Source organism: Rhinoderma darwinii, chromosome 1 (genome assembly GCF_050947455.1).
Source record: "Rhinoderma darwinii isolate aRhiDar2 chromosome 1, aRhiDar2.hap1, whole genome shotgun sequence".
NCBI classification, from domain to species: Eukaryota; Metazoa; Chordata; class Amphibia; order Anura; family Rhinodermatidae; genus Rhinoderma; species Rhinoderma darwinii.
The window spans coordinates 15,177,861-15,322,039 of record NC_134687.1 but is presented as its reverse complement, the minus strand read 5'-3'; the positions used below and the strand labels follow the sequence as shown (position 1 = coordinate 15,322,039).

General features: G+C 41.5%; 3 protein-coding genes across 7 annotated transcripts; all 3 read left to right on the top strand.

Annotated features, from left to right (window-relative positions):
* The first annotated feature begins 35,973 nt into the window (after positions 1 to 35,973).
* On the top strand, positions 35,974 to 79,897 carry LOC142716411 (progonadoliberin-2). Of its 5 annotated transcripts, none has more exons than XM_075848712.1 (5): positions 35,974 to 36,193; positions 70,736 to 70,864; positions 75,590 to 75,762; positions 76,826 to 76,909; positions 78,282 to 79,897. In XM_075848712.1, exons 3-5 carry the CDS (start codon positions 75,625 to 75,627, stop codon positions 78,315 to 78,317), a joined length of 258 nt encoding a protein of 85 aa, XP_075704827.1. In that variant the 5' UTR covers positions 35,974 to 36,193; positions 70,736 to 70,864; positions 75,590 to 75,624; the 3' UTR covers positions 78,318 to 79,897. The 5 variants fall into 5 exon arrangements, with proteins under 5 accessions (XP_075704827.1, XP_075704812.1, XP_075704829.1 ...); XM_075848713.1 differs by lacking the exon at positions 35,974 to 36,193 and adding an exon at positions 64,184 to 64,237; XM_075848697.1 differs by lacking the exon at positions 70,736 to 70,864.
* Positions 79,898 to 83,231: 3,334 nt separating this feature from the next.
* UBOX5 (U-box domain containing 5) lies at positions 83,232 to 102,658 on the top strand. The gene is made up of 5 exons (XM_075855829.1): positions 83,232 to 83,391; positions 93,317 to 93,409; positions 95,395 to 96,580; positions 100,668 to 100,835; positions 101,697 to 102,658. Exons 2-5 carry the CDS (start codon positions 93,356 to 93,358, stop codon positions 101,903 to 101,905), a joined length of 1,617 nt encoding a protein of 538 aa, XP_075711944.1. The 5' UTR covers positions 83,232 to 83,391; positions 93,317 to 93,355; the 3' UTR covers positions 101,906 to 102,658.
* FASTKD5 (FAST kinase domains 5) lies at positions 85,360 to 87,724 on the top strand. Its single transcript, XM_075848691.1, has one exon. It carries the CDS (start codon positions 85,392 to 85,394, stop codon positions 87,714 to 87,716), a length of 2,325 nt encoding a protein of 774 aa, XP_075704806.1. The 5' UTR covers positions 85,360 to 85,391; the 3' UTR covers positions 87,717 to 87,724.
* Positions 102,659 to 144,179: the final 41,521 nt, after the last annotated feature.

Sequence of the window (144,179 nt, the reverse complement as noted above, 5' to 3'; positions counted from 1 at the left end):
TGGGCCGTACCGTGTAGCGGGATGGCAGCTGGCCGAACAGGCATAGTACAGAGTCTATAGTCCAGAAAGGGTACCTGTGGCAACTCGGACAGTAGCAAGGCAGGCTCGGCTGGGACCAGGCAGCAGGTAGACATCAGGCGTGGAGTAGCAGGACACGACAACAGCTTCAGCACGGAAATGACCAAGACAGCACGGGATACAGGAAACACTTGGGAACTGGAAGACACTAGGAGACCATTTGAAAGACAAACTTTGGGTAACAAACAACGCTCAAGCAAAGAACAAGAGGGCAGAGCCCTTTTTATAGTCCAGTAGCATTCTGGGCTTGATTGCAGGCTTCCTGCAATTATGCGCGCACTGGCCCTTTAAGACTGTGCACGCACGGGCGCGCGCGTCCTCTGTATACAGTCTTGATACCAGGAAGTGAGTGCTGGCGCCCCACAGGAGGACGACGCAGGTAACTCACATGTCCATGGCCGCGGCCGTTGAGGGGTAAGTCAGAACGACGGACCGCGGCCATAGATGTTACAGATATGAGATGGACAGACAGACAGACAGACAGACAGACAGACAGATAGATGAGATTCAGCAGCAACACACTGAAGGGTCGGGTTCACACAACTTGGTTGTGTGGCAAACAGGCTGCAACCAGAGATGTGTGAGCCATGCCAGCTGTCTACATTTGGTGCTGGCTAAAATGACCTGGCTGCCAAATGGAGCTCATGAAGGCAACTCCTGTCCATATGCCCTATAATTGCATGTGGACGTCACAGAGGGGGGGTCCCATGCTGGGGACCTCCATCTCCGAACCAAATTGGAGAACCTCTCTGGAAGAGCCGCCATATAATACTACATTCCACTTGCAGTGGTCTAGTCGGCTGTGGCTTCCCCGGGCTGTTCATCCAGACTTTGGACCATGCGGAACCAACAAGCGATGCGAGGCCAAACCGGGAGCGTTATAATCTCATCTCTCGTCCCACTACCGGGAGGTTAAACTAGTTTTAAAGCGAATGCTGGATAACAATATTATCACGGAAATTAAAGTCCATGGGCGTCCCCTGACATTCTTGTAAAGAAGAAAGATGGAAGTCTATGTTTCCGTGTAGACTATAGGAGACATTAATGCCTGTGCTGGACGAGATACATATTCACTACTTTGAGTCGAGGACCCCTTGGCAGCTCTGGGCCAAACTAAATATATATAAAAAAGAAGAGAACAGGGGATCTCAATAGTCACCGGGCTCTGTACTCTTGTACGGTGCCAACCAGGCGTATCAAGGATGGAAAAACTGGTGGTGAGGGACTAATCCTGGTACAAGAAGGCACTCGGATCAATTGGACTAAAAATATAAATTTATTAGTTTAGCTAAAATATATAATCTTGCATGACTGACAGACAAACAAACAAAGTATAGAGAAGGGAGGAAACCTCCAGCTCACCAGTTCTGCGTCTCCAGATATCTCGCTCGGATCCCCGTGACGGCCCGCGGCGTGTAGTACAAGGAAGAAGGGGAGATGATCCAGCGCTGAATGGAGTTTAAAAGGGAAAGATTGTTCCCACTTTTATTGACAAAAATTTTTAAAAATGAAACAGAGACGCAGTCTCAAGGCAGAGAGTGGTGCGGGTAAATACCCGAGCCTATTTAGAAGGCTGGAAATAGCAGAAATATCACCCGGGTGCCTCACGTCCTCTTTAATATGTACTCACCCCTCCCCGTTTCCTGAGTCCTCCACGGTCGACGCCAAGACGTTGTCTGCAAAAACACGCGGGAGCAAAGAGGACTGCAGGAACGGGGAGAGGTGAGCACCTACACGTCTGGTCTGATGCCTGTATTGCTTTGGAGGGTCTCGCCTGTGTTCTGTATTAGTTTAGGGGGTCTGGTTTGGGATCTGTATTTTTTAGGGGGTCTGGTCTGGGGTCTATTATTGTTTAGATGTCTGTATTACCTTTACTGTATTAACAGCTTGCCTTTAGGGGGATTGTGTCCACCGCTTCCTCCCCAACATTTCACAATCAGCCTGATGACACTTCTCAAAGGTTGGCAAGTAAGCTGGTAAGGGCGCTACTCAGTCCTTGTTGAGGTGCAACATAAGCATCCCGAATTATGCAGAACCGTCCTACTGAGCAGGGGCGAGGCAGACGTTATCTACATCACGGCATTGTGGAAGACAACATCCAGTGTAGACCGGCACAGTTAAAAGTTTTCTTCCGTCTTGTGGCAAGTTTGGCAGGATCATTGAGAAGGATTGTGTTTTGCTAACTGGGGGGCAAAGTGGCTGGTACTGGTACTTAGTGCAATGTAGCTGGCACTGGCGTTACTCCATACGTCCCTCCTTGGGCATGCATATCGGGAACTGGTAAGGCCCACTTTACACTATGGTTTGACTGATGAGGCCACAGAAGAAAAATTTTGAGAAGCCCTGGTATTAATAACAATGATATATACTGTACAGATCCTCAGTATTGGTGCCACACGATGCCTAAGTAAATACCACCATACAGTGCTCAAATAATACCAACATCCAGTGACCACATAACGGCTCCATACATAAAGTCATGTAATAACTGAGCTGTAAATGTCTAAATAATACTACTATACAATAAATATTAGGATTTGTGGTGGTCCCAAGCCTTGGATGACAAGACATCAGTGGTGTCCCCTATAGTAAGGGCAGCAGATGGGATGGTACTGGTCCAACACCCTCAGGCTGGCACTGACAAGATTAATATGATGTCAAACAAACATTGACACCAACATCTACGAGTTTGGGATTTATTTAGTTATTATTCCACAGATCAAAAATACTTAGGAAATCACCATGAGCCTCGATTCTTCTGATCAGTCTGATGTCATCATTCTGGCTGGGTCATCTTCACATCAATCACAACTTTCAAGATCCACATGGTTGAGGGTGACTCATAAGTTGTGATATTTGGCTACGAGGAATGTAAATGTCGCTCCTTTTCTGGCGCCCCCCCCCCCTTTAATTGTTCTTTTTTTTATTATTACCAGCATGGCATGGACGTCTATTTACTCAGCATCATACAAGAGAAAGAGAAGCAGCGTGACATCTTCACAACTCAGGAGTCTGGGATCAGTTTTTGGAATTTACTTTTGGTTATTAAATCATTATTTTTTTAATGGAATTCAGGTTTCCTGCAAAAAAATATGAAAGATTTATACAGATATAAAAATGATGTCTCAGGTGTTGTACTAAACTCTAAGACTACTCAGAAAAAGTACATCATGTAATCTGAGAACATGCTGCTTCATATAACCTAGTCTTGTATATAGGGGGCAGTATTATAGTAGTTATATTATTGTATATAGGGGGCAGTATTATAGTTGTTATATTCTTGTATATAGGGGCAGTATTATAGTAGTTATATTCTTGCATATAGGCGGCAGTATTATAGTAGTTATATTCTTGTATATAGGGGCAGTATTATAGTAGTTATATTCTTGTATATAGGGGCAGTATTATAGTAGTTATATTCTTGTATATAGGGGTAGTATTATAGTGGTTATATTCTTGTATATAGGGAGCAGTATTATAGTAGTTATATTCTTGTATATAGGGGCAGTATTATAGTAGTTATATTCTTGTATATAGGGGGCAGTATTATAGTAGTTATATTCTTGTATATAGGGGGGAGTATTATAGTAGTTATATTCTTGTATAGAGGGCAGTATTATAGTAGTTATATTCTTGTATATAGGGGGCAGTATTATAGTAGCTATATTCTTGTATATAGGGGGCAGTATTATAGTAGTTATATTCTTGTATATAGGGGGGAGTATTATAGTAGTTATATTCTTGTATAGAGGGCAGTATTATAGTAGTTATATTCTTGTATATAGGGGGCAGTATTATAGTAGTTATATTCTTGTATATAGGAGCAGTATTATAGTAGTTATATTCTTGTATATAGGGGCAGTGTTATAGTAGTTATATTCTTGTACATAGGGGGCAGTATTATAGTAGTTATATTCTTGTATATAGGGGGCAGTATTATAGTACCTATATTCTTGTATATAGGGGGCAGTATTATAGTAGTTATATTCTTGTATATAGGGGCAGTGTTATAGTACCTATATTCTTGTATATAGGAGCAGTATTATAGTACCTATATTCTTGTATATAGGAGTAGTATTATAGTAGTTATATTCTTGTACATAGGGAGCAGTATTATAGTAGTTATATTCTTGTATATAGGGGGCAGTATTATAGTACCTATATTCTTGTATATAGGGGGCAGTATTATAGTAGTTATATTCTTGTATATAGGGGGCAGTATTATAGTAGTTATATTCTTGTACATAGGGAGCAGTATTATAGTAGTTATATTCTTGTATATAGGGGCAGTATTATAGTACCTATATTCTTGTATATAGGGGGCAGTATTATAGTAGTTATATTCTTGTATATAGGGGCAGTATTATAGTACCTATATTCTTGTATATAGGAGCAGTATTATAGTAGTTATATTCTTGTATATAGGAGCAGTATTATAGTAGTTATATTCTTGTATATAGGAGGCAGTATTATAGTAGTTATATTCTTGTATATAGGGGGCAGTATTATAGTAGTTATATTCTTGTATATAGGGGCAGTATTATAGTACCTATATTCTTGTATATAAGAGCAGTATGATAGTAGTTATATTCTTGTATATAGGAGCAGTATTATAGTAGTTATATTCTTGTATATAGGAGGCAGTATTATAGTAGTTATATTCTTGTATATAGGGGCAGTATTATAGTAGTTATATTCTTGTATATAGGGGGCAGTATTATTGTAGTTATATTCTTGTATATAGCAGGTATTATTATAGTAGTTATATTCTTGTATATAGGGCCAGTATTATAGTAGTTATATTCTTGTATATAGGGGCAGTATTATAGTAGTTATATTCTTGTATATAGGAGTAGTATTATAGTAGCTATATTCTTGTATATAGGGGCAGTATTATAGTAGTTATATTCTTGTATATAGGAGGCAGTATTATAGTAGTTATATTCTTGTATATAGGGGCAGTAGTATAGTAGTTATATTCTTGTATATAGGGGATAGTATTATAGTAGTTATATTCTTGTATATAGGATGTTAGGGATCTGCCAGGTACTTCATCTAGGTATACTCCTGGGATTAATCAATCCACACCTGAGGCCAGACCTGTTCGACTGACACCATCTCCCACCAACCAGGGTGGCAGGCTCAGGAGTGGGAGAGCCTATCGCGGCCTGGTCTGTCGGAGTTAGCTCCGCCCCCTGTCCTTTATTACCTGCCCTGTTCTCTCCCTCAGCGCTTGTAATTCTTTTGGATTCCTGGCCCCACTGCTGCTTGCTCCAGCCTGCTCCTGCCATGCTTCTGCCTTGCTGCAGTTCTGCTTGACCTGCTTTGCTTTGCCCCTGGCTTGCTTCTGTCTCCGTGCCCGCTTGGGTGTACTCACTTCGTCCTGGTCCTGACTGTTCGTTCGCCGCTCCGTTTCCTCGTGGCGTTCCGTGGCTACTGCCCCTTCCCTTGCGTGTTCCCTGTTTGTTTTCCTGTGCACTTAGACAGCGTAGGGACCGCCGCCCAGTTGTACCTCGTCGCCTAGGGCGGGTCGTTGCAAGTAGGCAGGGACAGGGCGGTGGGTAGATTAGGGCTCACTTTCCCTTCACCTCCTTCCTGCCATTACATAGGAGCAGTATTATAGTAGTTATATTCTTGTATGTAGGAGCAGTATTATAGTAGTTATATTCTTGTATATAGGGGCAGTATTATAGTAGTTATATTCTTGTATATAGGAGCAGTATTATAGTAGTTATATTCTTGTATATAGGGGCAGTATTATAGTAGTTATATTATTGTATATAGGGGGCAGTATTATAGTAGTTATATTCTTGTATATAGGGGCAGTATTATAGTAGTTATATTCTTGTATATAGGGGGCAGTATTATAGTAGTTATATTCTTGTATATAGGGAGCAGTATTATAGCAGTTATATTCTTGTATATAGGAGCAGTATTATAGTAGTTATATTCTTGTATATAGGAGCAGTATTATAGTAGTTATATTCTTGTATATAGGAGCAGTGTTATAGTAGTTATATTCTTGTATATAGGAGCAGTATTATAGCTGAAATTTGCTTACCGAAACTTTCATTTCTTGGAGTCCGGAGGCAGCACACATATGAGATGTTATCTCCATAGATATAATTAGAAGAGAACAGGTTAACAAGCAATAACCAATTAACTAGTAATGCAACGACCTCCTATATAAGGCCCAGGGAAACCCCACCTCCTTGTATGGTATGTAGCAGTTAAAATAATTAATCAGGGTGGGAAGCTGTGCTGCCTCCGGACTCCAGGAAATGAAAATTTCGGTAAGCAAATTTCAGCTTTCCTGATCGTCCGTCGGCAGCACACATATGAGATTTGTAAAGCAATATTTATGGTGTGGGAGATCCAGTCGCTTTATTTAAAGAGGCTCTGTCACCAGATTTTGCAACCCCTATCTCCTATTGAAAAAGATCGACGCTGCAATGTAGATTACAGTAACGTTTTTATTTTAAAAAAACGAGCATTTTTGGCCAAGTTATGACCATTTTTGTATTTATGCAAATGAGGCTTGCAAAAGTCCAAGTGGGCGTGTATTATGTGCGTACATCTGGGCGTTTTTACTACTTTTACTAGCTGGGCGTTCTGACGAGAAGTATCATCCACTTCTCTTCAGAACGCCCAGCTTCTGGCAGTGCAGACACAGCCGTGTTCTCGAGAGATCACGCTGTGAATTCACTCACTTCCTGCCCCAGGTCCTGCATCGTGTCGGACGAGCGAGGACACATCGGCACCAGAGGCTACAGTTGATTCTGCAGCAGCATCGGCATTTGCAGGTAAGTCGATGTAGCTACTTACCTGCAAACGCTGATGCTGCTGCAGAATCAAATGTAGCCTCTGGTGCCGATGTGGCCGACACGATGCAGGACCTGGGGCAGGAAGTGAGTGACGTCACAGCGTGATCTCTGGAGAACACGCTCTGTGTCTGCACTGCCAGAAGCTGGGCGTTCTGAAGAGAAGTGGATGATACTTCTCGTCAGAACGCCCAGCTAGTAAAAGTAGTAAAAACGCCCCGATGTACGCACATAATACACGCCCAGTTGGACTTTTGCAAGCCTCATTTGCATAAATACACAAATGGTCATAACTTGGCCAAAAATGCTCGTTTTTTAAAAATAAAAACGTTACTGTAATCTACATTGCAGCGCCGATCTGCTGCAATAGCAGATAGGGGTTGCAAAATCTGGTGACAGAGCCTCTTTAACACCATTTTGTCAAAGGCTGAACACACGGGAGCAGAAACGTCCAACCTATAGTGACGGATGAAGGTTGAAGCTGATGCCCAAGTTGCTGCTTTGCAGATCTGTTCTAAGGGCATACGACCAAATTCTGCTCATGAGGTTGCAATAGAACGAGTGGAGTGAGCTTTTACATGGATCGGAGCCATCTGCCCGGACAGAGAATAAATAGACTGATGGTGTCTTTTATCCATCTAGCCAGGGTAGCTTCACTGGTCTTTGGCTTTGCCATGAAATTGTAAGAATAAGGATTGTGAATGGTTGAGTTGTCTGAAGGTATGAGAGCCCTGCTCTTTTTACATCCAGGAGTATGTAGAGAGGTTTGATGATCCAATTCTGGTTCAGGAAAAAAAGACAGCTAGGATGATTTCTATTCAACGTGTGACGCAGAAGGAATTTTAGGTCTGAAATTCGGAAGAGTTTGAAGGATGATGCAGTCATGTAATATACGAAGATACGGCTCTTTGCATGACAGGGCCTGCAGTTCTCCTACTCTCTTTACCGAAGCGATTGGCACTAAGAATAGAGTTTTGAAGGATATGTGTTTCAGGCTCGCTTGGAGAATAGGTTCTAACGGAGGACCTGTCAATGCTTGGAGGCCCAAGGACAAATCCCATGAAGGAACAGGATTATGAACCTCCGGTTTTAGATTTCTTATAGCTTTGAATAATCAACGGATCAGAGCTGGATTAGAAAATTTTGATTCTGATTGAGCATTTATGGCTGTGCAGTGCACCTTCAGCGTGTTGTATTTAAGGCCTTTGTTGAAACCTTCTTGGAGAAATTGAAGAAGGGATGAGAGAATGTCCATAGAGACGGAGTTTGAGACACGCCCCAGCATTTATAGATATTCCAGACTCTATTGTACACAGAAATGGTGGCTGGTTTTCTAGCCGCAAGTTGTGTTTTAATGACCACTTCTGACAGGCCTGATTGAGCGGGAGTCCCTAAAACAGTCTCCAAACTGTCCGATGTAAGTTGCGGACCTGTTGGTGAAAGTAACCTTTCTGGATGAGGAGGTTTTGATGGGTTGGCAGTTTCCACAATCTGCCTCTCGAAATATATAATGCAAGAGAAAACCAATCCTGGCGTGGCCAGAAGGGTATCACTGCGATGGCTTCTGCTTTCTCATCTAAGATTTTCTTATCTAAGAGGCAGGAAGACATAGATCAACTAGGACCAACTGATCGACTGTCTAGGGCTACTGTGTGACCTATTGGGGACAGAGAACAAAAATAAATTTTTGTTTTCGTGTTGTCCCATGATGCCATTACGTCTAGATCTGGTAATCCCATCCTCATGGTGATCGGTCTAGAGAAATAAAAATACAAGGAGGTGGGGTTTCCCTGGGCCTTATATAGGAGGTCCTTGCATTACTAGTTAATTGGTTATTGCTTGTTAACCTGTTCTCTTCTAATTATATCTAGGGAGATAACATCTCATATGTGTGCTGCCGACGGACGATCAGGAAAGTAGTTATATTCTTGTACATAGGAGCAGTATTATAGTAGTTATATTCTTGTACATAGGAGCAGTATTATAGTAGTTATATTCTTGTATATAGGGGCAGTATTATAGTAGTTATATTCTTGTATATAGGGGCAGTATTATAGTAGTTATATTCTTGTATATAGGGGCAGTATTATAGTAGTTATATTCTTGTATATAGGGGGCAGTATTATAGTAGTTATATTCTTGTATATAGGGGCAGTATTATAGTAGTTATATTCTTGTATATAGGGGCAGTATTATAGTAGTTATATTCTTGTATATAGAGGGCAGTATTATAGTAGTTATATTCTTGTATATAGGAGCAGTATTATAGTAGTTATATTCTTGTATATAGGAGGCAGTATTATAGTAGTTATATTCTTGTATATAGGGGCAGTATTATAGTAGTTATATTCTTGTATATAGGGGCAGTATTATAGTAGTTATATTCTTGTATATAGGAGCAGTATTATAGTAGTTATATTCTTGTATATAGGGGCAGTATTATAGTAGTTATATTCTTGTACATAGGGGGCAGTATTATAGTAGTTATATTCTTTTATATAGGGGGCAGTATTATAGTAGTTATATTCTTGTATATAGGGGGCAGTATTATAGTAGTTATATTCTTGTACATAGGGGGCAGTATTATAGTAGTTATATTCTTGTATATAGGGGCAGTATTATAGTAGTTATATTCTTGTATATAGGGGGCAGTATTATAATAGTTATATTCTTGTACATAGGGGCAGTATTATAGTAGTTATATTCTTGTATATAGGGGCAGTATTATAGTAGTTATATTCTTGTATATAGGAGGCAGTATTATAGTAGTTATATTCTTGTATATAGGGGCAGTATTATAGTAGTTATATTCTTGTATATAGGGGGCAGTATTATAGTAGTTATATTCTTGTATATAGGGGCAGTATTATATTGAGCTTTCATTCAGCGGGGTCTATACCTTGGTGGATAATTTTAATCAGTTACATCTGTTTGTAGCATATGACAGCATTAAGTCAGGCTCATAACGGGAAATCGCAAAAACATTTGTTTCTCTGCACTGATGATATCTAACAAAATATCTCCTGATATTTGGGGGTATCTAGCAACGGGTCCAGCTACCTGAGGTGACCATGCTGAAACTCCACACGCATATAGACACTAGCATGGTCATCTTCTATATAAGGTAATAGATGGTATTGGAGAGGGAAATATTAGTTAGGTATAACTGTGGCGTAAAATGGGTTAGACAGGGGCTTATAGGATAGAAAATGCCTCCTTGATGGCTTTTTGTAATTTTTTTGTATCCTGATCTTTTATTTAGCCCACACCTAAGAACAGTCTTATTGTACACAGTGATGCATGTTGGGTAGACCATTTGGGAATACAGGTGGTATATACATTGCACACTTATTGTACATTGTAAATATCTTCAACTGTGTCCATTTACATATATCATCCATGACCGACTCTAAAGAGTACCCAAAAATTCTCTAGTGGGCGGGCACCAATCTTACTTTGTGAAAAAAATTGCCCCCTTATTAAAAAGCAGTCAGTTGATAGTGGTCTCTTTCTCATGTCCCTCACAGTGCATGTTGGTTCTCCCATATTAGTCTCCAACATGCTTATCAGATTATCGAATTTACAAAATGATTTAAGGAAGTAATTCAAAAAGTTTTCTTTTGTTAGGAAAACTCTGAGGTCTAGGGGGCAAAAATCAGAATTAATTTGAACTTTTAGTCTTTAAGTTGAAAGTCCCACTAGACATATCACTATAACATATCACTGAAAATAGACCTTACAATTTTGGAAAATTGTAAAAAAAAAAATTGACATGTACTGGTGGGGTAAGATGGCTTTCAGATGGACATACAATGATATACAATATACATAGAAGACGAGCATCCCCAAAGAAAATATAAAAATGTGGCCCCTTTAAGGTGCTGCTAGACACCATCACACTTCTAACCAACTGCGCCAGAAGGACCTGGTGCCCCTGTCCGTTTTCCATGAAGCAACTGAAATTTAAGAATGTGAATTATGGGAAGATAATATTACAGACGTTAATTCCAAATAAAGTCTTTTAACGGTTTGAAGGTTGTGGATATTTTCATTCAGCGAAAAAAATTGAAATTTCCCTGGAGAAATTACAAAAATCTGAATCACACATGTATCACGTCGGCTTTGCTTACCTAAAAATATCAATAAGTTCAGTTTGAGTAAAGCAACGTTGGGTTGATCAATAGTTCTGACGAGCGGTGACCTTATGGTGACCTTGTTCATCTATGAGCAAATTAGAATAAGTGTGAGTCACATATTGTGACAGAAGGGCAAACATGACCGCCGAGAGGCCGTCATCACCGGGGCCGAGATGTCAACGGACTGGAAACAGCGGAGAATAGATTCCAGCAATCACAGAGAGGACGCGGCTACATATGGACGATCTGCCTATCTCTATAAGGATCATTTAGGTTAAAAGCCATAATAAGTGTAAACCCTTCAAGATGTGGAAATCAAAAATAGGCAGATCCCCTACATATATCCGGACACAAATAATGGTTAAATACATTGTGTATGTCAAATTTACCCCCTACCCCTTTTTGACTGCCTTTAAAGTTTCCACGTAAGAAAGTAACAGGATTCCTAGACATAGGTGACCCAAGGATTGCAAGCCACAGACGCCCCCAGAACATTGTGCCGGTCACAGACGCCCCAGAACATCGTACCGGTCACAGATGCCCATCAGGCTGCGAGCCACAGACGCCCCAGAACATCGTACCGGTCACAGATGCCCATCAGGCTGCCAGCCACAGACGCCCCCAGAACATCGTACCGGTCACAGACGCCCATCAGGCTGCGAGCCACAGACGCCCCAGAACATCGTACCGGTCACAGATGCCCATCAGGCTGCCAGCCACAGACGCCCCCAGAACATCGTACCGGTCACAGACGCCCATCAGGCTGCGAGCCACAGACGCCCCCAGAACATCGTACCGGTCACAGACGCCCATCAGGCTGCGAGCCACAGACGCCCCCAGAACATTGTACCGGTCACAGATGCCCATCAGGCTGCTAGCCACAGATGCCCCCAGAACATTGTACCGGTCACAAATGCCCATCAGGCTTCTAGCCACAGACGCCCCCAGAACATCGTGCCGGTCACAGATGCCCATCAGGCTGCTAGCCACAGACGCCCCCAGAACATCGTGCCGGTCACAGACGCCCCAGAACATCGTACCGGTCACAGATGCCCATCAGGCTGCTAGCCACAGACGCCCCCAGAACATCGTGCCGGTCACAGACACCCCCAGAACATCGTACCGGTCACAAATGCCCATCAGGCTGCTAGCCACAGATGCCCCCAGAACATCGTACCGGTCACAGATGCCCATCAGGCTGCGAGCCACAGACGCCCCCAGAACATTGTACCGGTCACAGACGCCCATCAGGCTGCTAGCCACAGATGCCCCCAGAACATCGTACCGGTCACAGATGCCCCCAGAACATTGTACCGGTCACAGACGCCCATCAGGCTGCTAGCCACAGATGCCCCCAGAACATCGTACCGGTCACAGATGCCCCCAAAACATTGCATTGGTCACAGATGCCCATCAGGCTGCTAGCCACAGATGCCCCCAGAACATCGTGCCAGCCACAGATGCCCCCAGAACATCGTACCGGTCACAGACGCCCATCAGGCTGCTAGCCACAGACACCCCCAGAACATCGTGCCAGTCACAGACGCCCCAGAACATCGTACCGGTCACAGATGCCCATCAGGCTTCGAGCCACAGACGCCCCCAGAACATTGCATCGGTCACAGACGCCCATCAGGCTGCCAGCTACAGATGCCCTCATAGCATTGTGCATGTCACTGATGCCCTTTTTGACTGCCCTGAAGGCTACATGCGCACATTGCATAATTTGGTGCAGAAAATCTGCATCAAAGGAGCAGATAAACGCAGGTAATTCCGCAGGTAAAATAAAATGCAATTAATGTTGCATTTTTTTTTTTAGCGTTTTTAGGTGAGTTTTTTTTAACATTTTGATGGGGATGCAATTGTGAGACGGACATGCTACGGATTCTAAAATATGCAACGAAGGTCAATTTACGTGCGGAAAAATTCTGCAACGTGTAGATGAGATGACTTGGGGTCTCATCTACTTTGCTGGTCGTTACGCTGCGGATTTTCTGCAGGAAAACCTGTGGCACAGCCACAATGACATTTGCATGTGTGTTCACCGCCATCAATGTCTAATAACCATTTACTGATCAGTGAGCACAGGGGAGGATGTGGCTGTCCCATAACCTTTTAGGACTAGTTCACACTGAGTATTTTGGTGCTGTTTGTGACGTGGAAACTGCATCAGAAATATTGCCAAAAAACCTCCAATATCGCCTCCCATTGATTTCAATGGGAGGCGTAGGCGTAAAAAAACGCTTGCGGGAAAAAGAAGCGCCATGCCCTTTTTGCGGGTGTTTCCGTCTCTGCCTCCCATTGACATCAATGGGAGGCCGAGAAAGTGTTTTTTTTGCAGCGTTTTTTGCCCGCGGCGCTCATTGGCCGCGGCCGAAAAACGCGGCTAAAAGAGTTCAGGCAGGTCAAAATCTGCCTCAAAATTCCTGACATAATTTGGTGGCAGATTTTTCTGCCTGCAAAAAACTGTGTGTGAACAGGGCCTTGTACACATGACAGCTACACTTTCTGATGTATAGTAATAGATTGAGGAATGTAAGAAATTATAGGAATTTTGCTCCGTGTCCGAAGATAAATGAAAAGGATTTGGTGATAACACGGTATAAATATTTGGATAATAAAAACATAGTGATGAGAATAGAAACAAATCCTGAGTCTCAGACTTCTTCATTGATCTGTATGAGTCATTCACCCATTGTGCTGGCTTCCTGTTAGCTCTCAGGCTGCAGGACTACGCATCTGAATATACTGAACATTGTATAAATTATTATGTAATGACAGCAGAAATCTCCCAGTGCTCCCTCTGACAAATCTGCTGGTTGTCATTGGAAACAGTCAACATCTTTGTTGTCAGACACACCCCTTACAGATTTCCTGAGCTTTTAAAGATTTTATTTTTTTTAATCTGGATATCTTGGTTGCCATGTGACTGAGTTGCGGTTTTGTTTTTTGGGAACAACGAGTTTTATTCCATGTATTTTGTATGTAGGGGGGACCCTCTATGTTTACACTATAAGACCCTTTAGAGGTGAAAAGGGCAGTGTGACCTTAAGGCATTTGCCATCCATTCTCTTTGGCCCATGGAAAGAGGGAATTTTATACAAGTCCAGACTACCGTTGAGGTCGGGGTAGAATGCTAAACTGAGCTGGGCTTCACATTCACTACAGCCCATAGACCCCCTAATATAATATGACTCCCCATTGTAGAAGTTATTTAATCACTTCTATAATATATGTAATTGTTAACTAGCTTTAGTAATAATTAATACTTCAATGCTGCTGTGTAGCCGGGCCCGTTTTTTTTGAGCGCTAGAATTTTGGTAAGCTGCATTTCTTTTTGTAACCTGTAGATGTCACTGTTGCTACTTGCGTCCCAATGGTTTAGTCGGCGACCAAACTTAAATGTTGTACTTTTTAAGGACCTTGCGGAAACTCAAGTGGCCTCTCAATGACCCCTCATCTTGCTGTTCTTCTCATTCATTAGACATAAACCTGTTGATTGTACTTGGGTTTAAAGGACATTTATCTTATTAAAATCCGTCTTCACATAATTCCCAAATAACAAGAGTGTCTCACATTTCATGTTCGGGGATAATCTTACAATCAACTAAAAGTATCTCAAAGTAGCAAATAAAAATAAGTAATGATACAGCGTCGTGTCACCCGGGATGTCACAGTGTCCATTACTCCATGATGTGCTCCGATATCTGAGCGTCCTGACATTTTCCTCTCCTGTGACTTTTTATGTCATAGAAATCAATATAATAAATTTTTGGTCCACGCATTAAAAGCAATGCAAACCAATTTTATCAAATTTATGAGGTGGATCGACATGTGTATCGGGAAAAGAGAAGAGCGGGGGGGGGGGGGTGGAGCAAAGAACGTGCCAACTGCGCTTATCAACATATCAATAAGGTCTAAAGGTCTAATAGGTTATTTGGGAATCATAGACCCTAGTGCTAATTCATTGGCTCAAAGTCACCTTCAAATGGGGTTGTCTTCTACTGGATCTTTAAGTCGTATTATTGTGTAAGAACCTGGGCTGTTGGAGGATCCTTTGGTAGTCTAATGGGCCAGTCGACCCTGGTCCCAAGAGGTGGTGGTTACTATCCAACCTAGATGAGATCCCTCAGCCACAAGCTCCAAATGAATGCACCTAAAATTATCTAACTCTTCATTCATGGAACATCGACTCTCATGTCCTGCGCCAGCTAATCCAAACCAACAGGATATTGTGCCCAACCCTCTCACCTTGGCATCGGTTTTGGAGTCTTGAATTGGCCCTTGCAGGAGACACTCTTCAGTAGAGGCTCATAACCGAGATATATCCTGCCTCAATATTAGGTTCACCGCTGCCCGGCAAGAAAAAACTAAGCAGAATTTTTGCCAAACTACATTAAAGTAGCGCAGTTAGGACCGTAAAAAAACAAATCTTGCTGCAATAGTTTATAGTACTTAGGCAATTACGGGGGAAAAAAATCCATCTTAATTTTCAATCTGCACTGATTTTTCATTACAAGGTCTTCCAGGGCTTAAACGGGTTGTCCGAGAATTTCATGTGATGGCCTATACTCAGGATAGGCCATCAATGTTTGATCGATGTGGGTCTGACCCCTTGGACCCCACCAATCAGCAGAATGAAGAGGCTGCAGTTCAGTCCGTTCACTTGAATGGGGGGAGTTGCAGTACCAGGTACAGCCACAGATTATATATATATATATATATATATATGTTTATGGCCCTGTGCCTGGATAAACAATGACACGGCCCCTTCTTTCTGCGGATCGGTGAGGGTCCCATTGGTCAGACCCCCATTGATAATACATCGATGGGCTATCCTAAGTATAGTATATCCTAAGTATAGGCCATCATTTGAAAGTGCTCGTCAACCAAGTTCAGCTCTTGAATACCAGACTTTAGACCTCCAGTTGATCATACATTGGCAGCCTAACGTAAGGATAAGTCCTCAATAAAAAGTCCCATACAACTCTTTAAAAGGGATTTCTGAATTTCCATGGAGCAGACTCCAGTATAAAGTCTGCAATAGTTTAGTTTGTTAATGGACGGTTTTTGCTTTTTAGAAATCCTAGAATATATTTGGTGGGGGAATAAGTAACATTTGAGGAGGACATTTGCTCTTGGGCTTTTGGCCACCACACAAAAAAGTGAAAAATCTCAGCTCTACCATCAGCATCAGATGGAGCAGATCAGTGATGGACCTCATTGGCCCAGTTGCTGTCCAACTCTCCGTCCATAGCTTACAAATCGGCCAGCGCTTATAAATACCTGCTCTTCATTGCCCCGATCCCAATAGTTCAAATATATTTTTTAATTTATAACCTTGTTCCCTCACCAACTTCCTCAGAAAGCCCACTGCATGCCATCTAGTCAAGGGCTTGAGCTGAGATGCTATAAAGTATCCAAAGAAGAAAGGCACAGCCACTCCACCCTCGTACTCCGCTCTCCAGGGAAATGTTTGCTTTATTCTCACCGTCTTCCTGCCCCAGATTAAATCATTTAATATAGTTTCTATTAGTTTAAATATTCCTTCGTTGATCCAGACGGGGCTGGCAGCCAAAACGTAGGGTATTTGAGGTTGTAAATACACTTCACAACACGGATGTTAAAATATATGCTAAAGCATTGGCAATAAGGTTGGGCAAAGTCATTTCATCCATTATCCACCCGGATCAAAGTGGATTTATTCCAGGATAACCTAGGCAGGCTGTCTGGAAATATGCAGATGGGGGAAGGTGGAGCCCGCTCCATCCAGGCATTGGACCCTACTAAAGCGTTCGACAGGGTGGAGTGGGCATACCTATGGAAAGTGATGGAGAAGTTTGATCTGGACCAGGAATATATCGATATGGTAAGGAAAATATATGTTAGACCAAGTGCAAAAGTGGGACTCAATTGTGGACTTACAGCCCCTTATCATCTGTCCCGCGGTGCTCGGCAGGGATGCCGCCTCTCTCCGCTGCTATTTGCTATTTTTATAGAGCTCCTAGCAATCTGGTTGAGAAGTAGAGAGGATATAGTGGGATTTGGTAGTGGAGGAAGGGAGGATAAAGTTCTGCAGACGACGTATTGTTATGTCTGAATAACTCAGTTAAGACTGTCCCATAGACTATAAAGGCAATAAAGGATTTTGGAAAATTCTCTGGATTGAGTAACTGGGGAAAATCCACGATCCAACCGCTGGATAACTTTGAACTCACCCTCAACAAACTCAACGTATTGCAACCAAGTCAAAATTTCGAGTACTTAGGTATTAAAATTGATGCAGACATTGAGAATTTTATCCCCTTAAATATTATGCTTCTTCTTGCCAAAAATACGATCCAGAATCTCTACTTGGGTCAAGATGCCATTATCTAGGGCAGATAGAGTGGCATTGGCCAAAATGATTTTACGACCTCAAATACCCTACGTTTTGGCTGCCAGCCCCGTGTGGATTAATGAAAGAGTATTTAAACTAATAGAAACTATATGAAATGATTTTTGGACGCCGTTCAGCCGGCAGTTTAATTAATGTGTTGACTTTATTGATTGAGTCGTTACGATCGCGGCGATACCATATATGTGTATGTGTTATTTTTTTTTTACACTTTTACTATGTAAAACCACTTTTTGTTGCGGTTCGGTGTGGCATCAGTGTACGGTGCGTGTCTGCGTTTTTTACGCGCGTACGTCATCCGTATGTCACGCGTTTTTTTACGTCAGCAAAATAAACTGAAGGAGGTGGTTTTCTTTTTCTCATCATTTCTTTAGCAGCTGTTGCGTGAATCACGCACAGCAGACAGATGTGCGTCTGTGTGCTGTCCGTGATTTTCATGCACCCATTGAAGTCAATGGGTGTGTGAAAGCCGCACACGGACGCACTTCCGGGTGCCGCGCGTGATGAGCGCTACAGTAGTCAAAACTATGAATGAAAACAGAAAAGTACCCCGTGCTTTTCTGTTTACAAACATAAAAACAGTGTCATAATGATGGCGGCTGCCAAAAATCACACAGCCGCGCATCATATGCTGATGACACACGGACCTTTTGCGCGCGCAAAATGCACACGCTCGTGTGAATCCGGCCTAACACGGACGTGAAATACGCTCGTGTGAATAAGGCCTTAAACTGACAGGCAATCTATTAGGACGTACTTCTGGAATGGCCTAATAGGTAGTTGCTGAAGGCAGACCTGGGGCCTTTATTAGGCCCCCAGCTGCCATGGAAACCCAACGGCGCCCCGCAATTTCTTTGCGGGGGCGCTGATGGGGTGATAGAGGGAGCTCCCTCCCTCTGTCACACACATTAAATGCCGCTGTTACTATTGACAGCAGCATCTAATGGGTTAAACTGACGGAATCACAGCGCGCTTTGATTCCGGCAGTTGCGGCAGGATCCAGGCTGTGTATAACAGCGGTGCTCCTGACGCTGGTCACGTGGGTACACTGGCAGTACCCATGCGATCAGAGGACGGATATATATGTCGCTATGCGGGAACTAACACCTGCACAGGTCGGATATATCTGTCGCCCGTCGTTAAGGGGTTAAGATAAAATATAAACGAAAACATCATAGAATATAATTAACATTTTTGGAGTTATGGAGCAGGAATGGTTGGAGTCCTAAATGTGATGTCATGAGATAACGAGAAGACATCCTATATGTTCCCAGGACACAGTTTATAATCCTATATAATAACCAAGTAATAATCCAATAAATTATTGTGTAGGTATACAGAGGCAAACGCAGGATTTTTAAAGGGGGGTTTCCAAATGCATATTTATTAAACCAAGTTATTTCCGCCATGGTCCCATGATTTTCACGCTACGAGTATTGGTCTACACATATCCACCAGGCAAGCTCTTTATATTACAAACTCTACTATAAAGGGCTAGGCTAGTGGACATGTACTGACCATTACCCGAAGCGTAAAACCAGCGTAGATAGTGCCCCACACCTGTGTCCCCTTTAGATAGCGCCCCCTGTAGATAGTGCCACATTTCCCCCTGTAGACTGTTAGTGCCACCTATAGATAGTGCCACAAACTTCCCCCTGTAGTGCCACACACTTCTTCCTGCCACACACTAACCCCTGTAGTGCAACACACCGCCCATGTAGATAGTGCCACACACTGCCCATGTAGATAGTGCCACACACTGCCCATGTAGATAGTGCCACACACTGCCCATGTAGACAGTGCCACACACTGCCCATGTAGACAGTGCCACACACTGCCCATGTAGACAGGGCCACACACTGCCCATGTAGACAGGGCCACACACCGCCCATGTAGACAGGGCCACACACCGCCCATGTAGACAGCGCCACACACCGCCCATGTAGACAGCGCCACACACCGCCCATGTAGACAGCGCCACACACCGCCCATGTAGACAGCGCCACACACCGCCCATGTAGACAGCGCCACACACCGCCCATGTAGATAGGGCCACACACCGCCCATGTAGATAGGGCCACACACTGCCCATGTAGATAGGGCCACACACTGCCCATGTAGATAGGGCCACACACTGCCCATGTAGATAGGGACACACACTGCCCATGTAGATAGGGACACACACTGCCCATGTAGATAGGGACACACACTGCCCATGTAGATAGGGACACACACTGCCCATGTAGATAGGGACACACACTGCCCATGTAGATAGGGACACACACTGCCCATGTAGATAGGGACACACACTGCCCATGTAGATAGGGACACACACTGCCCATGTAGATAGGGACACACACTGCCCATGTAGATAGGGACACACACTGCCCATGTAGATAGGGACACACACTGCCCATGTAGATAGTGACACACACTGCCCATGTAGATAGTGACACACACTGCCCATGTAGATAGTGACACACACTGCCCATGTAGATAGTGACACACACTGCCCATGTAGACAATGCCACACACTGCCCATGTAGATAGTGCAAACCGAGCAATGTCCCCAAATATACCAATGGTCCTAGCGACTAATAGGATAAACCAGTCACGACCAGATAATAGAAAAAGTGAAAAAACATTTATTGAAGTCAATTAGACACAAACAAGCACATAGATACAACTATACACAATAAAATAAGCCCTCATAAAAAGATGGAATCAGAACATGAAAACAGCATGGCCCCCCAGATAGAAAACCGGTCACAAGCTCGCCCACACTATTAAGGTGCATAAGTCATAGATTTACAGCGAGTGCTAGGTATAGTACATTTGCACAGATTGATAAATGAACACAGATAGATATAAGTGCAATCACAGACATATGTTTAATGAAAACAGCAGTATACCTATACCTACAAAGTGCAGAGACAACCGGGAGATCAGGACCGGGATGGGGGACCGCTGCTGCTATACCTAGCACTCGCTGTAAATCTATGACTTATGCACCTTAAGGCCTCATTTACACGAGCGTGTGCGTTTTGCGCGCGCAAAAAAACGCTGCATTTTGCGTGCGCAAAAGGCAATTGACAGCTCCGTGTGTCATCCGTGTATGATGCGCGGCTGCGTGATTTTCGCGCAGCCGCCATCATAGAGATGAGGCTAGTCAACGCCCGTCACTGTCCAAGGTGCTGAAAGAGTTAACTGATCGGCAGTAACTCTTTCAGCACCCTCGACAGTGAGTTCCGATCACAATATACACCAACCTGTGAATAAAAAAAGACGTTCAAACTTACCATGAACTGCCTGCTTCCTCCAGTCCGGTCTCCCGGCCGTTGCCTTGGTGACGCGTCCCTCTCTTGTCATCCGGCCCCACCTCCCAGGATGACGCGGCAGGCCATGAGACCGCTGCAGCCTGTGATTGGCTGCAGCCTGTGCTTGGCCTGTGATTGGCTGCAGCTGTCACTTGGCCTTAATTGTCATCCCGGGAGGTCGGACTGGAGGAAGGAGCCGGGACTTATCGGTAAGTCCGAACTTCTGTTTTTTTTCACACGTATATGTATATTGTGATCGAAAGTCACTGTCCATGGTGCTGAAACAGTTTAAGTCTTTGAGCACCGTGGGCAGTGACTGTCTCCTGACGTCGCGTACCCGAACATTTTTTGCCGGGTTCGGTCAAAACGAGTTCGGCCGAACCCGGTGAAGTTCGGTGCGCTCATCTCTAATTTGACACTCCGTTTGGATGTTTGTAACCAGAAAAGCACGTGGTGCTTTTCTGTTTACATTCATCCTTTTGACAGCTCTTGCGTGATTTTCGCGCATGAAACGCAGGACCGTCCGTGTGGCATGAGTTGTTTTCACGCACCCATTGAAGTCAATGGGTGCGTGTTGCGTGAAAAACGCAAGAATATAGAACATGTCGTGAGTTTTACGCAACGCACTCACGCAGCGCAAAATTCACGCATCGTCTAAACAGCCCCATAGACTATTATAGGTGCGTACGACACGCGTGAAAAGCACGCGCGTCGCACGCGCGTATAATACGCTCGTGTAAATGAGGCCTAATAGTGTGGGCGAGCTTGTGACCGGTTTTCTATCTGGGGGGCCATGCTGTTTTCATGTTCTGATTCCGTCTTTTTATGAGTGCTTATTTTATTGTGTATAGTTGTATCTATGTGCTTGTTTGTGTCTAATTGACTTCAATAAAGTTTTTTTCACTTTTTCTATTATCTGGTCGTGACTGGTTTCTCTTTTTGGTTTACCCATGTAGATAGTGCCCCACATTGCCAATGTAGATAGCGCCACACACAGCCCATGTAGATAGCGCCACACACTGCCCATGTAGATAGCGCCACACACTGCCCATGTAGATAGCGCCACACACTGCCCATGTAGATAGCGCCACACACTGCCCATGTAGATAGCGCCACACACTGCCCATGTAGATAGCGCCACACACTGCCCATGTAGATAGCGCCACACACTGCCCATGTAGATAGCGCCACACACTGCCCATGTAGATAGCGCAACACACTGCCCATGTAGATAGCGCCACACACTGCCCATGTAGATAGCGCCACACACTGCCCATGTAGATAGCGCCACACACTGCCCATGTAGATAGCGCCACACACTGCCCATGTAGATAGCGCCACACACTGCCCATGTAGATAGCGCCACACACTGCCCATGTAGATAGTGCCACACACTGCCCATGTAGATAGTGCCACACACTGCCTATCTAGATAGTGCCACACACTGCCCATGTAGATAGTGCCACACACTGCCTATGTAGATAGTGTTAGACACTGCCCATGTAGATAGTGCCACACTCTGTCCCCTGTAGTGCCACACATTGCCCATGCAGATAGTGCCAGTATTCCCTGTAGATAGTGTTCCACACTTTAATAAACACTCACTACTCCCCGTTCCCGCACTTTACTCCAGTGGTGCAGGCCTGGTCCCTTATAACTAGGCCTACACCTGCGGAACGACACAAGCGGCGGGATGACATCATTGCGCCGCCTGCGTCACTGGAAAGAGCCAAACGGATGGTTCCCTTGCCTCACCAGTGCAGTCAATTTTATCTGTGTCCTAAAAATGTAGATACAATTGAGTATAATAGTATGTAAGGGCTTTCAGGCCCTGGTCACAGGGGGGGGGGGGTTGGTGTTCCGGCCCCCTGCATCCGCCACGGATATAAGAGGGCTTCTGACTCGAGACTCTGGCCAAAAAAAACTTTAAAAACGTTAATATTTTAATATGTTTCTAATTAATTGTATTGTAGATGAAAAAGTTGAGTATTTTTGAAGAAATAATATAATTTCAAGTTTGAGGGAAAACCTCCGGTCATCACATGATCATATATTCATTCCCGCCTGTAGGGGATCGATGAGGATCAGGCTTGCAAATTTTAGAATACAAATGTATGAATATGTTAATTGCATTTTTGCTATTTCCCATGATGCATTATTTCCAATCACCATTTACTTATACTTACAAACTGTTATAAAGGGACATCAGGAAGATTCTGAAAAGCGTACAATGAAACCCTGTCTATGTAAATAGAACATGTCCTAAACTTACGCCATTTCAATGTAAATAGACATATGACCCCCTTTATCACACCCCAAACACAGACCAAACCCCCCGAATACAGACCTCAGACCAGACACCCTAAATAAATACAGACCCCAGACATATAACCGGGACACCATGAAGTCAGAAAAACCTGTTGCCTCCTATTGAAGAGTGTAGTGGGCATGCTCTGTGTGTTGTGCACAGAGCATGCCCACTACACTGTGTCACTGTGCAGGAAGGGGGAGGAGGTAGCAGGAACTGAACTGTCGTTATCACCTGTTGTCATGGTGTGATTGTGTGTGTCTGCCTTCAGCTTTATAATAGTTGTTACCTTTCATTGTGGCTGTCAATGTTATGGAGGCACTGTGGCTATTACGGGGATGTTGTGGCTGTCACTGTTATAAGGAGTATGTGGCTGTCACGGAAGTGTTGTGGATGTCACTATTAAGGGTGTACTGTGACTATCACTATTATGGTGATGTCTTTGCTGTTATTGTTATGGGGGCATTGTGGCTGTCACTGCTACGGCAGCACTTTTGCAGTTATTGTTATGGGGTGGCATGGAGGCTTTAATTGTAATAAGGGTGTTTGGGTTAGTACTGTTCTGGGGCACTGAGGCTGTCACTGTTGCTGTCACTGTTAAGGAGGCACTGTGGCTCCATAATATGCTATGGTGGCACTGTTGCTGTCATTGTAATGTGGGTTTTGGCATTGTTATGGGCAGGCAGTGACTGTCATTGTTATGGGAGTGTCTGGGATGTCACTGTTATGGGGATACCTCTGTTGTCAATGTTATTGGGACATTATCACTGACATTGTTTTGGTCGCATTGTGGCTGGAACTGTGTATGGGGTTGCTGTGGCTATCACTCATATGGAGGCACTGTGTTTGTCAGGGCACTGTTATGGGGGCATATTTTGTCATGTTTCTGCAAATCCTACATCCAATTATTCAAGTACCCCTCCATGTAGACTCATTTGAAATGCTTTGAATAAGTCTAGAGGTATCACCGGACATGACAAGGAGTTGTGTGCCATTTGCAAATTCCTCTAGTAGTTACTAAATACAACCAAAAATCTATTATTTAAAGGCACACATTGGTACCTTTGGATAATATATTGGGTTGCTTTCAGTATATACACTAGAACAGGGGTCTCAAACTCAGCCGGGTAAGTGGGCCGCATATTGAAAAAATGGGAAGTTGACGGGCCGCATTACTTTCAAATTTGATACAATACAAAATTATTGTTAATCAATTAGTTATTTGAACTACTATAACACTATATTACTAGAATAATAACACTACATTACTATAATACTACATTACTATAATAATACCGCTAGTTTTAAAATTTGAGATATTTCTCCACATGCTTATATCAACAATCCAGCTTTCCAGTTTGTGTCGCTAAATGCAGTCCGGCGGCTCAGTTAGCACACGTCAAGATTGGGCAGCCCCTTTTTAGATAGTGTCACAGTGCCCTCTGTGGATGCTGCCGCAGTGCCCTCTGTGGATAATGCAACACACCCCTAGATAAGGCCACAGTGCCCTCTGTAGATAAGGCCACAGTGCCCTCTGTAGATAAGGCCACAGTGCCCTCTGTAGATAAGGCCACAGTGCCCTCTGTAGATAAGGCCACAGTGCCCTCTGTAGATAAGGCCACAGTGACCTCTGTAGATAAGGCCACAGTGCCCTCTGTAGATAAGGCCACAGTGCCCTCTGTAGATAAGGCCACAGTGCCCTCTGTAGATAAGGCCACAGTGCCCTCTGTAGATAAGGCCACAGTGCCCTCTGTAGATAATGCAACACACCCCTAGATAATGCCAGTGTCTTCTTCAGATACTGTCACACACCCACTTGTAGATAACGCCACAGTGCCCTCTGTAGAGGCTGCCACAGTGCCCTCTGTAGAGGCTGCCCCAGTGCCCTCTGTAGAGGCTGCCCCAGTGCCCTCTGTAGAGGCTGCCCCAGTGCCCTCTGTAGAGGCTGCCCCAGTGCCCTCTGTAGAGGCTGCCCCAGTGCCCTCTGTAGAGGCTGCCCCAGTGCCCTCTGTAGAGGCTGCCCCAGTGCCCTCTGTAGAGGCTGCCCCAGTGATGTCAGGGGCTTGCCCAGAGCTGGAGTCCCAGGCAGAGCGCTAGTAGGCTCTTCCTGGGACTCCAGCTGTGCTCCTGACATCACTGGGACTCCTGCTCTGGGGAAGCCCCTGACATCATTGTCTATGTATGGACAGCGATGTCAGAGGCTTCCCCAGAGTCCCGGAGCAGAGCCGATAATAGCGCTCTGCCCGGGACTCCGCTCTGGGGAAGCCCCAGACATCGCTGTTCATATGTGGACAGCGATGTCAGGGAATTCCAGAGTCTCGGAGCAGAGCCGATACTAACGGCTCTGTGTCCCGCGGGCCGCAGATGACAGCCCCAGGGGCCGCATGCGGCCCGCGGGCCGCGTGCTTGAGACCCCTGCACTAGAACGTTCTCAGTCTGGATATATTTTTACTGCACTTTGCTTTCTGGCACCTATGAGCTGTCTTACCACCAATAGAGTGTAAATAGAAGTGACCTAAAATAAGGCACGCGCCAAAATGGAATTTATCATGATATGAATGTCCAGACTGCAGAGAGGAGCCTCATTAACCTGTTACATGACATCTAGATCAGGGAAGCCGCACTGTCTGTGGGTTACTGAGACTCATCTGTACAGGGACGCATCCTCCTGAACCATCATATACCAGATAAAAAGAGAGGGATCAGCTTTAGGGCATGTTCAGACGTGGCAGAATTTTTCCGCTGCAAATGTTGGTGCAGATTTGGGGCAATTACGCAACGAATCCGCACCAACATTTGCATATTTGACAGGTAATTCAGACGTTGCAGAAATCACAGCGGACTTGCCACAGATTTCAGTTTTTGCATTGCAAGGCTGAAATCCGCAGTGAAATTCCGCTTCTCCGCAATGGAAAGAGCTGCTGCGGAGGGGAAATTCTGCACCGCAACCTAATTTTTGCAAAGTAATTTTCTGCAACGTCTGAACTAACTTTCCTAAAAATGTATTGAAACAAATGTAAAAACCGGCTGCAGGAGAATTCCACTGCAATTCCGACATGTGTGAATGTGCCCTATGGGCATGCCCAGACGTGGCGGAATTCTTCCGCAACTGTCCGCATCAATGCCGCACAGAATATGCGTTGCAGATTCTGTTGCGGATCTGCCCAAAATGTGCAGTAAATTGATGCGGACTAGCTGCTGCGTATTGCGGTGAAAGTACTTCCCTTCTTTGTATCAGTGCAGGATAGAGAGAAGGGACAGCCCTTTCCCTAGTGAAAGTAAAAGAATTTCATACTTACCGGCCGTTGTCTTGGTGACGCGTCCCTCTTTCGGCATCCAGCCCGACCTCCCTGGATGACGCGGCAGTCCATGTGACCGCTGCAGCCTGTGATTGGCCTGTGATTGGCTACAGCCGTCACTTGGACTGAAACGTCATCCCAGGAGGCCGGACTGGAGGAAGAAGCAGGGAGTTCTCGGTAAGTATGAACTTCTATTTTTTTACAGGTTGATCTTCTATATTGTGATCGGAAGTCACTTTCCAGGGTGCAGAAACAGTTACTGCCGATCGCTTAACTCTTTCAGCACCCTGGACAGTGACTATTTACTGACGTCGCCTAGCAACGCTCCCATAAACGGGTGACTACGTGTGTGCACCCGTAATTACGGGAGCCCCATTGACTTCCTCAGTCTGGCTGTAGACCTAGAAATACATAGGTCCAGCCAGAATGAAGAAATGTCATGTTAGTAAAACGAATACGCTCCACAGCACACATAACATGTACATGACATCTGCGGACTTCATTGCGGAACTTAAAATCTCCATTGAAGTCAATGGAGAAATTCCGCAATGAGTCCGCCACACGTCCGCAACAACCATTGTATGCTGCGGACACCAAATTCCGCACCGCAGCCTATGCTCCGCAGCTGAATTGTCCGCAACGTGCAAACGAACCCTACTAAAAAGCTGTGGAAGGCAATGGAGAAACGGGTCCGCTGCGGATTTCCGCTGCGGAGTGTCCGCAGCGGAATTCCAGAGCAATTCCCCCACGTCTGGCCATGCCCTAACTGTGCTCAAATATAAAGTATCAGTATCTGGTCATGTATTTCACCATTAACTTGCAAAGTAATATATAGGGGGCAGTATTATAGTAGTTATATTCTTGTATATAGGGGGCAGTATTATAGTAGTTATATTCTTGTATACAGGAGCAGTAGTATAGTAGTTATATTCTTGTATATAGGGGGCAGTATTATAGTAGTTATATTCTTGTATATAGGGGCAGTATTATAGTAGTTATATTCTTGTATATAGGAGCAGTATTATAGTAGTTATATTCTTGTATATAGGAGGCAGTATTATAGTAGTTATATTCTTGTATATAGGAGCAGTATTATAGTAGATATATTCTTGTATATAGGAGAAGTATTATAGTAGTTATATTCTTGTATACAGGAGCAGTAGTATAGTAGTTATATTCTTGTATATAGGAGGCAGTATTATAGTAGTTATATTCTTGTATATAGGAGCAGTATTATAGTAGATATATTCTTGTATATAGGAGCAGTATTATAGTAGTTATATTCTTGTATACAGGAGCAGTAGTATAGTAGTTATATTCTTGTATATAGGGGGCGGTATTATAGTAGTTATATTCTTGTATATAGGGGGCAGTATTATAGTAGTTATATTCTTGTATATAGGAGCAGTATTATAGTAGTTATATTCTTGTATATAGGAGCAGTATTATAGTAGATATATTCTTGTATATAGGAGCAGTATTATAGTAGTTATATTCTTGTATACAGGAGCAGTAGTATAGTAGTTATATTCTTGTGTATAGGGAGCAGTATTATAGTAGTTATATTCTTGTATATAGGAGCAGTATTATAGTATTTATATTCTTGTATATAGGGGGCAGTATTATAGTAGTTATATTCTTGTATATAGGGGGCAGTATTATGGTAGTTATATTCTTGTGTATAGGGAGCAGTATTATAGTAGTTATATTCTTGTATATAGGAGGCAGTATTATAGTAGTTATATTCTTGTATATAAGAACAATATTATAGTATTTATATTCTTGTATATAGGGGGCAGTATTATAGTAGTTATATTCTTGTATATAGGGGGCAGTATTATAGCAGTTCTATACTTATACATAGGGGGCAGTATTATAGTAGTTATATTCTTGTATATAGGGGGCAGTATTATAGTAGTTATATTCTTGTATATAGGAGCAGTATTATAGTAGTTATATTCTTGTATATAGGGGGCAGTATTATAGTAGTTATATTCTTGTATATAGGGGGCAGTATTATAGTAATTATATTCTTGTATATAGGGGCAGTATTATACTAGTTATATTCTTGTATATAGAGGCAGTATTATAGTAGTTATATTCTTGTATATAGGGGCAGTATTATAATAGTTCTATTCTTGTATATAGGGGCAGTATTATAGTAGTTATATTCTTGTATATAGGGGCAGTATTATAATAGTTCTATTCTTGTATATAGGGGCAGTATTATAGTAGTTATATTCTTGTATATAGGGGGCAATATTATAGTAGTTATATTCTTGTATATAGGGAGCAGTATTATAGTAGTTATATTCTTGTATATAGGGGGCAATATTATAGTAGTTATATTCTTGTATATAGGGGCAGTATTATAGTAGTTATATTCTTGTATATAGGGAGCAGTATTATAGTAGTTATATTCTTGTATATAGGAGGCAGTATTATAGCAGTTATATTCTTGCATATAGGGAGCAGTATTATAGTAGTTATATTCTTGTATATAGGGGGCAGTATTATAGTAGTTATATTCTTGTATATAGGAGCAGTATTATAGCAGTTATATTCTTGTATATAGGAGCAGTATTATAGTAGTTATATTCTTGTATATAGGGGGCAGTATTATAGTAGTTATATTCTTGTATATAGGGGGCAGTATTATAGTAGTTATATTCTTGTAAATAGGGAGGCAGTATTATAGCAGTTATATTCTTGTATATAGGAGGCAGTATTATAGCAGTTATATTCTTGCATATAGGGAGCAGTATTATAGTAGTTATATTCTTGTATATAGGGGGCAGTATTATAGTAGTTAGATTCCTGTATATTGGGGCAGTATTATAGTAGCTATATTCTTGCATATAGGGGCAGTATTATAGTAGTTATATTCTTGAATATAGGGGCAGTATTATAGTAGTTATATTCTTGTATATAGGGGGCAGCTGTCCGCATCAATGCCGCACAGAATCTGCGTTGCATATTCTGCGGCGGATCTGCCCAAAATGTGCAGTAAATTGATGCGGACTAGCTGCTGCGGACTACGGTAAAAGTGCTTCCCTTCTCTCTATCAGTGCAGGATAGAGAGAAGGGACAGCACTTTTCCTAGTGAAAGTAAACGAATTTCATACTTACCGGCCGTTGTCTTGGTGACGCGTCCCTCTTTCGGCATCCAGCCCGACCTCCCTGGATGACGCGGCAGTCCATGTGACCGCTGCAGCCTGTGATTGGCTGCAGCCGTCAATTAGACTGAAACGTCATCCTGGGAAGCCGGACTGGAGACAGAAGCAGGGAGTTCTCGGTAAGTATGAACTTATATTTTTTTACAGGTTGCTGTATATTGGGATCGGTAGTCACTGTCCAGGGTGCAGAAAGAGTTACTGCCGATCGCTTAACTCTTTCAGCACCCTGGACAGTGACTATTTACTGACGTCTCCTAGCAACGCTCCCGTAATTCCGGGAGCCCCATTGACTTCCTCAGTCTAGCTGTAGACCTAGAAATACATAGGTCCAGCCAGAATGAAGAAATGTCAAGTCAAAAAAGCAAGACGCATCCGCACCACACATAACATGTGCATGACAGCTGCGGACTTCATTGCGGAACTTAGAATCTCCATTGAGGTCAATGGAGAAATTCCGCCATGAGTCCGCAACCAGTCCGCCACTGCTCCGCAACAGACAGAGCATGCTGCGGACACCAAATTCCGCTCCGCAGCCTATGCTCCGCAGCGGAATTTTACGCATCGTCTAAACGAACACTGTTAAATAAAAGTGGAAGTCAATGGAGAAACGGCTCCGCTGCGGATTAACGCTGCGGAGTGTCCGCAGCGGAATTCAAGTGAAATTCCGCCACGTGTGAACCCAGCCTAATAGTAGTTATATTCTTGTATATAGGGGGCAGTATTATAGTAGTTATATTCTTGTATATGGGGGGCAGTATTATAGTAGTTATATTCCTGTATATAGGAGCAGTATTATAGTAGTTATATTCTTGTATATAGGAGCAGTATTATAGTAGTTATATTCTTGTATATAGGGGGCAGTATTATAGTAGTTATATTCTTGTATATAGGAGCAGTATTATAGTAGTTATTTTCTTGTATATAGGGGGCAGTATTATAGTAGTTATATTCTTGTATATAGGGGGCAGTATTATAGTAGTTATATTCTTGTATATAGGGGGCAGTATTATAGTAGTTATATTCTTGTATATAGGAGCAGTATTATAGTAGATATATTCTTGTATATAGGGGCAGTATTATAGTAGTTATATTCTTGTATATAGGAGGAAGTATTATAGTAGTTATATTCTTGTATATAGGAGGCAGTATTATAGTAGTTATATTCTTGTATATAGGGGGCAGTATTATAGTAGTTATATTCTTGTATATAGGAGCAGTATTATAGTAGTTATATTCTTGTATATAGGGGCAGTATTATAGTAGTTATATTCTTGTATATAGGAGCAGTATTATAGTAGTTATAATCTTGTATATAGGGGGCAGTATTATAGTAGTTATATTCTTGTATATAGGAGCAGTATTATAGTAGTTATATTCTTGTATATATGAGCAGTATTATAGTAGTTATATTCTTGTATATAGGGGGCAGTAGTATAGTAGTTATATTCTTGTATATAGGGGCAGTATTATAGTAGTTATATTCTTGTATATAGGGGGCAGTATTATAGTAGTTATATTCTTGTATATAGGAGCAGTATTATAGTAGTTATATTCTTGTATATATGAGCAGTATTATAGTAGTTATATTCTTGTATATAGGGGGCAGTAGTATAGTAGTTATATTCTTGTATATAGGGGCAGTATTATAGTAGTTATATTCTTGTATATAGGGGGCAGTATTATAGTAGTTATATTCTTGTATATAGGAGCAGTATTATAGTAGTTATATTCTTGTATATATGAGCAGTATTATAGTAGTTATATTCTTGTATATAGGGGGCAGTATTATAGTAGTTATATTCTTGTATATATGAGCAGTATTATACTAGTTATATTCTTGTATATAGGGAGCAGTATTATAGTAGTTATATTCTTGTATATAGGGGCAGTATTATAGTAGTTATATTCTTGTATATAGGGACAGTATTATAGTAGTTATATTCTTGTATATAGGAGCAGTATTATAGTAGTTATATTCTTGTATATAGGGGGCAGTATTATAGTAGTTATATTCTTGTATATAGGAGCAGTATTATAGTAGTTATATTCTTGTATATAGGAGCAGTATTATAGTAGTTATATTCTTGTATATAGGGGGCAGTATTATAGTAGTTATATTCTTGTATATAGGAGCAGTATTATAGTAATTATATTCTTGTATATAGGGGGCAGTATTATAGTAGTTATATTCTTGTATATAGGGGGCAGTATTATAGTAGTTATATTCTTGTATATAGGAGCAGTATTATAGTATTTATATTCTTGTATATAGGGGGCAGTATTATAGTAGTTATATTCTTGTATATAGGAGCAGTATTATAGTAGTTATATTCTTGTATATAGTGGGCAGTATTATAGTAGTTATGTTCTTGTATATAGGGGCAGTATTATAGTAGTTATATTCTTGTATATAGGGGCAGTATTATAGTAGTTATATTCTTGTATATAGGGGGCAGTATTATAGTAGTTATATTCTTGTATATAGGAGCAGTATTATAGTAATTGTATTCTTGTATATAGGGGGCAGTATTATAGTAGTTATATTCTTGTACATAGGGGGCAGTATTATAGTAGATATATTCTTGTATATAGGAGCAGTATTATAGTAGTCATATTCTTGTATATAGGGGCCAGTATTATAGTAGTTATATTCTTGTATATAGGGGCAGTATTATAGTAGTTATATTCTTGTATATAGGAGGAAGTATTATAGTAGTTATATTCTTGTATATAGGGGGCAGTATTATAGTAGTTATATTCTTGTATATAGGGGGCAGTATTATAGTAGTTATATTCTTGTATATAGGAGCAGTATTATAGTAGTTATATTCTTGTATATAGGAGCTGTATTATAGTAGTTATATTCTTGTATATAGGAGCAGTATTATAGTAGTTATATTCTTGTATATAGGAGCAGTATTATAGTAGTTATATTCTTGTATATAGGGGGCAGTATTATAGTAGTTATATTCTTGTATATAGGGGCAGTATTATAGTAGTTATATTCTTGTATATAGGAGGAAGTATTATAGTAGTTATATTCTTGTATATAGGGGGCAGTATTATAGTAGTTATATTCTTGTATATAGGGGGCAGTATTATAGTAGTTATATTCTTGTATATAGGAGCAGTATTATAGTAGTTATATTCTTGTATATAGGAGCTGTATTATAGTAGTTATATTCTTGTATATAGGAGCAGTATTATAGTAGTTATATTCTTGTATATAGGGGCAGTATTATAGTAGTTATATTCTTGTATATAGGGGGCAGTATTATAGTAGTTATATTCTTGTATATAGGGGGCAGTATTATAGTAGATATATTCTTGTATATAGGAGCAGTATTATAGTAATTATATTCTTGTACATAGGGGGCAGTATTATAGTAGTTATATTCTTGTATATAGGAGCAGTATTATAGTAGTTATATTCTTGTATATAGGGGGCAGTGTTATAGTAGTTATATTCTTGTATATAGGAGCTGTATTATAGTAGTTATATTCTTGTATATAGGTGCAGTATTATAGTAGTTATATTCTTGTATATAGGAGCAGTATTATAGTAGTTATATTCTTGTATATAGGGGCAGTATTATAGTAGTTATATTCTTGTATATAGGAGCAGTATTATAGTAGTTATATTCTTGTATATAGGGGACAGTATTATAGTAGTTATATTCTTGTATATAGGGGGCAGTATTATAGTAGATATATTCTTGTATATAGGAGCAGTATTATAGTAATTATATTCTTGTATATAGGGGCAGTATTATAGTAGTTATATTCTTGTATATAGGGGGCAGTATTAGGGCATGACCACACATGGCGGAATTCCTCCGCAACTGTCCGCATCAATGCCGCACCTAATCCGGGTTGCGGATTACGGCTGCGGATCTGCACAAAATGTGCAGAAAATTGATGCGGACTGGCCGCTGCGGACTGCAGGAAAAGTGCTTCCCTTCTCCCTATTCAGTGCAGGATAGAGAGAAGGGACAGCACTTTCCCTAGTGAAAGTAAACGAATTTCATACTTACCGGCCGTTGTCTTGGTGACGCGTCCCTCTTTCGGCATCCAGCCCGACCTCCCTGGATGACGCGGCAGTCCATGTGACCGCTGCAGCCTGTGCTTGGCCTGTGATTGGCTGCAGCCGTCACTTAGAATGAAACGTCATCCTGGGAGGCCGGACTGGAGACAGACGCAGGGAGTTCTCGGTAAGTATGAACTTATATGTTTTTTTACAGATACATGTATATTGAGATCGGTAGTCACTGTCCCGGGTGCAGAAACAGTTACTGCCGATCGCGTAACTCTTTCAGCACCCTGGACAGTGACTATTTACAGACGTCTCCTAGCAACGCTCCCGTCATTACGGGAGCCCCATTGACTTCCTCTGTCTGGCTGTAGACCTAGAAATACATAGGTCCAGCCAGAATGAAGAAATGTCATGGTAGTAAAAACAATACGCTCCGCAGCACACATAAGATCTGCGGACTTCATTGCGGAATTTTGACTCTCCATTGAAGTCAATGGAGAAATTCCGCCATGAGTCCGCAACTGCTCCGCAACAGACAGAGCATGCTGCGGACACCAAATTCCGCTCCGCAGCCTATGCTCCGCAGCGGAATTGTACGCATCGTGTAAACGAACACTGCTAAATTAAAGTGAAAGTCAATGGAGCAACGGCTCCGCTGCGGATTAACGCTGCGGAGTGTCCGCAGCGGAATTTAAGTGAAATTCCGCCATGTGTGAACCCGCCCTTATATTCTTGTATATAGGGGGCAGTATTATAGTTATATTCTTGTACATAGGGGCAGTATTATAGTAGTTATATTCTTGTATATAGGGGCAGTATTATAGTAGTTATATTCTTGTATATAGGGGCCAGTATTATAGTAGTTATATTCTTGTATATAGGGGCAGTATTATATTCTTGTATATAGGAGGCAGTAACATAGTAGTTATATTCTTGTACATAGGAGCAGTATTATAGTAGTTATATTCTTGTATATAGGAGGCAGTATTATAGTAGTTATATTCTTGTATATAGGAGCAGTATTATAGTAGTTATATTCTTGTATATAGGAGCAGTATTATAGTAGTTATATTCTTGTACATAGGGGGCAGTATTATAGTAGTTATATTCTTGTATATAGGAGCAGTATTATAGTAGTTATATTCTTGTATATAGGGGCAGTATTATAGTAGTTATATTCTTGTATATAGGGGGCAGTATTATAGTAGTTATATTCTTGTATATAGGAGCAGTATTATAGTAGTTATATTCTTGTATATAGGAGGCAGTATTATAGTAGTTATATTCTTGTATATAGGGGGCAGTATTATAGTAGTTATATTCCTGTATATAGGGGGCAGTATTATAGTAGATATATTCTTGTATATAGGGGCAGTATTATAGTAGTTATATTCTTGTATATAGGGGGCAGTATTATAGTAGTTATATTCTTGTATATAGGAGCAGTATTATAGTAGTTATATTCTTGTATATAGGAGCAGTATTATAGTAGTTATATTCTTGTACATAGGGGGCAGTATTAGAGCATGTTCAGACGTGGCGGAATTGCTGCAGACACTGTCCGTAACAATGCCGCACATATTCCGCATTGCGGATTACGTTGCGGATTCGGCTAAAATGTTAGGTAAAATGCTGAGGATTTGTCGTTGCGGATTCACTTTCGGATCACACGCTGCTCTCTTTCAAACATTCCATCCTAGTCTGGGTAGAGACCTCGACACACATAGGTCCAGCCTTGATCCCGTGTGTTGCGCTCACTATACCCTGCACTGGAGATGTCCCACAATTCGGGACGGTTATGTACATGAAATACAAATAGACAGTGCATATAAAAGTTTGATTTGTACTTATGAATAATGTTATATGTTTATCTTGGTTATAATGTTTACATGCTGCAGATGCTGCTATTCAGACATCATACATACACGTAGTGACAACATGACATAAACATGTATAGTTACTTACAAGGTTAATAAGAGTGGACACTTCCATATGCATCACCTATATCTGGCCATGGTAATTGCTCTGTGTTCATGTAATAAATTCCGCAACAAGTCCGCACCGCAGCCTATGTTCCACAGCAGAGTTATCCGCAACGTCTGCCAACCAATGAACATACTGTCCGCAGCGGAATTCCACAGCAATTCGGCCACGTCTGAACGTGCCCTTACTGACATCAAGCAGAGATATTGAAAATTTTAAGGAATTTGAACACAAAGTATATTACAAAGTTGCAGAACTTTTCATTATACAGCGACTAAGCTTTATTTACATAAAACCATATATCCGAGTAATAATGAAATTTGAATTTTTGGTCTTTGTCTTTGAAGTCATTAATACTTGTCCCAGTTTCACACACTTCAGGTTGCAGTTTTATTTCTTCTATGAAAACTCTTCATTTTAGATGTAATGATGCTGCACTGGAGACCACTCCACCAGTCAGAGACGTGATGGCATGTGCTGCGACTTAAACCTGAAGTTGTCACTAATCAGAGAGCAGACCCCGCACGTCACCAGAAGGCAGTCCCAGAAAAATCCTCCTCATCCGAGCGCAGGGAACGTATAAATACCCAGGACAAGTGCTCACTAATCAGTGAAGTCTGGTGGATCTAAGCAGACATCTGCAAGGTACGTGCCCACTCCTGATGCCCACCTTAGCTATACCTCATTGACTTGTCCTGCAACTTCTGTCAACCTTTTGAGGAAAATGTAGCTGCTTTATTTGGGATTTCAATGCAATTATATATACAGATGTAGCAGAGCTGAGTGTGTCAATGAACTCTTTCTTTTGTGCAGTTTGATAACCTTTCCTGTCTCTCTATGAAAAGACTGTTATTAACCTTGTTATTTACCATTATATATTATGTCAATAACAAACTCAGCTCTGCTACATTGACAAACTTATCACGAATACATATTTAGCTCTACAGATGGAAGGGCTAAGTATGTCATTCAATTGTTTATCCTCTGCATCGTGATTACTCTCTGGAGTCCTATTGAAAGGCTTAAGACAAACTCAACTCTGCTTCATCTTTGCATATACAGATGTGAATATGTCATTAAATTGTGTCTTTCGTACACTGGGATCAGTTTTGGCGTTAAGAAAACTAAGTCGATTTTCCGGCAGTCTTCCAATGATAGCCTAGTCGGATACCACCATGATTGATGGCAATGACAAACTCAGTTCTGATACATTGACAAACTCAGCTCTGCTAGAGTTTCTTATATAGATGTGGTACGTCTTAATGTATCATCGAATTGTGTCTTTTACTTGTAGTCTTATGGAAAGACCACTAATAACCTAGTGTGAGCCAATGATAAAAATCAGCTATGCTAAGCTAACAAATTCAGCTCTGCTACATATTTTCATATAAGAATGCAGCAGGGCTAAATATTTAATTTAATTTTTTTTCTTTTTATTGTGTTAACTCTTGGAATAATGACAGCTTGGTAAATTTTCTCGAGTTCTATGGAAAGATCTCGAATAATATAGTGGGAGATCACCATGCGCTGCGCAAATGACATCTCAGCTCTGCTACATAGACAAATTTAGCTCTGCTTCACCCTCTATATACAGGGGTGTGTGTGTGTGTGTGTGTGTGTGTGTGTGTGTGTGTGTGTGTGTGTGTGTATATATATATATTTTAAAAAAAACATGTCCCTGTTACATATTATAAGTAGATGTATTTTTATGGTGTATTTCCCTTTAAAAGTAAATATGATATGAGTTTAAGTTGTTGAATTTAAAGGGCATCTCCATTTGAAAGAATTTAAAGGGCATCTCCATTTTAAAGTAGGTTGCAGGGAAATGTTCTAACTTTCTTACAAAGTGAATAACTTTAGTGCTGAACACTGTTAATAATGGTTATAAGTAGTCACCCGGCTAATATAGGACTATAGGCAAAATCCTGTGACCACTGCAGTGCCACGGCATCAGAGTGAAGCAGCAGTAGTCACTGAAACAGAAAGTTCTTCTTTTGAAAGAAAACATCTATTAAGTGGAGATGCCCTTTAAGCGATGTTGCAAAACAAACTGATAATAATGTAACATAAAATTGGAATGTCATAAAGTAACATATTTATACACAATAATCCACTGAATTAGGATCGTCCACATGACAGCCCACATAACCCTTAGGAAACATCTAAACAAACAGATTCTCTTTTTCATTCATTTTTATAGGGGGCTCAGAGTAAATAGTCATCAGGTAAGAAATGCAAGGTCTCTTTCTCGTTGAGCCTCCATGAATACTATTTAAAGGGACATGTCTGGTTAATGTGGCCCCTCGGGGAGAGGATTACGCAGCCTCTTCTGATCAGGTTGACAGGACCTGAAAACAGTGGTAAAGCTTCATAGAAATTGAAATTATATTTGGGAAGCTCCATCGCCGATGTATCCAATATAACCTCCAGCTGCTCACTATGTAATAGATCTATTTGTTTGGCAGGTTAATTAGAAATGAGTGGGTTATCTGCAGCTGTAGAACTACTGATCCCATCATGCTCTTCCAGCTATGAGTTGTAGTTCTACAGATAACTCAGAGTTCATGTTCACTGAAATAAATATCTGTATCTTCTATGGGTTGAGCTCTGCTGGATCACAAGATATAGAGATAGAGAGATATGATATCAAAGGGGAGAGAAAAGACATGGACCGCACATCCACTGTATACTATGATCAATTGCGGCTAGGCAAAATATATAAATATGAACGAGAGGTTCTTTGTAACATTTTGATCAAATTGTATGTAAGCCCACTTGCCACTTCACGGCGACCTCTGAAAGTGGGTCCCTACTCTAACGGTTGCAGCACCGCATGGCGGCTACTGCCACCGCAGCGCCGCTCCTGCAGAGGGAGCAACCCAGGGGCCCAAAAGCACCCATGCCTTCAGACCGTGCCAAGCCTCCTTGGCTCTGGGCCACGTCCCCCCACAAGTGCAGCACTACAGCAACAGACACCACCACACAGCACCACAACATGTGAACAGATGGAATGAGCTCACCTTGCCATGCGCCCCCAGTGGCCGACTGAGAGTACAAGCAAGAGCAGGAACACTTATGAGGTCATTCCTAAATTAAAATCAGCTGGGCCAAAAGTGTGGAGTGCTGGTACCAAGTAAAACAAAACAACAGAGGGGATAGACTCTGTATCATATCAAAGGGGAGAGAAAAGACATGGACCGCACATCCACTGTATACAATGATCAATTGCGGCTAGGCAAAATATATAAATATGAACGAGAGGTTCTTAGTAACAGAGCCAAGGAGGCTTGGCACGGTCTGAAGGCATGGGTGCTTTTGGGCCCCTGGGTTGCTCCCTCTGCAGGAGCGGCGCTGCGGTGGCGGTAGCCGCCATGCGGTGCTGCAACCGTTAGAGTAGGGACCCACTTTCAGAGGTCGCCGTGAAGTGGCAAGTGGGCTTGCATACAATTTGATCAAAATGTTACAAAGAACCTCGTTCATATTTATATATTTTGCCTAGCCGCAATTGATCATTGTATACAGTGGATGTGCGGTCCATGTCTATTCTCTCCCCTTTGATAGATAGATATGATATGATATGATATGATAGATAGATAGAGAGGGGGGGGGATGGATGGATAGATAGATACTTTACCAGATTCCTAAACAAATTTAGTCTAGTAATGAATACATCCCCTGTCATTGAGGAATCTGCAATGCTGGGTGACACCCCATGTGGGCGCTGTTATAATGGCCATACCGGTTGTCACCCAGCTTTTCAAGAAACACATAAGACATTTCAGAAACTGTGATACTAATAGAATAATTAGACCAAAAATTAGAAAATTGTTTTTTCCAGTCTAGATATCTCATTGTCAAACACTTTATTAGGGAATTCTGAGTATATAGAGGGGGGTCCCATGTTCTGGATTCTCATGTATTACCCAGAGAGGGAAACATGTCCATACATGACACATACATGCCACTGATTTCAATAAGAACTATGTAAGGCCACGTTCAGACGTAGCGGAATTGCTGTTGAATTGCGCTGTGGACAGTCCGTAGTGGAATTCTGCAGCAGCCGTTTTTTTCATTTTTTTCTATACATTTTTAGGAAAGTTAGTGCAGACGTTGCAGAAAATAACTGCGGAAATCAGGTTGCGGTGCAGAATTTCTCCTCCGCAGCAGCTCATGACGTTGCGGAGAAGCGGAATTTCACTGCGGATTTCAGCCTTAAGGGTACGGCCAGACGTGGCGGATTTCCTCCGCAGCTGTCCGCATCAATGCCGCACCTAATTGGGTTGCGGATTACGGCTGCGGATCTGCCCAAAATGTGCAGTAAATTGATGCGGACTAGCTGCTGCGGACTGCGAGAAAAGTGCTTCCCTTCTCCCTATCAGTGCAGGATAGAGAGAAGGGCCAGCACTTTCCCTAGTGAAAGTAAACGAATGTCATACTTACCGGCCGTTGTCTTGGTGACGCGTCCCTCTTTCGGCATCCAGCCCGACCTCCCTGGATGACGCGGCAGTCCATGTGACCGCTGCAGCCTGTGATTGGCTGCAGCCGTCACTTAGACTGAAACGTCATCCTGGGAGGCCGGACTGGAGACAGAAGCAGGGAGTTCTCGGTAAGTATGAACTTCTATTTTTTTACAGGTTGCTGTATATTGCGATCGGTAGTCACTGTCCCGGGTGCAGAAACAGTTACTGCCGATCGCTTAACTCTTTCAGCACCCTGGACAGTGACTATTTACTGACGTCTCCTAGCAACGCTTCCGTAATTACGGGAGCCCCATTGACTTCCTCAGTCTGGCTGTAGACCTAGAAATACATAGGTCCAGCCAGAATGAAGAAATGTCAAGTCAAAAAAGCAAGACGCATCCGCAGCACACATAACATGTGCATGACAGCTGCGGACTTCATTGCGGAAATTAGAATCTCCATTGAAGTCAATGGAGAAATTCCGCCATGAGTCCGCAACCAGTCCGCCACTGCTCCGCAACAGACAGAGCATGCTGCGGACACCAAATTCCGCACCGCAGCCTATGCTCCGCAGCGGAATTTTACGCATCGTCTAAACGAACACTTCTAAATTTAAGTGGAAGTCAATGGAGAAACGGCTCCGCTGCGGATTAACGCTGCGGAGTGTCCGCAGCGGAATTCAAGTGAAATTCCGGCACGTGTGAACCCAGCCTTACAATGCAGAAACTGAAATCTGCGGCACGTCCGCTGTGATATCTGCAACGTCTGAATTACCTGTCCAATATGCAAATGTTGCGTAAATGCCCCAAATCTGCACCAACATTTGCAGCGGAAAAATTCTGCCACGTCTGAATGTGGCCTAATGCTTCACTTCTCCTGTGGTGGCGCTGTAGGGAAATTAAACCCGGTAACAGATCGCCACGTACCATGTGCTATTTATAATACCAGTGTCTTTATATGTGGCAGAGGGACCATTGGCTCCCCTGGCACTAGTGTCCAGATGTGACTGCTACCTCTGCACCCCTATAGCTGCTCACCTTTCCACTAGTTACAGCTGCTCACCGGGATTTCCAGCAGTGCGACCCCCCTGTGATCAGCGTATTGTTGGGGACCCTTCTAATTGTACAAATTTGAATAAGGTTGAGAATTCACCCCTTAAGAATACATACATTTTTTTTGTTACATTTTTTCTTAGTTTTACCATTGATGTGACCCTATGATCCTTTGATCGCTCACATAATATGCAGCAATACTTGCCTGTCAGTGTATTATGCCTCCTATGAATATATTATGCATCTGACAGGGCCTAGTAGGATCTGGAACATGGCAGACCTGAAGGCTATTCTTAGGGTCCTAGCTGCCATCAAAACTCATTGGTAACTCGCAATCACCTTGCATTGTACCAATGAATTACAGAAGGAGGCCCAGGGTGTCAGCTGTGTACAAAAAAAGAAATGCCATGTATGTACACAGTGACCCTACCAGCAGAAAAGTGAGTGCAGCTCTTGAGTATAATACAATTAGTAACTCAGGATCAGTACAGGATAACTAATGTAATGTATGTACACAGTGACTCCACCAGCAGAATAGTGAGTGCAGCTCTGGAGTATAATACAGGCTGTAACTCAGGATCAGTACAGGATAAGTAATATAACGTATGTACACAGTGTCTCCACCAGCAGAATAGTGAGTGCAGCTCTGGAGTATAATACAGGATGTAACTCAGGATCAGTACAGGATAAGTAATGTAATGTATGTACACAGTGACTACACCAGCAGAATAGTGAGTGCAGCTCTGGAGTATAATACAGTCTGTAACTCAGGATCAGTACAGGATAAGTAATGTAATGTATATACACAGTGACTCCACCAGCAGAATAGTGAGTGCAGCTCTGGAGTATAATACAGTCTGTAACTCAGGATCAGTACAGGATAAGTAATGTAATGTACACTACTGTTCAAAAGTTTAGGGTCACTTAGAAATTTCCTTATTTTTGAAAGAAAAGCACAGTTTTTTTCAATGAAGATAACATTAAGAATAAATCAAGCACAGTAGAAGGAAGTCGGCACCACTCTCAATCTTCACAGCATGGAACAGGCAGATAGATGCAAGTGGAGTCAGGGTTTCCTCATTTAAAAGGAACAGTGTCATGGCAAATAATTTTTTTTATATGTTAAAGATGTTAGTGCTTTAATAAAAACGTTTTTATTCATTTGTGTGTTTGTGTTTTACTTTTTCTTATTTTTACACTTTTTCTTCCCTATGGGGGCTGCCATTTTTTGTTCCATTTCTGTGTGTGTCGATTAACGACACACACAGACATGGAGTACGGCAGCCACAGTCCCATAGGGACTGCGAACGGCTCCCGTCCCATTGACTGCCGTGTACGGCGTCTGTGTGGGAACTGCGCATGCGCCGCTCCCACACAGTCCTGTTCGAAATTGGCGCCGTCCGGCGCCATTTTCCTGTGGACCGGAAGTCGCGGCCGGACAGTAATATTACTACTTCCGGTCGCGGCTTCCGGACTTGTGCACATGGAACAGCGGCAGCAAAGGGAGCGGACGGGCCGGAGGGAGCCGCGGCGGCAGGAGCAGGTAAGAGATTTCAATGTATGTTAGTGTTTGTGTGTGTTTACTACTGTATGTAAACCTACTACACTGTGGGTTACCTCAAAAAATGGCGACACACAGTGTAGGAGGTTAAACCTTTCAAACCCCTCGTTTATCCCGGCACTAGCCAGGATAAAGGAGGGGGGGATGCTGAGAGCTCACTAGAGCGAGGGCTTTTAACCCAATGTTGCAATGCTGCAATTTTGGGAACTAGCTCCATCTAGTGACCAAAAATGGGTAGTATTATAAATTAGAATTAATTTATAATATTTCCTGACTATTTCCTGACTCGTGAAAAAAATAAAAAAAATTTGAACCATGTTTAATCACCCACACACTAAATGTTTAATTTTTTTAAAAAAAACATGTTTTTCTGGCAACACATTCCCTTTAAGCAAACTTCGGGCGGTGCTCAGCATAAAAACAGACAGTCTTGTAGTATAATATAGATGAAAGAAATGAAAATGCGGCACTCACCCGTTTGTAAATCTTTTTAACTTTATTGTGTCACCTTGGCGAGGATAAAAGCATTACAGGGAGGACAGCTAGTTGTAGGTTACAGCCTGTTTCGCGCTGGAGATTGCGCTTCTTCTGACCTAGTACGTCCCTGCTGGAGGCGTTCTTTTAAACTACCAACAGCTGCAGCTTCCATAGTAACGCATGTAGCAACAGTGAACAGCTTCTGGAACACACCCCTTTATGTTAATTTCTTTTCACAAAGCAAGCATCACTTTTACCTTTCAAAGAAAAGGGCTCCATTCACACCTTATTCTGACCTGAAGGCCGCAAAGAAGCTTCTTTGCGGCCTTCAGGTCAGAATAAGGTGTGAATGGAGCCCTTTTCTTTGAAAGGTAAAAGTGATGCTTGCTTTGTGAAAAGAAATTAACATAAAGGGGTGTGTTCCAGAAGCTGTTCACTGTTGCTACATGCGTTACTATGGAAGCTGCAGCTGTTGGTAGTTTAAAAGAACGCCTCCAGCAGGGACGTACTAGGTCAGAAGAAGCGCAATCTCCAGCGCGAAACAGGCTGTAACCTACAACTAGCTGTCCTCCCTGTAATGCTTTTATCCTCGCCAAGGTGACACAATAAAGTTAAAAAGATTTGCAAACGGGTGAGTGCCGCATTTTCATTTCTTTCATCTAGAAGATAACATTAAATTAATCAGAAATACACTCTATACTTGTTAATGTGCTAAATGACTATTCTAACCGCAAACGTCTGGTTTTTAATGCAATATCTACATAGGTGTATAGAGGCCCATTTCCAGCAACCATCACTCCAGTGTTCTAATGGTACATTGTGTTTGCTAACTGTGTTAGAAGGCTCTGGAGTATAATACAGGCTGTAATCTAGGATCAGTACAGGATAAGTAATGTAATGTATGTACACAGTGACTCCACCAGCAGAATAGTGAGTGCAGCTCTGGAGTATAATACAGGCTGTAATCTAGGATCAGTACAGGATAAGTAATGTAATGTATGTACACAGTGACTCCACCAGCAGAATAGTGAGTGCAGCTCTGGAGTATAATACAGGCTGTAATCTAGGATCAGTACAGGATAAGTAATGTAATGTATGTACACAGTGACTCCACCAGCAGAATAGTGAGTGCAGCTCTGGAGTATAATACAGGATGTAACTCAGGATCAGTACAAGATAAGTAATGTAATGTATGTACACAGTGACTCCACCAGCAGAATAGTGAGTGCAGCTCTGGAGTATAATGCAGGATGTAACTCAGGATCAGTACAGGATAAGTAATGTAATGTATGTACACAGTGACTCCACCAGCAGAATAGTGAGTGCAGCTCTGGAGTATAATACAGGCTGTAACTCAGGATCAGTACAGGATAAGTAATATAACGTATGTACACAGTGTCTCCACCAGCAGAATAGTGAGTGCAGCTCTGGAGTATAATACAGGATGTAATTCAGGATCAGTACAGGATAAGTAATGTAATGTATGCACACAGTGACTCCACCAGCAGAATAGTGAGTGCAGCTCTGGAGTGTAAGGGCATGACCACACATGGCGGAATTCCTCCGCAACTGTCCGCATCAATGCCGCACAGAATCTGCGTTGCAGATTCTGCAGCGGATCTGCACAAAATGTGCAGAAAATTGATGCGGACTGGCCGCTGCGGACTGCAGGAAAAGTGCTTCTCTTCTCCCTATTCAGTGCAGGATAGAGAGAAGGGACAGCACTTTCCCTAGTGAAAGGAAACGATTTTCATACTTACCGGCCGTTGTCTTGGTGACGCGTCCCTCTTTCGGCATCCAGCCCGACCTCCCTGGATGACGCGCCAGTCCATGTGACCGCTGCAGCCTGTGCTTTGCCTGTGATTGGCTGCAGCCGTCACTTACACTGAAACGTCATCCTGGGAGGCCGGACTGGAGACAGACGCAGGGAGTTCTCGGTAAGTATGAACTTATATGTTTTTTTACAGATACATGTATATTGGGATCGGTAGTCACTGTCCCGGGTGCAGAAACAGTTACTGCCGATCGCTTAACTCTTTCAGCACCCTGGACAGTGACTATTTACAGACGTCTCCTAGCAACGCTCCCGTCATTACGGGAGCCCCATTGACTTCCTCAGTCTGGCTGTAGACCTAGAAATACATAGGTCCAGCCAGAATGAAGAAATGTCAAGTTAAAAAAGCAAGACGTATCCGCAGCACACATGACATGTGCATGACAGCTGCGGACTTCATTGCGGAACTTTGAATCTCCATTGAAGTCAATGGAGACATTCCGCCATGAGTCCGCCACTGCTCCGCAACAGACAGAGCATGCTGCGGACACCAAATTCCGCTCCGCAGCCTATGCTCCGCAGCGGAATTGTACGCATCGTGTAAACGAACACTGCTAATTTAAAGTGAAAGTCAATGGAGAAACGGCTCCGCTGCGGATTAACGCTGCGGAGTGTCCGCAGCGGAATTTAAGTGAAATTCCGCTATGTGTGAACCCGCCCTAATACAGGATGTAACTCAGGATCAGTACAGGATAAGTAATGTAATGTATGTACACAGTGACTCCACCAGCAGAATAGTGAGTGCAACACTGGAGTATAATGCAGGATGTAACTCAGGATCAGTACAGGATAAGTAATGTAATGTATGCACACAGTGACTCCACCAGCAGAATAGTGAGTGCAGCTCTGGAGTGTAATACAGGATGTAAATCAGGATCAGTACAGGATAAGTAATGTAATGTATGTACACAGTGACTCCACCAGCAGAATAGTGAGTGCAGCTCTGAAGTATAATACAGGATGTAACTCAGGATCAGTAATGTATGTACACAGTGACTCCACCAGCAGAATAGTGAGTGCAGCTCTGAAGTATGATACAGGATGTAACCTTTTATGTAGACTATATCTGTATGTAAACGTGTTTAATAGTGACTATTACCCTTGAGGGTTCAGGTATGAACAATGCCTTGGTATAGATTTTGGTGGGATGACCGATATATGATTGTATTTTACTTATAAAGAGATGAAAGAATAATTGTACAATCCCATCCACAGACATGGTTACAATTTGTTTGGTTCTGATTGCTTTGCATGCTGAATATGACTGAAATGAAGTGATTTTCAAAGTTCATAAAGGCATTAGAATGTGAGAAGGTGAAAGAATCTCCACTCGTTACCTAATCGCAGCTCCATGAAACACTCCACAATCTGAGGCTATATAGAAATTTATTTGTTTGATTATTCACTACATACTCTACCATATACAGACTATGACTCATACTCTACTATATACAGACTGTGACCCGTACTCTACTATATACAGACTAATGTGGTATTATTATAGTAGTGTAGTATTATTATAGTAATGTAGTATTGTTATAGTAATGTAGTATTGTTATAGTAATGGAGTATTATAGTAATGTAGTACTGTTATAGTAATGTAGTATTATAGTAATGTAGTAATGTAGTATTATTATAGAAATGTAGTATTATTATAGTAATGTAGTATTATAGTAATGTAGTGTTATTATAGTAATGTAGCATTGTTATAGTAATGTAGTATTATAGTAATGTAGCATTGTTATAGTAATGTAGTAGTATTATGGTAATATAGTATTGTTATAGTAATGTAGTATTATTATAGTAATGTAGTAGTAAAGTAATGTAGTGTTATTATAGTAATGTAGTATTATAGTAATGTAGTATTGTTATAGTAATGTAGTATTATTATAGTAATGTAGTATTATAGTAATGTAGTATTATAGTAATGTAGTATTATAGTAATGTAGTATTGTTATAGTAATGTAGTATAGTAATGTAGTATTATAGTAATGTAGTATTATAGTAATATAGTATTGTTATAGTAATGTAGTATTATAGAAATGTAGTATTATAGTAATGTAGTATTATAGTAATGTAGTATTATAGTAATGTAGTATTGTTATAGTATTGTAGTATTATAGTAATGTAGTATTATAGTAATGTAGCATTGTTATAGTAATGTAGTGTTATAGTAATGTAGTATTATAGTAATGTAGTATTGTTATAGTAATGTAGTGTTATAGTAATGTAGTATTATAGTAATGTAGCATTGTTATAGTAATGTAGTAGTATTATGGTAATATAGTATTGTTATAGTAATGTAGTATTATAGTAATGTAGTATTATTATAGTAATGTAGTAGTAAAGTAATGTAGTGTTATTATAGTAATGTAGTATTATTATAGTAATGTAGTATTATAGTAATGTTGTTTTGTTATAATAATGTAGTATTGTTATAGTAATATAGTATTAGTAATGTAGTATTATTATAGTAATGTAGTATTATAGTAATGTAACATTGTTATAGTAATGTAGTATTATAGTAATGTAGTATTATTATAGTAATGTAGTGTTATAGTAATGTAGTATTATAGTAATGTAGTATTATAGTAATGTAGCATTGTTATAGTAATGTAGTAGTATTATGGTAATATAGTATTGTTATAGTAATGTAGTATTATAGTAATGTAGTATTATTATAGTAATGTAGTAGTAAAGTAATGTAGTGTTATTATAGTAATGTAGTATTATAGTAATGTAGTATTATAGTAAAGTTGTTTTGTTATAATAATGTAGTATTGTTATAGTAATATAGTATTAGTAATGTAGTATTATAGTAATGTAGTATTATAGTAATGTAACATTGTTATAGTAATGTAGTATTATAGTAATGTAGTTTTGTTATAGTAATGTAGTATTATAGTAATGTAGTATTATTATAGTAATGTAGTATTATTCTAGTAATGTAGTATTGTTATAGTAATGTAGTGTTATTATAGTAATGTAGTCTTTTTGTAGTAATGTAGTATTATTATAGTAATGTAGTATTGTTATAGTAATGTAGTATTGTTATAGTAATGTAGTATTATAGTAATGCAGTATTGTTATAGTAATGTAGTATTATAGTAATGTATTATTGTTATAGTAATGTAGTATTATAGTAATGTAGTATTATAGTAATGTAGTATTGTTATAGTAGTGTAGTATTATAGTAATGTAGTGTTATAGTAAAGTAGTATTATTATAGTAATGTAGTATTATTATAGTAATGTAGTATTGTTATAGTAATGTAGTATTATTATAGTAATGTAGTCTTTTTGTAGTAATGTAGTATTATTATAGTAATGTAGTATTGTTATAGTAATGTAGTATTGTTATAGTAATGTAGTATTGTTATAGTAATGTAGCATTGTTATAGTAATGTAGTATTATAGTAATGTAGTATTATAGTAATGCAGTATTGTTATAGTAATGTAGTATTATAGTAATGTAGTGTTATAGTAATGTAGTGTTATAGTAATGTAGTGTTATAGTAATGTAGTATTATAGTAATGTAGTATTATAGTAATGTAGTTTTGTTATAGTAATGTAGTATTGTTATAGTAATGTAGTATTATAGTAATGTAGTATTGTTATAGTAATGTAGAATTATAGTAATGTAGTATTATAGTAATGTAGTATTGTTATAGTAATGTAGTGTTATAGTAATGTAGAATTGTTATAGTAATGTAGTATTATAGTAATGTAGTAGTGTTATAGTAATGTAGTATTATAGTAATGTAGTATTATAGTAATGTAGTATTGTTATAGTAATGGAGTATTATAGTAATGTAGAATTGTTGTAGTAATGTAGTATTGTTATAGTAATGTAGTATTATAGTAATGTAGTATTGTTATAGTAATGTAGAATTGTTATAGTAATGTAGAATTGTTATAGTAATGTAGTATTGTTATAGTAATGTAGTATTATAGTAATGTAGAATTGTTATAGTAATGTAGAATTGTTATAGTAATGTAGAATTGTTATAGTAATGTAGTATTGTTATAGTAATGTAGTGTTATAGTAATGTAGTATTATAGTAATGTAGTATTGTTATAGTAATGTAGAATTGTTATAGTAATGTAGTATTATAGTAATGTAGTATTATTATAGTAATGTAGTATTGTTATAGTAATGTAGTATTATTATGGTAATGTAGTGTTATAGTAATGTAGTATTATAGTAATGTAGTGTTATAGTAATGTAGTATTATAGTAATGTAGTATTGTTATAGTAATGTAGTATTATAGTAATGTAGTATTGTTATAGTAATGTAGTATTATAGTAATGTAGTATTGTTATAGGAATGTAGTATTATAGTAATGTAGTATTATAGTAATGTCATATTATTATAGTAATGTAGTATTATAGTAATGTAGTATTGTCATAGTAATGTAGTATTATAGTAATGCAGTATTGTTATAGTAATGTAGTATTATAGTAATGTAATGTAGTATTATTATAGTAATGTAGTATTATAGTAACGTAGTATTGTTATAGTAATGTAGTATTGTTATAGTAATGTAGTATTGTTATAGTAATGTAGTATTATAGTAATGCAGTATTATAGTAATGCAGTATTGTTATAGTAATGTAGTATTATAGTAATGTAGTATTGTTATAGTAATGTAGTATTATAGTAATGTAGAATTGTTATAGTAATGTAGTATTAGGCTGGGTTCACACGTGGCGGAATTTCACTTAAATTCCGCTGCGGACACTCCGCAGCGTTAATCCGCAGCGGAGCCGTTTGTCCATTGACTTACACTTTAATTTAGCAGTGTTCGTTTAGACGAGGCGTAAAATTCCGCTGCGGAGCATAGGCTGCGGAGCGGAATTTGGTGTCCGCAGCATGCTCTGTCTGTTGCGGAGCAGTGGCGGACTCATGGCGGAATTTCTCCATTGACTTCAATGGAGATTCTAATTTCCGCAATGAAGTCCGCAGCTGTCATGCACATGTTATGTGTGCTGCGGATCCGTCTTGCTTTTTTAACTTGACATTTCTTCATTCTGGCTGGACCTATGTATTTCTAGGTCTACAGCCAGACTGAGGAAGTCAATGGGGCTCCCGTAATGACGGGAGCGTTGCTAGGAGACGTCAGTAAATAGTCACTGTCCAGGGTGCTGAAAGAGTTAAGCGATCGGCAGTAACTGTTTCTGCACCCGGGACAGTGACTACCGATCCCAATATACATGTATCTGTAAAAAAAAATGAAGTTTATACTTACCGAGAACTCCCTGCTTCTGTCTCCAGTCCGGCCTCCCAGGATGACGTTTCAGTCTAAGTGACGGCTGCAGCCAATCACAGGCTAATAACAGACTGCAGCGGTCACATGGACTGGCGCGTCATCCAGGGAGATCGGGCTGGATGCCGAAGGAGGGACGCGTCACCAAGATAACGGGCGTAAGTATGAATTTCTTTGACTTTCACAAGGGAAAGTGCTGTCCCTTCTCTCTATCCTGCACTGAATAGGGAGAAGGGAAGTACTTTTACCGCAGTCCGCAGCAGCTAGTCCGCATCAATTTACTGCACATTTTGTGCAGATCCGCAGCAGAATCTGCAACGCAGATTCTGTGCGGCATTGATGCGGACAGTTGCGGAGGAAATCCGCCACGTGTGGTCATGCCCTTATAGTAATGTAGTATTATTATAGTAATGTAGTATTGTTTTAGTAATGTAGAATTGTTATAGTAATGTATTATTATAGTAATGTAGTATTATAGTAATGTAGTATTGTTATAGTAATGTAGTATTATAGTAATGTAGTATTATTATAGTAATGTAGTATTATAGTAATGTAGTATTGTTATAGTAATGTAGTATTGTTATAGTAATGTAGTATTGTTATAGTAATGTAGTATTGTTATAGTAATGTAGTATTGTTATAGTAATGTAGTATTATTATAGTGATGTAGTATTGTTATAGTAATGTAGTATTGTTATAGTAATGTAGTATTGTTATAGTAATGTAGTATTGTTATAGTAATGTAGTATTATAGTGATGTAGTATTGTTATAGTAATGTAGTATTGTTATAGTAATGTAGTATTGTTATAGTAATGTAGTATTATAGTAATGTAGTATTGTTATAGTAATGTAGTATTGTTATAGTAATGTAGTATTGTTATAGTAATGTATTATTATAGTAATGTAGTATTATAGTAATGTAGTGTTATAGTAATGTAGTATTGTTATAGTAATGTAGTATTATTATAGTAATGTAGTATTATAGTAATGTAGTATTATAGTAATGTAGTATTATAGTAATGTAGTATTGTTATAGTAATGTAGTATTATAGTAATGTAGTATTGTTATAGTAATGTAGTATTATAGTAATGTAGTATTGTTATAGTAATGTAGTATTATAGTAATGTAGTATTATAGTAATGTAGTAGTATTATAGTAATGTAGTAGTATTATAGTAATGTAGTATTGTTATAGTAATGTAGTATTGTTATAGTAATGTAGTATTGTTATAGTAATGTAGTATTATAGTAATGTAGTGTTATAGTAATGTAGTATTATAGTAATGTAGTATTGTTATAGTAATGCAGTATTATAGTAATGTAGTATTATTATAGTAACGTAGTATTATAGTAACGTAGTATTATAGTAATGTAGTATTGTTATAGTAATGTAGTGTTATAGTAATGTAGTATTATAGTAATGTAGTATTGTTATAGTAATGTAGTATTGTTATAGTAATGTAGAATTATAGTAATGTAGTAGTGTTATAGTAATGTTGTATTATTATAGTGATGTAGTATTATAGCAATGTAGTATTATTATAGTAATGTAGTATTATAGTAATGTAATGTAGTATTATAGTAATGTAGAATTGTTATAGTAATGTAGTATTATAGTAACGTAGTATTATAGTAATATAGTTTTGTTATAGTAATGTAGTATTATAGTAACGTAGTATTATAGTAATATAGTTTTGTTATAGTAATGTAGTATTATAGTATTGTTATAGTAATGTAGTATTATAGTAATGTAATATTGTTATAGTAATGTAGTGTTATAGTAATGTAGTGTTATAGTAATGTAGTATTATTATAGTAATGTAGTATTGTTATAGTAATGTAGTATTGTTATAGTAATGTAGTATTATAGTAATGTAGTGTTATAGTAATGTAGTATTATTATAGTAATGTAGTATTGTTATAGTAATGTAGTATTATAGTAATGTAGTATTATAGTAATGTAGAATTGTTATAGTAATGTAGTATTATAGTAATGTAGTATTGTTATAGTAATGTAGTATTATAGTAATGTAGTAGTGTTATAGTAATGTAGTATTATAGTAGTGTAGTATTATAGTAATGTAGTGTTATAGTAATGTAGTATTATAGTAATGTAGTATTATAGTAATGTAGTATTATAGTAATGTAGTATTATAGTAATGTAGTATTATAGTAATGTTGTATTATAGTAATGTAGTATTATTATAGTAATGTAGTATTATAGTAATGTAGTATTGTTATAGTAATGTAGTATTATAGTAATGTAGTATTATAGTAATGTAGTATTGTTATAGTAATGTAGTATTATAGTAATGTTGTATTATAGTAATGTAGTATTATTATAGTAATGTAGTATTATAGTAATGTAGTATTGTTATAGTAATGTAGTGTTATAGTAATGTAGTATTATAGTAATGTAGTATTGTTATAGTAATGTAATGTAGTATTAGTATAGTAATGTAATATTGTTATAGTAATGTAGTGTTATAGTAATGTAGTATTATAGTAATGTAGTATTATAGTAATGTAGTATTATAGTAATGCAGTATTATAGTAATGTAGTATTGTTATAGTAATGTAGTATTATAGTAATGTAGTGTTATAGTAATGTAGTATTATAGTAGTGTAGTATTATAGTAATGTAGTATTGTTTTGTTTTTTTATTGGTTTTTTTTATTCAATACAATATAAAATTCCATACAAGTAAGGAATAAAGAAAATACAATTATACACATTTTTACATTTTCCCCCTACTCCCAGCCCCCACCCTCTCAAGACCGATCTTGGTAAAAGAAAAAACAAAACAAAAATTCTTACCACTCCCCCCAATAGGTTTTGCAGTGTTTGCCTTGATTATAGATTTTCTCATATTTCATGATAATTTTCACATTATTTACCCAAGCATTAACCTCCGGTGGGGAGCTAGATATCCACTTTCTAACTATTAGTAATTTTGCAATAAATAATAGTTTTATTAATCCACATTTTTTTTCCTTAGAAATATTTAATTTGGAATCATCACCCAGCAATAGCAGTTGAGGTTGAAACACTATATCCGGATCTATTTTTTCCAAAATGTTTTGAAAAATCCTATCCCAGTAGTCAGCAATCTTAATACAATTCCATAACATGTGCAAATAGTTTGCTTCCGCTGCACCACATCTGGGGCAGTCAGAAGCTTTGTTAATAGAGAACTTACTCAGAAGGGCTGGCGTATAGTAAAGCCTATGTATCAAATTGAACTGAATAAGCTGAAGGTTCATGCTTATCGATACTTTAGAAATATTTTGAAATATTATGTTCCAATCAAGAACACAATCGTTATTCAATTACTTCTCCCATTTTATAACACAATTAAATTTTATTTTCCTTGACTTTATTTCCATCAGGGATTTATACAACCTGGAGAGAGGTTTTTTTTCACATTTGTATTTTCTCAGTTTTTTGTAATAGTCATCCATATGGTCTTTATTGAGAGGATTGCCATCTTTAAATTTATCAAATGCGTGCTTTAATTGGATATAGGAGAATCTTTCCTTCTCCATCAAGTCAAAATCAACTGATAATTTTTCCCATGTTTTGATTTTTCCTTCTTCCATTATATCTAGTACATATCAAATCCCTCTATGTTTTAACAATGGTAACTCTGGGATAGCCTTACATTCTTCTATATTAAGATTGTGCCATAACGGGGAAAAGGATAAAAAACCATTTCGACCAGTCATATTTCTTAAACTATTCCAGCATTCATGCAGGAGTTGTGCCGTCAACACGTTTTCCATAACTCCAGATTTTAATTGACCAGATTCTAACACCTCATAAATATCTGAAAAACGGCCTTTAATGTTAGTGATCAACCATTGTAAGAACTCGGCCTGATCCCACTCTTGTATGTATTGTAATTGTGCTGCTAAGTAATATACTCGAATATCTGGAAATGCTAGTCCTCCTCGTTCTCTTGAAGGACATAAGTAGTCTAGCTTAATCCGAACTCTCTTCCTTCCCCAAATCAGGTTATTAAAGATAGTTATGATTTTCTTAAAATATTTATCTTGTATCCATACCGGGGTAACCCGAAAAACACATAAAAGTTTGGGGATTAGAACTGTTTTAATCAAGACAATTTTATCGGCTTTTGATATTGGCAATTCGTTCCATATTCTTATTTTTTTTTCCATTTCGTTTATAAGGGGGAGCATGTAATGTAGTATTGTTATAGTAATGTAGTATTGTTATAGTAATGTAGTATTATAGTAACGTAGTATTATGATAGTAATGTAGTATTGTTATAGTAATGTAGTATTATAGTAATGTAGTATTTTTATAGTAATGTAGTTTTGTTATAGTAATGTAGTATTATAGTAATGTAGTATTATAGTAATGTAGTATTGTTATAGTAATGTAGTATTATAGTAATGTAGTAGTGTTATAGTAATGTAGTATTGTTATAGTAATGTAGTATTATAGTAACGTAGTATTATGATAGTAATGTAGTATTGTTATAGTAATGTAGTATTTTTATAGTAATGTAGTATTATAGTAATGTAGTATTGTTATAGTAATGTAGTATTGTTATAGTAATGTAGTATTATAGTAATGTAGTAGTGTTATAGTAATGTAGTATTATAGTAACGTAGTATTATAGTAATGTAGTGTTATAGTAATGTAGTATTGTTATAGTAATGTAGTATTGTTATAGTAATGTAGTATTATAGTAACGTAGTATTATAGTAATGTAGTATTATAGTAATGTAGTGTTATAGTAATGTAGTGTTATAGTAATATAGTTTTGTTATAGTAATGTAGTATTATAGTAATGTAATGTAGTGTTATAGTAATGTAGTATTGTTATAGTAATGTAGTATTATAGTAATGTAGTGTTATTATAGTAATGTAGTATTGTTATAGTAATGTAGTATTGTTATAGTAATGTAGTATTGTTATAGTAATGTAGTATTATAGTAATGTAGTATTATAGTAACGTAGTATTATGATAGTAATGTAGTATTGTTATAGTAATGTAGTATTATAGTAATGTAGTATTTTTATAGTAATGTAGTATTATAGTAATGTAGTTTTGTTATAGTAATGTAGTATTATAGTAATGTAGTATTATAGTAATGTAGTATTGTTATAGTAATGTAGTATTGTTATAGTAATGTAGTATTGTTATAGTAATGTAGTATTGTTATAGTAATGTAGTATTGTTATAGTAATGTAGTATTATAGTAACGTAGTATTATGATAGTAATGTAGTATTGTTATAGTAATGTAGTATTTTTATAGTAATGTAGTATTATAGTAATGTAGTATTGTTATAGTAATGTAGTTTTGTTATAGTAATGTAGTGTTATAGTAATGTAGTATTGTTATAGTAATGTAGTATTGTTATAGTAATGTAGTATTATAGTAATGTAGTATTGTTATAGTAATGTAGTATTTTTATAGTAATGTAGTATTATAGTAATGTAGTATTGTTATAGTAATATAGTTTTGTTATAGTAATGTAGTATTATAGTAATGTAGTGTTATAGTAATGTAGTATTGTTATAGTAATGTAGTATTGTTATAGTAATGTAGTGTTATAGTAATGTAGTATTATAGTAATGTAGAATTGTTATAGTAATGTAGTATTATAGTAATGTAGTATTGTTATAGTAATGTAGTATTATAGTAATGTAGTATTATAGTAATGTAGTATTGTTATAGTAATGTAGTATTGTTATAGTAATGTAGTATTGTTATAGTAATGTAGAATTGTTATAGTAATGTAGTATTATAGTAATGTAGTATTGTTATAGTAATGTAGTATTATAGTAATGTAGTATTGTTATAGTAATGTAGTATTATTATAGTAATGTAGTATTATAGTAATGTAGAATTGTTATAGTAATGTAGTATTATAGTAATGTAGTATTGTTATAGTAATGTAGTGTTCGGGCATGACCACACGTGGCGGATTTCCTCCGCAACTGTCCGCATCAATGCCGCACAGAATCTGCGTTGCATATTCTGCTGCGGATCTGCACAAAATGTGCAGTAAATTGATGCGGACTAGCTGCTGCGGACTGCGGGAAAAGTACTTCCCTTCTCCCTATCAGTGCAGGATAGAGAGAAGGGACAGCACTTTCCCTAGTGAAAGTAAACTAATTTCATACTTACCGGCCGTTGTCTTGGTGACGCGTCCCTCTTTCGGCATCCAGCCCGACCTCCCTGGATGACGCGGCAGTCCATGTGACCGCTGCAGCCTGTGCTTGGCCTGTGATTGGCTGCAGCCGTCACTTAGACTGAAACGTCATCCTGGGAGGCCCCTGGGAGGCCGGACTGGAGACAGAAGCAGGGAGTTCTCGGTAAGTATGAACTTCTATTTTTTTGACAGGTTGCTCTATATTGTGATCGGTAGTCACTGTCCCGGGTGCAGAAACAGTTACTGCCGATCGCTTAACTCTTTCAGCACCCTGGACAGTGACTATTTACAGACGTCTCCTAGCAACGCTCCCGTCATTACGGGAGCCCCATTGACTTCCTCAGTCTGGCTGTAGACCTAGAAATACATAGGTCCAGCCAGAATGAAGAAATGTCATGGCAAAAAAGCAAGACGCATCCGCAGCACACATAACATGTGCATGACAGCTGCGGACTTCATTGCGGAACTTAGAATCTCCATTGAAGTCAATGGAGAAATTCCGCCATGAGTCCGCAACCAGTCCGCCACTGCTCCGCAACAGACAGAGCATGCTGCGGACACCAAATTCCGCACCGCAGCCTATGCTCCGCAGCGGAATGTTACGCATCGTCTAAACGAACACTTCTAAATAGAAGTGGAAGTCAATGCAGAAACGGCTCCGCTGCGGATTAACGCTGCGCAGTGTCCGCAGCGGAATTTAAGTGAAATTCCGCCACGTGTGAACCCAGCCTTATAGTAATGTAGTATTATAGTAATGTAGTATTATAGTAATGTAGTATTGTTATAGTAATGTAGTATTGTTATAGTAATGTAGTATTGTTATAGTAATAAAACCACAAAAAAGGCCATACTCACTAGGTAGGTGGGTGGGTGAAAACCCGTTCCCATCAGGACGCAGACGGGTCAAAGAATGCTGCAGAAGGAGTGTGCATTAAATAGTGATAGCCCCTCCCACTAGTCTTGAGGGGAGTGGCGGACTAAGTGCTCAAAGGTGTGCGATAAATGTGTGTCAGTGTAGTGCTAGGGTGTGAATGGATGGTAAAAAATAAATATGTATGTATGAAAGTGTCAGAACTGTGTAATAATGTAAAAAATAAATAAAATAAATGTGATGAATAGGGGTCAGTGCTGTGAATAGTACATGGGGTGTCAGTACTAAGTGTAATACGTGGAGGGATAATGTGCTGGTCGTCAGGCATGGCGTATCTTGCCGAATAACAGCCTATTTGTAACGCCGCTAGTGTTAGCTAAAGCGGGCTGCTCTGCATTCCAAACCAAACGCCAGCACATCATGCCCTCCCAGCATATAAGACCCGGCTGCGTCCTGAAAAAAAGTGTAGTATACGTAGTAAGAAATATTTTTTGTGGTTTTGATATTTATGTCCCATTTTTTCTGTTTGTTATAGTAATGTAGAATTGTTATAGTAATGTAATATTATTATAGTAATGTAGTATTGTTATAGTAATGTAGTATTATGATAGTAATGTAGTATTGTTATAGTAATGTAGTATTATAGTAATGTAGTATTTTTATAGTAATGTAGTATTATAGTAATGTAGTATTGTTATAGTAATGCAGTATTTTTATAGTGATGTAGTATTATAGTAATGTAGTATTATTATAGTAATGTAGTATTATAGTAACGTAGTATTGTTATAGTAATATAGTTTTGTTATAGTAATGTAGTATTATAGTAATGTAGTATTGTTATAGTAATGTAGTATTATAGTAATGTAGTATTGTTATAGTAATGTAGTATTATAGTAATGTAGTATTGTTATAGTAATGTAATATTGTTATAGTAATGTAGTATTATAGTAATGTAGTATTATGATAGTAATGTAGTATTGTTATAGTAATGTAGTATTGTTATAGTAATGTAGTATTATGATAGTAATGTAGAATTGTTATAGTAATGTAGTATTGTTATAGTAATGTAGTATTATAGTAATGTAGTATTATTATAGTAATGTAGTATTTTTATAGTGATGTAGTATTATAGTAATGTAGTATTATTATAGTAATGTAGTATTATAGTAACGTAGTATTGTTATAGTAATATAGTTTTGTTATAGTAATGTAGTATTGTTATAGTAATGTAGTATTATAGTAATGTAGTATTATAGTAATGTAGAATTGTTATAGTAATGTAATATTGTTATAGTAATGTAGTATTATAGTAATGTAGTATTATGATAGTAATGTAGTATTGTTATAGTAATGTAGTATTGTTATAGTAATGTAGTATTGTTATAGTAATGTAGTATTATGATAGTAATGTAGAATTGTTATAGTAATGTAGTATTGTTATAGTAATGTAGTATTTTTATAGTAATGTAGTATTATAGTAATGTAGTATTGTTATAGTAATGTAGTATTGTTATAGTAATGTAGTATTATAGTAATGTAGTATTGTTATAGTAATGTAGTATTATAGTAATGTAGAATTGTTATAGTAATGTAGTATTATAGTAATGTAGTGTTATAGTAATGTAGTATTATAGTAATGTAGTGTTATAGTAATGTAGTGTTATAGTAATGTAGTATTATTGTAATGAAGTATTGTTATAGTAATGTAGTGTTGTTATAGTAATGTAGTGTTATTATAGTAATGTAGTATTATAGTAATGTAGTATTGTTGTAATAGTGTAGTATTGTTATAGTAATGTAGTATTATAGTAATGTAGTATTGTTATAGTAATGTAGTATTATAGTAATGTAGTATTGTTATAGTAATGTAGTATTATAGTAATGTAGTATTATAGGAATGTAGTATTATAGGAATGTAGTATTGTTATAGTAATGTAGTATTATAGTAATGTAGTATTGTTATAGTAATGTAGTATTATAGTAATGTATTGTTATAGTAATGTAGTATTATAGTAATGTAGTGTTATAGTAATGTAGTGTTATAGTAATGTAGTATTATTGTAATGAAGTATTGTTATAGTAATGTAGTGTTGTTATAGTAATGTAGTGTTATTATAGTAATGTAGTATTATAGTAATGTAGTATTGTTGTAATAGTGTAGTATTGTTATAGTAATGTAGTATTATAGTAATGTAGTATTGTTATAGTAATGTAGTATTATAGTAATGTAGTATTGTTATAGTAATGTAGTATTATAGTAATGTAGTATTATAGGAATGTAGTATTATAGGAATGTAGTATTGTTATAGTAATGTAGTATTATAGTAATGTAGTATTGTTATAGTAATGGAGTATTATAGTAATGTAGTATTATAGGAATGTAGTATTATAGGAATGTAGTATTGTTATAGTAATGTAGTATTATAGTAATGTAGTATTGTTATAGTAATGGAGTATTATTATAGTAATGTAGTATTATAGTAATGTAGTATTATAGTAATGTAGTATTGTTATAGTAATGTAGAATTATAGTAATGTAGTATTATAGTAGTGCAGTATCATTATAGTAATGTAGTATTAATATAGTAATGTAGTATTATTATAGTAATGTAGTATTGGTATAGTAATGTAGTATTATAGTAATGTAGTGTTATAGTAATGTAGTATTATACTAATGTATTGTTATAGTAATGTAGTATTCTAGTAATGTAGTGTTATAGTAATGTAGTATTATAGTAATGTAGTATTGGTATAGTAATGTAGTATTATAGTAATGTAGTGTTATAGTAATGTAGTGTTCTAGTAATGTAGTATTATAGTAATGTAGTATTATAGTAATGTAATGTAGTGTTAGGCTGGGTTCACACGTGGTGGAATTTCACTTAAATTCCGCTGCGGACACTCCGCAGCGTTAATCCGCAGCGGAGCCGTTTCTGCATTGACTTACACTTTAATTTAGTAGTGTTCGTTTAGACGAGGCGTAAAATTCCGCTGCGGAGCATAGGCTGCGGAGCGGAATTTGGTGTCCGCAGCATGCTCTGTCTGTTGCGGAGCAGTGGCGGACTCATGGCGGAATTTCTCCATTGACTTCAATGGAGATTCTAAGTTCCGCAATGAAGTCCGCAGCTGTCATGCACATGTTATGTGTGCTGCTTATGCGTCTTGCTTTTTTGCCATGACATTTCTTCATTCTGGCTGGACCTATGTATTTCTAGGTCTACAGCCAGACTGAGGAAGTCAATGGGGCTCCCGTAATGACGGGAGCGTTGCTAGGAGACGTCAGTAAATAGTCACTGTCCAGGGTGCTGAAAGAGTTAAGCGATCGGCAGTAACTGTTTCTGCACCCGGGACAGTGACTACCGATCACAATATACAGCAACCTGTAAAAAAAAATGAAGTTCATACTTACCGAGAACTCCCTGCTTCTGTCTCCAGTCCGGCCTCCCAGGATGACGTTTCAGTCTAAGTGACGGCTGCAGCCAATCACAGGCCAAGCACAGGCTGCAGCGGTCACATGGACTGCCGCGTCATCCAGGGAGGTCGGGCTGGATGCCGAAAGAGGGACGCGTCACCAAGACAACGGCCGGTAAGTATGAAATTCGTTTACTTTCACTAGGGAAAGTGCTGTCCCTTCTCTCTATCCTGCACTGATAGGGAGAAGGGAAGCACTTTTCCCGCAGTCCGCAGCAGCTAGTCCGCATCAATTTACTGCACATTTTGTGCAGATCCGCAGCAGAATCTGCAACGCAGATTCTGTGCGGCATTGATGCGGACAGTTGCGGAGGAAATCCGCCACGTGTGGTCATGCCCTTATAGTAATGTAGTATTGTTATAGTAATGTAGTATTGTTATAGTAATGTAGTATTATAGTAATGTAGTATTGTTATAGTAATGTAGTATTGTTATAGTAATGTAGTGTTATAGTAATGTAGTATTATAGTAATGTAGTGTTATAGTAATGTAGTATTGTTATAGTAATGTAGTATTGTTATAGTAATGTAGTGTTATAGTAATGTAGTGTTATAGTAATGTAGTATTATAGTAATGTAGTGTTATAGTAATGTAGTATTATAGTAATGTAGTGTTATAGTAATGTAGTATTGTTATAGTAATGTAGTATTATAGTAATGTAGTATTATAGTAATGTAGTATTGTTATAGTAATGTAGTATTGTTATAGTAATGTAGTATTATAGTAATGTAGTATTATAGTAATGTAGTATTGTTATAGTAATGTAGTATTGTTATAGTAATGTAGTGTTATAGTAAGGTAGTGTTATAGTAATGTAGTATTATAGTAATGTAGTATTGTTATCAGGGCCGCCATCAGGAATTTCAGGGCCCCCTACAGCTAAATTTTCGGGGCCCCCCTACCATGGCACCGCCTGTTAACGGTACTCCGTCCAGCACTATATCATGGTACCCAGGGCCGCCATCAGGGGGGGTATTAGGGGTACTGATGTGAGAGGCCCGGCCAAACCTAATTGAAAGGGGGGCCCGGCAAACTGCCGCGACTTGCCTTTGGTAGAAAAAAAACAGGCCCCTGCAATGGGGCCCGTTTTTTTCACCAAAAGAATGTCATGAGCTGCGGGCCCCCCTTTCAATTAGGTTTGGCCGGGCCTCTCACATCAGTACCCCTAATACCCCCCCTGATGGCGGCCCTGGGTAGCATGGGGGCCGTCAAACACCGCCGCCCGTGCGACCGATCACGCGCACCCGCAAACTCCCGCGCATGCGCACCCGCCTGGAACCGCGCACCGAATTTTGAGGCAGATTTTGACCTGCCCACACTATCTTGCCGCGTTTTTTGCCTGCGGCGATTGAGGACAGCAGACAGAAAACGCAGCGAAAAATGCATTTTCTGCCTCCCATTGGTTTCGATGGGAGGTCAGAGGCGGAACCGCGGCAAGAAAGGACGTGCTGCTTTTTCTTTTTTCCGCGACTGGCTCCCATTGTTTTCAGATTACATCAATGGGAGGCGGTTTTGGAAGTTTTTTGGTGCTGATTCTGACGCAGTGTCCGAGTCAATATCAAGGCCCAAAAACTCTGTGAACTGGGCCTTATTGTTAGGGCTTATTCAGATGAACGTGTAATACATCCGTGCAACGTGCGTGATTTTCACGCGCCTCGCACGGACCTATGTTACTCTATGGGGCCGTGCAGACTGTCAGTGATTTTCACGCAGCGTGTGTCCGTGTGTCCGCTGCGTAAAACTCACGACATGTCCGATATTTGTGCATTGTTCGCGCATCACGCACCCATTGAAGTCAATGGGTGGGTGAAAATCACTCCCAGCACTTCCGCAGCCGTATAAACTATGAATGAAAACAGAAAAGCACCGCGTGCTACAAACAGAGTGTCATAATGATGGCGGCTGCGCGAAAATCACGCATCATACGCTGCTGCCACACGGAGCTGTTATGGACCTTTTGCATGCACAAAACGCCACGTTTTTTCGCTCGCAAAAAGCACACGCTTGTGTAAATCCGGCCTTAGGGTAGGAACACACTAGGCATGAACACTGCGGATTTTATGCAACACATTTTATTGTGGATAATCCGCAGCGTATTACAGTCGCAGCAGAGGGGATGAGATTAGAACAAATCTCATCCACACGCTGCAAAAAAAATGGACCTGCAGTGTGGCTTTTGGCTTTTTAAGCCGCAGCATGTCAATGTATTCTGTGGAATCGCTGCTCCTCTGTTGCGGAAATGCTGCGGTTCTGCCGCAAAAATCACACATGAGGAAAAAAAAAAAAGGCACTTTTTAAAATTTATAAAAAAGTTTAGACTTACCCCGGCCGTAGTCCTGGTGACGCGATCCTCTATTCTTAGCGCAGCTCGGCCTCCTGTCATGACGTTTCATCCCATGTGACTGCTGCAGGTCACATGGTCTACAGCGTCATCCCAGGAGGCGGGGCTACGTTCAGAAGAGAGAGATGCGTTACCTAAACTACGGCCGGGGCAAGTCTAAACTTTTTTTCCCTGCACCAAACCTGCGGCACTATTTGGTGCGGTTTTGCTGGCGGAATTCCCTGCGGCTACCGGGGCGGATAAGCTGTGTCGTTTTACTCAGCATATCCGCCTAGTGTGTCCCTTATGATGTCGCTCCTGGAGCTGCTGCCGGTCTCTAAATAGGAAGTTGGTCCAGTAGAATTTGGAATTATTATTTTTTGTGAACCAGCTTAAAAAAATACAAAACTTTTGTGTTAGGGCCTGTTCACATCACCGTTCGCTTCCGCTCCGGGGTTCCGTCTGAGGTTTCTGTCGGGTGAACCCCGCAACAGAAAGTGAAAGTGACAGCACAGCTTCCGTTTCAGTCACCATTGATCTCAATGGTGACGGAAACATCGCTAATGGTTTCCGTTCGTCACCATTCCGGCTGGTTTTCGGACGGAATCAATAGCGTAGTCGACTGCACTAATGGTGACTGAAACGGAAGCTGTGCTGTCAATTTCACTTTCCGTTGCGGGGTTCACCCGACAGAAACCTCAGACGGAACCCCGGAGCGGAAGCGAACGGTGATGTGAACAGGCCCTAACACAAAAGTTTTGTATTTTTTTAAGCTGGTTCACAAAAAATAATAATTCCAAATTCTACTGAACCAACTGCCTATTTAGAGACCGGCAGCAGCTCCAGGAGCGACATCATAAGGGACACACTAGGCGGATATGCTGAGTAAAACTCCACAGCTTATCCGCCCCGGTAGCCGCAGGGAATTCTGCCAGCAAAACCGCACCAAATAGTGGCTCAGGTTTGGTGAGGCGTGTCCGCTGCGGGAATCCTGCAGGAAAAAGAAAGTTTAGACTTGCCCCGGCCGTAGTCCTGGTGACGCATCTCTCTCTTCTGAACGTAGCCCCGCCTCCTGGGATGACGCTGTAGACCATGTGACCTGCAGCAGTCACATGGGATGAAACGTCATGACAGGAGGCCGAGCTGCGCTAAGAATAGAGGATCGCGTCACCAGGACTACGGCCGGGGTAAGTCTAAACTTTTTTATAAATTTTAAAAAGTGCCTTTTTTTTTTTTCCTCATGTGTGATTTTTGCGGCAGAACCGCAGCATTTCCGCAACAGAGGAGCAGCGATCCCACAGAATACATTGACACGCTGCGGCTTGAAAAGCCAAAAGCCACACGGCAGGTCCATTTTTTTTGCAGCGTGTGGATGAGATTTGTTCATATCTCATCCACTCGGCTGCGACTGTGATACGCTGCGGATTATCCACAATAAAATGTGTTGCATAAAATCCGCAGTGTTCATGCCTAGTGTGTTCCTATCCTAAGGCCGGATTCACACGAGCATGTGCTTTTTGCACGCGCAAAAAACGTGGCGTTTTGCGCATGCAAAAGGTCCATAACTGCTCCGTGTGTCAGCAGCGTATGATGCGCGGCTGCGTGATTTTCGCGCAGCCGCCATCATTATGACACTGTCTGTATGTTTGTAGCACGCGGTGCTTTTCTGTTTTCATTCATAGTTTATACGGCTGCGGAAGTGCTGGGCGTGATTTTCACCCACCCATTGACTTCAATGGGTGCGTGATGCGCGAACAATGCACAAATATCAGACATGTCGTGAGATTTACGCAGCGGACACACGGACACACGCTGCGTGAAAATCACTGACAGTCTGCACGGCCCCATAGAGTAACATAGGTCCGTGCGAGGCGCGTGAAAATCATGCACGTTGCACGGATGTATTACACGTTCGTCTGAATAAGCCCTAACAATAGGCGAAGTTCACAGAGGTTTTTGGCCTTGATATTGACTCGGACGCTGCGTCAGAATCAGCACCAAAAAACTTCCAAAACCGCATCCCATTGATTTAATCTGAAATCAATGGGAGCCAGTTGCGGAAAAAAGAAAAAGCAGCACGTCCTTTCTTGCCGCGGTTCCGCCTCTGACCTCCCATCGAAATCAATGGGAGGCAGAAAATGCATTTTTCGCTGCGTTTTTTGTCTGCTGTCCTCAATCGCCGCGAGCAAAAAACACAGCAAAAAAACGCGGCAAGATAGTGTGGGCAGGTCAAAATCTGCCTCAAAATTCTTTAAGGAATTTTGAGGCAGATTTTTTTTTGCCTGCAAAATACTGTGTGAACAGGGCCATACATAAACAGCACTTTGAGATAATTGACTCACCGTGTCAGAAGAGCTGCTCCCACTCCAGTCCTCTTCCGGCGATGTCTTCCAGGCGAGGTCTTCGGTCCAGACGTCCAGTCCTTCACCTCCAGCCAGGCTCCAGGTAAGTTTTGTCCATGTGTGTCCGCGGCTGCGCGGGTGCGCGCGCGGCCGATCGCGGGTGCGCGCGCGAGCGGTCTCCAGTGCGGGCGTTCGTGGGTGCGCGCTCGCGAGTGCGCACGCGCGGGAGTTTCCTTGTGCGCGCGATCGGGTGCGCGCGATCGGGTGCGCGCGCGGGCGGACTGTTTGACGGCCCCCCATGACGAGGGGAGGGGGCCCGCAGCAGCAGCAGCAGCTCACGACATTCTTTTGGTGAAAAAAACGGGCCCCATTACAGGGGCCCGTTTTTTCCTACCAAAAGAATGTTGCGGCAGTTGCCGGGCCCCCCTTTCAGTTAGGTTTGGCCGGGCCCCTCACACCACTACCCCTAATACCCCCCTGATGGCGGCCCTGATTGTTATAGTAATGTAGTATTGTTATAGTAATGTAGTAGTGTTATAGTAATGTAGTATTGTTATAGTAATGTAGTATTATAGTAATGTAGTGTTATAGTAATGTAGTGTTATAGTAATGTAGTAGTGTTATAGTAATGTAGTGTTATAGTAATGTAGTGTTATTATAGTAATGTAGTATTGTTATAGTAATGTAGTATTATAGTAATGTAGTGTTATAGTAATGTAGTGTTATAGTAATGTATTGTTATAGTAATGTAGTATTATAGTAATGTAGTGTTATAGTAATGTAGTGTTATAGTAATGTATTATTGTTATAGTAATGTAGTGTTATAGTAATGTAGTATTGTTATAGTAATGTAGTATTATTATAGTAATGTAGTGTTATAGTAATGTAGTGTTATAGTAATGTAGTAGTGTTATAGTAATGTAGTGTTATAGTAATGTAGTATTATAGTAATGTAGTGTTATAGTAATGTAGTAGTGTTATAGTAATGTAGTAGTGTTATAGTAATGTAGTATTATAGTAATGTAGTGTTATAGTAATGTAGTATTATTGTAACGTAGTATTATAGTAATGTAGTAATGTAGTATTATAGTAATGTAGTGTTATAGTAATGTAGTATTATAGTAATGTAGTATTATAGTAATGTAGTATTATTGTAACGTAGTATTATAGTAATGTAGTATTATTATAGTAATGTAGTGTTATAGTAATGTAGTATTATAGTAATGTAGTGTTATAGTAATGTAGTATTATAGTAATGTAGTATTATTGTAACGTAGTATTATAGTAATGTAGTATTATTATAGTAATGTAGTGTTATAGTAATGTAGTATTATAGTAATGTAGTGTTATAGTAATGTAGTATTATAGTAATGTAGTATTATTGTAACGTAGTATTATAGTAATGTAGTATTATTATAGTAATGTAGTGTTATAGTAATGTAGTGTTATAGTAATGTAGTGTTATAGTAATGTAGTGTTATAGTAATGTAGTGTTATAGTAATGTAGTGTTATAGTAATGTAGTGTTATAGTAATGTAGTATTATAGTAATGTAGTATTATAGTAATGTAGTATTATAGTAATGTAGTGTTATAGTAATGTAGTATTATAGTAATGTAGTGTTATAGTAATGTAGTATTGTTATAGTAATGTAGTATTATAGTAATGTAGTGTTATAGTAATGTAGTGTTATAGTAATGTAGTATTATAGTAATGTAGTGTTATAGTAATGTAGTATTGTTATAGTAATGTAGTATTATAGTAATGTAGTATTATAGTAATGTAGTATTATAGTAATGTAGTGTTATAGTAATGTAGTATTATAGTAATGTAGTGTTATAGTAATGTAGTGTTATAGTAATGTAGTGTTATAGTAATGTAGTATTATAGTAATGTAGTGTTATAGTAATGTAGTATTATAGTAATGTAGTATTATTGTAACGTAGTATTATAGTAATGTAGTATTATTATAGTAATGTAGTGTTATAGTAATGTAGTGTTATAGTAATGTAGTGTTATAGTAATGTAGTGTTATAGTAATGTAGTGTTATAGTAATGTAGTATTATAGTAATGTAGTATTATAGTAATGTAGTATTATAGTAATGTAGTGTTATAGTAATGTAGTATTATAGTAATGTAGTATTATAGTAATGTAGTGTTATAGTAATGTAGTATTATAGTAATGTAGTATTATAGTAATGTAGTGTTATAGTAATGTAGTGTTATAGTAATGTAGTATTATAGTAATGTAGTATTATAGTAATGTAGTATTGTTATAGTAATGTAGTGTTATAGTAATGTAGTGTTATAGTAATGTAGTGTTATAGTAATGTAGTGTTATAGTAATGTAGTGTTATAGTAATGTAGTGTTATAGTAATGTAGTATTATAGTAATGTAGTATTGTTATAGTAATGTAGTGTTATAGTAATGTAGTATTATAGTAATGTAGTATTATAGTAATGTAGTAGTGTTATAGTAATGTAGTATTATAGTAATGTATTGTTATAGTAATGTATTGTTATAGTAATGTAGTATTATAGTAATGTAGTATTATAGTAATGTAGTATTGTTATAGTAATGTAGTATTATAGTAATGTAGTGTTATAGTAATGTAGTGTTATAGTAATGTAGTATTATAGTAATGTAGTATTGTTATAGTAATGTATTGTTATAGTAATGTAGTGTTATAGTAATGTAGTGTTATAGTAATGTAGTGTTATAGTAATGTAGTGTTATAGTAATGTAGTGTTATAGTAATGTAGTATTATAGTAATGTAGTATTGTTATAGTAATGTAGTGTTATAGTAATGTAGTGTTATAGTAATGTAGTATTATAGTAATGTAGTGTTATAGTAATGTAGTATTATAGTAATGTAGTATTAGGGCATGACCACACATGGCGGAATTCCTCCGCAACTGTCCGCATCAATGCCGCACCTAATCCGGGTTGCGGATTACGGCTGCGGATCTGCACAAAATGTGCAGAAAATTGATGCGGACTAGCTGCTGCGGACTGCGGGAAAAGTGCTTCCCTTCTCCCTATCAGTGCAGGATAGAGAGAAGGGACAGCACTTTCCCTAGTGAAAGTAAAAGAAATTCATACTTACCGGCCGTTGTCTTTATGACGCGTCCCTCCTTCGGCATCCAGCCCGACCTCCCTGGATGACGCGGCAGTCCATGTGACCGCTGCAGCCTGTGCTTGGCCTGTGATTGGCTGCAGCCGTCACTTACACTGAAACGTCATCCTGGGAGGCCGGACTGGAGACAGAAACAGGGAGTTCTCGGTAAGTACGAACTTCATTTTTTTTTACAGATACATGTATATTGGGATCGGTAGTCACTGTCCCGGGTGCAGAAACAGTTACTGCCGATCGCTTAACTCTTTCAGCACCCTGGACAGTGACTATTTACAGACGTCTCCTAGCAACGCTCCCGTCATTACGGGAGCCCCATTGACTTCCTCAGTCTGGCTGTAGACCTAGAAATACATAGGTCCAGCCAGAATGAAGAAATGTCAAGTAAAAAAAGCAAGACGCATCCGCAGCACACATGACATGTGCATGACAGCTGCGGACTTCATTGCGGAACTTTGAATCTCCATTGAAGTCAATGGAGAAATTCCGCCATGAGTCCGCCACTGCTCCGCAACAGACAGAGCATGCTGCGGACACCAAATTCCGCTCCGCAGCCTATGCTCCGCAGCGGAATTGTACGCATCGTGTAAACGAACACTGCTAAATTAAAGTGAAAGTCAATGTAGAAACGGCTCCGCTGCGGATTAACGCTGCGGAGTGTCCGCAGCGGAATTTAAGTGCAATTCCGCCATGTGTGAACCCGCCCTTATAGTAATGTAGTATTATAGTAATGTAGTGTTATAGTAATGTAGTATTATAGTAATGTAGTATTATAGTAATGTAGTATTGTTATAGTAATGTAGTGTTATAGTAATGTAGTGTTATAGTAATGTAGTGTTATAGTAATGTAGTATTATAGTAATGTAGTATTATAGTAATGTAGTATTATAGTAATGTAGTATTATAGTAATGTAGTGTTATAGTAATGTAGTATTATAGTAATGTAGTATTATAGTAATGTAGTATTGTTATAGTAATGTAGTGTTATAGTAATGTAGTGTTATAGTAATGTAGTATTATAGTAATGTAGTGTTATAGTAATGTAGTATTATAGTAATGTAGTGTTATAGTAATGTAGTGTTATAGTAATGTAGTATTGTTATAGTAATGTAGTGTTATAGTAATGTAGTATTATAGTAATGTAGTAGTGTTATAGTAATGTAGTATTATAGTAATGTAGTAGTGTTATAGTAATGTAGTATTATAGTAATGTATTGTTATAGTAATGTATTGTTATAGTAATGTAGTATTATAGTAATGTAGTATTATAGTAATGTAGTATTGTTATAGTAATGTAGTATTATAGTAATGTAGTGTTATAGTACTGTAGTGTTATAGTAATGTAGTGTTATAGTAATGTAGTGTTATAGTAATGTAGTATTATAGTAATGTAGTATTGTTATAGTAATGTAGTGTTATAGTAATGTAGTGTTATAGTAATGTAGTATTATAGTAATGTAGTGTTATAGTAATGTAGTATTATAGTAATGTAGTGTTATAGTAATGTAGTGTTATAGTAATGTAGTATTGTTATAGTAATGTAGTGTTATAGTAATGTAGTATTATAGTAATGTAGTAGTGTTATAGTAATGTAGTATTATAGTAATGTAGTAGTGTTATAGTAATGTAGTAGTGTTATAGTAATGTAGTATTATAGTAATGTATTGTTATAGTAATGTATTGTTATAGTAATGTAGTATTATAGTAATGTAGTATTATAGTAATGTAGTATTGTTATAGTAATGTAGTATTATAGTAATGTAGTGTTATAGTAATGTAGTGTTATAGTAATGTAGTGTTATAGTAATGTAGTGTTATAGTAATGTAGTATTGTTATAGTAATGTAGTATTATAGTAATGTAGTATTATAGTAATGTAGTATTATTATAGCAATGTAGTATTATTGTAATGTAGTATTATTATAGTAATGTAGTATTGTTATAGTAATGTAGTATTATAGTAATGTAGTATTATAGTAGTTCAAATAACTAATTGATTAACAATACTCTTTTTGTATCAAATTTGAAAGTAATGCGGCCGTCAACTTCACATTTTTTCTATGTGCGGCCCATTTACCCGGCCGAGTTGGAGACCCCTGATTTAGAGGATATGTCTATACAGAAGACCACACACTTGCTCTTCTGTATTAACCAACAGTGTAAGATATTTGTTGAAGGGGATGCATATAATCATTTAGCTATTTTATAGGCTGAACCAACATGTGACACCTCATCGATCTAGGAACTGATAGCATCATTGAGTCCCTTGCGGATGACTTCCTTTTACTCAGTCCCTACCTGATGAATACTGTTCGCCCAGTGACTGCCTCCGTTGAGTGTAAGTGACAGGTTCCCTTTAAGGGGTAAATATATTTGTATATACCTGTCTGGGTGTTGATCAAATTTGAAGTCGAAAAACTGACTGGTAAATAATAAAACACTTGACGGCCCACAATGTTTCAGTAATTGCATTAAAAAACAATCAGGGACCAAACTCCTGGAGTCGAAATCAGAAATCAAGGGCTTAATGTAAGCAAACATGACCGATACAAGAATATTAAACATAGTGACTGTAGGTTGGGGGCAGGACCGCTCAGAGCAGGATGAAAAAAGCTCCAAAGAATAGGAAAATAAGCTGCAATTAAAGAATTGTCTTTGCGTAACACATAGATGTAGCAGAGTTGAGTTTGTCATTTGTAAAAAAACTCATAGCGATGTCAAAATGTGTCATCTATGGTTTTCCATAAGACTGCATATTATTCTACTAAGTTATTTCTGTGCAAAGGAGAAACCGTTAAATGACAAATTCAGCTCTGCTACATCATATATGGCTTTGTATTTTAGGTTGTGAGAGTAAAGTTGGGTGTTTACAATTTTATCTTTGTAGGAACAGACAGAAACTTGTATGCATCGCCATGAGCTTGAGGGGTCAACTGCGAACAAAGCCACCAGACGTTAAAGTGAATGTACATATTTTCACACTATATCATTTTTAGATCCGAATTTCTGTACTTACTAATCTCATAATATTTCTTCATAGAGGTCGGAGCTCCATTTTACTTATACTGAGCCCCAAATCTGTATAGCTTTAGCGTTAATAATAACATTCCAGCTACCTGCAGCCAACACTAGAGGGAGCTCAGGAGCTTCCTGCAGACTTTATACATTGAACTCAATAATGCCATAAGCTCCCTCTAGTGGTGATTGCAGACAGCCAGAATTGTATCATATAACATTGTGACTATGGAGGAGATTCGTAGCTCTGTATCAGAAAAGTTCTGACCGCTATAAAGATATATTAACCGGTTCAGGTCCAGGGTATTTTGAGCCTTCAGGGGAAATCAGCCCTCTTAGACCGTGTTCACACAGGACGAATACGCTGTGTAAAAGCACGCAACGTATCCACCCTGTACTCTTCAGGGAATTCTAGGCGAAAACCCGCACCAAACTGTAGTGAAGTTTTTTACCCGGAATGTTCGCTGCCGCACTTAACCAGCCTGTGATTGGCTGCAGCGGTCACATGGGATGAAGTGTCACCCTAGGAGGCAGAGGAGGAAGAAACACAGACTCCTGGGTAAGTAGAAGAGATTTTTTTTCTGAGTTGCGAACCCGCCACAAAAAACGCAACATCTGCTGTTTGTTGCTGGTTTTACCTCCCCATTAAATTAAATGGGGAAAACCCGGAACAAATAAGGAGCGTTTACGCAAATATAATTGACGTGCTGCGGAATAAAATTCTGCACCGCAGGTAGATTTCTGAACGTTTTTTTCCGCTCACGTTTTCCGCAGCGTGTGATTTGTTTTATCTCATCCACTTTGCTGCTACTTTATTATGCTGTGGATTTTCTGCACCGAATTCCATTGCAGAAAAACCCGCAGTATTAACGCAAGGTGTGAACTGACCCTCAGGCGTGGCGGAATTGCTATTGAATTCCGCTGCGTACAGTCCGCAGTGGAATTCTGCCACAGCCGGTTTTTACATTTGTTTCTATACATTTTTAATAAAGTTCGTTCAGACATTGCAGAAAATAACTGTGCGGAAATCAGGCTGCGGTGCAGAATTTTCCCTCCGCAGCATGCACTGTCTGTTCCGGAGAAGAAGCGGAATTTCACTGCGGATTTCAGCCTTTGCAATGCAAAAACTGAAATCTGTTGCAAGTCCGCTGTGTTTTCTGCAACGTCTGAATTACTTGTCAAATATGCAAATGTTGCTGCAGATTCGTTGCGTAATTGCCCAAAATCTGCACCAAGATTTGCAGCGGAAAAATTCTGCCACGTCTGAACGTGCCCTTAGGCTGGGTTCACACGTGGCGGAATTTCACTTAAATTCCGCTGCGGACACTCCGCAGCGTTAATCCGCAGCGGAGCCGTTTCTGCATTGACTTCCACTTCTATTTAGAAGTGTTCGTTTAGACGATGCGTAACATTCCGCTGCGGAGCATAGGCTGCGGAGCGGAATTTGGTGTCCGCAGCATGCTCTGTCTGTTGCGGAGCAGTGGCGGACTCATGGCGGAATTTCTCCATTGACTTCAATGGAGATTCTAAGTTCCGCAATGAAGTCCGCAGCTGTCATGCACATGTCATGTGTGCTGCGGAGCGTATTGTTTTTACTACCATGACATTTCTTCATTCTGGCTGGACCTATGTATTTCTAGGTCTACAGCCAGACTGAGGAAGTCAATGGGGCTCCCGTAATGACGGGAGCGTTGCTAGGAGACGTCTGTAAATAGTCACTGTCCAGGGTGCTGAAAGAGTTAAGCGATCGGCAGTAACTGTTTCTGCACCCGGGACAGTGACTACCGATCTCAATATACAGCAACCTGTAAAAAAAAATGAAGTTCATACTTACCGAGAACTCCCTGCTTCTTCCTCCAGTCCGGCTTCCCAGGATGACGTTTCAGTGTAAGTGACGGCTGCAGCCAATCACAGGCTGCAGCGGTCACATGGACTGCCGCGTCATCCAGGGAGGTCGGGCTGGATGCCGAAAGAGGGACACGTCACCAAGACAACGGCCGGTAAGTATGACATTCGTTTACTTTCACTAGGGAAAGTGCTGTCCCTTCTCTCTATCCTGCACTGATAGAGAGAAGGGAAGCACTTTTCCCGCAGTCCGCAGCAGCTAGTCCGCATCAATTTACTGCACATTTTGTGCAGATCCGCAGCAGAATCTGCAACGCAGATTCTGTGCGGCATTGATGCGGACAGTTGCGGAGGAAATCCGCCACGTGTGGTCATGCCCTAATAGTGACTACTATCACTGATAGGGCTTTGCTGGGGCTAGTAAAAACCAATAGCAGCCTCCTGCGACCAGTCATGTGACCGTGTCACTCTGCCGCTGACTATCCTATACACAGTGATTACTGAGCAGTGTGTCTGTGATTACAGGGAAGACAGATTGCCGGGCACCAGACGTTAGGCCAGCTTAAGCCTGCACTATATATGTTGGACCTAAAAAGGACATGGTGTCATAATATGGACATTCCCTTTAACGGCTATGCTATATTTTACGTATGTGGCCCTTTAAAAAAAAAACAAAAAACAGATGTTATTTTTGGATAATTATATAGAAATCTCACAGTTTATTAGGTCGGTGAGTTAATTATATATTGTCCCCCCCCCCCCTGCTCCCTAGCGTGATTTCCCGGAGGTCATAGGAGACATTTAGGCGCCAGACATTTTAGGGACAGAATCGTAAATCTAATGTGTAACTAGTAGATGAGCGGGGATGATACATGGGGGGGTCAGGAGGTCCCCGGTCTCATAAAGGCTACAATTACATCATGCTGCACCACTGACAGTAAACAATGTCTCCATAATAAGCTGATAATGTTATTCCCCAACATGCGGCTTTCCAGCTGTTGCAAAACTACAACTCCCAGCATTCCCTGATGGCTATAGGATGCTAAGGTATCCTGGGAGTTGTAGTCTTGCACCAGCTGGAGAACCACAGGTTGGGAAACACTGTGATTAAATTTAATCTAACATTGTTGGTTGTTAACAAGTCTTACCCGATATACAGATGTAGCAGAGTCAAATTTGTCGCTTGCCTATTTCCCTTATAGACTTAGATAAATCACTCTTAAGATAATGCGGTAAGTTTACAGGAAGTCCTGTGGAAAACTACCATCATGATATAAGAGCTCTACTATACTAACAAACTCAGCTCTGCTACATACAATATAGCAGTGTTTCCCAATTCCAGTCCCCAAGAAACCTCCAAACAGGTCATGCTTTGAGGATTTAATTCACATGGGGATCGTTACTTCAGTAACATGCACAGTGTGGGGGGGGGGGGAGTGTTACCCCTCTATGGGAGATTATTGAGATCCTGAGAGCATGACCTGTTGACCCAACCAAATAATTTAATAAAATGCAAATATTTTTGCATCAGGATGTACTTATCTTGAACGAAAACATCTCTTCATTCTTTTCGGTATCACACAATGAATTTTTCTACTTCAGAAAATCTGAGAGGAAGTAGCTATCTGACAGTTACTATTGTCAGCCATGTTAGCTCTTACTGTGCTAATTCCTCTGTCACCGGTCACCCAAAGAGTCCACTTCGTCCTCTCGACTCTCCCTGGCAGTCAATCACCAGAGATATGCTTGATAAAAATCTCTGCCTGTACAGCGGGAAGGATGATTTTGTATCAGTCACCAAATGTTTATCCGTCCATCAGGGATGTGCCCGACAGACCAGAGCCTTCACCCTCATTTAAAGCCAATAAAGTTACAAGGTCTTGTATTTTTCTTTAAAAAAAAACTATTTTATTAACAAAGAATGCTGGGTAGTGGAATTTAATGGTGACATCAGTGATAGAGGAAGTAGCTAACCTCTCTTCCCTCTCCGATTTCAATAGAAATCAATATAGATGGCAGCCTGAGACTGCATGAAAAACATAAGATTTGGGATTGGGAACAGTGTTGCAGTAACCCAACAAATGCACCCCCCCCCCCCCCGAAGATCTGGAAATAATTACAAAATGGCCACCAGTATTATGTCCATAATCTGTAATTTATAAAACCAGAATATTTTACATTGGTTATTTTTTTTTATTCTCAGACCCGGTTCTGTGAACTGTGACTATAAACAGACCCATGGCCTGCCAAAGCCACCTGGTACTCCTCCTCCTCGTTCTGATCGCCGTCAGTACGCAGCTATCACACGGGCAGCACTGGTCTCATGGTTGGTATCCAGGAGGCAAGAGAGAACTGGATATGCCGGCTTCCCCAGAGGTACGTCATCAATATACCGTTCCCCTGATGATTGTAGTATTGTACTATTATAGTGTTGTAGATTATAGTGTATTATAAAGAATACTCCATATCAAAATAAAATATGTTTCATGCTTTATATTCTGAAAAAAAAAGTCTATATATTTTAAAATGCTCTCCTGTACTTAAAGGAGAACTATATTAAGGTTCCTTTATTATATGACAACACTTCCTGTCCCAGAAAAACTATATTAACTTTCCTTTATTGTACTTGACAACCATATGACAAGACTTTCTGTACCAGGAGAACCTTATTAATGTCCCTTAATTGTACTTGACAACCCCATGACAACTCTTCCGGTCCTAGTTTTTGTTTATCAGATTGAGCCAATCAGATCACCAATCAATTTTTTCAGCTAGGAAGGCCCAGTTTTCCTATGATAACAGTAAGCTACCAGGAAGTGTTGTTGTGGGGGCACAGGACCCATTTCCATATAAGTTATTAGGGCTTTTAGATGTAATAGAGAAGGTTTTCTGCTGGGGACAACCATGTACTACAACCTCAATCATTCATGAGCATGCAAGATTCACACACCTATTATGGAGCTGGTTTACGAAAATACTTAACCCTTCACACTCCACCCTCCCTCTGTCCTCTGTGAGCGTCTGCCCCAGTAACTCCCTCCTCCTGTGCCCCCTACTGGCCGATTATAGGATGTATTTGGTATTTCTTTACTTACATACAGTATATAATAAATTGCTATATAGTTAACTTATTGATTCCAAAGGGGGTGGGACTGTGACAACTTTTCATAGTTTGTGAATGTTCAGGGTCCCAGTATTTACAGGACATTGTAGGGATCCTACATCAGCGCTCTCCATTGTCTGTATGTGGCATTCAAGTGAATGGGACCAAACTGCAATACCAGACCTAGCCTTTGCACAAGAGTGGCGCTGTTTCTGGAAGTAAGCATAATAATATAATATCATATCATAAAACCCCTTAAAATACACTGAATGTTATATTATTAGGATGCGTGTGTTTTGGTTTTGCTGTATGACATCATCTCTGTTTCATCCGCAGATCTCAGAAGAAATAAAGCTTTGTGAAGGGGAGGAATGCGCTTATCTCAGGAACTCCAGGAAAAACCTGTTAAAGAACATATTGGTAAGAATCACTTAAAGGGATGCCGCAAAATTCTTTTAATCCACCATTAATGGGACCGAGTGGGTGCCGGATTATCAAATATTCTGGATTATCAAAAAATTATATAAAACTCACTTGTATAAGAGGAATTTCCTAATTGTTTCTCTGCTAATGGTCTGCTTCTGGTCCTGCATTATGTAGCAGTTCTCTGCTGGAAACAAGCGCCGGACCATCAGGTTGTGTGGATTATCAAATGCCGGATTAAAGGAATTTAACTAGACGTCTCTTTGTTGAAAGAGAGTTTATTATTTCACAGTTTAATCATTGCAGAATGAAAAGTTCTGCAGCTTTGTGCTATACTTTGTGCTTTAATTCCTTCATGTTTTCAAGAACTCTACATGCTGTCAGTGAATGGAAATGGATGAATTCATTATTTCCATTCAGAGGATGAATACCCATCCTGATAATGTGCTACGTATACAGATGCAGTGCACATTACAGTGTATAAGATCCCTTTTCTCTTCTAATGAGCCATGTTCTTGTGTCTGGGTTTTCAATCTCTAGATGTAAACAATATTTCCATTCACTGACAGCAAGAAAATATCTTGAAAATAGTGATTAATTCCAAAGCAAAAGTTGCAGCTTTATCTATACAATAATTTAAGGTTTATTTACATAAAACTGGGGGAAAAAAACACTTTAATTATACCTGACGAGGAATATGGATGGTACGCAACGTTTTATTTGCTGCCTCTGCACAGCTTTTTGGGTAATGCCATGTCTTAAAGACGATCTATCGCCTCTCCTGACCCGTCTGTTTTAGTAATTACTTGTATTCCCCATAAAATAATAATTCTGGATCATCTTTTCTTAAAACTCTGTGCTGTGCTGTTCCTCTGTTATTCCTCCTGGAAATGTATGAATAAATTGACAACTGGGTATTACTAGTTGGGGGTGTGTCCTATACACTCTGACACTGTCCAATCAGTGCTGACAGAGTAAGACTGTGTAGGGACACGCCCCTTTGACAAGCTAAGCCAATTTATTCATACATTTCTTGGAGGAATAACAGAGGAAAAGCACAATGCAGAGTTATAAGAAAATATATTCTAGAAGTACTAGACAAGACCCTAAAATACTTTATTGTGAATGGACTTCCACACTGATCAAACATTAGCAGACGAGTTCTTAGAGGGGGGAAAAAAAATGGAGATCGGGGAGAAATAACGGAATAAGCGAAGTTTAGACAATGGCGCGCTCCACAGGCAAACAACGACGCTTTTACTAAAAATCCTATTAAAACCACATCTATTACCAGAAAATACAAACCGACAATAAAAAAAACATGTCAGCCTCCCGTATAGTGATGCTCCACCATCTTTTTATCTTCCAGGCTGATGTATTGGCGAGGCAGCTGCAGAAGAAGTGACGTTATACCGGATAATGCTACACGTTTCACCCCCGGACTCCTGTGCCATGCCTTGTTTACCATTCCCCTAGACCAGTCGGTGACCGGGCATCATTCACCATCCTGGGCTTTGTTTGCCACATTTTATGTTTTTTTTTGGGCTTTATAAGACATTCCTTATGCGCCGTATACCAGGATCCAGTAGTCCTTTTCTGCTTATTGTTTTATATTTAGCTAAAATCTCATGAGCGGAAGCCTCAGATATCCTGCGTGCTCTCGTCGCCTTCTTCATATGTTGCATTTTGTATTTTCCTGAAATTGTAAAAATAATTTTCATGTTATTTCGCTAGATGGCGCTGTGGGGTTAAAAATGGGAATTATTGAAATAAAAGCCACAGGTCATAAAACCATTGTGATCATTTCTATACAGTCCAGTATTTATAGGACAGGGGCAAGAGCGGGACAGGGGCAATTATATCACTGAGTGAGGCCTGAGAAGAACCCAACATAGGTGGAGCAACGGGTTAAATCTGAAAAACATGTGGCCACAATACATTGCAATGAGCAAATTTAAGGTAAATCTCCACCTTTTATCTTCCTGTCATTTTTAGGTCCAATATTCTGTGCTGAAAACATTCTTAATATATCTTTATATCGGTCACAGCTCAGTTTTCCTGATACAGAGCTCCAAATTCCCTGCATAGATATAGAGGTAAATGATAAAATTCTATCTGCCTGCAGTCACCACTAGGGGGAGCTTATGAGCTTACTGCATGATGATTGAGATCAATGTATAAACCAGTGGTGGCGAACCCACTATAATATGGGGCATTTAAACGTGACCTTAGATTCCATATGAGGACTGCACATGACACATTACATTCAATGTTGTAGCCAGATGCACCCCCAAAAACGGCGCAGCCATATTCCCCCAAAAATGGTGCAGCTACATGCCCACCAAGACACATGCCTCACTCTCTTGATGTTTTGCATTCTGTTTCCTACTGCCAAGTCTTGACATCAGCAGGAAGCAGCTCCACTGTGCCCCCTGCTGGCCACATTAATGATGTCTCCTCTTCTGCTCCCTCTAGTGGTGACTGAAGGCAGATCTAATTCTTTCATTTGTGTCTATGTCTCTGCAGGGGATTTGGCGCTTTGTATCAGTAAAGCAGAACCCCAACCCTTGTCCGGATTATTATATTAACAGATATAGAAGATGTAACGTGATCCAGATCTGCAGCTGTTTCTTCCCTCAGGGAGACGTCCATGGCCAGAGATAGCAGAGGCTGCTCCATCCTATATGTCAGGGGAGACAGACACACAGTGACGGATCTGCTGTGATAGTCCATGTTCTGTTATGCCACAGTCCTGAGATCATGGATAACGTTGACATGTATGTGTGTGCAGATTATATTCTAGTGATCTCCTGACAGGGGACATGCAGGGCAGAGCCTTCAATAACACAGCTGCTCGGCATTGTAAACTATGGGCTGCAGCCCAGTACTGGCCAATCCACGTTCAGTGTGTCATTATACAATTTATTTTTCATATCTGTGGATCTCCAATAAAATTGGTAAGGAATAAAGTGAAAGATGTTCAGAATCTTTCTGCATGTATTTAATTAGAACTGTGCTACCTCTGCTCTCAGAAGGTATGATATTCCCCTCCTGAAATACTCTGTACCACTGGGGCACCGTCTACATCCCCCTCCTCACATCATGACACTGTCAGTCACATACAGTCCTATCCTCACTAATATCACCACATGAGTGGACAGGTCACGGCCCCTCACTTCTCTCCTGAAATACTCTGTGCTGCTGTGGACCCTGCTCCTCCCACTATACAACTCTCAGTCTGTGATCTCCCACCTGTCTCCATCCCCCTCCTCACATCATGACATTGTCCCTGTCACATACACAGTCCTGTCCTCACTAACATCATCACATGAGAGGACACGGCTCCCCACAAGATCAGCACACCTCTCCTGAAATACTCCGTGCTGCTGTGGACCCTGCTCTACCCGCTATATAACGCTCTGTCTGTGATCTCCCACTTGTCTCCATCATGATTCTACCCGTCATGATTCTACCCGTCACATACACAGTCATGTCCTCACTAACATCATCACATGAGTGGACAGGTCACTGCCCCCCCCCACTTCTCTCCTGAAATACTCTGTGCTGCTGGGGACTCAACTCAATCCACCATGTAACTCTCAGTCTGTGATCTCCAACTTCTCACCACCATCATCATCATATGAGTGCACAGGTCACTGCGTCCACAAGGTCAGTACACTGCTCTCCTGAAGTACTCTGTGCTGCTGGGTACTCAACATATTCCACTATGTAAATCTCAATAAGTGATCTCCTACTTGTCTCCATTCCCCTCCTCATCGTTATTATATGAGTGCACAGGTCACTGCATACACAAGATCAGTACACTGCTCTCCTGAGATACTCTGTGCTGCTGGGACCCTGCACCTTTCCGTCTCAGTCTGTGACCTCCTATGTGTCTGCTTCCTCACATTACGACTATTCACCTGTAACCTGCAGTCTTGTCCTCACATGAGTGGACAGGTCAGCCCTTTCCTCTCCTAAAATACTCTGTACTGCTGTGACTTGATTGGTTACATATTTTTCTATGACTCACAAGACAAATAGGAGGTAAATGAGATGTCCTGTATTGTATGTGGTGGTCTTATGACCAGTGTTGGGATTGGCACGGCCCCCCAGTTACCCCTGAGCCTGTTATTGTTAGGGATCTGCCAGGTACTTCATCTAGCTATACTCCTGGGATTAATCAATCCACACCTGAGGCCAGACCTGCTCGACTGACACCATCTCCCACCAACCAGGGTTGCAGGCTCAGGAGTGGGAGAGCCTATCGCGGCCTGGTCTCTCGGAGTTAGCTCCGCCCCCTGCCCTTTATTACCTGCCCTGTGCTCTCCCTCAGTGCTTGTAATTCTTCTGGATTCCTGGCCTCACTGCTGCTTGCTCCAGCCTGCTTCTGCCGTGCTTCTGCCGTGCTTCTGCCTTGCTGCTGTTCTGCTTGACCTGCTTGCTTGCCCTGGCTTGCTTCTGTCTCTGTGCCTGCTCGGGTGTACTCACTTCGTCCTGGTCCTGACTGTTCGTTCGCCGCCCCGTTTCCTCGTGGCGTTCCGTGGCTACTGCCCCTTCCCTTGCGTGTTCCCTGTTTGTCTTCCTGTGCACTTAGCCAGCGTAGGGACCGCCGCCCAGTTGTACCTCGTCGCCTAGGGCGGGTCGTTGCAAGTAGGCAGGGACAGGGCGGTGGGTAGATTAGGGCTCACTTTCCCTTCACCTCCTTCCTGCCATTACAGTTATGGGGGGCAATGTTGTTGTTCTGCAGCCCACAAGGTGCTCCGCGATATCCTGGGCTAATGTGCTCATAAATGCTGATGTGTAAATACTCGTCATTAAAAAGAAACCTCTATATAATTGTGTCTAGGCGATATCTGTTCCTTGGAAAGCTGAGTGACAACCAATATGGCCGACACTTTCTCTTAAAGGTGCAGTCACCAATAATTTCCCACTCTGTTCAGTAATACAAAGTCACGTCCCCTGCTCCCAAATCACTAAGCAGACTTGTCATCCAACTGTCTCCAAAACAGATAAAATGAAGTACTGAATTTGCAAGCTCTCATTCATTCACAGACAGCAAGCAGAGATCTTGTAAATGGAAAGAAACAGAAAATAGGGTAGAAAACTGATGACAAGCGTTATATCATATTTAAAGGACATTTATGATATATCCACAGGAAATCTGGTAAATTATGTTTTGGGGTTTTGAGTGACATCGTTAAGCCCCGCCCCATTCTGACCAAGAACGCCCATAAAACTGCCCAAAACGCCCACTTTTGGGTATAGTTGCATAAACCCCACCCCTTTGACATTAATTTTACAGGACAATCCCACAAAAAAACGGCACAGTTGGATGTATGCAGGAAAATTCCTTAATCTGTCGTCCGATAGTCCAGAAAATGTGATAATCGGCGCAGATCTGTAAAATAATATGGAGTTTCACTAAACCAGAAGACGAAGCCTCAATAAAGAGAACCAATCAGGAGACTCCTCAAGACAGTTGATAATTTGGTAGCCACCTTTAATCCGGAATTATGTTGGCTCCGCCCACACAGCACTAGAACGGCAGATCATGTTGGCTCCGCCCACACAGCACTAGAACGACAGATTATGTTGGCTCCGCCCACACGGCACTAGAAGGACAGATCATGTTGGCTCCGCCCACACAGCACTAGAACTGCAGATCATGTTGGCTCCGCCCACACAGCACTAGAACGACAGATCATGTTGGCTCCGCCCACACAGCACTAGAACGGCAGATCATGTTGGCTCCGCCCACACAGCACTGGAACGGCAGATCATGTTGGCTCCGCCCACACAGCACTAGAACGACAGATTATGTTGGCTCCGCCCACACAGCACTAGAAGGACAGATCATGTTGGCTCCGCCCACACAGCACTAGAACGAGATCATGTAGGCTCCGCCCACACAGCACTAGAACGACAGATCATGTTGGCTCCGCCCACACAGCACTAGAACGGCAGATCATGTTGGCTCCGCCCACACAGCACTGGAACGACAGATCATGTTGGCTCCGCTCACACGCTGCTAGTTTTCCAGATTCCTACTGGCTCCACCCATTATATCTAACTACTGGCTCCGCCCTCACACCAGGAGATTGATAGATTCTGATGACCCCCGCCCAATCTGATGGCTCCTTACTAGATTGACAGATTACTGTTGGCTCCGCCCTTACATCGCTAGACTGACAGGTCAATACTGGCTCCGCCCACACCTTTTAGACTGACAGGTTCAGCCCACATTCAAATAATTTCTGACTCCGCCTACTTACTGGCAAAGCTGTTTCAACACTGAGTCTAAATCCTCCCACTTGCTGGCAGGACGCCGTGCGATTGACGTCACTTGAGAGTTAGCCTCACCTTCTAGCCGCCAGTCCCGCCCCCGGCTGTGACATTGTGTGTGTCATCAGTGTGCGCCGCTGGATTGCGTCTCTTCCCAGTGTATGGACAGGCGGTGATAGAGGAGAACGGAGCGGGTATGTCACCGTCTCATCTGTCTGTAAAGACGGGGGTCACTGCCGATTCACACGTTATAGTATTAAGGCTTCATGTAGCAATGAGCGGCACCGGTTTATTACCCTCGCCCACATAATATAACGGTCTGTGGGGGAGGTGCGTGGAGATGATCTATATTTGTATAAAAACTGTCCCCACGTAAAGGCGTCACATTGCCCCTAGCAACCAATCATCGTTCAGCTCTAATTTTCCCAGCCCAAGTTTGTAAATGAAAGCTGCAATCTGATTGGTTGCTTAGAAGAAGGGGTTTTCTGTGGGACAGGTTGATGCTTGTGTCCGTCTCCATGTTTATTTTATGTTCCATTTCAATTTAATTCCATTTTTATATTATTTAGGGCTACGTGGCGACTTGAGGCGGATGAATTAGCTGACAATTTGGCATTTTCCACACCGCCCAATCAATGACTGTTAAACCTTGTACTGCATCTGAGGCCAACGGTGTGACCCGTAGTTGGGGGGGGGGGGGGGTTATGGCTAATGTCTCCGTGTAGCCCCTGTGGTCCCCTCACTATAGGCTGGGGTGTTAGGCAGGTGTAAATTACTTTATTGTTGCACCATTTATGGCTGCCTGTTTATCTGCTGTTTTTGTGCAGACTGTGTGCTTGTGAACATAGACACCCGCGGACATTTCTGTAGCTGCTCCCCTAAATCTGCAGGTCACGTCTCCAAAACCGGCTGTAGTGTATGCAGTACCGGGCTGGTCTGCGTAGCAACACGAAAACCAGCCCTTCATGTATTTAGTGGCCGATGCAGGAAATGCCACACCGCCGATATACTTCCTGCCAGCAGAGGGCGCCTAGTGGGAGAGGAGGGAATGCTGTGACTACATACTGAGGATTTCCTGCGAGAGGGGGGATGGAGCTGCTCTTACTACTGGGTACATGAGGGGGCTGCTCTGACAGGAGAGGACAACATTTGACTACTAGCGGGGAGGTTGGGGGGGGGACATCAAAGAAACTACTGTATAGGGGAGCCCTAGTCTAATTTATATATTTTCGAACACTGTGTATATATAATATAATCCTAGATCGTGTGTGTAATATAATTTTTTTTAACACTTTTGTAACACCATTGCTTAAATATGAGGCTTTACTTATATTTTGTATTTTTATGTACATTTTAATGTTTCTAACCTCCATATCGGTTACATTGCAAATGCTGGGAGTTGTAGTTTGGCAACGGCGCCGCATGTCAGGAACAGCTGCTATATAAAGTCACTGCCATAGCATTTACATTCTGACCTGTGGATACATGTGGGCAGATGTGAGTGTTGGGGTCCCCCCCCCCCACCCCCTGATCTCTAGAATGAAGAGATGGCAGCGCTCTGCTGAGGGTTGTGGCCCTTTCCTTGGGGATTTGTATATAGTCCGTATTCAGCTGAGCGAAAGGGATCGGAGGCGGCGGACTGCTCAGTAGAGTTCAGGCGCCCTCTTGTTCTAGTGATCGATGGGGTTATCCACGTCCAGACACAAAGACTCACGACGTCAGACCTGTATCTGTGCGGTTAAGGACATGCTGTGGCTCTCTGCCTATGTGTTGCTGAGCGTTTTTGCGGCAGCCCTGATTGGAGGAGAGCCGCTGACTGACAAGATTTACTACTGAGGACCTGCGGATGTGGTGATCAGGGCCTAGTTATTAACCCCTATGGGTATAAATGCCATCGAAAACGCTGTATGTGAAACCGGCTTTATATTGGTATGTTGAACTGTATGGACACGGCGGTGCGGATTATAATGTACTTTTCCATAGACCTCTGGAACGTGTCCACCATTCGTGTCCAGTTTTTGGTATTTTTGGTGCAAGTTTCGGCCTCTGCTTTAGCCCTTGTGGATTTTTTTCCCTTCTGATTGTGTTTCTGTAAAGACGTGGTTATTATATAGATGGAAGACACTCATCTCCATTCTTCATCTACCCTTTTTTCAGTACTCGACGACCCCTCCCATTCGGTATCTCGAGACCCATGGCTACTGCACTATGTCGAGGATGGCAAGGACGTGTTTTCCGTACGGCTACGTTTTCATCTTTCACTAGATGGACGAGGACTAAAACACCACATCAACTTAACGTTCAGTCCGTTTCTTATTTCAAGAAAGTAGACCGCCACGTTGGAGACCTTCGAGATCTCAAAAAACCTTTGACCTATTCTTCGGCCATCAATGACATTGAAAAGGGACAACCAGAACCCGACCACAAGCAGAATAAAACTTCAACCCTTCGGCCAAAAATTAAAAAGCTAGCCTTACCTCTGCATACGGGGGTGAAACCATCGGAGAGACTTGCAAAGACCTATAAGAAAACCAAAACCGAGAATGTGTATGATGATGTGGAATCTTACAGTAGCATGGCGGACCCAAGGGTCTTCCAGCAAAGCAGACCCGAGTACAAATCTCTTTGCTACAACTCGGAACATACTATGGACGTTTCCATGGAGGAAGGTGAAACCATTCTACAAAAAGTGTCTCGTAATGATAATAATCTAGATCCTTCAGAATTGTCCGACTTTTGGGAGAAACTAAGTCATCTACCTGAAAACCTCATTGGCGGATTAAAATCAAATCGGCATTTTGAGAAATTATGTAGCAGCAGCTTAGAAGCTCTTCCGCTCTACACCCATGGGGACCTAATTCGTATCCTGGATGCCTTTGTCCGACTGAAAATTCCCGCAAACCATCCCATTCTAAGAGCTTATGAAAAAGAATTGAGTCATCGCGTGTGGTACCTATCCACTAATGACTTGTTACTGGTGGCCGACATGTGGAGATGCCTGTCGTTCAGTGTCCCGAAATTTTTGGACATAATGTACAGCTATATGAACTTGCGTTGTAGGGACCTAAATTTAGCTCAGGCCATCCAATTAATATACATTATAGGTGAAGGAAGACGTTCCCCCGAAGAGTTGATGGAGAAACTCGAGGCGGTGGTATTGAGATATCTCCAGACCATCAACCTAGAAGAGATCGGTACGGTTTGTCTCGGCTTTTTTAAGACGGGTCATGGATTATCTGAGTACCTAATGAGAAAGTTTGGTGATATGATTGTCGAAAACATGGCAGACATAAGCAACTACTCTTTAGTGAACGTTCTCAAGATGTTCAGGTTCACCCGTGTTGACCATATCGACTTTTTCAAGCAGGTCGGGCAGGTGTCTCGTCAACGTATACCGGATATGGGTATTCAGGGCATCATGCACGTCACCCTGTCCTTCGCCTCGATGCATATTCTGGACGAAGACCTCATGAATACGGTGGCATCAGTTATTCCAGATCGAGTATCTTATTGTAGGAGCAAAGACATCGCCAAGTTGCTTTGGTCTTTCGGTATTTTGACCTATAATCCACCAAATGCCGACGTTTTTTTCTCGACCTTAATCAACGAGATCTCCAAAAATCTCCAAGAGTTTCAGAGCTTTCCCGAACACTTCTTGACTTGTCTTATGGCCCTGGCTTTCTGCCAGAGGTTCCCACTGGATCTACTTGAGGTGGTCTTGAGTGAAGACTTCATCATACAGTCTACTAAAATAAGCCTGTTCGAACTCAAGAAGGATCTGTTCACTATAGCCGATAGCGTAGAGATCGAATGCCCCGACTACACCGGAGGAACCATTTCCCCCCAGCTCCGCCAAGAAGTAACCGAAATGCTTGTGAATTTCTCCAACCAGGACAAATACGTGAAGGAGGAGGCGCTCAAAGCTGCCTCGATGTTAGAAGTCTTACTGGGAGGATCGGAGTTTGTAAAGCACCACATGATCTTGCCTCACACTAGATCGAAAGATCTTGAGGTCCACTTCGATATTCACAACAAGCCCGTGCCAATCAATACAAATATTGTTAACGTCGAACGGTCCCAAAAGAAGAAACCCATTGGCCTTCGAGTCACCGACGACCTCATGAGTCAATTACTGAATAAGAACTTGAACCAAACTCCCGATGATCTTTATGATGGTCCGAGGATCGGTAGTACTATTCATAAATCCAAGAGTACTGCCGAAATCACCGAAGACCTGTTGTCCCAGTTGACCATCGGAAAGGGACTAAATAAAAAGACAGCGAGCAGTCCCGAGGTGATTAAGCTGGCCATTCAGGTTACCAACCGGAATCACTATTGTTATGGAAGGAAACGTCTCCTGGGTCTCCACGATATGAAGAGGAGGCAACTGCAGAAGTTGGGCTATGTGGTGGTGGAGCTGCCTTACTGGGAGTGGTATCCTCTAAGCAAGTGTTCACAGTCGGAGAAACTTTCCTATCTGCATTATAAAGTGTTTGGATCTTTGGAGCGTGTGAGGTGATGACTCATTGGGTCATTGGGTCTTCTGTGCTGATGACATCACGATCCTACCTCTGTCGGCAATAGTATATGGGTTCATCAATGATCGACCGGCAAAAGAAGGGAACGAAGACCCGGTCCGGATAGATTCAATTCATGAGTGATAAAGTCCTGAATATTGCGCTGGTTGTGGCCACGTATAGTAGATGTATTACCAGAAAATAAATGATATCTGTGTCCATCACCCCCCGTGCTATTTAAATGATTTCCTATGTGAATATAAAGGCTGCTTTCTTGTCTGTGTGAAATTATTATTTATTATAGTTCAGTTGAATTATTAGGGTGGAAAGGTAAGCGTTAACGTCGGCTTCCGTTTCCGGTAAAGGGTGGAAAGGCAAACGGAAACGTCGGCTTCCGTCTCCCTCACTATTGAACTCCATTCCCGTCTGGAATATCCGCAAAGATGTTTAATAGATGTAGGTCCCAACTTGGGGACCCCCGTTCTCGATATAGGTGCAGGTCCCAGAGCTTGGACCTGCATCTCTCCGACATCTATGTGGATATTTTATAAATGTCTGAGATGGGAATAACCCTGTAACCCCCTAGATGCCGCGGTCAGTGCTGACTCCGACATCTACGGGTCCTTTTACATGGGCTGTGAAAACGAGCGTTGATCGGCGCTCGTTTGCTCCTTCCACCAGGAGCAATGATCGCATGTTTATGGGGACGAGCGCTTGTTACTACGATCGATGGTCCCGATAAATTTCCATCATGTCGGCAGCGCGTCTCCTTGTTTATACGGGAAGATGTGCTGCCAATTAGCGGTCATTTTATTGGCAGCATAAACCAGCAGATCAGCTGATGAACGAGCGTCTGCCTGATCGTTGACCAGAAAACGGGGTGCAAATAGGGCGCTGCAGCCAGAGCCTTATAGGCCGCCTGTCCGTTATACACTGACACGTATAATACATTTTCAATACAGATGCTCGAGTCCTATAGTACATAAAAATAGAAGCCCCCCCCCCCCCGCCTGGGTACAAAGCCCTTTTATTATGGAGATAAAAATATATGTACATAGTTTGTATCTCCACATTCGTAGTGGGCCGTACGATAAAATGAACGCCATATTGAACCTACACGGTAAACGTCGCCCCCTAGTGGGACTGTAAAAAAACGTTTTTAATACAATTTTTAATAATATAAGTAACAAAATATTTAATAAATAACACTGCTTAGTATCACCACATCTATAACAATCCGAACTAGTCAATTCTTGGAGGGTGGGGAAGAAAAAATAAAACTGGCTCTGGCGTGAAGGGGTTAAGAGTTGCCTGGTTTAGACAACTCTTTTTGAAGTGCGTGATTAGAGCATCCGGGATTAAAATGGCGATCCCCCGTACCGGACGTTTCTCTCGTTGGAGGACCCGGCTTGTCATGCATTACGTTGACTGCCCACTGGTTTTAATGGGCACCATGTAGTACTGGTTTTGCTGCCAGGTTCCCCCCTACATTACAGCTGATCTCCGGAGTCTCATCAGCAGGACCCCTTGTGATCATCTAATTCTCAGGGGGCCCTTCTAACCAAGAGGGATTGTCCAAAGTGTAAAAAGTGACCCTGCAGGGTTAACAGGATTCTCAACCCAAGAGTTGCTCACCTTTTGGGCCCTGTTCACACAGTTTTATTTTTTGCAGGCAGAAAAAATTCTGACAGGAAAAATTAGCTTTTTTTTTTTTTTTTTTTTTAAGTGGTTTTGCACCACAAGCGTTTTTTGACACGTTTTTTTGACGCGTTTTTTTCCGTCTCCTGTTGATTTCAATGGGGTTTTTGAAGCGGAAAATTCCTCTAGATAAAGCATGTCGCTTCTTTTTCTGCTCGAGGCAATTGCGGCAGTTTTTTTTGGCAAAAAAACACGGCAAAAGCACTCTGTGTGAACAGGGCCTTATGCTGAGCTGGGAAAACAAGTTTAAAGTGTAGCTAAGCGTTTGACAAACTTCTGACATTTTATAGCGACATGTCTGGAGTTTGGATTGGTGGGGGTCCGAACACTGAGACCCCCACTGATCGCTAGAACGAAGCAGCTGAAGGTCTCGTGTGAGCGCTCAGCCACTTTGTTACTGTTCGGCTTTTTCCGGAAAGCCGATGTATCGTAGTGCGAGCTCATAGACTTTCTATTGCGTCCGTCCTCCGATACATTTATTTCCCGAAAAAGCCGAACAGGAGCGAAGCGGTTGAGCGATCACACGAGACCTTCTACTGCTTCGTTGTAGTGATCGCTGAGGGTCTCAGTGCTCGGACCCCGACCAATCCGAACTTCTGACGTGTCGCTATGACATGTCAGAAGTTTGTCAAACGTTTAGCTCCACTTTAATAATCGCTATGTATTGGGAGTTTGGCGTCAAGCAATAAAACAAGGAAATAAATATTCTCTCTGTATTAATCCTGTAGAAGATACAAAAAAAGACACGACTAAGGTTCATCTGTCGCCGTTGAAACAAAAAATATGTCCAAAATATTTGGGCTTGTGCTGGAGACAATGCAACGTAAAAGCGAATAGAAAACACATGTGGTGGGATTGCTTCAAAATTTTACATTTCTGGAAAGAGGTTATATCTCCATCACCTGAGCTGGGGATTTTAAATATATCTTTTAGCCAACCAGATACCAATCGCAGCAGGATCATCAATTGCTTTAAAATGGTAAGGGGAGAAAAATAGGACGACTAGTATAGAAAACCCGTTACACGGGCTCGCTAGCAAAAAGAATGGTACATTTTTTTTCTAATATTTTTTAAAAATACTTAAGTGTAGTCTCTTCGGGCTTTCCCCCTCTTTTCCACCTCTGGCTATCCCCCCTCCCGCTCTTATCCACCACTCGACCACTCCTCAAATATCCACCACTCCTACTCGAATAACCACCACTCGACCACTCCTCGAATAACCACCACTCGACCACTCCTCGAATAACCACCACTCGACCACTCCTACTCGAATAACCACCACTCGACCACTCCTACTCGAATAACCACCACTCGACCACTCCTACTCGAATAACCACCACTCGACCACTCCTCGAATAACCACCACTCGACCACTCCTACTCGAATATCCACCACTCCTACGCGAATATCTACCACTCGACCACTCCTACGCGAATATCCACATCTCGAGCACTCCTCAAATATCCACCACTCCTACTCGAATATCCACCACTTGACCACTCCTCGAATATCCACCACTCCTACTCGAATATCCACCAGTCCTACTCGACTATCCACCACTTGACCACTCCTACTCGAATATCCACCACTCCAACTTGAATATCCACCACTCCTACTCGAATATCCACCACTTGACCACTCCTCGAATATCCACCACTCCAACTCGAATATCCACCACTTGACCACTCCTCGAATATCCACCACTCCTACTCGAATATCCACCACTTGACCACTCCTCGAATATCCACCACTCCTACTCGAATATCCACCAGTCCTACTCGACTATCCACCACTTGACCACTCCTACTCGAATATCCACCACTCCAACTTGAATATCCACCACTCCAACTTGAATATCCACCACTCCTACTCGAATATCCACCACTTGACCACTCCTCGAATATCCACCACTCCAACTCGAATATCCACCACTTGACCACTCCTCGAATATCCACCACTCCTACTCGAATATCCACCACTTGACCACTCCTACTTGAATATCCACCACTCCTCGAATATCCACCACTCCTACTCGAAAATCCTACGCTTCAACTCTATTGTCCACCACGTCCAGTGTCCTTGTTGCTTCCATCGTCGAAATGAAATAATAATAAGGAATTGGAAGGGAGAGAAATTAGGTTTGGCGCGTATCATAGTTTGGTTGTATTTGGTAAGCGAGGGAAAAGCAGCTGAGTAAAAAAACCACAACTGTGCCTCGGACACCATGTTCTCACCCAGTGTGTGTGTGTGTGTGTGTGTGTGTGTATATATATATATATATAATGATTTAGATGGTAATTGCCAAAGTGAATTGGTGCTATACCTATGAAGTGTACTTAGTGGAATACTAAATTTTCAACAAACTGGTAGAAGATGGTCTAGATGGCTATTCCTGATGGACTCCGACTCAGACAGGAAATAGCTGATATTTCTATTTTCTATATTATTTATTATTATTAGTCAAATTTTTTTTTTTTTCCCCTGTTTTTTTTTAAATATATTTTTGGATGTGGCTCTAGAGGAAATATTTGAGAACATTTTTATGCTACTGTAATGTATTTTAAATGTTTTGGAATATTGTGAATGAATAAAATTACAGCGCAATAACACTGGTTTAAAAAGGATTCTTAACCTAAAATTGAAGGAGATAAAAAAAAATGACCCATATAACGGAGGGCGCCAAGAAAAAAGGTCTTAATTGCAGACAGAGCTTTGGTGGGAGGTTTGTGTTGCAGCAAGCTGCCTCCCAATCACACACCACATCCTTAAGGGGGTTTTACATTTGGCGATTATCGGGCAGACGTGCATTCACAGAAAGCTCGTTGTCCATAGCTCCGTGTGACAGGAGCAAACGAGCGCCGATCAACGATGTCCGCCGGTGTAATAGGGTCCCTAAGTCCCTCGCCATGATTGATGTAAAAAATTGGAGGATGATACTAGCATTGTACAGTGTTTGCTTCATCTGAAATTCTCTGTTCATAATATTCGTCTTGCTGTAGCCATTATTAACCACCAGGTGGCGCTGTGGGTCTTTATGACCGTTCCTGGCTTGTTAAAATATTTGTCCAAAGCCTCTACAAGCAGCGAGCTACCGGAAAGTCGTAACTCTCTCACCCTGGAAAATCCACGGCACAACTGCGCGTTTTACTTTTTCCTTTTCTTTTTTCCCGCAATAAACAATGTCTCACGACTCACCCTCTAAAATATCAGAGAAGAGATCGTTCTATAAAAAAGATAAAGAGAACCAAACATGGTCAACGTAAACTCCACCAGGCAACATGAATAACAGCAGTAAGTGGTTGAAGGGTTATTTGAAAGGCCGATATGTATGGCATACTATAAGGGAGGTGGGCCGATGCCCGTGAGGAAATCCAGCACTGCCAAATGAGAATCCCTACTGCTCGTGGGAGGGAAGGGCTATGGACATAACGTGATTCCCTGGACTCGGTCCACGTTGTGGTACAGGATTGCCCATATTGTTGTTCTAGGGGGGCAATGGCCTCCATATAGAATCGGAAGCACGTGGCGGTACTGTGGAGGCGTCACACCTGTCTATGGAGCCCTATAATGTCCAAAACTGATCTGTAAGACGACCCCGTGCATGAGCTGAAAAACGTAGAGAACCCCAACCCACTCAGGCGTCAGTGATGTGTTGGCTTTGTAGACCCCCCCCCCATCTCATCATCGGTTCACTATGACCGCCAATCCCAGTCACCACTTAGACGGACTGGGTTATTCTATCGGCAATGCTCGCTTGTATCCATCACTACCTCTCCTTGCGTGACGGTGACGTGTCAGAAGTCGCCGTTAAGTATGAGGTTTGTCCGTTCACAAAACGCCACCAGGGCCGGACACATCCCAGGAACCAGGCGGACGATGCTTCAATATATTTTCGATCTTCTAGGTGTTGCTGCGCGGAGAAGTAACAGAATATTCAGCCAGGATGGTCGTAAACCTCTGTCTGCCGCAGTTCAAGCCCTGGGTATTTTGTAACAAGGTAATTATTATTATTATTATATATTTTTTTTTTTTTATTTATTTACTTTATCAATTATAAAATGTGCTCTACAATCTGTAACCATAATTATATAGGTTGACTTCTCGTTACGGCGGCACTATGGACGGAATATGTGGGATATAGACGTCCTTGAATGTATCCCATCTATGGAAAAGCCATATAGACTCTGACGTATGTATACAATGCCATCGAGCCAATGGGGGTCTCCCTTAATAAACCTGTATGGCATATGTCTTATGGGTAGGGGCCTGACCATTGGGATCCTGACAACTGGAGTGCTTGGTCCCCTGAATCCAGTTGGCCATGTTTTACGGGGTCAATTCTTATTGAAGTTTTTGGAAGATATGAAAAAAATTAATTCATTGTGTCATTCAATGGACCCCCCACTTATAAGACATTAAAGAAGCTCGTCCCCTCCCCTGACGTGTCTATTTTAGTAAATAAGTTAGTAAATATAACAATTCTGGAGCATTTTTTCTTAGAACTTTTCATTGTGCCATTCCTCTGTTATTCCTCATGGACGTTTGGGAATAAATTGACAACTGGGTGTTACCAGTTGGGGGTGTGTCCCTACATAGACTGACTATGTCCAATCAGTGCTGACAGAGTGAGATTTGTAGGGACACGCCCCCTTGACCAGGTGCAAGGTAACACCCAAATTTCAATTTATTCATAAATTTCCAGGAAGAATAGCAGAGGGACGGCACAACGCAGGGTTCTAAAAAAAAAAGGTGCTCCGTACCGACAGAGAATGTGGGGCAATCTATTCCTAGCAGCCAGATTGTCAGACGTGACTGACGTGTTCACCATGCTGACAGCAGAGGAGGGAAATGCAGCTTATTGATTGGAGAAGACCTTTAAAGGGAAAGTTCTAAGAGACAACTCTCACCTTTTTATATTTCTTTGATATCTTGAAGCGGCGCTATTTGTTCTTGTTTTGCACGGAGATGCAGTGAATTGTATAGCATCTTGTAACCCCTTCAGGCCCCTTGCACAGGTCCCTATTTTTAATCTGAATTTAGGGACCTATTCATTTCTATGGGCTACGGACACCTTCCTGTATTTTTACGGATGGGTGTCCGTGCCATATAAATGATAGAACATAATTGCAGCACGGACTCCCCATAGAAGTCTATGAGCACTTCCGTAATTACGGACGGCTACAGAGGTGTAGCCGTCCGTAATTACGGAAGCGTTGCTGGGCGACACGCTGTTTGCAGATGTTGCACATCATTTGTGGTTTTCTTCTTTTGGATTCCGTAAATACGGATGAACTACAGACCGTATTTACGGACACCGTTCCTTATATGCGGATGATTTCCGGATGACTATAAATGACTACGTATCCTTATTTACGGACAGTATTTATTTATGGATGGATGAAAAATACGCTTGTGTGCATGGGGCCTCAGTACGTGCGACTACAAGTGGTCACCTAGATGGTAGGCACACGGTTGATAGGCAACCCAAAGAACCAAATCATGGAAATTAGACTTTAAATGGGTTTTCCCATGAGGGACATTTATGACATATCCACAGGATATGTCATAAATGTCAGATAGATGCGAGTCCCACCTCTAGGACTCTCACCTATCTCTTGAACGAGGCCCCCTAAACCCTGTTCTGAAGGGGTTCAGTGTTGTGGCCGAATCGTGTGATTTCCGAACATGAATTATGGAAACCGCGAGCTGCGCTGTTTTCTTCTCACGCGATTCGGCCACAACACAGAGCAGTAGAACGTGGTTTAGCGGGCCCCGTTCTAGAGATAGGTGCGGGTCCCTGTGGTGGGACCCACATCTATCTGACATTTATGACATCCTGTGGATATGTCATACACGTTCCTCATGGGCAAAACCCCTTTAACATTTCAATATATATATAGTGCTTTAGGGATATTTGACAAGCCGTTATGCAAAAGATTGTGTTTTTTGTTTTTATTGCCTAAAAATCTTTTCCTTCTTTAGATCAGTGCTGACGGATACGAAGTGGAGAATCTGGTCTCGGAAGACCTCGCTAAAAGGAACCGTGGTTTCCGCTGTGAATATTTCATTAAGCCTCCTATACACCTCACCTTCTCTTTCCCATTCAATATAGATATATGTAGGATTAATATAGACACCTCTTCTGGGGGCCACCAACACTTTTCAGGAATAGACATTTATACAGCTACCTCCACCAACAAAATGTCTTGGAATAACCACGAGTCGCACCAGGCGGCCTTGGTTGGCCAGACGCTGGACAAAGAAGTCTTCGTTTTGGTGGGGAAAGTCGTGCTAAAAAATCAAAGCAAGGCTACGTTTAATAACCGAGGCTTCAAACCAAGACACCCATTCCATCAAACCGATAACGTGATGTCTTACCATGGGTCATCCTGCCAAGATCTGTGGAACAAGGGGCAGCACTCTCTCGGTAACGTGACCCACCTGAAGATCTGTATAACGCACGTAGCTGGGGGGACGCCCTGCAGTATAAAGAGGGTGGAGGTGTGGGGACAGCCGGCAAAGACTTGCCCTAAGGAGGTGGTGGAGAATGTTTACCAGATTGCTTGCCTAAGTCTTCCCCATGGCTTCGGGCAGCAGCGTCCCGTATCGCCTATGGAAAGTAACCACATGTCTTATAGCAACTCGGAAAATACCCAGCACACCCTGAGCGAGCTCGCCAATATTCTCCAAGATGTCCCCGAGGAGTTCCTGGACCCAATTACACTGGAACTCATGACTTTTCCCATAATCCTACCGTCGGGTAAAGTTATTGACCAAAGCACACTCGATAGATGCAACCAAAGCGAAGCGTCATGGGGCAGGATGCCAAGCGACCCGTTTACGGGTGTTCCTTACAACCCACACTCACAGCCGCTCCCTCATCCAACACTGAAATCTAGGATAGACTACTTTCTCTTACAGCACAGTATCCCTGGCTCCAACCTCCTGGGAAGAGCTCGGGTTGGTGCCCCGGTGACTCCTTCTTCCATAGCTTTGTCCTCCATGAAGAGGAAAGTAGAGTGGATGGAGGATTCGGCCAACGATGGCGATAATGTAGACACCTACTTCTCAGCCGTTAGTGGCCTCACGTCTACATCCGAGTTCGGCGCCAAGAAGTTGAAAACGGAAAATGACGGTCACGCGTCACAGATGGATTGCTCAAATTCAGGTATTCGCAACGTTCTCTGCACAAATATAGCCACGTTGATAATATACTTTATATTTAAGGGGGTATAAGTCAACCCTGGTCTAGATGCCCTATGTGGCGTGGACCCTCCTCTGAGCCACAATGGAGAGCCACTCCGAATGGCTGCCATGTTATGCTACATTTCCCCCTAGCCATAGACGGCTTTCCCCCAGCGAGATCAGCAGTTTACCTGGGATGCTGGAAGATCGTCGTCGCCGCTGCCGCAACTACAATATGAAAAAGGTTTTCTCAGATGAGACGTCCCCTTTAATGGGTTTTTTACCTCATTTACTAGTCTGGTAAAACGCGTAAGCAGCAAGCAAGGTAGCGCAGATGTCGGGCCCGCTGCTGCTTTGTCTTCTGTGGTTAACAGAACAGTCGGAGAGGCTACACAGGACATCTCTGCGTTCTGGCAAACTGTGTGGTTTCTCCTACATTGGGGAGGGGGCCCTCCTTGCGGTCTGACAGTGCTCGGGGGGTGGCTCTATATATTTCACTTTTATTCAGCCTCTATACCAGGTCCCTGCTGGACCTGCTATATAGGAGGCGGAAACCATAAAATTGAGCCACAGGCTGCAGTGTTATATATGGGAGGATTTTCTTTAACCAGTTCAGTTCCGGGCTATTTTGATCCTTCAGGACCAGACACCGTTTAGCCCTTTTTAGCACTCGTTAGTTAAACGGCTATAACTTTTTGATTTGTTGGGCTAGCGACGTGATTTTTGTGATTGTTTTTTCCGTAGACAATGCAGGTTTCTTTTTTATCGTTTTTATACACATCCTTTTTGCTATTTTAGAATTTTTAGGCTTAAAGTTTGAAAATAATAGTTAAAAAAATAAGCTTTTTTACTTTTCAGCTATTTTTTTTTGGTAATAACATAGTTTTACCCTAAAATAGACCTTTTATTTGTGATCGTCATTGTCTACTATAAATTTGTATATATTACATGTCTATGTTAGGGTAATTGGGTCAGCGCTAGCGTTACAACAATGATTGGTGGGGGGGGGAACGTTTTTTTGGGGTGGGTATTTTATGTGTATTTATTATTATTATTTTTTTTGCACTTTACTTTTATTTTTTTATTACTATGGTCTTTTTTTGACCTTTGAGGGACTTTATATATATATTGAGCTGCCTCTATTCCTATACACAGCGAGCATTGAGCGCTGTGTAAAAGGGATCGGAGAAGACAGAAGCCGCGAAAGCTGCTTCTATCCTCTCCACAGGGTCCCCGGCAGTCACTGACAGCCGGAGACCCGACATTCAGCTGCCCGATCGCTTGGGCAGCAAGTTAAAACCCGCGCCGTAAATAGTCTATGGCGCGGGTTTTAAGGACCCTGACCGCTGGCCGTAAATACACAGCCAGCGGTCGGGAACCAGTTAACTTAAAACTCGGGTAGGATGTAGTGTTATGTACAGATATTTCTCTAGCTGCCCCTATATTATAGGTAGAAAAAAAATGGTAAATAGTAAAAGTTGAATTTTTATTGGTAAAAATAAAGGCGCAAAAACAATTACGGAATTTTTAACACACTTTCAAAATAAACAGAACTGTAACAACCCCAAACAATACAGTGAACACGTTATTTATGGTGATCGGAAAACCCATCAAAAAAGTTAATCCACTTATGTATGGCAGAATGGCGCCAAAAAAAAAAAAAAGTACAGCTAGTCCCGGAAAAAACAAGACCTCATCCGGCTATGTTGACGTTAAAATAAAAAAGTGCAACATCCAGGCGGTAAAAAGGTTACATTAGAAACTTTGTGGTATACAGCTGCATCTCTACTACTTTTGGTACAAGCACCACTGGCGACCTTGGTGTATAATATACTCGGTGGATGAAAGATTTATGTGGGCCCTTGAGCGACTCTATCGCTATATCTCTATATCTCCCATACACTGCACACATACGGAAGAGAACATCCTGCTCACCTATCGCTTTGTAACCCACTCTCAGAAACTGCAGCAATATGGAGGAGATTACACAGCAGTACTGAGCAGTGTAGTGCTGAATTCAGCACTGGGGTGAGATATAAGGGTATGTGCACACACACTAATTACGTCCGTAGTTGACGGACGTATTTCGGCCGCAAGTACCGGACCGAACTCAGTGCAGGGAGCCGGGCTCCTAGCACCATACTTATGTACGACGCTAGGAGTCCCTGCCTCGCTGCAGGACAACTGTCCCGTACTGTAATCATGTTTTCAGTACGGGACAGTAGTTCCACGGAGAGGCAGGGACTCCTAGTATCGTACATAAGTATGATGCTAGGAGCCCGGCTCCCTGCACTGAGCTCAGTCCGGTACTTGCGGCCGAAATACGTCCGTCCATTAAGGACGTAATTAGTGTGTGTGCACATACCCTAACACTTACTAGAAGCTGCAGCAGCAATATGGAGGAGATTACACAGCAGTACTGAGCAGTGTAGTGCTGAATTCAGCACTGGGGTGAGATATAACACTTACTAGAAGCTGCAGCAGCAATATGGAGGAGATTACACAGCAGTACTGAGCAGTGTAGTGCTGAATTCAGCACTGGGGTGAGATATAACACTTACTAGAAGCTGCAGCAGCAATATGGAGGAGATTACACAGCAGTACTGAGCAGTGTAGCTGTGAATCCAGCACTGGGGTGAGATATAACTCCTAGTAGAAAGCTGCTGCAGGGTTTGTGTCTCTCTCTGCCTCTCTCTCAATCTGCTCTCTCCTCTCCATAGACCCCTATGGGCAGCTGTAACCTGATCCCTCAGTGAGCTGATAGTTCATCTTGTCTTGAAGAGAGAGATTTAGCAGTAAATTCAGAGTGAGTGAACAGTTAGGAGGGGGGAGAGGAGACTTAACTGGAGAAAGATGCCGTTTTCTCTCATAAGATATATTACAAAGTTTCTTATATTCACTTGTACTATTGATTTATATATATTTTTTTCTCCAAGTCAGTGACCGTATAAGAAATGGTATAAGAATTTTTAAATATGTTTTTTTTTTACAGAATATATTGAGTATGTTGCCTGGTTATGTAGCAGAACAAGACAGAAAATATAGTAGGGGAGAAATAAGGAGACCACTCTGGTTTAGCTGGTAGAAGCCGTAATGCACCTTTAGGTAGCAAATGTGATTTCAATGGAATCTACATAGAAGCCGCTGCCTGAACCGACACTTGATAATCAATAGTTAAAATAAATCACATAGTGTCACACGACGGGGCTTTGTGGGAAGAAATAGACGTACAAAAACGCACCAGAATCTGCCCCTTTAAAAAAAAAAAAAAAAAAAGTCATTTGATACCGTCAAAAAATTTCCATACAAATGTAAATCTGTAGGAGGCGCTATTGAGGAGCAGAATTAATATATAGCCGTTGGGTGTATTTACGATCTATAGTGTCCCAAAAAAATGATAATGAGGGAACAAGGGATAAGGCGTGCTGCCAGAATAAAGGAAAGGCTTCCAGGTGTCATTTATTGGCAGATTCTATTATTATCAATGTGTTTCGAGCTAAAAACCAACCTCTTCATATCAGGTCCGAGTATTTTTGTAAGAAACGATCCATAGGTCAAGGACGGCAGCCTATAAAGAAGAGAGGTCCCTCTGATGTCACTAATAAAACCCTGATGACATCACCAACCATGTTTTCCAACATAACCAGGCGGCCATGGCTCATCCTAAAACATGATCCATAAATACAATGTTGTCACCACACATAACTGCCGCTATTCAAGACCGGTAAGACGTACATATTCATGTGTTTGGTGATTCGGATTCACACAAGAATCAACTACACTTAATATTCATCAGAAGGTGATGTCATCAGAATCTCTCAGTAGTGCAGCCTCTGACTTTGGGCCTGTAACTTTAAGCGATCATATCTCCGACTAGAAGTAAGATATTAAAAACCAGTTTTAACATGTTTCATGTACACTTAAGTGACTCTCTACAATTTCTTCCGGTAGGTCCCCTTTACAATGTTGAGAACTGCTGAGTAAGTGAGACATGAAGATGTTTGTCACTTGGTCAGTAAATGTACAAGTCTTGGACACTTCTGTAAGATTCATTTTGTTTTTGTACACAGTGTCAATATCTCATGAACAGAGACTGACACAAAGCCTGGACCAGGCCCTCACCACAGCCCTGGGGTCCATGCCCTCGTACACAGCAAAGTTTATGAAGAGTCAACACCAAGGCTTTCGCGCGGAGGGTGTCGGGAGCCCACCCTGGACCGCCGCCTCAACATTTACTGGTATTGTTCTGGACAAAAAGTCATGTTTCATGGGTGTCTTCGTTGTGTTTGCCAACCATTTTTGATCATACTAAATATTGAAGACTGCAGGGAGGACACGCATTTGTCTTCCCTGCATCTCTCGTCCACCTCATTTGAAGCTGGAAGTCCTGGATTCGATAGCAATTGCGATAGTTCCTTCATTTTGAGTCCCCTTTCGTTTACCCTTCTTTGGGGAAGCTCCAGGCGCATATGTCAAACGCACACCTAGACTCCCGTTATACCGATGGAGGCCATACGAGTGTCTTTTTGGCCTCTGTTGGGCTGGTATACTTCCGCATACCGTTTTTTTTTTTGCCTGATCGAATAGTGTAGTCGACAATGATCTATCCACGGGGACCCGCAAAAAAAACCATATACCACGTGGTATAATTTTTTTTCATTATTAACGTTCTAGCTTAAGAGTGGTGGATGCCACTGTATTGCATCGGTCACAGGCATTCGTTTAACGTATACGTCATTAACTTTTCATGACCTGATCCGTTAAAAAGGTGCCATATTAGTCTTTGGGTGACGATACCACCGTTAGGCCTCCGCCACAGCCTACCTTTAACGTATATATCGTGAGCTTTCCCCGGCACATACGCCAAACGGAGACCATAAACGCAGTGTGAAAGGGGCCCTTACAGTGACAAGTGTTTTATTGGTTTTGTGCTAATAGGAGATGATTAGTCAGTGGGTGGTCAGGAAGTCATGGGGGGGGGGGGGGGATTTTACCCTCTATTGTCCGACCGTTTTCTATAAGTGGAAATTCTGATTCTGTATTGAATTCGCCTTTGAATATGGTGTTACTAAAGCGCATGTCGGATCTTTATTCTACAGAGCACGCTAGGAGCGGCGCGTTTCAAGCCTGCACTTCGTGTATGAGGACATTTTCAGCTTATTGTAAAACGGAGCCCATTTATCAGCTTTCCTGCGGACACCTTATGTGTCGCCCTTGCCTGGCTGAAATACAAAAGTCCCTCTCCGTGGTCTGCAGAAATTGTAATCGGACCGTCGCCACCCGTGACGTCATGAGGGTCCACCTGTGAACGCCGCACAGAGCGGAGGAGCCAATCACGTAGATCTTCCTCCTTCCGGGATGTAACGCTTAAACGGGACACTACCTTTGCTGCTAATCTCTACAGACTGGTGCATATTTATTTAGAAAGGTCACGTTAGGAGTTATAAGAGGCGACAGAGACTTGGCGTCTCTGCTGTCTCATAGCTGTGTAATGAAAAGCCCCCCAAAAATATTGGTTATGTGTTTACAATGGGATTCCATTCCGTGTTATATTAAAACATGGACGCCTGATGGAACCTGATTTGGAATCAAGTGCAATTGTGTATCGTGATCTCCATGCTTTTCTTCCTCGGTGCCTGGTATGTTCCCCTTGTGGTTTCAGTACATTGATATGGCGAATAACAGCATACAGGCCTCGTGACGCCATTTATTGTCACCCGCTGGTCACCCGAGAATTTCTGTAGTAATATAATGGCCGTACTTGAGCACCCCCTGTGTACAGATTGCCCTAGTCTTCCTTCAGTTGGCTAATGGGGATATTAAATAAATTGACGCCAATACGTGTTCAAGGAACGGAGTTCTAAATGGGGGTTGGGGCTGCGGGTGTCCAATACATATAGCATTGAATTATGTATACATCTGTTGTTTTTTTTTTTTTTTTTGTAACCTTCCTGTCATATGACATGTCAACATGTCAGTACTTTGGTTCAAGTACAGTTTGCAATATGGCAGTCTCCAATAATTAAACACCTCAGGTACTTGTTCAAGATTCGAGAACTAATTCCGGAGTAGTTTTCTTTTGTTGCCAAAACGGTCCTCGTCCTAGCACTTCTGGATATGTTTTCTTAAAGCGGTTTTCCGAGCTTATGAAAAACACAGGAAAGTACCTCTATGTATCGGAGTGCCCACCAGATGATGCCACCATAGCTCAGAAGCAGTTATTTTTCATCATCTTACCAAGCTCTGTGCAGCACTGTTGTTTTAAGTTTGCTAGAGCTTGCTGTGGATGGGATTACCATGCAAAGAACTAGAGTTCCTATGATTCCTCTAAGGCATTGCCTAGATTTACAACTGCCTGCATTCCCCTCTGTTACATGGTGTAAGGTACTGCTGTAATTACTGCACTATTTATTGCCTAGCGTGTTAAACACAATCCCTCTAGAGTGTATGGGACGTCGCATAAGCAGGACATGATCATGTAACTACATGAGGCTAACAGAGGCAGTTCAGCTACAGACAGCACATTAGTAAGTGGTTAATCTTACTGCATTAAAACCATTTACACACACACATATGTAAGATTTGAAAACCCCTTTTGTAATACTAGGGGATGGGAGTTTATGAAACCATGCCAAGTATGGATAAAGGCGATAGAACATGGATCTTATTTAGCATCTTTACTGCGTGGTCTGTATGGCAGGATGGTGGAACGTGGTGGGACTTAGACTGCGAGTACTTGATGTGCTTTTTCTCACCGGTGGTTTAGTTGCTTGTAGGTTGCAATTCGTTCTGTCCTTGCTGTATTGGAAATCGACCTTCCATGAACTGATGAGCTTGAGAAGAGAGTTGGGCACCAATGGAAGAGTGTGTGCTTATGTTAGATAGCCAATATGAAGAGGTGGGAAGCATGGCAAAAAGGAAACTACATCATGAGCCTTTGACACAATCAGAAATGAGGCGGCAAGTTTTTTGGACTCCAGAAGACTACGCTGAGCACTGTAGCAGAGGTGGAGTCCCTCATCCTAGTTCTGTTCTCATGGATCAAAGTTAAAGGGCAACCAAGAGAAAGAAGATTGTAGAGGTAACTTAGTACTACCAAGCATCATATAAGTTATTAATACCACAAGTACACTGCCCCTTTAAATGTATTTCCTTTTTTTATTACGAAGTATTTGAAGGAGAGCTGCAGTCAAAGATGAAATCTTGTCGGCGTGTGCTTCTTACCTGTGCGTTGTGAAGACTTTGCTTTCCGTGTATTCAAGGTTGCAATTCTTGGCTGTTCTTTCCATGGCTTATGTTTTCTATTGCCAGAAAATGGCAGTTAACCCTGTATGTTATTTATATTTACTTACGCAGGTTTGTGACAACTAAGCTCCGCCCAGGTTAGGAAAGATGAAAAAATTGCTATTGGAAATGATACAAGAGAGATAAAATACAGTAAAAAAATAAGATGTCTACATTTTCATTCTAGATTTCAAGTCTGACGATCGCTAGTCTCCTATAGAAGATCGTCCGTCTAACCTGATGTGATGACTGGAGTTGTCCTTTAAATACGGAAACTGGTTTTGCAATTCAATCTTTTGAGTATCATTCACTAACACTTGTAAATGACCCTCACTGTGCTTTCTTGCTGAGACCACGGCTATGAATGAAGATAAATAAAAAAATGTCATGAAATGTTTTTGAAGTACTCCCATTTTTGATTAGTTGGCCATTCTGTAAGGCCCCATACACACGACCGTAAAAAAAAACGGTCCGCAATTACAGACCCGCCCGGTACTATTGGCCGCTGACACCTTTCTGTATCGCTACGGATAGGTTTCCGTGCCGTAGAGCCGTGCCGGGAATTATGGAGCATGTCCTACTTTTTGGATTTTACAGGCCGTGCTCCCATACTTTGTATGGGATCACGGCACGAAAATGCAATCGACGGCCGGGCGTGCCCGCAATCGCGGGTTGTGATTACGGGCACGTAACCATAACGTTACCATAAAGCTCATTGCCAGAACACTGTGCAGATTTCTGTTTTAAGAGCTAATATAATCACTTGAGGGTCTATGGATGCCCACTTGAAAAAAGTGCTGTTAATTTTTTAGCGTTCTTGTAATTCGTTCTGTTTTTGACTGATGGCGGAAAATGTCTGCCCCCTTTTTTTGACAGAACAGACTGAATCTTGGTAAAATGAAGCACGGTGTTGACTAATATTTATCATTTGGTAACTTTTTTTTATCATATAGTGATCTATGTATGCTCCAACATGAAAACAAATCTGGATTATTGGAGAACTGAAGTTTTTGAAAATTTGATCAAAGCAGGAGCAGGTTTTACCTCCAGGCGCAATACAGAAAATTGTATTGTCATTAAGATATTCGAACTTCTCGGGCATTTTTCGGACATTTGGAGTGGTTGTCGGCCTCCTCCGGCCTTCGTTCATTTTGGTATCATGTTCTGCCGAGACGAACATGACAATTGGAGGATCGTTATTTATCTTAAGTTCTGTCTACGGCCGAGTACATGTCGTGTCGAGTATCCCTTGTCCCTCCATGGCCTGATGGCTCTTTTTGAAACTTGCAGTCGAACTTCTTGAATTACGTGGATACAAGTTCGACAATGAGTGGTCTTAGTACAGTTCCCAAATGTTCTTTAAGGATATTTAATGCACCGAAATTGCCTGTTTTTCGTGCCTTTGTGTGAGTCGATTCTGTTTAAACTTCAAGCCTACATTAAAAACACGGGCTGAATACTTCCACAGCGCCGTCCTGTTTTGCCCCAATCTTCAATAATCTACTGACGGGGGAATAAACTGTAAGAACGTGTACTAAGTTCTAGTCGAAACTGGTTACCAGGTGATTGATGTAATGTATGCCGCATTAAAGGGTTGTAATATTTGTGAATGTCGTGTGCTTTTATTTAACCTAAAAAAATGTATAAATTTTATTTTATTTTTTTGGAGGAAGGGCAAGTGGCAGCCCTCATGACTCACGCGTTTCTGCATTGTTTCAATACTTCTGAACCTTTCTCTCACTTGATGTTCACTTGGAGCTGACCCCTCGGATATTTTTTAACCTTACTCAGTGCTACCGAGCTGCTAGGCCAGTTTGGTGCAATAACGGTCAGTCGGCCCAGTATTACCTTCGGTAAAATAATCGTATCATGGTCCTGGATGACTAACGCAGCAGGTACAGTTTTCCTCCTTTGCCGATTTTATCTTCTAATCCATGTTTACCCATCTGTGCCGTCTATTATATCCTCAAAATTGCAGTTGAACTATTTGAGACACAGAGCATAGATTTCTTTAAAAAAGTATATCCAGTTCTTCTCTAAACTCCAGACGTATGTGGAGTCATCTTGAGGTAAAACAATCCTCCCATCCCAGGACAAAATTATAACTATGATGGGGTATATGGAGTTATATTACCTACTGCCCTCCAGTTGCGCGCCGCAATGGAGTTCCCTCTGCGTTGTCCCAAACTGACCACCGCGTTTCACAAACTGAGTCTGAGACACTCCCTTTGTTCTCGAATTGGCCAGAACTGCTCACGTGAGTAGCTGTGGCCAATCCGAGAACAGTGGGAGTGTCTTAGTCTAAGTAGTACTGCAGCCATGTTGGGGCAGCACAGAGGGGGATCCACGGCAGAGGGACCAACTGGAGGGCGCCAGGTAATATAACTCCATATACCCCATCCTATTTAAAATGTTGTCGTAGGACCAGAGGGTCCCTTTAACTAATCCAATAAGAGATGATAAAATATGTTGTAGAATATTCAGTTCCGCGACATACAAGGGCAAGGTGCAGAAATATAATAAAAAGATGAAGGGCTATTCCCATCTTAGTCGATAATGGCATATACACGGGATATGCCATAAAAGTCTGATAGGAGGGGTTCCCAGCTCTGCTACCCATACCGATCTCCAGAACTGGTGTCCTCTAACCCATGTCCTGCTTGTTTGGTTGTTTCCTTAACTCCCATAGAACAAAATGAAGAGAGCCGTGCACCTCTACACTTATGGCGGACTGGACCCGCATCTATCGGACATTTATAGCATATCCCATGGATATGCCATAAAAGGCTGAGATGTAAATAACCTTCAAACACAGAGGTGGTTTAGTTCTTTGTAGCTTATGATCGTTCTGTCCTTGCTGTGTTGTACATCGCTCTCCGTGTGCTGACTTGGTGAGCTTGAGAAGAATGTTGTAAGAGTGCGTGCGTGTACAAGATGCAGTGTAAAGCATGGCAGGAAGAAAGCTACAACATAAGCCAATAACAACATCAAAATTGGGATCCTTTCATTTTTATCCCTTCGCAATTGTTGGTACCAGGTGTCCATACTATGTTTTAGCCTTTGAAGGTTTTTCGTGCGTTACTGTAGTCTGAGAAAAAAACAAAATGCTAACGGCATCATGTGCTTTTCGTTAACCCGTTAGTGACCGCCGATACGCCTTTTCACGGCGGCCACTAATGGGCTTTATTCTGATGCATTGGCCTTGTCACGGCGCTGCAACAGGATAAATAAACAGCAGGGAGTCGTTAAATCTCACTGCTCTGAGCTACCAGAGGTAGCTGGGGGCGTCCCTGATCTAACGGGTGAGATCGATATCAGTATCGATCTCACCCGTTTAACCCCTCAGATGCAGCGCTCAATAGCGAGCGCCGTATCGGAGTGGTTTTGGAGAGAGGGAGGGAGCTCCCTCTCCCACCGACACCCGGCGATCAGATCGCCGAGTGTCTGTGTCTCCGATGGCAGCCAGGGCCCTAATAAAGGCCCCCAGGTCTGCCTTTAGTAAATGCCCACTAGGTCATGCCAGAGTTTTAAACGGACAGGCAGTAAAACACTGCAATACAAAAGTATTGCAGTGTATTATAAAAGCGATCGGAGGATCGCATATTAAAGTCCCCTAGTGGGACTAGTAAATAAAAAGTTTAATAAAGTTAATACATTTAACAAAATAAATTAAAAAAAATGAATTATTAAAAAAACTAAATAAAGTAAAAAAATTACGCATATTTGGTATCGCCGCGTCCGTAACGACCCAGACTATAAAGATAATACATTATTTAACACGCACGGTGAGCGCTGTAAAAAATAAAATAAAAAACAATGCAAAAATTGCTGTTTTCTGTGAATCCAGCCTTTAAAAAAAATTCGATAAAGAGTCGCATCTACTCCAAAATGGTACCAATAACAACTACAAGTCGTCCCGCAAAAAAAAGCCCTCCTACAACCGCATCGGCGGAGAATAAAAAAAAGTTATGGCTCTTCAAATATAGAGACACAAAAACAAATAATTTTGAAAAAAAAAAGTGTTTTTACTGTGTAAAAGTAGTAAAACGTACAAAATCTATACGAATTTGGTATCGTTGCAATCGTAACAACCCGCTGAATAAAGTCATTGTGTTATTTATACCACACGGTCAAAAAAGAGTGGCAAAATTTCTGGTTTTTTTTTTCTATTCCCCCCCCCCAAAAAAAAGTTAATAAAAGTTAAGCAATAAATTCTACGTACCCCAAAATGGTGCTATTAAAAAATAAAACAAGACCTTATACAGCTAGGTCGATGCAAAATAAATGCGACGATGGAAAAACGTAAAAAATAGCTTGGTCATTAAGGTCTAAAATAGGCTGGTCATCAAGGGGTTAAAAAACCTTTTGTTGATAATGTAGAGAAGAGCGGTGAGACTTGATCCGAGTAAAAGGCTGAGCCGTATCACAATGGACCCCAGCAGGACGTCTGGTGGGAAGATAATCTCATACGGAAGCCGTGATGGGTCCAAATTTGCAGAAATTTGTTCCACCGGTTCTTGGCATTTGAAGGTTCTTTATGAGCAGGTGTTACCCCTACACGACACCTCTGTCCCCCAACTCCTCCTCAGGACTCCTGGATTGTCAAATGGATCGAGATTTACAGTGGCATAACTGCAATCTCCGTATAATCCCTTGCTCCTCATACATTTGAATACCCGTACAATGAAGTTGGACCTACAATGTGTCAAATCGGCAAGAGAAAGATGTCCATGATCTGACTGAATTCATGTCTTGCAGATTTCAAGTTGTCTTAAGGCGATCTAACACAGGCCAATGATCGGGCAAATGAGCGTTCCCGATCAAACGCTCCTTCATCGGCTGATCGTATAGTTTACGCTGCATTAAATATTCTCGGCGGCCCATCTCTCTGTGTAAACAGGGAGACTTGCTGCCGACATGATAGAAATGTATGGGGACGAGCGATTGTGGTAATGACCGCTCGTCTCCATACTTAACCAATCATCGCTCTTTGTGAAAGGAGCAAACTAGCGCCGATCAACCAGCTGTCTCGTTGATGGCAATTGTTTTCACGGTCCATATCAGGCAAGGAATTCCGGTCGAAAATACCGCACCAAAACTGCAATACTTAGCAGGCCGGCCTCCTGTGATGACGTTTCATCCCAGGAGACCGCTGCAGCCTGTGATTGGTCACATGGGATGACGTGTCATCCAGGCCAGCCTCCTGAGATGATGTTTCATCCCATGTGACCGCCGCTACAGCCTGTGATTGGCTGCAGCGGTCACATGGGCTGAAACGTCATCCCAAGAGGCCGTGCTGGAGGGAGAAACACAGACTTCTGGATAAGTATGAGTTTTTTTTTTTTTTCCCGTGTTGCATTTTTTGCAGCGGAATTCCGCTGCGAACCTGCCGCAAAAAAACGCAACAACTGCTATTTGTTACGGGATTTACCTCCCATTGAACTCAATGGGGAAATCCCGCTATAAATAAGCAGCGTTTACGCGAATACAATTGACGTGCTGCGGAATATAATTCCGCACCGCATGTCAATTTCAGAGCGTTTCTTCCGCTTCGTAGTTACGCAGCGTGTGGATGAGATTTGTTTTATCTCATCCACTTTGCTGCTACTGTATTTGCTGCAGATTTTGGCAAAAACGCAGTATTTACGCAACGTGTGAACTGACCCATTGGGTGCCGTCACACGCGGCAGGTTTTGTTGCAGAAATTTCTGTGACTGGGAATCCGTTCTGTTCATCTGAATGTGGTTGTTTCTACAGCAGGTGTTTGGATTTCTGCCAGTTCCCTTCAGATGATTTTCAGTTGCAGCAAATTTTTGTAACGTAATCTGCCACGTGTGACTGCGCCCATAGAGGCAAATGTGCACTTATATTAGGTAATATATGGTAGAATATTTTAGGTAGGAAATGACAACACGTTTTCACCCAAATTTTTTTTAATTTAACCAGTAAGGTTCTGTTCACACCATGTCAGAGCCCTCAGCCTTATGTCGGGAATGTTTCCTAATGTATTCCTCCGACTAAAGGCTTCGATGTATGCCCCAGTATACACATACAGCGCCGTGCATCGTCCATAGGTTCCTATGATAAAACGTGCACTGCACAGTAAACTTTTTTTTTTTTTACTAAAAACCTCTGTATAGAATGGGGCGATCTACTACGCTATTCCATATAGTAAAAAAAGATCATTAAAATGGAGAGATATATCGCCACAAACCTCCCCGGCACACGTCGCGTCAATGGGGCCCTAAGCATATGTTGGGGGGGGGGAGGTGCCGGGAGTTTTCCAAGCACATACATTGAATTTAGTGCCCAAATGGGATGTGAACACCGCCTAACCATGGGGCCCCACTTCACTTTGACCGTTTCCAGCAGCAAGTGATGTTTTTGGACATGCAAAGCAATTGATTATTTTGGTCTCCACTCGCCTTTTCCTTCTTTCCTTGGCCTCCCAGTGATGTTCACGTTCATGTTTCATTGCCCTTTCCATTCTGCCCTACATCATCCCATAGTGATCAGTTTCTTTACTTCACCTCTGCATGGAGATGGGCCCCGTTGAGCCCTATAGTAGCTGCTCTGCCTGCTACCGGGGTTGTTCCGACCAGAAAAGTTCCTAGTCCATAGCTGGGTTTCTCTAATTGTAATATGCATAGTCGATGGGAGCAATTGCCTCCCGATCTTTGGTCTTTAGTAGCAGCTCTTCCTAAAAATACTGAATGCGATGTTTTTGAGAAAAGATCCTTTAAGATTCAGATGTAAATGTGTCCTGAAGACACTTCTTATTCCTATGGGACTTATTAAACTGGAATAATACCGAAAATGTGATTCATAGGAAGCCACCGACTTGGTGGGGTGAGTCGGGAATTAACTGCGCTCTGTTGGAACAGTGTGACTTGTACCTTAATAATACTGCCGCAGAGGGAATAGTCCCGGCAGTACCGTAGCTGAATTCCAGGTGGTCGCATAATTTGAATGTAGACAGGAAGCTAAACCTGACTCATCCTGGTATTGGTGAAGATGAACTGTTCTGAGCACCACATACCACTCCCCTCAAGACTAGTGGGAGTGGCTATTATTATTTAAAGCGCCTGCTCACTTGCCTTCATCAGCGTTTCTGACCTGGCTGTGTCCATTTGTAAGTATGGCCTTTTTCGGTGTTTTTTTAATTTAGTATACTCCTCAAAAGGCTCTGTGTACATGGTCATATTATGGTTTTGTGTATGAGCCTAACATCGATCAACAATAAAATTATAACCACTGACAGGTGAAGGGAATTACATTGATGATCTGGTTACAATGGAACCGGACAAGGGCGGGGGATATTAAGCAGCAAGTGACCAGTCCTTGAAGTTGATGTTGGAAGCCGAAAAAATGGTCAAGCATAAGAATCTGAGCGACTTTGACAAGGGCCAAATTGTGATGTCTAGACGACTGGGTCGGAGCATCTCCAAAACGTCCGGTCTTGTGGGGGGTTCCCTGTGTGCAGTGGTTAGTACCTACCAAAAGTGCTCCAAGGAAAGACAATCGGTAAACCAGTCACGGGCGCTCAAGGCTCATATAGGTGCATCAGGGGCGAAGGCTAGCCCATCTGGTCTGATCCTACAGAAGAACTACTGTAGATCAAATTGCTGAAAAAGTTACTGCGGAGCATCGCAGCTTGCTGTATATAGGGATGGGTAGCCACAGTCCAGGCAGGCTGCCCATGCTGACCCCTGTCCACCACCGAAACCGCCTACAATGGACACGTGAACATCAGAACTGGACCATGGAGCAATGGAAGAAGGCGCCTGGTCTGATGAATCACATTTTCTTTTACATCATGGCCGGGTGCGCGTGCGTCACTTACCTGGAGAAGAGATGGTACCAGTGAATTATGGGAAGAAGACAAGCCGGCGGAGGCAGTGAGATGCTCTGGGCAATGTTGTGCTCGGGAACCTTGGGTCCCGACATTTATGTGGATGTGACAATTACCACCTACCTAAACATCACTGCAGACCAAGTACCCCCTTCATGGTAACATATTCCCTAACGGCTGTGCCCCCTTTCAGCAGGATAATGCCCCCGCCACACTGCAGACATTGTTCAGGAATGATGAGTGACATGACAAATAATTCAAGATGTTGATTGTCTCCAAATTCCCCAGATCTCAATCCGATCGATCATCTGTGGGATGGGCTAGAAGAACAAGACAGATCCATGGAGGCCGCACCTCACGACTTACAGGATCTGCTGCTGGCGTCTTGTGCCAGATACCACAGGAACCTTCAGATGTCCATGCCTTGACGGGTCAGAGCCGTTTTGGGAAACTACACAATATTAGGCAGGTGGTTTTGCAGTTATGGCTGATCGCTGTATGTCCTCAGCCGTTATATTATATGATTAACAACAATCATCGATTTTCTTATCCTTGAAACTGAGGCGCTAACATCACTCCTCCGCCACCACCGGGACGTTAGTGAACTTGTAATTGCTTGCATTAAGTATGTGAACTGACATTGAGGGGTACGTTTCAATAATCCTGCTGCTCTCAGATCTGCCCATAACCATCTCCAGAAGCTGTCATCAAAGTCGAGCGTCATGTAATGGCTGCGTGAATAAAATAATACCTCCATTGTGCGAGCGTCGCATTATGAAAAACGGGAGGCGAGAATGGACTTTGAAGAATCCTTATCTTTTATGTCACCCCCCCTTGCTTTTCTTGTCTACCACTCCAAGTCTTGGGCAGGGTAGGGGGAGCTTTTGCTTTCAGGACTTTCCTTTGAAGTGGTTAATAGAGCAGATATTAAAACCTTGTAATAATTTCATTACTATAATAGCCTGCCCTTCTGACTGATCCTTCGCTTTTCTTCTGCCTGGACCTATCCTATTATACACTCCCTCGTCTTTATTGTGTTTGTACACAGAAAACGGAGGGGTGAAATAATAGGATAGTCACTGATTCAGGAGGTCATTTATGACACGCAGAATGACTGCTAAATATGAAGCTGGATGTTTGGAAAATATATTATTCACATCAGTTTCCCGCTCCCTGATCTCCTAAAGTTGAAAGAACACAGGTGAAACTGACCCATGGTGTATGTGCAAAGCATAAAGGGGTGGAGCATGACACAGAGAACCTCTCTTTGGTGTCATGCACTGCCCCTTCAGGTCTTGCACTTTTACATTGATAACACAGTGTATACGCTTTGCCTGATGCGTTGATTTAAATCTGTCGGGGCACGTTTCTATCAGCCTCACACACACTTTGGGAGTGATTTGTGCTCATTCCTCATTGGTTCCATGTTGCTTAACCCCTCTCTACAGCGACGTCTTTTGGCGCCACTGTAGAAAAGGCTTCTGAGCACTCATGATCTAAGCAGGAGGTGTAACTAGCAACTTCTGTACTTACAGCAGCCTCCTGAATACAGTTGGGATGGGGAAAAACTCAGACCCCAGCTATTTAACCATTTGATTGCCGTGATCCGTGATCACAGCACGATCAAAGGGGATTCTCCTTTTTTATCGCCTCACCGGAAATCCGGTGATGCAATCCAAGACTGGGGGAACCCTCTACAGTCAGCCCTGGGGTCCTAGAAAAGACCCAGGTCTGTCTGCTCAGTATGCCTGCTGTGAGGGCACACTGTGATTTCATAGTGGTACACTATAGTATATTAGCATGCAGTAGAACGATAATACATTATAAGGAAAAAATAAAGTTGTATATAAAGTTATCCCTTCATGGGATTAAAAAAACTAAAAAAATGTACCAAAAAATAAGTTAAAATGTCATTATTTAGCATAAAATATATTTTATTGCCCATACGTTACATAAAAACAAAAAACCTACACATATTAGGTATCTACACGACCGTAATCACCTGAAGAAATAAATTAACAGGTTGTTTAGCGTGAAACATGAACAGGATAAAAATAAACAAAAAAACAAACAATGACAAATATCCCTTTTTCCTATATTCTCGCCACCAAAATAAATGATATAACTTACACAGTACATTTTTTCTACCTCTAAACCGCACAGAAAAACAACCCAATTTCTGCCACATAAAATAAGGCCACGTCAATGAAAAATAAAAGGTATGGCTGCTGAAAGGCAGAGGCAAAAACAAATACAATTAGCTGGTCGTTAAAGGGGTTACGTGAGAACCGAAAATTATCATCAGTGTAGTCCCTGCAGTATGTGATACACTCGCTAATAAACATTCCGGTCCCCGTCCTGTTGATTCTGAGATTTTCATAGATTTTTATAGCACTGCCGGGGGGACCGGAAGTCTAGTTGCACAGTCTTCTTTGCTGATGATACGACTCTTCGTCATGTGACCGGCCCCGCTGTACTCTATGTACAAGCAGTAGCAGTAGTGCAGCGATTACATAGAGCAGAGCGGGGCCGGTCACATGACAAAGAGTTGTGTCATCAGCAAAGAAGACTGTGCAGCTAGACATCCGGTGCCCCACCAGCACTATAAAAATCTATTAAAATCTCATAATCAGCGCAACGGGGGGCCCGGAATGTATATTAGCGAGTGTACTCATATACTGCAGAGACTACACTGCTAATCATTTTCAGGTCCCCACATAACTCCTTTAAGGCCTTTTTTTTTTAAATGAATTTATACGAGTTTAACCCCTTAAGGACGCAGCCTAGTTTGGGCCTTAAGGCTCAGAGCCCATTTTTCAAATCTGACATATTTCACTTTATGTGGTAATAACGTCGGAATGCTTAAACCTATCCAAGCGATTCTGAGATTGTTTTCTCGTGACACTTTGGGCTTCATGTTCGTGGTAAAATTTGGTCGATATATTCAGTGTTTATTGGTGAAAAATTGCAAAATTTAGAGAAAATTTTGAAAAAATTGCATTTTTCAGAATTTAAATGCATCTGCTTGTAAAACAGACGGTTATACCACCCAAAATAGTTACTAGTTCACATTTCCCATATGTCTACTTTAGATTGGCATCGTTTTTTTAACATTCTTTTATTTTTCTTGGACGTTACAAGGCTTAGAACATAAACAGCAATTTCTCATATTTTTAAGAAAATTTCAAAAGCCTTTTTTTTAAGGTACCTCTTGAGTTCTGAAGTGGCTTTGAGGGGCCTATGTATTAGAAACCCCCATAAAACACCCCATTTTAAAAACTAGACCCCTCAAAGTATTCAAAACAGCATTTAGAAAGTTTTTTAACCCTTCAGGCATTTCACAGGAATTAAAGCAATGTGGAGGTGAAATTTGCAAATTTCATTTTTCTTGCTGAATTTCAATATTATTCCATTTTTTTCTGTAACACAGAAGATTTTACCAGAGAAATACTACTAAATATGTATTGTCCAGATTCTGCAGTTTTTAGAAATGTCCCACATGTGGCTCTAGTGCGCTCGTGGAATAAAACACAAGCCTCAGAAACAAAGGAGCACCTAGTGCATTTTGAGGCCTCTTTTTTATTAGAATATATTTTAGGCAGCATGCCAGGTTTGAAGAGGTGTTGAGGTATGAAAGCAATGGAAACCCACCAGAAGTGACCCCATTTTGGAAACTAGACCCCCTCAAGGAATTCATTTATGGTTGTTGTTATCATTTTGACCACACCGTTTTTTCACAGCACCTATTTGAATTGGGCTGTGAAATTAAAAAAATGATATTTTTTCCATTAAGATGTAATTTTTGTTCAAAATTTCTTATTTTCACAAGGAATAAAACACCCCATTTTGTTGCCCAATTTGTCCTTAGTGCGGCAATACCCCATTTGTGGTGATAAACTGCCGTTTGGGCCCATGGGAGGACTCAGAAGGAAAGGAGCGCTATGTGTTTGTTGGAGTCCAGATTTTGCTGGATTGGTTTTCGGGTTCCATGTCGCATTTGCAGAGCCCCAGAGGTATGAAAGCAATGGAAACCCACCAGAAGTGACCCCATTTTGGAAACTAGACCCCTCAAGGAATTCATTTATGGTTGTTGTTATCATTTTGACCACACCGTTTTTTCACAGCACCTATTTGAATTGGGCTGTGAATTAAAAAAATGATATTTTTTTCCATTAAGATGTAATTTTTGTTCAAAATTTCTTATTTTCACAAGGAATAAAACACCCCATTTTGTTGCCCAATTTGTCCTGAGTGCGGCAATACCCCATTTGTGGTGATAAACTGATGTTTGGGCCCATGGCAGGACTCAGAAGGAAAGGACCACCATTTGGCCTACTGGAGCTTTTCTTGTGCTAAGTCATGTATGCAGAAGCCCCTGAGGTACCAGTACAGTTAAAACCCCCGAGAAGTGACCCCATTTTAAAAACTACACCCCTTAAGACATTCATCTAGTGGTGTAGTGAGCATTTTGACCCCACAGTTATTGTGTAAAAGGTAATGCGCAGCAGATGGTGCAAAGTGAGATTTGCAATTTCCTATGCATATATGCCATTTCAGTGTCTGATATATTGTGCCCAGCATGTGCCACTGGAGACATACACCCCATAAATTGTAATGTGGGTTCTCCCGGGTACGGCAATACCCTACATGTGGCTGTTATTAGCTGCCTGGGCACACGACAGGGCTCAGAAGGGAAGGACCACCATTTAGCCTACTGGAGCTTTTCTGGTGCTAAGTCATGTAGGCAGAACCCCTGAGGTACCAGTACAGTTGAAACCCCCGAGAAGTGACCCCATTTTAAAAACTACACCCCTTAAGACATTCATCTAGTGGTGTAGTGAGCATTTTGACCCCACAGTTATTGTGTAAAAGGTAATGCGCAGCAGATGGTGCAAAGTGAGATTTGCAATTTCCTATGCATATATGCCATTTCAGTGTCTGATATATTGTGCCCAGCATGTGCCACTGGAGACATACACCCCATAAATTGTAATGTGGGTTCTCCCGGGTACGGCAATACCCTACATGTGGCTGTTATTAGCTGCCTGGGCACACGACAGGGCTCAGAAGGGAAGGACCACCATTTAGCCTACTGGAGCTTTTCTGGTGCTAAGTCATGTAGGCAGAACCCCTGAGGTACCAGTACAGTTGAAACCCCCGAGAAGTGACCCCATTTTAAAAACTACACCCCTTAAGACATTCATCTAGTGGTGTAGTGAGCATTTTGACCCCACAGTTATTGTGTAAAAGGTAATGCGCAGCAGATGGTGCAAAGTGAGATTTGCAATTTCCTATGCATATATGCCATTTCAGTGTCTGATATATTGTGCCCAGCATGTGCCACTGGAGACATACACCCCATAAATTGTAATGTGGGTTCTCCCGGGTACGGCAATACCCTACATGTGGCTGTTATTAGCTGCCTGGGCACACGACAGGGCTCAGAAGGGAAGGACCACCATTTAGCCTACTGGAGCTTTTCTGGTGCTAAGTCATGTAGGCAGAACCCCTGAGGTACCAGTACAGTTGAAACCCCCGAGAAGTGACCCCATTTTAAAAACTACACCCCTTAAGACATTCATCTAGTGGTGTAGTGAGCATTTTGACCCCACAGTTATTGTGTAAAAGGTAATGCGCAGCAGATGGTGCAAAGTGAGATTTGCAATTTCCTATGCATATATGCCATTTCAGTGTCTGATATATTGTGCCCAGCATGTGCCACTGGAGACATACACCCCATAAATTGTAATGTGGGTTCTCCCGGGTACGGCAATACCCTACATGTGGCTGTTATTAGCTGCCTGGGCACACGACAGGGCTCAGAAGGGAAGGACCACCATTTAGCCTACTGGAGCTTTTCTGGTGCTAAGTCATGTAGGCAGAACCCCTGAGGTACCAGTACAGTTGAAACCCCCGAGAAGTGACCCCATTTTAAAAACTACACCCCTTAAGACATTCATCTAGTGGTGTAGTGAGCATTTTGACCCCACAGTTATTGTGTAAAAGGTAATGCGCAGCAGATGGTGCAAAGTGAGATTTGCAATTTCCTATGCATATATGCCATTTCAGTGTCTGATATATTGTGCCCAGCATGTGCCACTGGAGACATACACCCCATAAATTGTAATGTGGGTTCTCCCGGGTACGGCAATACCCTACATGTGGCTGTTATTAGCTGCCTGGGCACACGACAGGGCTCAGAAGGGAAGGACCACCATTTAGCCTACTGGAGCTTTTCTGGTGCTAAGTCATGTAGGCAGAACCCCTGAGGTACCAGTACAGTTGAAACCCCCGAGAAGTGACCCCATTTTAAAAACTACACCCCTTAAGACATTCATCTAGTGGTGTAGTGAGCATTTTGACCCCACAGTTATTGTGTAAAAGGTAATGCGCAGCAGATGGTGCAAAGTGAGATTTGCAATTTCCTATGCATATATGCCATTTCAGTGTCTGATATATTGTGCCCAGCATGTGCCACTGGAGACATACACCCCATAAATTGTAATGTGGGTTCTCCCGGGTACGGCAATACCCTACATGTGGCTGTTATTAGCTGCCTGGGCACACGACAGGGCTCAGAAGGGAAGGACCACCATTTAGCCTACTGGAGCTTTTCTGGTGCTAAGTCATGTAGGCAGAACCCCTGAGGTACCAGTACAGTTGAAACCCCCGAGAAGTGACCCCATTTTAAAAACTACACCCCTTAAGACATTCATCTAGTGGTGTAGTGAGCATTTTGACCCCACAGTTATTGTGTAAAAGGTAATGCGCAGCAGATGGTGCAAAGTGAGATTTGCAATTTCCTATGCATATATGCCATTTCAGTGTCTGATATATTGTGCCCAGCATGTGCCACTGGAGACATACACCCCATAAATTGTAATGTGGGTTCTCCCGGGTACGGCAATACCCTACATGTGGCTGTTATTAGCTGCCTGGGCACACGACAGGGCTCAGAAGGGAAGGACCACCATTTAGCCTACTGGAGCTTTTCTGGTGCTAAGTCATGTAGGCAGAACCCCTGAGGTACCAGTACAGTTGAAACCCCCGAGAAGTGAACCCATTTTAAAAACTACACCCCTTAAGACATTCATCTAGAGTGTAGTGAGCATTTTGACCCAACAGTTATTGTGTAAAAGGTAATGCGCAGTAGATGGTGCAAAGTGAGATTTGCAATTTCCTATACATATATGCCATTTCAGTGTCCGATATATTGTGCCCAGCATGTGCCACCGGAGACATACACCCCATAAATTGTAATGTGGGTTCTCCCGGGTACGGCAATACCCTACATGTGGCTGTTATTTGCTGCTTGGGCACATGGCAGGGCTCAAAAGGGAAAGATGAGGGGGATAAGCTGTGCGGAGTGCATCAGGGTAAATTAAAAATCAAGGGATGTATGGTAAATTTTAAAACAATCTTTCATACAGAGCCCTGGTTTTTCGGGACACGTGTCGCATTGGTATGTTGTGTCCTTCCTTATCCCCCTCTTATAGCACACTTTGCACCTCTTTTGACTTTTTCCCTTCTTGCCAGTTTGGGGAACTTCTCCTGGAAAGTGTTGCCCTGGTACGATGCGTGTGGCCTCGCTTCCAGAAGTACTGGGTGCCCCTCCTTCCTGGTCGCCAAAAATTAGGTTCTTTATAACCACCTCTTGAAATTCCAGGAAAGTTCCCCTCTGGCCTGCACATCGACGTAGCACGTACGCATTGTACAATGCCATCTGTATGATGTGCACGGCCAGCTTCTTATACCACACCCTCGATTTCCGCGTAGCGCTGTAGGGCTTCAGGACTTGATCTGACAAGTCCACCCCTCCCATGTACCTATTGTAGTCCAGGATGCAATCTGGTTTGGGGGTCTCTGTACTGGTACCTCGTACAGGTACATGGGTACTGGTGTGGCCATGTATTGTTGTCAATACAAGGACATCTCTCTTGTCCTTGTACTTGACACACAATATGTTGCTACTAGAATGTGCCCTGCTCTCACCCCTTCTGAGTGTTTGCCCAAGCAGTGTTTTAGGGAGGCCTCTAAGATTTTTTCTAGCAGTGCCGCATGCCGCAGTCCTTCTGGAAGCGAGGCACTTGAAGAGCGGGACGCTGGTATAAAAATTATCCAGGTAGAGGTGGTAACCCTGGTCCAGCAGTGGGTGCACCAAATCCCACACAATTTTTGCGTTAATTCCCAGTAAGGGGGGGCATTCTGGGGGCTGAATACTGCTGTCCTTCCCTTCATATATCCTGAATTTATATGTATACCCTGATGCACTCTCGCACAGCTTATACAACTTCACGCCATACCTTGCCCTCTTACTTGGCAGGTATTGGCGGAATTGAAGCCTCCCTTTAAAATGTACCAGGGACTCATCAATGGAAATACACTTCTCGGGGGTGTATGCTTGGGCAAACCGGGCACTGAAATGGTCTAATAGGGGTCTCAGTTTATATAAACGGTCAAAACTGGGGTCATCTCGGGGTGGGCACTGCTCATTATCGGCATAATGTAGGAAGCGAAGTATTGCCTCATAACGCATCCTGGACATGGCCATACGGTACATCGGGGTGTGGTATAGGATGTCCGTGCTCCAGTAGGTCCTAATGGATGGCTTTTTTAGAAGCCCCATGTTCAAGAGCAGTCCCCAGAACTTGCCCAACTCTGCTGCGTTTACAGGAGTCCACCTCTGGGATTGGGCATAAAATGAGTTGGGGTTCTTGGTGATATACTGTTGGGCATATAAATTAGTCTGGGTGACCATTAGCTCTATAAAGTTATCAGTGAAGAAGAACTTGAAAAAGTCCATCTCACTGAACCCTGCCGTGTTAAATTTGATGCCTGGGCTGCCCGTGTACTCAGGGATTTGGGGTTCATAATGGTCTGGTGTGGGCGTCCAAATGGGGTCACTTCGCTCAGGGGTATCACTTGTTGTGGGGTCACTTCTCTCAGGGATTTCTACTATGGTGGTGGTCCTGGGGCGTCTCCTAGGGGGTCCCTCCTCTTCATCGCTGGATGAGGAGGTAGACAAATAAAATAGTGTATCGCCATCCGACGAGTCTGTGTCGGAGGCCAGAAATGCATACGCCTCTTCAGCAGTAAATGTCCGTTGGGACATGCTTGTTGTGCGAAGACAAAATTTATATACTGCAAAAAAATAAATCCCTAACTGGGAGCAATAGTATAGCACAACTAGCACAAATGTGTGTTTTGTTTTTAGAGAGCAAGTGGACTTCCCTGACACTAAAGCTAACTAGGGCGAGGGTTCCTAACACTAAACCTAACTAAATTTTATGTGGACTTCCCTAACGCTAAACCTAACTACGGCGACGATTCCCTGACACTAAACCTACCTAGATTATTTCAAGCTTCCCTGACACTAAACCTAACTACGGTGACGGGTGCCTGACACTAAACCTATCTAATTATTCCGAGCTTCCCTGACGCTAAACCTAACTACGGTGATGGATCCCTAACGCTAAGCCTATCTACGGTGACCGATTCCTGACGCTAAATTCCCTGACACTATACCTAACTACGCTTTTTGACGGTTCCCTGACACTAACTAACCCTAATACTAAACTAACCAGTTAAATTTTCAAAATTGGCTAAACTAACTATTTTTTTTTGTTTCTTTTTTTTCTTTTTATATTTTTTTTTTTGTTTTATGTTTTATATAGAAAAAAATGAAAAAAAAATCCCCAGGGACCAAGAAATGTGGTCCTGAAGACTGAAAAGTGGTCAGTGATAGGAGATCACTGACCAAAAAACGTGGGTAGAACTCAAAGAGGAAGGGAACAGGAGTGGGTAGTGGATGGGGTGGTGGGAAGCAAAAAAAACGTTGTTTTAGAAACTTTTTTTCACTTTTTTTCACTTCTTTTCTCTCTGACTCTCTGCTCACAACCGATCTCAACGCCTCGCTAACTCCAACAGGGCGTTCAGGGCGGTTGCAGCAGGATGTGAGGTCAGAGAGAGGAAGTGACGAGAATGATCGCTGCTATTGGCTAGTTACTCACTGACTAGCCAATAGCGGCGATCGGCGAGGCGGGACCATAGTAAATGGTCCCGGCCCATTATGCTGTGATAGCATGCTGTCAGAAACAGCAGCTATCACAGCTCAGGAACGCCGGGCTCGAGCACTGCTGTGCTGAATGAGACCGATCGCTGCTATTGGCTAGTTACTCACTGACTAGCCAATAGCGGCGATCGGCGAGGCGGGACCATAGTAAATGGTCCCGTCCCATTATGCCGTGATAGCCTGCTGTCAGAAACAGCAGCTATCACAGCGCATGAACGCGCCGGGCGCGCGCACCGCTGTTCTAACTGCAAGACGTACTATTACGGCATGGAGCGCGAACGATAGAGCTGCCATGACGTAATAGTACGTCAAGGAGCGGGAAGGGGTTAAAGGGGTTGTCCAGTCCCTAAAAATTGATGGCCTATCCTCAGGATAGACCATAAATATCTGATTTGTCGGGGTTCGACTGCCGGGACACCCGCCGATCATCCGCCTTCATTCGGGTCACGTGTGAATCGCCGACACGGCCGTAGCAGCGGTTCACAGTATTACGGCCTCCCATTGAAGTGAATGGGAGAAGTCTGTAACACTGTTATCTGCCGCTACGGCCGTGTCGGCGATTCACAGCGTGAGCGAGTAAGGGAAATGAAGGGAAACGAGTGCTGCGGCCCCTCCAAAACAGCTGACCCCGACCGATCAGATATTGATGGCCTATCCTGAGGATAGGCCATCAATTTATAGGGACTGGGCAACCTCTTTAAACATTTATTTTAAGAACATACCGGTTTCCAATAAAAAAAACAACTTTCTGGAACAAACTCTGTAACTGTAATTTGTACTAATATTTTAGGGGGTTGAATACTTTCACAGGGTGCAGTATATTTGCGGCACACGGCCAGCACTGCAGGCGATTAGCCAAATGATATGCCTGATATATTATCTTTAATGAAACTGCTGACAAATAACGAATTGTGAGTGTAACCCAGACAAATCTGGTTGCTTTTTAGGGGGTTGAATACTTTTGCATGGCTCTGTATGTACATATATGTTGTTTGTTTTATGTCTCCTTTTGACAGCGTGTTATTGTATAATTAGGATTGATTAATAAAATCCTTTCATTGAATGGATTAATTTGCTGTGACTGCACCATCTCGTCTGCATTGCGACAAGTCATTTCACGGAGTCGGCAGGTCCCATTCAGGGCGCGTTCCGTGCTTATTGTCCATAGATCCCTTCATCGTGACCTCTGAACTGCGGAGATAGCTCATGTTTAAGCGACAAACACGGGGCCAAGTCATCTCCAGAGAATCGAGCAGCTCACAGGAACCTGTAGATCCTTATTGGTCAGGCCAGGATTTGGAATTCATAGAAGAAGACTTCCATTGGTGCCGATGACCCAACGAAGGAGTGAACATGGATCTAAGTACTAATAAATGTGGCAGTGAGATGACAGGTAACGGCAATTTAAGCAAAGTGAACAAATAAATGGGCAACATCCCGAAGCACCTACTCCATGGAGGAACAGTAAATGATAGCACTTCATTATTCGTATCCATGACCTTGAGTCTCTTAGTACTATTGCCTGGAAGAATGGCGACAATGCAAGAAATGTATTCAAAGTGTGAGGTTTAGAAAGAAGACCTGCCGTAGTGATGGTGACTCATCGGCTTTCATTGTTACACCGGAGATGGCGTTACGAGTAAGTCGCTTTGTCAACGGAACCCGGTGTACAGTCTTTGTCTCCGTAACGCGTTCAGCATCAAGTGTGAAGGACACGGATGACGAGGTGTTGTGTAGACGTGAAAGAATGACTCTTCAGTCAGTCATGACCGTTGCCACCATAACAGAAATGCAATGAAACGACAGAACGTTCTCAACTCTTTCTTCTCCCAACAATTAGTTTGTAAACAAAAACAATGTATTTTTTGTTTCCGTCGGTAAAGAACCGGGTTCTTTTCACCTTATAGGTTCAAGCTCATGCCCACTCCAGTTTGTGATCGAGCTAATTTTGAGTATCAACATCACCGAACTTACTGAAGGCCAACAATTCAGGCCAAAAAAACTTTTCTTAAGGCGTTCTGGTCTACATAAATTCTGGCGGTCTCGTCTCCGGTTTCATTGGAAGACCTTCAGTCTTCGTGATACATTGACCAGATGACAAGGTGGCACTGCGGACCCTGATCAATCAATGGGTAAGATGTTTTATCAAGATGTTGGGTCTTAGAATGGGGTCCCCTCACTGCACTACTACTGCGAGGAAGATTTTGAATGAAGTGCCAGTCAATCATGCGCATTGTCACTCCATTCAAAGTCTACGGAACTGACGGAAGCAGCCAAGTACATCATTATAGTGATCGTAGGGATCCCAGTTGTGGGGCCCCAAGCAATCAAACATTTATCACCTGACCTGTGGATAGGTGATAGGCGTCGATCTTGGCACAACCCCGTTAAAGGCACCGGATTGGTCATCAGTACATGATCTGTGGGGGTCCGCTGGGGCTCCAGCTGGTCCGGTGCCTCCGTGCACCGGACATACATGCTGGAAGCAGTTGGCTACGGCCACGGAATAGGACTGGACCTGTAGCTCTGCAGCACGGCCGCTATGCAATGTACGGAGCTAACTGCTTCCGGCTCTGTACATTGCATAATGGGCCATAACATCCAGTGCCCGGAGGCAGCCGGAGCGGCTTAACGGTGCGGGGTCTGGTTGTCGAACCCGCACCAATGATATACTGATGACCTATGGATAGGTCATCAGTTGTCAGAGGATGGAAAACCCCTTTAATGTCTTCATTACATTTAGGAAATATGTGATAAGATAGTGTGTGGGGACCTAGGTTTGAGTAGCACACCAGCACTACGGCACCTGTTACTCACCACGGTATGTTCCGGTGCCACACTACCGCTCATTGCCACCTGATCTCAGATCACGGACATGTCACGTTTCCATGGTAACATCCAGCGGCTGCATTAAAAGAGAGATTCGGCTGGATCTATTTTCTTGTGGATTAGGGTGCATTCTACACTGGATAGTTGTTTTATGTTTTGACCCTTGACCTGACCCTGCCTACATATTCGGTCTTTGTCTTGCTCCTTCTGGTTGTCATCTCGTACTTGTAGTTTGATCTTCTGGTTTTGACTTTTGGCTCGTCTCCTGGTGACGTTTTCATTTGCTCTTCTGTCTTGTCGCATCTTGATTTGCTTTACCAGGGTGAACCCATGGCGCATGGCTTTGTTTCACCTCTGCTGTTTGGGAACCTGACCGGAAAAGACTTAATTGCGGATTAAGGATCCGCTTCTCTGCTGAGAGCCGTAACAGCACTTACCCCGCACCCACTTTTTAGAAGGACACTAATCATGTGCTCTGTCATCTACCTTCGAGGTTTCATAATTTGCATAATTTCTTCTTCCTGATACCGGCCTGCTGTAGTCAGAGGGGGAATTTAACAAAATGTTGCAAACAGCCCAAAAGTCTAAAAAAAAACCTGTGACTTTCGGGTCTTTTCCACTGTTCTCACCACTTTCAAAAAGTTGATGGAACTTAGGGTAAGGGATGTGTCCGACCACAACCATTTACTATCATTTCCAACAGAAACTAGCGTAAATTATAGTGGCAATGTACGCCAGCTCCCGGCTGGAGTAGGTATCAGTCAGTGGCGCACAGACGAAGATGCGACAAATTTATTAAGAGGTATGCACATCTTATTCCAGCTTAAAGAGGCTCTGTCACCAGATTCTCAAACCCCTATCTCCTATTGCATGTGATCGGCGCTGCAATGTAGATAACGGTAACGTTTTTTTTTTTTTTTTTTAAAACGTTCATTTTCGGCCAAGTTATGAGCTATTTTATATTTATGCAAATGAGCTTTGAAATGGACAACTGGGCGTTTTTTTTTCGTTATGTCCAACTGGGCGTGTATTGTGTTTTTAACTGGGCGTGTTTATGTGTATGACGCTGACCAATCAGTGACCCGTCAGCGTCATACACTCCTCAACATCTGCACGCTCCTCTCCTGAAATATTCTGTGCTGCTGTGAACTCTGCTCTTACCATTACGTAGCTCTCAGTCTGTTACCTCTCCTCCACTCCTGTCCTCAATAACACCTTCACATGATTGGCAAGTCACCACCCCGCATAAGATCCTACTGCACGGTTGGCAGCCGTCAGCTGTATAGCGAACAGCACGGTTGTGTTGGAAGCGCGCCCTGCTGTGTCTCACTTAGCAGCTGGGTGTGTTCCCCTCATCTAGCTGCTACGTTCTATCCTGACCGCCGGTGAATTCTCCGTGCGGTCTTCGCAGTGCTGCTACCCCGTTTACCTACGGGAGCAGAACGCGGCTCCTGAAATACTCTGTGCTGCCTTAAACTCTGTGGACAGGTCAGGATCCTGTTTTTTTTAAATGCTGCTGGGGAACCCGCTCGATCCACTATATAAGGCTGCGCCTCCATCCTCTTCTGCCCCAGTCACTTATTCCCAAGCACTGTAAACTTTCAGATTGGTTGCGCTGTGAATATTCGGAGAACGTGATTGGTTTATGTGCAGGGTAATGAACATACAGACAAGCAGTAGAAGACGGACTAAGGGCTGAGCATTTCATTGAATTCAGTCTTCTACTGCTTGTCTGTATGTTCATTACCCTGCACATAAACCAATCACGTTCTCCGAATATTCACAGCGCAACCAATCTATCTATCTATCTATCTATCTATCTATCTATCTATCTATCTATCTATCTATCTATCTATCTATCTATCTATCTATCTATCTGTCTGTCTGTCTGTCTGTCTGTCTGTCTGTCTGTCTGTCTGTCTGTCTGTCTGTCTGTCTGTCTATCTATCTATCTATCTATCTATCTATCTATCTATCTATCTATCTATCTATCTATCTATCTATCTATCTATCTATCCATCTCATATCTATCTATCCATCTCATATCTATCTATCTATCTATCTATCTATCTATCTATCTATCTATCTATCTATCTATCTATCTATCTATCTATCTATCTATCTCATATCTATCTATCTATCTATCTATCTATCTATCTATCTATCTATCTATCTATCTATCTATCTATCTATCTATCTATCTATCATCTATCTATCATCTGTCTATCTATCTATCTATCTATCTATCTATCTATCTATCTATCTATCTATCTATCTATCTATCTATCTATCTATCTATCTATCTATCTATCTATCTATCTATCTATCTATGTCTGTCTCCTACGTATGTATATAACGGAAATGTTGCAGCTTGTGCTGAATGAATAAGCCATTTTTTCTTGCTACATCGGAGTGCTGCGGGATTTCTTCTATATTTACCTACGTCCCTTGGATCGGGATTACATGCCTGCACCCACTACCATCTTGGAATTGAATATTGAGTGCTGCTCATTTCTGTTTGTGTGTATATATATATATATATTTTAGCAGTGCAGCTAATAAGGGGCAGGATTTGGGTCCAGAATTATATATTTAAATGGAATGTTACAAGAGAAAATGTCCTTTCTCCTCATTTATTAGGCAAGAAACCTGGAAAAAGGTCTGGGTTGCTGGAGTGGAAGAGAATGGTAAAAGTTCCGCTCCGTCTTTAGGAGAGTCCTGGGTTTGGGCTGCCTTAGGAGTCTCATAAGGTCTCAGCTGTGAAGGCTCCTTTAAGGAAGGTGAGATCTATTCACACAGCGCCCCCAGTCTGAGGTGGACGGCATTGCCGGCCTGTGGGAGTCAGAGGTTCTGGTGAGAACACATGTTTGTAGTGAGGTGCTGGGCAGAAGGCCTTTCACCCTGGTAGCTCGGGTAGCCGTATGTTTAGTTAGAGGCTGGACGGCCTAGGGTTTATTTTATTATGGAAAATATTTGTTCTTTTTTTTATTTAAAACAAAAGAAACAAACAACTTCTTGGTTGCATCGGTAATTCTGCGTGTTTCGGGACATTGAGTGTTATCCTTTCGAGACGCTCCGGAGAGCTGAAGTAACGGCTGCCTTGGACTTTCAGGATCAACGTTATCCCTTCCACTATCCACTTAAAATGTCATCATCTGCTGCGGGTTTTGCACTATAGGATTTTGTCTAGGTTTTTGTTCACGCTGACATTTCCTAGTAATACCATTGAAGCCTTCAAGCCTTGCAGCGCCATTCCCCGCACTCCATATGACCGATCATGGATTTCCCTTTGCGGGTTACCTTTCGGGATGTCATTTTACACTTTGTAGTTGCATTAAAGGTGAAATCCATCTTAAAAAATATCTTCTGGCATATCAGAAGATGAGGGGGCTGTTGGACCCCAATGATTCCTAAATCAAAGGAGTTGAAGGACCAATGGGAGCAAGTTTGGGATTTCCATCATAATTCTCACACTACCTCATTATTAAATGCACAGGGTTTCATATTAAAAAGTCTCCCTTAAAGGGGTTGTCTGATTTGGTCAACCGCTTCTTAGAATAAATCAAATGACCACTGCAGGCCTGACTTTTCTGACTCCTGACGATCCGCTGTAAGGGGAATTGGCTGCTGCCGGGGTTATGTAGTATTACATGGTTGGGTTACGTCCACTAAAGTGGGAAGAGATCTTTCTAGCGACTCTCTGCTCTGGCTCATAGTGGGGGTCCCGAGTGTTGGACTCCCCCGTATATGACATCCATATACCCTAACAGGGCACATTGAAAGATGTTGTCCATATGGGATAACCCCTTTAATGTTTGTAAAATGTTATCACTAGGTAATACTATATTAGAAAATACTAACGTTAAAACGTTAAAGGGTGTGAGCACTTATGTATTATTATTGCTCCAATGCATCTAAAATAAAGAATAAAGCAACTGTGCAAATAGTCTTCATTACAAATCTCCTACTGTTTTGTTTATGTAAGACCTATGTGTCTCCATGGCTACAGACTACTTACAAATCATGTGTAGTCTGCTCCTGCAGTCATGTCTTGACCTCTTAATCTACTCCCTCTTCTTGCAAATCTACAGATATCTATCTATCTATCTATCTATCTATCTATCTATCTATCTATCTATCTATCTATCTATCTATCTATCTATCTATCTATCTATCTATCTATCTATCATCTATCTATGTATCTATCTATCTATCTATCTATCTATCTATCTATCTATCTATCTATCTATCTATCTGTCTGTCTGTCTGTCTGTCTATCTATCTCATATCTATCTATCTATCTATCTATCTATCTATCTATCTATCTATCTATCTATCTATCTATCTATCTATCTATCTATCTATCTATCTATCTATCTATCTATCTATCTATCTCCTTGTCGTGGCAGGTGGGCTCACACAATTTGATCAAAATGTGCGCTAAAAACCTCCCTATTGTAAGTAGATTTAGCAGTAATGCATATTTATTTATATTTAGTGGCTAGGTGGCATTAGTGTTCGCAGTGTGCTGTCACCATTTTTATTGTGTGCGGTATAAATGTGCAATCACAGGTGTTCTTGCACCTGTATACACATTTTGTTTCATTTTGTTGGAATGTGCTGATCAAACTTTCGTGTTGTTTATGTGATTCATATATGTGGGGTTAGTGACTGGCTCCATTTTTGTTCTTGCACTCCTCCCATTCTGCCCTGGGTGATTTTAATTAGTTTAATGCTGGTTCCTACCAAACCCAAGTATATGTAGGCTTAGTCCCAGTTCTGGGTGTATGTGCAGCATAGGTCCCCACCTCATAGAGGTCGCCTTGTCGTGGCAGGTTGGCTCACACAATTTGATCAAAATGTATATTTATTATTGAATTGTATAAATCTATCTATCTATCTATCCTATCTATCTATCTATCTATCTATCTATCTATCTATCTATCTATCTATCTATCTATCTATCTATCTATCTATCTATCTATCTATCTATCTATCTCATATCTATCTATCTATCTATCTATCTATCTATCTATCTATCTATCTATCTATCTATCTATCATCTCATATATAAGGAGAATAACATAACTGCAGGATCAGACTTTACAGTTTTTGTTTTTCATCCGTAACAATGAAGACACCTACGTCTGCATAGTAACTGTATACACAAAATGATAAGAGTTTTTAAAATCAAGACTATGTATGAAGTTTGCTTAACTTTTTTTTAATTTTAAATGCCCTGGAACAATAAAATCTAGGTTGCAAAAGTCTACACACCTTTAACAAGCTCATGATCCTCAACTAGACCGATTCAAGTGAAAACCAATGATTTAACTTAATTATGTTGGCACACTTCTGTCAGTCGTAGGCTGCCTGGGTTACTTCTGCTGGCTGGGCGGCATGTCGGCCCGTCTGGAGCTGTAGGGTCACCATGGCAACAGGACGCCACGCCTCCCCCCTTTATGTAATGTGCGATTTCAGCCACAAGATCGGGACTCATCGGGGAATTGCTCTCGAAATTCCTTGCTTGGTTATCAGCCCTGCTGGTGAGATTTCTGGCGTTTGTTCCTGTGGTTGATCCGACTGTTGTCTTGACTCCGCTCGATCTGATTTATCCATGTACCATCTTCTAGCCTGATCCTGACCTTGTCTCCTGATACCGATTACTGGGCCTTAATTGCCTGCCTGTTACAGAACCGGATGTTTTTGACCACGAAACGTTTCATACTCGCCATCTGCAACTCGACCGTCTTTTGGGAACTATTTTGGCGACCGCGAGCTAGGAATTGGTAAAGAATGGGGGCTTCCTTAGACTGAGCACCCCAGGGTTAGCCTGCATCAACTCAATAACGGTCTCAGTCATTCATTGTCCCTTTTTGCTGCCAAACTATTCCTGTACTGCAGCGCAACTCCTACTCTGACAACTCTACATAGTGCCGTTGTAGTCTGTTCCCGCTACGCTGCACTACTCTGCATAGCTGTCCCGAAGACATCACTTAAGTTCCGACTGTGCTATCCAGGTTGTTCTTAGTCTAATAGTCTGAAACCCAGCTTTACATTCTCCAGCATACTGCACCTTACTGCGGCTCTTCTCTCATCTCCTCGTGTTCTATTGTCTTTATTCAAACTTCAAGTCTTCTCCTGTGCTGCACCCATATTCTGGAATATTTTGCCTTAGACCATCAGTCTTTCCCAACATCCACAATTTTATATCTGCATTGAAAACCCACTTTTTCAAGGTCACTTCTATTCATCTGTCTTATAGGTTCCAAGGGTCACCATCAGGGCGCTACAGGTGGTACTGCAGTCAGGGGCCAATAAGTCAAGAGGTTAATAGTAATTGTTCAACGTCTCTCACCAGAGAAGTGGATCCTTATGCCGTAAAACTGTTTGGCGCTGGTTAAACAGAGGTGTTAAGTGTAAAGAATATCTGGTCTTCACTCTACATTCTCTGCATGGGGATATGATCTTTCTTGGTCAGACTCAAAGGTAGCGGCCCTCAAAGTAGTCACCGATTGGCAGTGGGTTCGCTGCACGAAGTCTGGAACATGTCCATAAGCGAAGTGAGAACAAAGCCGGGGGTCAATACCGGGAGGTCAGACAATGATGTCACAAACCAGAAGAGACGAGTCAAGACGTAGGACTAAAAGCTAGTAATATGGAATGTACCTCAATGGTTCCATGCAGATTCCCCCTTTAAATCTGCTGGCCGTGATGTCATCAGAGTGTGCTACTTTTCATGGAGACCCGATGTAGTCGGACATTGGAAGTGGGAGAGCGGTGTCGGAATGGGACATGGTGAGTAACAGGTAGCTTCTAGGGCTGTAGTCCACAGGGGCACTGAGCAATTGCTCAGTTTATTACTCCCTAACCTCGGCCCTGAGGTTTAGGGCAGCAATTTTTGCCCCATTTGAAGGAGCTGGCTTAGTCTCTACCTGTAGGTAAGTGAGATCCGGACTAGATATAGCAGTCAACGTGTATATAGCTGCATTGATATGAAGACGCCAGCCTGAAAGGTCAGTACATTCTCATTCATTTTGTCATATGTTACGCCTCGTTCCGCTATTCACTTTCCACAAATTTGATGTCACATTCTCCTCACCATCCCCTGATTCCATTAAGTGATTCTCCGTGATGTGTCTCCAAATCCACGGCAACTCAAGAAATCAGATTATTAACCTTCTTTGACTTTAAAAAAAAAAAGTGTAATTCTATTTTAATGTTATATTTAGCTGTTAGCATTCCAGGCACAAAGTAAATCTAAATGCAGATTATTCTGATTTAATGCAATGTTAATGCTAACATTCAGCAGTAAATAGACCGGGCATGCTCTGCCAGCCATCACCACCAATTTGCTTTTGACATTTCGCTTCGGGAAAAGTTTGCCTTTCTGATTTGAGACCTATCTCGGCAAGTTTGTGATCTGAACACAGAAAGGCAAGCAATGCACTCGGCTTTCTTATACTGATGGCGTACGATACAGATATATAACTGATTTGCTACTGATTGCTCATCAATAACTCTAAAATTAATTAAAATAATGGTAAACTTTTACAATTTGAACAAAATCTAATAATTTTTATATTTGTTTTTATCAATTTACTTAAAGGGGTTGTCTCATTGCAGCATTTTTAGGATATCGCTAAGATATGGCATCAATGTCTGATCATCTGACTTTTAGGATCTTTTGGAGGGTGCTTGGTTGGCCATTGAATATAAAGGCTCGATGCTTTCCTTGTGCCAGTGCCCACTTTATTCTAGTGATCGTGGGTCACAGTGGTCGGACCTCCAGAGGTTGGTCATTGGTGGGATACTGTTTCTTAGTGATATACCATCAATGTCTATCACAAGGCAACTCCTTTAATATAATCATTAAGAAACTCAAATGTTTTCTCAGAACTCTGCATCGTGCCGTTCCTCTGTTATTTCTTCTGGAGATGTATGAATAAATTGACAACTGTGCGTTACCATTCCCCAATTTAATGGAGCACTCTGTACACATTCTGGCGCTGATGGTGTTACACTGTGTAGAGATCCAGAATAAAATAGCCTATTCACATTCTTTACCGGAGGGATGCCACCGGATTCTGTCAGAAATCAGTCCAGAACATGTAACCATAACCTAACTGCACCACACAGGAGAGCTGACAGATCCTCTATACTACATCAGACAGGAGAACTGACAGCTCCTCAATACTACACCACACAGGAGAGCTGACAGATCCTCTATACTGCACCACACAGGAGAGCTGACAGATCCTCTATACTACATCAGACAGGAGAACTGACAGCTCCTCTATACTACACCACACAGGAGAGCTGACAGCTCCTCTATACTACACCAAACAGGACAGCTGACAGATCCTCTATACTACACCACACAGGAGAACTGACAGATCCTCTATACTACAGCACACAGGAGAACTGACAGCTCCTCTATACTACACCACACAGGAGAGCTGACAGATCCTCTATACCACACCACACCACACAGGAGAGCTGACAGCTCCTCTATACTACACCACCCAGGAGAGCTGACAGCTCCTCTATACTACACCACACAGGAGAACTGACAGATCCTCTATACTACACCACACAGGAGAGATGACAGATCCTCTATACTACACCACACAGGAGAACTGACAGATCCTCTATACTACACCACACAGGAGAACTGACAGATCCTCTTTACTACACCACACAGGAGAGCTGACAGCTCCTCTATACTACACCACACAGGAGAACTGACAGCTCCTCTATACTACACCACACAGGAGAGCTGACAGATCCTCTATACTACACCACAAAGGAGAGCTGACAGATCCTCTATATTACACCACACAAGAGAGCTGACAGATCTTCTATACTACACCGCACAGGAGAACTGACAGCTCCTCTATACTGCACCACACAGGAAAGCTGAAAGATCCTCTATACTACACAACACAGGAGAACTGACAGATCCTCTATGCTACTCCACACAGGAGAGCTGACAGATCCTCTATACTACACCACACAGGAGAACTGACAGATCCTCTCTACTACACCACACAGGAGAACTGACAGATCCTCTATACTACACCACACAGGAGAGCTGACAGATCGTCTATATTACACCACACAAGAGAGCTGACAGATCTTCTATACTACACCACACAGGAGAACTGACAGCTTCTCTATACTGCACCACACAGGAAAGCTGAAAGATCCTCTATACTACACAACACAGGAGAACTGACAGATCCTCTATGCTACACCACACAGGAGAGCTGACAGATCCTCTATATTACACATCACAGGAGATCTGACAGATCCTGTATACTACACCACACAGGAGAGCTGACAGATCTTCTATACTACACCACACAGGAGAACTGACAGCTCCTCTATACTACACCACACAGGAGAGCTGACAGATCCTCTATACTACACCACACAGGAGAGCTGACAGATCCTGTATACTACACCACACAGGAGAGCTGACAGATCCTCTATACTACACCACACAAGAGAGCTGACAGATCCTCTATACTACACCACACAGGAGAGCTGACAGATCCTCTATACTACACCACACAGGAGAGCTGACAGATCCTCTATACTACACCACACAGGAGAGCGGACAGATGCTCTATACTACACCACACAGGAGAACTGACAGCTCCTCTATACTACACCACACAGGAGAGCTGACAGATCCTCTATACTACACCACACAGGAGAGCTGACAGATCTTCTATACTACACCACACAGGACAGCTGACAAATCCTCTATATTACACCACATAGGAGAGTTGACAGATGGAAGACAGATTCATGTCACAGGTCCACCGTAGCAAGACAGAGCACAGCAACAAAACACAAGGTAGTTGAAAGCATTCTTACTTGGTATTTTTCCACAACTGCCTAAAACTTTTGCACAGTACTGTATAGGATAAATAAAAGGTATACCTTCGTATGATCTAGACCATTCGCCAATCAGAATTATTTAGGACTAGAAAAACAGGATCACAGATGTAAATTCCTCCTACATTACAGAATAGGGGTACTCAACTAGTTTTAGTAAAGGTCCACTTACCTGGGTGTGTGGTCAGGTTAAGGGCCGTGCTAATCACCAATAGTAAAGTTGTTGTCTTGTAAATGTTTCGCACACTTTAGACATTTACAAATAAGATATTTTATTTTTTTGTGGGAAAACCAGAATAGACCCCTAAATTAATTAGGACCCCATACTCCTAAACTCATTGAGACCACAGGTCAGACCCCTAAACTCATTCAGATCCCAAACCAGACTCCTAAAATTTATCAGACCCTAGACCAGACAAAAAAACAGGAAAAATATATATTTACTACTTCCATGTCCTCTTCATTACCATCTACACACAAAATCCTGACCCTGCCAAGATTCGCAAAGAGGAGATCCGCTGTTCTAAAATGTGCTGCAAGGAAAATTGTGCTTTCTTTCTAGTGAGAAACAAGTATACGTTTTTAAGTATCAAGAGAGAATTTTAGAATAATAAAACTGGAAAATCACAATAGGGAGGTTCAAGACATATCCGGTTTTAAAAAATAAAATACAAAAAATACAAAAATTAACAAAAGTAATTCTAGAGTGAAGTGTAAGTCAATGGATGAAACAACCAAAAATGAAAATAAATAAGTAAATAAAATAATAGACATGAAAGTGGTTGTCCAGTTTAGAAATCCCATTTTCATACACCCTATTAGGGAATTCTGGATTAATAGAGGTAGGTCCTCTGTCCGGGATCCTCATCCCTAGGGCATGGTGCAGAGCTGTTATAACCGCTCCCTTTGGAGGACTTGACCTGCATTACACAGACATCCTATTGATATGAATGGGCACTGTGTAATGCTTCATTTCCCCTGTGGTGGCGCTGCAGAGAAATTGAACACTTACTACCAGGTTTCCTCTAGGATAACAGCTGATCGCTGGGGATCTCCATAGCAAAATATCAGTTGTCAGGAGACCCTTCTAAGGAAAAGGGTCTGTCCAAATAACATAGTTTTTGGATTATTGCTGCGTTGATTTATGGAACGCAAAAAAATATCTGCCCCCTTACGCTTAATAAATAACTGCAGCAATAATAAGAACCAATCTAAGTATTGATTAAAGCTGGATGCATGGGTAACTAAGGGGGTACTTTTTTCTGGGTTATTGGATTACTCTGTAAATAGCATTATTTATTGAATGATCATTGTCTTGTGTTTGTTACAGATCCCTGATGGAAGCCTTTGTCTATCTATTATGATCACATGCCCATGGTGATATGATGTGCAAGGTGTCTTACTCTATTATTGGATTGTTGGATTGTTTCTGCTTGTGATTCCCATTATAGAAATTTACATAAGGGAACCGGTATATAGAAAAAAGGTACTACTAGCGCCACTCTTGTCCATGGGCTAGGTCTGGTATTGCAGTTTAGCCCTATTCAAGTGAATGGAACGAAGCTGCAATACCAGACACAGCCCATAGAAAAGAGTGGTGCTGTTTATGGGGGCAAAAAAAGCAGACCCTTTTTTTCTCTAATATTAGACAACTCATATAAGTTCATCAAAGACGACTCCAGATTGTCAATGTAAAGACGGAACCTGGTCAGGATACAGCTGACATAATTCACTGAATTTGAGATACAATACGGGAATAATTCTGCCTGAAGTGACTACATTGTAATCATCAGATGGAGGCGAGGCGTCCTGCTCTGCTCTTGTCAGTGACTTAGGATATGATGACACATTCTTGGCATTTTGTAGGTATTAGGGTGCAGAGTCCAGCAGATCCTGTCCAGCAAAATAGTCCGGACATAGCAATAAATGTAAATTATCAGGAACATTTTGCACAGTTTAATCCCACGTCCTATTGATGAGTCAATGATGATCATAGCAGCGTGAGCCTTAACTAGTAATAGTCAGAAATTCAGGGTCTAGGAAAATAATTCACTCCTTGTATTGTCACTAGTCCTACAGTATATGATAATAACATATAGCTATGCAACTCTACTTTATCTGTTTTTTTAGTGCATTATATTTGTCTTCATATATACCTCTGTGCCAACTTAGTTTAGAAAACCAGGGCAAAATCCTTCTACACCATAATGGGCACATCCACATGACAGCCCACATGCACGTTGGAAGCGGAACAATGAAAAATGTTCCCCCTTTAGGTATTTCTTGGGATTATTCCAGCTGAGAAAAAATAAGACAGATTTATTACTACGGTCTTCAATTTAGTCAGCTTCTCTAGTGCCACCTATAGGTGACTACACTGTAAGTTTAAAGGGGTTATGTGGGGATCAAAAATTATTAGCAGAGTCCTCACTGCAGTATGTGGTACACTCACTAATATACTTTCCGGTCCCCCGTCGCGCTGATTCTGAGATTTTCATAGATTTTTATAGCGCTGGCGGGGCACCGGAAGACAAAATGCACAGACTTCTTTGGTGACGATATGACTCTTCGTCATGTGACCGGCCCCGCTGTAGTCTATGTACAAGCAGGACCAGTAGTACAGTGAGTACATAGAGTACTCGCTATAATAAAAATCTATGAAAATCTCACAATTATCGTGACGAGGGACCGGAATGTATATTAGCGAGTGTACTCACATACTGCAGAGACTACACTGCTAAATATTTTTGGTCCCCACATAATCCCTTTAATGTCGGATCCCTTACAGAGCCTTGAAACATGACACTGAGGTTAATAGCCAAACCAGAGACAACAATCTGTAGACAGCACTGTTTAGGGGTTGTTGCTCCTCATCAGCACAGAGTAGGGATCTGGTTGGCTGAATAAGATGTCTTAGAGGAATCTCTTTGTAGATGGGTGTCTATGGTTTGCTATTGATCATGTTTCAAGGCTCTACAAAGGGTCATACATTGACTTCTAGAATAGTCACCTATAGGTGGCACTAGAGAGACAGTTTTCTTCCTTCTAGAGGAGAGTTATTTTGAATACTATGCGATAACTGTGATTTTTCTTTAAAACAGCATCAATTCAAGACCTTGGAGTCTATAAACAGGACGCAGCCTTATTCTCCTGATGATGAACAAACAATCATCTTGGCCACTTACTTTTCTATTGCGTTTAAGGACACCATAACCTGAGCTTGGGAAGAAGAGACGCTGGCACAAAGTAACAAGAGACAAGTATAAGGATTAATATCACGTATTTAATAGCTCAGATTACAATTCATTGCTCAATAAAAGGAAATTTTCCTAGGTTTAAATACTGAGAAAATGTAGAATAAATTCGGCGAGCAGCCTGATGACAAGCGGGTGGGAAGAGTAGTTGTAATCTCAGTACCAGTCATGAGATGACGATAGGACAGGAAGCCTCTATAATATATACATATATATATATATATCATCTGCTAGGGTCTTGGTGTGTCATTCCTCTAACCTTGAACCTTCTGTTGTCTTCTTAAAGAAGGTGAATGGAGAAAGTAGAAAATCATTGAACGAGACCTTGAGAAGAAGAAGCACAACTGAAGGTCTTGTGAGGACCAGAGATTAGGTGTGGGGAGGTATCGGGATATTAGGGCAGATATGTATGGAGGGGACAGGTTGTGGACATCTTGAACTGCATTTGCTGGCCAATGGATAGCCAGTCAAGGGATTAGCAGAGGAGAGATGCAGAGCTGAAACGAGGGGAGAGGTAGATTAATCGGGCGGCAGAGTTTAGGGTGGATTGGAGAGGTGCAAGAGCGTTAAATGGGAGACCACAGAGAAGGATGTTTCAATAGTCTAGGCGGGAGGTAATGAGGGTATGTACTTTCACCCTCCACATCCTTTCCAGTCAATTCACAATTAACCATCATATCTCCATCACTCGGACCTTGACAAGCAACTCTCTATATCTCAGCTTCCTAAAGACCTATGATTATGGAGTGGAGTAAGTCTATGTCTATGTCAAGAATAGTTACATAATGGGAACAACTGAGCAAAGAAATGTGTCCATCAAACTCAACCAGGGGAAGCGAGAGGATGTGGAAGAACAAGATTAGAAAAACATGACTGATATCTTCCCAAAACCTCACCTATCTTCATGTTCTGTGGGGTATTGCAGCTATGCCCTATTCACTTCAATGGATCTAAGCTGCAATACATGACACAACCCATAAAAAGGTGTGGCGCTGTTTCTGGAAACAAGACGCCATGTTTTTCTAACCCTATACAACCCTTTTACTGCTTGGCTTATATTATTGTCAGGTTTCCTTCAACTGTGACCTCAGGAGATGGAGATCCAGGCATGAGGTGATAAATGGCCTCCCTGCATCTGAATGGGACTTTTCTTCATGAACACGGCTTTCTCCACGGTTAAGACACAGATTGCTCGGCTCCGCTAGACAACGTAATTGTATGAAAAGTGGCCTCATAATATACAAGCCCCATGGAGAAGGATCACTGTAACCTTGATCGAGCACACGATGGAGATAACCTAACTATTCAGTGATTTAGAAAGACATGACCCAAATAGACAATTATATCTTAATGAAGATTGACAATGAGAAATGGTATCGAACAATAAGATGAGGAACCTTGGACAGATGTTAGTAACTCTACATACCAGAGCAGACAAATGTACAAAAATGTTCTCCTGGTGATAAGTGCCGAAAACAACGATTGTCCACATAGGAAATTATTAGATGTTGTGCACGCCGGCCTACCATGAATGACCCTTATCTATTCACAAATGTAGTAGGACGTAAGGCGGCCATACACATTAGATTAATGTCGGACGAACCTGTCCTTTTCAGGAGGATCAGCCAATCATCTAATGTGTATGGAGGCCTTCCGACTGTCCCCCGTCTGCAGATGTTTGTGGAGAGAAGGATCGGGAAGCTGGATTTTAACATGCCCAATCCTTTTGTTCTCAGGGAAGATAAGCCGCCACCAGAGGTGTCTGGCAGTGGCTTTCTTCCCTCTCTCCATTTAGAATATACAGTGAAGGAAATAAGTATTTGATCCCTTGCTGATTTTGTAAGTTTGCCCACTGTCAAAGACATGAACAGTCTAGAATTTTTAGGGTAGGTTAACTTTACCAGTGAGAGATAGATTATATTAAAAAAAAAAAAAAAAAATCACATTGTCAAAATTATATATATTTATTTGTATTGTGCACAGAGAAATAAGTATTTGATCCCTTTGGCAAACAAGACTTAATACTTGGTGGCAAAACATTTGTTGGCAAGCACAGCAGTCAGACATTTTTAGTAGTTGATGATGAGGTTTGCACACATGTTAGATGGAATTTTGGCCCACTCCTCTTTGCAGATCATCTGTAAATCATTACGATTTCTAGGCTGTCACTTGGCAACTCGGATCTTCAGCTCCCTCCATAAGTTTTCGATGGGATTAAGGTCTGGAGACTGGCTAGGCCACTCCATGACCTTAATGTGCTTCTTTTTGAGCCACTCCTTTGTTGCCTTGGCTGTATGTTTCGGGTCATTGTCGCGCTGGAAGACCCAGCCACGAGCCATTTTTAATGTCCTGGTGGAGGGAAGGAGGTTGTCAATCAGGATTTGACGGTACATGGCTCCATCCATTCTCCCATTGATGCGGTGAAGTAGTCCTGTGCCCTTAGCAGAGAAACACCCCCAAAACATAATGTTTCCACCTCCATGCTTGACAGTGGGGACGGTGTTCTTTGGGTCATAGGCAGCATTTCTCTTCCTCCAAACACGGCGAGTTGAGTTAATGCCAAAGAGCTCAATTTTAGTCTCATCTGACCACAGCACCTTCTCCCAATCACTCTCAGAATCATCCAGATGTTCATTTGCAAACTTCAGACGGGCCTGTACATGTGCCTTCTTGAGCAGGGGGACCTTGCGGGCACTGCAGGATTTTAATCCATTACGGCGTAATGTGTTACCAACGGTTTTCTTGGTGACTGTGGTCCCAGCTGCCTTGAGATCATTAACAAGTTCCCCTGTGTAGTTTTCGGCTGAGCTCTCACCTTCCTCAGGATCAAGGATACCCCACGAGGTGAGATTTTGCATGGAGCCCCAGATCGATGTCGATTGACAGTCATTTTGTATGTCTTCCATTTTCTTACTATTGCACCAACAGTTGTCTCCTTCTCACCCAGCGTCTTACTTATGGTTTTGTAGCCCATTCCAGCCTTGTGCAGGTCTATGATCTTGTCCCTGACATCCTTAGAAAGCTCTTTGGTCTTGCCCATGTTGTAGAGGTTAGAGTCAGACTGATTAATTGAGTCTGTGGACAGGAGTCTTTTATACAGGTGACCATGTAAGAGCTGTCTTTAATGCAGGCACCAAGTTGATTTGGAGCGTGTAACTGGTCTGGAGGAGGCTGAACTCTTAATGGTTGGTCGGGGATCAAATACTTATTTCTCTGTGCACAATCCAAATAAATATATATAATATTGACAATGTGATTTTCTTTTTTTTCTTTTTTAACCCCTTCGCGCTCAGGTCAGTAATAGTACGTCCTGCTAAGTAGAACGTTCGCGCTCAGGTCAGTACTATTACTGACCTGAGTAAACACGGCATCATTTAATCCCGGCGCATGTCTGAGCTGTGATACCTGCTGTTTCCGACAGCAGGCTATCACAGCTTAGTGTGCAGGGACCGATCGCGGTGGTCCCCGCCGATTAACACCTTAGAAGCCGCGTTCAATAGCAATCGCGGCTTCTTAGGGGTTAAGCTGCCATCGCCGGCCTGCTACACGATAGCGGGCCGTGATGGTTACTATGGCAACCAGAATCCTAACAATGGACTCTGGCTACGCCATCGACGGAAGCCTAGTGGGTCCCGACAAAATCAGGACTCACTATGCTTGCTGTCAGCGAACAGCTGACAGCTCTAATACACTGCACTACGCATGTAGTGGAGTGTATTAGAATAGCGATCAGGGCATCCTGCCCTCATGTCCCCTAGTGGGACAAAGTAAAAAAAGTTTAAAAAAGTAAAAAAAAGTTGTGTAAAAATAAGAAAATAAAAGATTTAAAAGTAATAAAAGTAAAAGTCCCCCTTTTTCCCTTATCAGTTCTTTATTATTAATAAAAATATATAAATAAACAAATAAACTATACATAATTGGTATCGCCGCGTCCGTAACGGCCTGAACTACAAAACGATGTCGTTATTTATCCCGCGCGGTGAACGCCGTAAGAGAAAATAATAATAAACCGTACCACAATCACAATTGTTTGGTCACTTCACCTCCCAAAAAATGGAATAAAAAGAGATCAAAAAGTCGCATGTACCTAAAAATGGTACTGATCGAAACTACAGTTCGTTACGCAAAAAATAAGTCCTCGCACGACTTTCCTGATGGAAAAATAAAACAGTTCTGGCTCTTAGAATAAGGTAACACAAAAAATAAATTATATTTTACAAAACGTATTTTATTGTGCAAACGCCATAAGACATAAAATAAAAATATAAACATCTGGTATCGCCGTAATCGTATCGCCGCGCAGAATAAAGTGAATGTGTCATTTATAGCGCACGGTGAACGCTGTAAAAAAAATTGAATAAAAAACAATAGTAGAATTGCTGTTTTTTTAGTCACCGCGCCACCTAAAAATAGAATAAAAACTGATCAAAAAGTCGCATGCACCCCAAGAAAACTACAATGGATTCCTCAAGGTCTCTAGTTTCCAAAAAGGGGTCACTTTTGGGGGGTTTCCACTGTTTTAGCACCACAAGACCTCTTCAAACCGGACATGGTGCCTAATAAATTAAATTAATTAAATGTCACCTCTACTTTGCTCTAAATTCCTGTGAAACGCCTAAAGGGTTAATAAACTTTTTAAATGCTGTTGTGAATACTTTGAGGGGTCTAGTTTCTGAAATGGGGTGTTTGATAAGGGTGTCTAATATATGGGCCCCTCAAAGCAACTTCAGAACTGAGCTGGAAACTAAAAAATAAAATAAAAATGAGGCAATACTTCGCTTCTTACATTATACTGATAATGAGCCGTGCCCACCCCGAGATGACCCCATTTTGACCGTTTGTATAAACGGAGACCCCTATTAGACCATTTCAGTGCCCGGTTTTCCCAGCATTCACCCCCGAGAAGTGTATTTCTATAGATGAATACCTGGTACATTTGAAAGGGAGGCTTCAATTCCGCTAGTACCTGCCGGGTAAGAGGGCAAGGTATGGCGTGAAGATGTATGAGCTGTGCGAGAGTGCATCAGGGTATACCTACAAATTTAGGATATATGAAGGGAAGGACACCAGTTCTCAGCCCCCAGAATGCCCCCCCTTACTGGGAGTTAATACAAAAATTGTGTGGGATTTGGTGCTGCTGGACCAGGGTTACCACCTCTACCTGGATAATTTTTATACCAGCGTCCCACTCTTCAACTGCCTCGCTTCCAGAAGTCCTGCGGCATGCGGCACTGCTAGAAGAAACCTGAGAGGCCTCCCTAAGACTCTGCAGGGCAAACACTCAGAAGGGGTGAGAGCAGGGCACAATCCAGCAGCAACATATTGTGTGTCAAGTACAAGACCAGGGAGATGCCACACCAGTACCCATGTACCTGTACGAGGTACCAGTACAGGGACCCCCAAACTAGACTGCATCCTGGACTACAATAGGTACATGGGAGGGGTGGACTTGTCAGATCAAGTCCTGAAGCCTTACAGTACTTCTGGAAGCGGGGCCACAGGCATCGTACCAGGGCAACACTTTTTAGGAGAAGTTCCCCAAACTGGCAAGAAGGGAAAAAGTCAAAAGAGGTGCAGAGTCTGCTATAAGAGGGGGATAAGGAAGGACACAATATATCAATGTGACGCGTGTCCCGAAAAACCAGAGCTCTGTATGAAATTTATCATCCATCCCTTTATTTTTAATTTACCCCAGTTTTACTCGCTCTGATCCACTTCGCACAGCTTATCCCCTCCTCATCTTTCCCCTCTGAGCCCTGCTGTGTGCCCAGGCAGCTGATAACAGCCACATGTAGGGTATTGCCGTACCCGGGAGAACACACATTACAGTTTATGGGGTGTATGTCTCCGGTGGCGCATGCTGGGCACAATATATCGGACACTGAATTGGCATATATGTATAGAAAATTGCAAATTTCACTCTGCACCAACTGCTGCACATTATCTTTTACACAATACCTGTGGGGTCAAAATGCTCACTACACCTCTAGATGAATTCCTTAAGGGGTGTCGTTTTTAAAACGGGGTCACTTCTCGGGGGTTTCAACTGTACTGATACCTCAGGGGCTTCTGCACACACGACTTAGCACCAGAAAATTCCCAGTAAGCCACATGGTGGTCCTTTCCTTCTGAGCCCTCCCATGGGCCCAAACGGCAGTTTATCACCACAAATAGGGTATTGCCACACTCAGGACAAATTGGGCAACAAAATGCGGTATTTTATTCCTTGTGAAAATAAGAAATTTTGAGCCAAAACTACCTCTTATTGGAAAAAATTACATTTTTTTGAATTCACAGCCCAATTCAAATAAATTCTGTGAAAAAACTGTGGGGTCTAAATGGTCACAACACCCATAAATAAATTCTTTGAGGGGTGTAGTTTCCA

Bases quoted from the DNA above. Each gene is read 5' to 3' on its own strand.
- FASTKD5 (XM_075848691.1), top strand. From the start codon at position 85,392: ATGGCTACTGCACTATGTCGAGGATGGCAAGGACGTGTTTTCCGTACG.
- LOC142716411 (XM_075848697.1), top strand. From the start codon at position 75,625: ATGGCCTGCCAAAGCCACCTGGTACTCCTCCTCCTCGTTCTGATCGCC. The intron at 75,763-76,825 runs GTACGTCATCAA...TTTCATCCGCAG, and splicing joins ATATGCCGGCTTCCCCAGAG to ATCTCAGAAGAAATAAAGCT. The intron at 76,910-78,281 runs GTAAGAATCACT...TTTATCTTCCAG, and splicing joins ACCTGTTAAAGAACATATTG to GCTGATGTATTGGCGAGGCA.
- UBOX5 (XM_075855829.1), top strand. From the start codon at position 93,356: ATGGTCGTAAACCTCTGTCTGCCGCAGTTCAAGCCCTGGGTATTTTGT. The intron at 93,410-95,394 runs GTAATTATTATT...TTCCTTCTTTAG, and splicing joins CCTGGGTATTTTGTAACAAG to ATCAGTGCTGACGGATACGA. The intron at 96,581-100,667 runs GTATTCGCAACG...TTTTGTACACAG, and splicing joins GATGGATTGCTCAAATTCAG to TGTCAATATCTCATGAACAG.